The 101,860-nt window shown below is 40.2% G+C and overlaps 2 protein-coding genes across 4 annotated transcripts; both read left to right on the top strand.

The window, feature by feature from the left end:
- The first annotated feature begins 26,717 nt into the window (after positions 1-26,717).
- ntf3 (neurotrophin 3) lies at positions 26,718-68,438 on the top strand. 2 transcript variants are annotated; one of them, XM_044186639.1, is made up of 3 exons: positions 26,718-26,899; positions 44,846-44,967; positions 63,358-68,438. In XM_044186639.1, exons 2-3 carry the CDS (start codon positions 44,899-44,901, stop codon positions 64,234-64,236), a joined length of 948 nt encoding a protein of 315 aa, XP_044042574.1. In that variant the 5' UTR covers positions 26,718-26,899; positions 44,846-44,898; the 3' UTR covers positions 64,237-68,438. The 2 variants fall into 2 exon arrangements, with proteins under 2 accessions (XP_044042574.1, XP_044042575.1); XM_044186640.1 differs by lacking the exon at positions 44,846-44,967 and having other exon boundaries at positions 26,719-26,899.
- Positions 68,439-82,287: 13,849 nt separating this feature from the next.
- On the top strand, positions 82,288-92,185 carry LOC122871331 (U2 small nuclear ribonucleoprotein auxiliary factor 35 kDa subunit-related protein 1-like). Of its 2 annotated transcripts, XM_044186329.1 has the most exons (6): positions 82,288-84,161; positions 84,401-84,459; positions 86,257-86,370; positions 86,474-86,542; positions 91,197-91,293; positions 92,014-92,185. In XM_044186329.1, exons 2-6 carry the CDS (start codon positions 84,418-84,420, stop codon positions 92,100-92,102), a joined length of 411 nt encoding a protein of 136 aa, XP_044042264.1. In that variant the 5' UTR covers positions 82,288-84,161; positions 84,401-84,417; the 3' UTR covers positions 92,103-92,185. The 2 variants fall into 2 exon arrangements, with proteins under 2 accessions (XP_044042264.1, XP_044042265.1); XM_044186330.1 differs by lacking the exon at positions 84,401-84,459.
- Positions 92,186-101,860: the final 9,675 nt, after the last annotated feature.

Genomic DNA, 101,860 nt, shown 5'->3' on the forward strand with positions numbered 1-101,860 from the left:
TGAACGTTTTTAACCCCTAACAACCATATTTTAGTTGCATACTGTGCCCTGCATTGTACCTGGATTACGACAAGGCATTCTTTTTGAAAATAACCATGACCAAAAATTCGTTAGATAAATATATTATATTGTCATATTCATGTAACTTAACACTGTGTTTGTGTTGAATGTTCTGCACACCTTCGCCGGTGTGTAAGAGCACATGTCGAGTATGTTCACCGGGGTCACACGTTTGTGACCAGGTGTTGCCATTTGCATTCAAATACTTGCGTGGACCGTGTTTGTGCGCTAAGAGTGTACAGCCATGCTAGTGGCTCTGTAAGGCTGTACTGAGGCACAACTGTGCTTTGAGCTAAAAGCAACATGCTAATATGCTCACAATGACAATGTTAGGCAGGCTAATGTTTATCATGTTCACCATCTTAGTTAAGCATGTTAGCATGCTAACATTTACTAATTAGTACGAAACCCAAAGTACAGCTGAGGCTGATGGGAATGTTAGTTTTTGTAATTGTAATTAGTTTTGCAGGTATTTTGTCATAAACCAAAGTACTGGACAAATTGAAAATGTGACCTGATGATGGTGCCCGATCACCAAAGTTATTACAGTTACTGCAATTTATCCTGCGGGGGACATGCGTACCAAATTTCAATGGTCTCATTAGCTACAGCAGCTCCATGGCTACAAAAATGTTGAAAAGAATGCAAAGTACAAAAATTTTAGCACCAGAAAAATTGTTGATCTCTAATGGACAGTAAAGAGCTTATAACACCAAAGGTGTCACTTTAAGATTCATATTTATGTTGTGAAGTCCTCTGTTAACCTTGGTACAAAATCTGCCATGGCCAGTCTCCTGAAAAAATAACCACTGAACTTCAAAACATGAAGAAACAAATCAAGGTTCTGATTTCTGTTATCAGCCTTGACTCGGACTGTCAAACACTTACCGAGCAGTGAAACTCACCTGAACAAACTTATTCGGCCATGACTTTTCTGAATTATCAGATTTAAGTGTTACGAGAACTGAAGCCCAGTGACACAAGTTTACAGCTGCAGTAAATAAATAATCTCACAATATCCACACAGTAAATTTGTCAGGGAAGGTAACATAAACATCAGGGTGTTTTTGTTTTTTCCCCCCCTGTGAAAATGTAATCTTAACATGCAGTTCATTTAGTCTTTTTACACGTGTGTGCGCACTTCTCTCTGACACCAGATACTTAAAAGTGCTACTGAAATAAAGGAAATGTGACAGGACCCTACCCTTGTTTAAATCTCCAACCAGTAAAACCACCACAGATGTTTTTCACCATCCGATCTCTCCACTCATCTTCAACTGCATTTTTCTTTCCAAATGATATTCCCTTCCCAGAGCTGTCCCACCCAACATTCTGTTTTCATAAGCACATAAGCTTCGATTCATATGTAAACTAAACCCATGTGTTGAAGTGATGACCCATTTGTACAGGACAAATGGCTGAAATCCTGTACCACCATCTTAACAAGAACCAGATCATGTAATTTTTTGGGAATGATGCTGCCATTATATGGATAAAAAGACATGCGTGTGGGAAGAGCATGAAGATTCACATCTGCCTCATATAAATTGGTCACCTGATTCTACTTATTATCTTATTTTGGGGAACAATTGGAGCACTTTCCTTAAACAAGACAGACACTTTACTTGTTACCATTTTTTGATTTCACTTACTTGGGAAGAAGATAGGCAGGCTGTCTCAAGCAAGCCCCCAGGAACAGGGCTGGGCTGTGAGGCGATTTCGACATAGTGGCCACATGGGGTGTTGCAACTTCCTGTGGCATCAATGGACGCACACTGGAAAAAAAAAAGCCTTTCCACATACAAAATCATTGGAAAAGAAGTGGCTGTAAAACAGTGAATACGTTTGTCACAAACCCCCTGTAATAATTTTATCATATTTTGATCCATTCAGTCTAATAACATTTGGAAGAAGAGCTGTATGATTAAATAATTTTAACCCCATTCATGTGTGAGGGGAGCCAATGGGAAATCACATATCTGCTATCATAAAATCCTGAAATCCTTAAAAGGAAGTTTTTCCTTGTCACTGTCGCCAATTGCTTGCTCATGGTGGGAATTGTTGGGTCTCTGTAAATAATATTATAAAGAGTACAGTCTAGACCTGCTCTATAGGAAAAGTGCAATGAAATAACTTCTGTTATGAATTGGCGCAATATAAATAAAATTGAAATGAATTGAAAATTGAACATGGCCAGCCGGCAGTTCTAGGTGGCTGGATCTGTAGGTATTTTAAGTTCTGTTACCAACACTCTGTTGCCTTACTTCAACATTATCAGTAAACAGCAAATAGGCACATAGGCATAAGAGGTAGAAGTCAGGCGATACACTGAAATTGTTACCAAAGTTAGCAAAGACCCAAAAATATATATGTGCATTGTTTAAAAAAGGACAACAATTGTTTGGGCACATTTTTTTAAAACTTGTGAGTCATCAGTGTTGACAAAAAAAGGCTGGGAAAAAAAGGATCACAATTTCTACTCATCAGGGATTAATGCTTGTCAGTCATCAGGTAGCCAAAAAGAAAATGCTTCTTCCACAAAACAACAATGGAAAATGGAAACCTTGAACTAATGTTCTTTTATTTCTATGGCTGAAATGTATATTTAGCTCAGCTCATGCAAGACAGATGAGAGTGGCTGTTCATCAGTACTGGGCGCAGAGGCAAATGATGATTCTTCTGGTAGATAGCCACCTATAAAATTCCTTGCGTTCTGTCTGAACACACAGTAAGCCCTTTCCTGACTTCCGCTGATTGACCACAGGACCCAGCTGCGTCTTTTTTCACAAAACTGGCTTTTTTTCACCACAAAACTTAGCTTCGGCAAACAGTGACGATAACTTCTTTGTTGTCTGTTTGCAAATATCTTCCAAGATGACTGTAATAGTAATAATTTTTTAATCAAGGCGACTTGATTTAAATTTAAATATGCTCTTTTAATTCTCTGTTACTTCAAACCCCTAAAACTAGAGGCTCACGCAGCAGCTCACCTAAGCTCTATAAACATTTCAATTGCCTTCCCAATTCCCCTTCCCTCTTCATTGAAGAGAAACCTTTATTCCTTTATTAACATTTATTCCGTTAGGACCACTTATTCTAGTGTTACCTGTTACCTTCCTACTCCCATATGGGAAGTGCAGATTTATCAGAGTGGGCAATCTAACCCGACAACTCTGTTGTGCTCTTGTACACTCTCTTACACACACACACACACACACACTCACACACACATAAAAACCCTCTCTCCTATCTGGCAGAGTGATCTAATGCAGCAGCTCTCCTGCCGTCTGGCTGCCATGACAGGTAAACTATACCTGCGGCCTTGAATTACCCTCCTCGTTCCCTCCTCCCGTCTTCTCCTCCCTTTCCCTCCTTCTCTCCTGTCGTCCTCCTCCTCTCCCTCCTCGTCTCCCCCTTCCCTCCTTCCCCCTCTTTCTGTCTTCTCCAATTTCTGTGTCCTGCTACGTGGTCTCACGCTTTAGGTTAGCGATGCGTGGTATTGCACTTGCCCTTACAACAGATGGTCTGTGTGTGTGTATATGTGTAAAATTGAGACGCACATCCACACTTTCCTCAATTCTACTCTGCTAGGAACAAGGCCCTGCCCTCCTGCACTCTGCTGGTCAAGTTTGTGCCTCCAGCAGCTGTCACTCATCTAGATGGGGTGTCATTTTAACTGAGCGTGAATTAAACAGCTGTGAAGTCTCCAAATCAATGTATTTTTTTAAAGCTTCAGCCAAAAACGCCTCAAACAGCCGCTTCAAAACAAGACTTACACATATTCACAAAAAGAACACCAAGGGTTTGTACGGCGTAGCAAGCTGCAGGTGTGTAGAATAACAAAAGCGTTGGTACTAAAAAACCCGTTGGTAGCCCTTATAGTGTTAAAACAGGCAAGAACCTGTCATAAAATTAGAAAAGAGATTTCTCATCATAGAAGGGATATAGGTCTGATGATGAATAAGTTGTGTCTGATATTGCTTATCTTATTTGTAATGTTCAATCATGAGTTGTAAATGTTTATGCAAATCAAAACATGGAAAACGTTGTGCTATTGTAATCAGTGATGATGAGAGTGGTAGTGATTATGATCAGGAATCATAGCAGTTCAAGAGGCTTTTAGATACAGAGAATGAAATCGAGCGCTATATTAGTGATACAGATTCAGACAGTGAAGAGAAATGGCTTAAATATGAAGCATCACCCACATTCGAAAACTTAACTGATATTGAAACTGAAATTGAAACATTAGATGAGGACGTAGAAATGACCCCTGCTCAGAGTCTTGAGCTATCGCAAAAAATGGGTATACTGAAAAGAGATGCCTCAGAATTTATCAAACCAGATGAAGAATCACAAACAGATCAAATGGGGGGTAGCACAGACAATACAAACAGCCAGACCCCAAATCTGAAACAGTTCAAATGGAGTGTAATAACCTACCACAAAAATGATGCAAGCAGTACAGCGCTTAACTAACTGAACGCATAAGAGATGGGATGTGCAATTTTAACATCACAGAGAGAAGGAAGTTTAATGGTATTGATATTAGTAGTCCTTTAAACTTGTCTGGTATCAAGATGAATAATATGAAATGAAAGGAGCTTTGTACTAAACAGCACTTAACAGAAATTGTTGATTTTTCATCAAAACTGGCTGCACCAGATGGCGTTTTAAATGTAGTTTTGAGAGGTTCATCAATGTCCAGTGACGTTTGTACGGTGTTAAATGCAGGTGACACCCACAATGCTGAAACATTTCTGAACGAAATAGATAATGTAATGCAAAGTAATACCAGAATAGAAACAGATGCTTTAATTTGTTGTTTCAGCTGCCTTAGGTGTGAGACGCAAATTAGGGAGCCTGACTTCTGATTAGATAATTCAAAAGAAAAGATCATGTCTCTATGGCCCTCCTAACACACACAATAACTTGTGCGTCTCTTTACGTGTAGTGTGGGATTTGCACCCCCACATGTCTGAAAATGAAATTCAAGAACAGGGGAGAAATATCCAAGCAGATGCAGGGTTTAATTTGACCCACAAAGTCTCACTAGCCGATGTGTCCAAATTTGAACAGCATATGTGTGTTAAGATTCTTGTTTTTATAAAAGTTATAAAGTTCTTGTTATAAAAGTCTACCACAAATGCAAATATTTCAGCAATGTATGTCTGTCATAAGCCACAGGATTTGAAAAACATAAGGTGTCCAGATTGTCGGCGCATCTGCAGATCGATGTCTTTTTTTAACAGGTACAAAAACGTGACAGAATCCAAACATCGCAAAAGATTTAGGCCATGTGATCAGACAAAATATTGTGACAATTGTGGCCATCTGTATGCAGTTAGCCACAGAAAAAATGCAGTGGGACTTGGTAGTAAAGTCATATTAATGTGCGATGACGTACACAAACAAAGGTGGCTCGATTCTTTCAGTTTTCTCCCAATGCGTTTGTCGAGGGCTCCTGAAGCGTTAGGGTTCGAAGATGTCAAAAAAGGTTATTTCCCACACCTATTCAACACTGCCGAGAATGCTGCCTATGTAGGTCTGTATCCTGAGCCATACTTTTATAGATATCACAGCATGTCTGACAAAGACAGAACAGCTTTCATGCAGTGGTACAATACAGAGCATCATAGGATGTTTGATTTCCAGGCTGAGCTTCATGCATATGGGATCAATCATGTTGTTGTGTTGTGTACCGTGAAGCATTTTGTCCAAAATGGATCCTTTTGATTACACCACACTTGCTTCATGTGGCGTGGCTGTGTTCAAAAAACATTCCAAAACATAGCAAGAATAAGGCACCATCTCGTCAAGCTCATCTGAGAGTAACAATACAGTTCACAATTATTAGGGCATAAGACATTATCACTTTATCATTATCATTGTTGGAATGTGCTGCTAACACTATTTAGTTTTGATGACATGTATTTTAGCTTTAGTTTCTAGAATATATGTGGAAGATCTGGGGAGATTTTTTTAAAAACTGCACCAGGGAATTTTTATTATTAAACTGTACCAGTTGTCACAAGAACAGTCCCTTTTTGTTCTGGGTGCATGTTCAACACACTGTGTCTGTGTCACTGTGTCTGATTGGTAGTTCAATTCAATTCAACAAAATTTTATTTATATAGCGCCAATTCATAACAGAAGTTATCTCATTGCACTTTTCCTATAGAGCAGTTCTAGACCGTACTGTTTATAATATTTTTACAGAGACCCAACAAATCCCACCATGAGCAAGCATTTGGCGACAGTGGCAAGGAAAAACTTCCTTTAGGAAGCAGAAACCTCGGACAGAACCACACTCAATGGTGGGCGGACATTAGCTGCTACCGTAGTAGTACAGCCGCAAAAGGTACCAGAGCTCCGCAATGACATTTTAGAATAAATTAAATATATGTTAAAACACGTAAACAGTGTTAAATTGCAGTTGAAATTACTTTGGAAAGAAACGCTGTTGACGGTTAGCTACGCACCATAACCACTGGGCCTAACTAGCTTACTGCTGCTTCCACTATCTCACCGGAAGTTACACCCACTCCACATTGCATTACCGTGAAATATTCATCAGTATAATAACCTTTTTTGATAGGTCCTTTTAATTTAGAAATTTTCACCGTATCACCGACTTTATATCTAAAATGAATTACTCCTTTTTCTTTTGTTTTATATAGGTTGTTACCTCACATGGTTTCATTTTAATACTACGATTGTATGAGCTAACTATGTCTTGCAAAATGTCTAAATAACGTTTAGAATTATTGGCTGTTAAATAACGCCACATTTTAGGTTTCAGAGTCCTATTGATTTACGTCTGACAACAGGGGCCTTCATTCACCTTCATTTCATGTGGTGAAGTGAATAATTTTATTATTTTTGATTAATGTTTCAAACTCTTGTTTAGGAATTCCTTTGTTTGTTTGTATTTTCTGGGGTATTTTACCTTCATCTAAAACATCTTTAAAGGCAGCTGAGACACATCTACCACTTTTATTTTTCAAGCACCGAACCCATGAGTATTTTGAAAACACGTCTATACATGTTAATTAATAAAGTACCCCATCGTTTTCTGAAGAATAAGCTGACATGTCCACTAGATCTAGTTGGAACTGCCAATCTATTGTATTCACTAACACTTTATTTCTCTTAAAAGTGTACAGGAGCCCTTCTGTGAAGAGTATAAGCGTCTTGTTTTAAGAGCCAGTTTTCTATATCAGTCTGCACAGTGAATACCCGTACTGTCAAATGGAGTGTTTTTAAGTTTTTGTTTACCCCCAAACCCCCCTGCATTTTATATCTTTTTCATAACCTCATCCATGGCTGTTTTTAAATTCAATAACACTCGCTGTCTGTGTTTCTGTATTTATTTCCAAGGCATGTTGACATCATCAACAGTCTTGTCTTACCAGACAATGATGTTTACAGGTATACACTTTTAAAAAAATCAGTACAGGCATTTGTATTTTTACTGAGCAAAGATTCTTCTAAACATTGCATTACATTATCGACATCCACATGCTGCTTTCTGTTTAACATCAACACACACAGATCAATACTTGAAGTACAAAAACAAAACACATGACCTATGTGGAATTCATTATCGTTCAAAGGAAAACAATTAACAACATTGACTAGAGTAGATTTCACATCTGCGTATTTATCTGCAATCAGTTGTACCATAGCATGCCAATCCTCTGTCACTTGTCTAACACATTCAGTCTGCTTTTCAAATCTAGGACAACATAGCAATCTATCAATGTAACATACTGCATTATTAACAGCATCACACAGCAAAGTTCTCATCTTATACATGACATATTTCCTTTTGACATAGTTTTGCAGACTAGATATGTTCCCCATTATTCTGTAGTGTTTTTTCCACTCCAAATGTTCAGAGAATCCTTAACTACAGTATTCACCCTATTATCCACTGTAGTTACCTGTTTTAGCGTGGCAATAAGAAACAGGTTCATCAACCATTTCTGCAAAGCATCTGCAGCAATGTCTCAAATGTCATACGTACCAAGACATGTACTTGTGCATCTGCATAATTTTCATTAAAAATCTCTTGCTTAATTTCTCCCAGATGCCCTTTGATATAATGCAAGAGAAGTTTGTCATTGCATGAGTGAGACCGTCTGTGCAGTTCATCCGTATAAATACAATATGCAGGTTATTTTAGCTCTTTGCTGAAGAATTTTGTGTAAATAATAGGCTATTGTTACCTCTCTCTCTCTCTCTCTCTCTCTCTCTCATAACCTAACACAGCAGCGGCGGATGGCCGCCCATCATTGAGTCTGGTTCTGTCCGAGGTTTCTGCTTCCTAAAGGAAGTTTTTTCTTGCCACTGTCGCCAAATGCTTGCTCATGGTGGGATTTGTTGGGTCTGTAAATAATATTATAAAGAGTACGGTCTAGACCTGCTCTATAGGAAAAGTGCAATGAGATAATAATAATATTGCAAACAGGATTAGATTAGGATTAGGATTGGATTAGATGGAATATCATGATCAAAATAATAGTCCAGTGTCCAAACAATCGGCATTAAGCTGTGTCTCTTTGCAGGTATCGTCTCCTCGTCTTTTTTCAGGAGAAAGAAATGTCAAATTTCTTTCCTCCAAGTCTTTACCAGTGTCATCCACCCAGGAGTTATCGCTGCCATCATCCTGGGATATTGGAAAATATTTAGGCACATCACACCAGGCATAAGGCCTCACACCTGTACAAATTCATTAATCAGTGTCCAAAAGTTTTCTTTTGAGACCTTCATAGCGATTGGTGTAGCATTCAGAGTTGTAGACCTCAAGGTCTGTTTCTACACGATAGGTCTCTCCAGACACAGATCCACCCCATTGTGCTGTGTACACCCCTTTCGAGGTACTTAGCTCTTTATAAATTTTGTTTCTGAAATGATCCCAGTCTCTGGCAAAAAAACTAATGTGTGGTGTAGTTCCCGATACCCTAAAGTCTTCCACATCCCATTCATACTGTGGAGCCCATGTTTTTTGATCCAGAAAATCAGTCAGGTTTTTCCCTTTTTCTTTCCAGAAAGCCAAAAGCAAATCAGCATCAGCAAGATTTATACGTTGTTTTGGAGTCAAGACCCCTGAAAGATTACCTGTATTCTCCATGGCAATGATGTTGACAGAATCAGTGCAAAATGGAAAAGAAGCACGGCAAATCAGTCACTCAGTCGAGATATAGCCGTCGTCCAGAATCATTGCAAAATCTCTGTCAATTGTAGCAGCCGTTGTCCCACAGTCACTGTTTAGTATTTGATCTACCCCCACAACGACGCTATATAGTTGTACCTTGAACAAAGCCACTACCAAAAACTTACACCAATTTAACAACATCCGTGCCCATATTGGGGATCAACAAATAGTCTTGGGAGGGTTGGGGGTTGTGAAAGGAAGGTGTGACCGTAAATGTCCGCAACATGGACATCACTCAAGGACCTCACGTGAAGGTCATCAGACCCATGCACATGCAAGAAAAATACCGCCTTCATTTTCTTCTTTTGCCTGACGTTACCCAAATTCATCTATGAAACACAATCCACACACTACGTACAATTTCAACTCATCTGTCATCGCAACCTGGCAACACACAACCCGATTCAAAGGGCGTGTGCGCAGATGCTCTCTGCAGCTAACTTAACGCTAGCTGTTGCCAACATGTCAGGGCAGGATGGCGTTCCACCTAAAAAATCTTAATACACCTGTAAATAAACTCGTGTATTTTGAAACCTAAATGTTGGCAGGTATGTATCTTGGAATGAAGAGCTGTCTCCCGGCAATGAGAGTTCACTTTATATTTTGAGTAGTTTGAGCCTGTGGTCTAAATTTAACGAGAAAGATGTTGAAACCTTTTCACTTTGTTTAAATGCGTTACAGATGCGAGGGGACTGCCCAGTTTTGCTTCAGTGGGTGTCTTTTCCATCTTCAAGCGCAGGTGACAGTAGTGATTATTAATAAGTCCCTGAGGCCTACCACCCTTAGTCTCGTTTAGAATTGTAACACTTTAACATGTCTAATTGGCTAGTTGACCCAGGAATCTTATGGATTTACGACTAATCCATTTCTAACTTTTCTCCTGTGCATTTATTCATGCCGTTTGTCCTGAAAGGAACCCAATCTAAATAGAACAGATTGAATTCAAACACTATGGTTGCGCAGTATGTTCAAGAGAGAGGAGACATTGTACAAACATGCACACCTGGAAGCCAGAAAGGAAGATCCCTCTGAGACAATCATATGAGTGGGTGCCCATGGATGAATTTGTGTGTGGTTTTATACAAAATCTATACACTTTATTTATGTGTGTGTGTGTGTGACCATCACTGTGAGCTGTGTTTTAACTTTGTTTTTGAGTATTTGTGTGCATGTTTTTGTTTGGGGTCACTATATGGTGGACATGTAAACAACAGCTGATATATTCTCAGTCGGGAGGATGTGTGTGTAAGCAAAAAAGGGAGCAAGATAGAGAGATAAAGGCAGTGTGTGAGTGACAGTGTGTGTCGGAAGAGTGTAAATATGAGACTGAGCCAACAACTGAGCCGAAGAATCAAGAGGTCCTGAGGGAAAAGTCACTACTGGAAAACTTCTACTGGACCGTAAAATTGTATATGTGTGATTTTTTTCTTCTTTTTTTAAAATCAATTAGGATTTTTTTGTTGGTTTCTTTTGTTAATCCTTTTTTGTTCATTTAATTAGTCCATTTGGGGGGTTCACTGGAAATTTTTAAATATTCCTAAAGCTTCATCACAACCTTTTTCTTCTTCATCTTGTCCTTTTTCTGCTAATGTGTGAATTTAGACACTTACATGGATCACCTGAGTTTCCTATTAAACAACAGTGGACTTGTATGTGAACATGAACACTGTTTCATGTGTGTGTTTCCTGTGCATGTATGTGTGTGAAAGTGGGGTAAAAAGCTAAGTGATGACCCATGAAACTGGCTAGAAATCTGATCCAGACAGGAGTAAAAGCTGTTCTCCTCCTCCTCCTCCTCCTTTCTCTCTCTCTCTGTACTTGTCTGTCCTGTTTTCCCTGTTCCCCTTTTCATTTTTCCAAATCACTTTTCCTCCTCACACCTCTTTCCCCCGTGCCCCCCACACCTCTCTTACTTCTATGTATGTTTTCTCTTCCCACCTTCATCCCGGTGCTTCTTCCTCCATTCTTGCTTCTCCCATGCTCCTCCTGTCCTCTTCAGCTCCAGGCCACAGATCACTGTCACACCCACCCACACACATACACACAGAAGAATGCAGTAAGGGGAGAAGAGGGTTGGGGAGTAAGTAACTTGTAAAAGAAAAATGTAGAGGTGTGTAAGTTAAGGTAAACTATATCTTGTCCATGTTGTGTCAAGTTGTGTGAAGGAATGATGTATGTGTGGCTTGTTTCTATTTCTGCGCTGCCATTTATTGTTTGGATAGATGTATAATACAGCATATGTACTCGTCAGTCACAAAACTGGCTGACCACGGTCCAATAAGACCCAGCGGCTAAAAAAATCAACACGTAATTTTAGCGCAGCGGCTAGCTAGCAAAGTAACATGTGCTAACCTGTTCATTTACTGATGCCAATATGTTACATTTGCGCAGAACTGGCAAATCCTTTCACTGTGAACAATTACCTACTGAAAGAGGGTCTCTGTGTATGGAGGCCCTAAGGGTACATGGGGAAAAAAAACAAAGATCTTTAAGTTTCTGTTGTGCACCAGAATCCCGAATTTCATTGGCATGAGAAAGTTTGCTCACAAGAACCGGGGGAGTGTGTTTACACCTCTAGCACAGAAGCTTTGGACCGCCGGGAGGATGAGGTTTTCAGGCCTGGGGCAGGGGGAGCTGGCAGAGAGCGGTGTCGGGATGGGCACCAGAACCAGAGCCAGGCAAGCGGCTCAGCAGCCTTCCAGTGAACACGGCTGGACCTGGACTGAACACAGCCTCCAAGTCCAACGGAGGCCAGTTTGACGACAGGGAATACAGTACCTAGATGTTTTTCTTGCCGGGTTTGGCTCCTGGCACCCCGTTGTAACCCCCGCTCAGTCCTCCAGAGGTGGGCGCTGACTGATGCCCGACCTCCCTTTTGCTCCTTTCCCGCTTGACGCCTCTCCTGTCCCCACCTGAAACCGCCATGTCTTCGTCATCCCCGTAGTCAAAGTCCTGGTCGGAGCCGCTGTAAATAACCTCAGAACTGTACTGCAGAAGTGCAGTTCTGGTGCCCATTCCCAGCAGCGGTGGGAAGCCAGTAAGGGAACACGCTCTTGTTGCTGCAATTGCGACTCCTAATCCTGCTGTGACTCCTTACAGACCTATGTGCACTGGGGGAGGCATGTGGTTGTCTAAACCCTCCCCAGGCCCCCAGTTGGAGGTAGCAGTGATGTAGGTAGCAGTGACCTTAACAAAGTACTTATTTTAACCCAAACCATGATCTTTTCCTCATCCTAACCAAGTCATTTTATGCCTTAACCTAACCAAACCATAGCGTTGTCACGTCATAAAAACGTTTTATTTTTCAACAGTGATTTGTAACGGTTTTTAAAGGCACAGACAAATTATGTTGTCCTGCTAATAGGGGCGTCAGATTACAAAATGCTTCTATGTGTCGTTAAAGAGGGAGTAACAAATGACGTATTTTCTCATTTAATTTGGAGGACTAAATGTTTACATTTACCTGACATTTACCTCTGATGGTCGTGAAAATTTCGTATGATTGAAGTCTTTGAAGAAAAAGTCTTAGGCCAGGGTTGATGGTAGGGTCAACATGGCATGTGACTTTGACATTGGAGAGTGCTTTTTGCATTCCAACTCCTGCCAACTGTCAAAGCTGGTTTCTTTTAAACAAGACCACTATCTTTCAATGACCATAACATAGTTTTAGTTGCTATATCAGTAAATGTAATAATTCTTTTAAACAATCATTTGAAACTGTTTTGGAAGGCAGTGACAAAATGGTGGCACGCTGCTGGAAGCAGTGCCAAATCAGAAAGTGCTCACATGGGTCGTTTTAGGAGGCTGACAAACATATTTTGTTGTTTATATTAGAGGACTTGTTGAAACTGTGACAGCATCTTTTCAAGGTGAGTTTGTCATTAAAACCACACCGATAAAATCTACTTTTTCTTCCTTCTCGGAGCAAAAACTTCATCCATGTTTTCTTCTTCCTGTTGTTCTGGTCCACCCACCCCATTCAAATTCCACAACACCCCAACGGACGGATATCTATCCATCAGAAATTCTGTTTTAACTGCTTTAATTGGCTGCAGATGCTGACTGACACGAAAATCTGCCATATCTCATTAAGTGCAAGTACATTTTCCAAAGAAGGAAAACACCTACACAAATACTAAAATCAGGTTGGGCAGAGCACAAAAGACTGTCCTCTTGACTGGTAATAACAAACACACACACCGAAACCCAGCTGGGTACATCTAACCCAAACATCCAGGCCATTAATATCAGAAGAGGTGTTTTGACACGATTTTATGTGGATGAGATTTCCAACCACTTGATAATTCCATTACTAGATCATCTGAGTTTATTATCTTGTCATCATCGTCTCTCACACCACCTTTGTTATTTAAGAGCTCACTGAATATTTATTGAAAAAATAAAGCTTCTTGGATGACACTTCTGTTCTACTTTTTACATTCACACAAACATTTCAAGACCTCCAGAGACATCACGTTTCTCTGGTTAGTGAGAGAACAATAAAAATCAGAAGAATTCAATGTTTACATGCTGCCTTAACTGAAATATATTTTCTTTGAGGACAAGCTGTTGTCAGTTTTGACTGAAGTCCAATTTTAATCATGGACTCATTGAGGTTGCCTGATTTCTAAGTCCTAACAGATCTGTTACATATAGATTTAAATCCCTTTAAGACCCCACTAGCACAGGTGGTACATGGTGGTTCAAATCCTTATGTCCCAGTTTTAACTCGCTGTGTCTACATGCCACCGGGTTATTGCTTTCTACAGTAACTTGATTTCTTAAATGTTTCATAAATGAGAAACCTGGTATCTGTAAGTGGGGTAAGGGTTTATCTGAAAATCCTGGTTAACACAGCCAGGTTTCTGCTGGGGAAACCTAATTTCTTTCCAGTGTGTACATCTAACCAGGTTTCTAGCAGGTTTTTTTTTTTTTAACAAGAACTAGTATGAACGAGACTTCAGACAATAAAGTATCACAGTGACAACCACTGTTTACAACTCATGCCCATTGGAAATCCCCTCTTCTTCTTCTATGGTTCCACCTCAGTCTACTGACCTGTGTATTGGCACCCCCTACTTTCCTTCCCTGTCCCCAACACCTTCACCAGTTAAAACTACTGTAATGAGTAGGGTTACGTGTCCACTCTGCACCGCTAAGCAGGTTAACAAAAACAATCTTCAGTACATAAATTGTTCCATTGTCCCTCCTACAGCCATCACTCTAGCTAAATTTGCTCTATTCATTGCTAGGTCTCTGTCAAACAAAACCTTTATCCTGAATGATTTGATCACATCCCATAATTGGATTTTTTAATTTTGACTGAGATTTGGCTAAAGACTGGGGACTGCTCCTATTTAGTCAAACTCTGCCCTCCCGACTACAGTTATTTGAACTCCCCGAGGTGCATGGGCTGTGGTGGAGGCCTTGCTGTTGCCTACAGCACCCATTGTAAACACATCACTAGCTAGCTTTAGGTAACCCTTTTTTTCCCAATAATTTAATAATTACAGGGGCTCTATATTACAACACTTACTGTAAAATTACATTTTAATCATCCTTACACTATAAGACATTAGGTAAATATTTGCATTTTAATGCAATCAAAGAGTACAGTATAGGGATGCTATTAAAACCCACAGCGCTCGAGATTAGACAGCTACAGTAACAGTTGAGGTTAGCTAGCATTTGTGTTAGCGTAGTGTTGACCTAACATTAGCTGAAGTGTTTTCATACCGAAAACAAATCTCATAGCGGATTATAAAAAACAGCTGAGCGCCACACAGCAACAATGGCTACAGGGAGAAAGGACAACTGTATGATCATGTCAGTTTTTTCAGATTTTTATATTAACGAGAGTACCGTAGCTGTTGAGCTCAACGCAGCTGGCTACATGGCTAGCTAGCCATAAGCACTCATGAAGTGTCTCATAATGTTAGACTGCTATATGAGATGACACCCTCAATAAAATTCATGTTTTGGGTCTAAACACTATAGTGAGCACATTTACAGTAGTTCTAATCTTTAATTTACCGTCGACATGACATATTGGTTATATATTGGGATCCCACGTCCACTCCTTTCTTAAAGAACAGCAACCGTCTTTTTATAAGCAGACCAGTCAACCTCCAGCCTGGACGTACCAGTGAATGGTCAATCAACTTGCCCAACATAAACTTGTACTGGCCCCGGACCATTGGTTATGTTGGACCCCGGTCCACTTCTAAATCCCCTCTGATACGCAAAGGTTTTTTTCTCCTCAGGCAGTTGCTTATTGTCTTAAACCAACTTGTCTGACTAAACAATTAGAGCGATGGAGCAGGAGGAAAGCCTTTTTCTTACTTCCTGTTCATCTTTTGTTGCCCCTGACATGCAGAGCTACAGATGTTGTAGCATTCCAGTCTAATGAGTGAAAGCCTTGACTGATGGTCTGACGCTGTTTGTTTTCCTTCATTAAAACAACCATCAAACCAACGTAAGAGATAACCAGAAATTAAACAGAGGGCAAAACAATAAATTACAACTCCGTGGGACTGTAATTACATTACATTTACATTTATTTTTAGATGTAATTATTCGTGTAGTTAGGTTGGCAAATATTTGCAACACTCAGCTTTTGCCTTTCTAGAAGCGTGGACAACAAATCATCCTCTTTCCTGGCTTTGTATTGCATCTTTTACGTCATTTCTGAGTAATAGGAATATTTTGCAAAACCCACAGAGTGGTTCTGACCATTGTCCTCATTTATACTGGTTGCTTGTTATAAAATAAAAGTCATTATTTTAAATCACCTTAAGGCTTTATCACACATCAACTTCAAAAACCTTTCAAATACTTTCAAGGTAAGGTTGTTTGGTGGAATTCAAGGACTTGAACAGACATGTTTCTTTGTAAGAAATGATATCTTTCAAACTCAAGAATTCCTGATTAAATTGTTTTTTTACAACTTCAGCTTCTTCAGGACGCTTTCAGTGAGACATACAGTATGGATGAATATATATTTGAATTAAAAAATAAACTTTTAAGGCTGGCCCTTCTGTTCAAAAACATTAGGCCTTATTTTATTTTTCCCATGATCAACGAAGACTTTTCAAAGAATCGTTTCAAAAAATAAAACCACATTGCACAGTATAAGTTGCTGGAACCCATTGATATTGCATGGCATTTTTTTGGGAAAGCTTTTTTTAAAAGAACAGCTGTGCAAGTTTTCCTTTTCTTATAAGCAAAGAACATAAAATTACGACCAACTCTTTGCTCGTTTTGTTCTTTATTATGTGTGTTGGAATGGTTGTACTGTCTTGACATTTTTGGACATTATTGTCCTAATGAATAAACTATAACTGGTTTCAAATTCATTACCTTTTTTGCTTATTCCTGTTAAGAGCCTCTCCCAGTTTGAACTTGGTGAAAGGCTGGGTAAAACCTTTGGCAGGACACCAGTGCACAGAGTGCACTGTGCAATATATATTTTAATACCAAACGCATGGTTTTAATTTTACCAAATAAACGATGTGACGCACAGAATGTACACCATGTCTGTCTACCACAATATACACAAAGCTGTAATTATTGGCCTTCATGGTGATTTTCCAGGAGCAAGTTAGGATGACGTTTTTACAGGCAATATCTTTCTTTTGATCACTGGTTCACCCTTTGTGTGTGTGTGTGTGTGTGTGTGTGAGTGTGTTTGCATGTCATATTAAATTAAATGAACCTTTATTTACTCAGGGAAGGTTTGCTTAGCACCAATGCTCTTTTAGCAACGCCCTATTTCACACTCACACATACAGGCTGCGGCCCAGTATGCCCACACTCTTCTTTGAAGCAGTTGGAGGTGCAAGTGCCTTGCTCATGGGAACCCCAACCCTGGGCATTGAGGAAGGGGTGATTATTAGTCGGTCACACTTGGATGGGAATGTTTTTGTATTTCAAAGTGCCTTTTTCATTCCTTTATGTATATTTTAATCCTGAAGTTAAATTGAATTCCTTTTAAGACCTTTTTTAAGACCCTTTCCATAATTGTAAGACCTCATCGCCACTTCGAGTTTAATGAATTGAGTGACTAATGAAAGATTTATTAGAAAGAGTACTATCAGGCATGTGATTGTCAAAGGACAAAAAAGCAGAAAAATACACAGAGAACAGAGCATGGCATGGTGCTGTGGTTGCGGCATTTCCCCCTAATTTTAGACTATGATCACTACAATATTAATTAAAAAAACACACAGGTTGTAGTTTTTCACATTACACTCACATGACACTAGCAGGAAAAAAAGTGAAACAAATGTGCTCACTGATGAAGTAAGCGCCATGTCCTGAAGTAATCCTTCACATTTTTGTGAGTGATCGCTCTGTGTGCCATAAAAAAATCACAAAACTGTGATTTGCTCATCCTCCCAAAGTCAGAGTGAATCCATAACCAGCTGTAGGAGTGGGTATCGTTAGGATTGTATCTTTATCTTATCCATACTCTTAGATGGTTCTTTATCGATACTCTTACCGGTTCTTTTTTATTACTAAATAATTGTTGTTGTGTTTTTAATTACCATTTAAAAAAATAATTAATTCACAACAGGATTAGAATTGATTTGTATTTTAAATATAACTAAATATTGTTTCTAGAGCAGCAACAGTAGCGTTGCAGTAGAGGACAGCAAAGTCACTATATAAACTCAATAATAACTTACTTACTTAATAATAACTTACTTAAAGTTCCTCTCCACTGGGTGTGGTTGTGTTTAAGGGCAAAACTAGAGGTATATGTGTATGATCTATTTAGGATAACAGTACAAAGTTAAAAGTTAGGTAGCATGCAAAGACTCTGTCTGTGTGGAGCATAACATAAACTAACATCAACATAGGCTGAGAACTACGGTTACAATAATAACCTCATGTTAACCATGGAGAAGATCACAACAATAAAACCCCAATGAAAACACATCAGTAGCGTCACATGTACAAAAGTTAAACAGTTCTTTGCTTAGCTATATACACTGTTACTCTATGCTGTGCTCAGTTGTTATGTTATCCATCCGTGGGAGGGAAAAAGAGGTGCTTTGGATGTGCTGCTCCGTTAGCCGGCGGTCCGTTGGTTGTGTACTGGCTAGGCGGGGAAGAATTGCGGTCTGATGCAGTCTTTTGCCTTGCAGTGTCCGTCTATGCAGAGATCGGAGGACATGGTCTGTCTGCATAACTCAGACTTCCCGAGGTCCGGGGCGTAGAGCGAGGATGAAAGAGAGAGAACAAATGACCGTTGACCCCTTTCACTGACCTGGTGACATCACAGGTCACAAGTCAGACTGGCCACTAGTGGCTGGGACGCAGCGTTCAATGGCTTTCAGGATTGTGGGACAAAAGAGAATGCAGTCTCCTAATAAAGTTCAGTTAAAAATCACACAAATTATGAATTAATCTGTGGAGTCCCATCATCTGTCATCAAGTTACTCGTGAAAGCTAGTGAAAGCTGATACAACCTGCCACCAGCAATGTTTGTGAAATGGTGTGTCATGGTTTGAGGGTTTAAAGTTTAGTCATTTCCTATTTTATTTTGTATACTCACTTCGCCTCATGTGTTGTGTAGCTTCACGTCCTATCTGTGTTTTTCCCTCCAGTTTTGTTTGTTTGACCCTCCCTGATTAGTTTCACCTGTGTCTAGTTATCCTTCCCTCACTTGTGTATTTAGTCTGTGTGATTCCTTTGTTCTTTGTCAGTTAATTCCAATTGCTATGTTGGCTCTTGCCTTTCTGCCATTTAGACCTGTATCTGCCTGCCTGTTACCTTTTATGCTGCCTGTCTACCTGCCTGCCTGCCTATACCTGCCAGTAAGCTTCCAATAAATCACTTAAGCCACCGTTTTGCTTCCTCTGTCTGCGTTTGGGTCCTTTCCCTGTTCCCTGCTTGCCAACACTTAACATGGTGAAAGCAACGGTCAGTGCCAGCTAGAAACAAGACTAGGCTAAAGACTGTTAGTAAGTTTATTAGGTTGAAGAGCTTTATTTTCCCTCATTTTATTAAACAACATGGTGTACAATAGTGAACAAAATGCACGAGAGAAAACAGAGTGAAGCTCAGAGAGCTATTGTGACTGACAAGCAGTATCCCAGTTGGCTTGTGTGTTAGCGGTTAGCTCGCCAGCTACAGCAGTTCACCAACTAGCCCTGTAAGTAGTCACTACATCACCAAGCTTCTAGAACCAAATATTTTGCAAACACTCAAGTTACTGTTCACTGTGCCACTTTCTGGTGTCACCAGGCTCTAACAAATGTTCAAAAATGATTCATACAACTGTTTTGTGATCTGTCACTGCTATGGTTAAGGTTTGATTGACATTAGGCAACTAGAACCACTTGATTGAGGCTAGAGAAATACTGTGCACAAGTTTAAAAGAAACCAACATTGACTGTTGGTAAGAGATAGGATGCATGTAGCTGTTTCTTGTGTCTTTGGGTGAAAACACTTTTTCCCTTCATCTTGGCCTCCTCTCCATCCTCATTTACCTCCTCAACTTTTGTTTGGGTACTGTCCTCCAGTGCCCTTCTTTTCTTTAAATCCCTCCTGTCTCACCTCCTGTCACACTTATCCTCTTTCCACTTCTTCCTCCTCCTCCCTCTTTCACGTCTCCCTTTTTCCTCTTCGTGCTCTTTGCTCATTTCTCCTCCTTTCCTCCCTCACCTACTTTTTTTTAACCTTCTCTCACTCCATCACTCCTCCTGCTTCTGTCTCTCTCCCCAGAGAGCAGGATGAATAATTCAGTGTTCTGCTCTGATAATCATCATCATCATCATTGGTCTTTCCTCTGATTTCTCTTTTTTCATTCTCTTAGCTACTAAAACCCTTTTTTCTTTCTCTCTTTAAAGTTGATGTAGTTAATGTAAAGGTGAAGACAATTGTTGGTGAGTTGGGATTATTGATTCTAAGTTTAGATTCCTTAAATTTCTTAAATTTCTATTTTGTGTTTTATATGCTTGTGGTAAGGGACAAAGCCATGGAGCAAGGGTATGTCTGGGTTTTTCATATCTATCTTTCTGCCGTGAGCAACACAAACTAAATTCCAGTTCCCCTCCATTGTATTAGGGTGGAGGCAGAAATCTCATTGACAGATATTTCTAAATTTTGACAAATAAAGCCAAAACTATCTGACTGGGTAGATACCACTAGAGGAAAGAGAGGGGTTTGTGTTTTTTGTAATATGTGTGAACCGCCCCTTCAATAAACTACTTTGTTGTTTAATTATATATAATATTATTGAATAAATCAGAATCATTAATCTGTAAATACATATTGGGCATGACCACACATTCATGTAGTACAAATACGTTTACATACTCACTAGGATGCTCCAGAGACTTACATTAATTCTGCACATTCTAACAGGAAAAAATTATTGTACCCAAACATATACACACATAATATCTCACACATTAAACACACACTCTCTTCTCACTAGTCCCTCCAGCACAAATAACACTCTCTCCCTGTGACGTCTGTGTGAGTTCTGAAATGTTCACCAGCATGTAGGAAGGCTTCCACGTTATCTGTGTGCTAACAATCATACAACCTGTGGCTTTGACACACACCAACACGTCCTGTGTGTGTAACCTATAGCTTTCACTCTCTTCTTCCTTTGTTTATTTGTCTAAATGTCTAGGAGGCAGTAGAGCAGGTAGGTAAAGCCCTCCTCACCTTCTCCTCTCTTTTCTCCCTCCTTATTTTCACCCTCTCTTCCTTCTCTACTCATCTCTTGCCTCCCTTGCCTCCTCTCTTTCTCCACTGCTTTCCTTCATGTCTTCCATCTTACCTCCTTTTTTATCCCCTTTTCTGTGACTTGTGTCACTTCCTCTTGTACCTTCCTTCCGCACACCCTCCTCCTCAACTCCCTTCCTCTCACCTCCTCATCCTCATTTATTTTCATTTCTCTCTCAGGTGTGTTTGTTTTGTGAGCCAGTACACATCTGTCCCTATTAATTATGAGTGTGTGTGTGTGTGTTTGCCTTTGTCTTCCTATTGGAGATTGAATAAGCATGCGTGTGCTGCATTCATCTCTTTTTAATGTGTGTGTCCGTCAACACTACTGTTTAATTTTCCATGGAACAGAGTGCGATATGCAGAATGCCGTGACAAAAAACACTGTCCCATCAATTATTCCCTGTTGATATTTTCAACAGGAACAGTGTTTGCTGTTGATAGTTGGGATTGTTTGCTGATGCCTATCACAGTGCAAACAAAGAAATAAGCGAGCAGTGCTTTTGAACAGGCATGCTTGGATCTCAGCATAAAGCAAACAGAATTTACTGTGCAAACAAATCTAATCCGGTTCATGTAATTTAGGATGTTGCTTGTGATCTCGTCAGGATTTAGTCTGTCAGAAAAGACTAAGTCTCTTTGTTTAAAGTTATCTGAGGTATCCCAACATGGCATCATGTTTCAGGCTCTATGGACCAACTCCACACTTGCAATCTGGAATCCATTCAGATTAATACAAGTCATATTTATTTATGAGGAGGTTTATACAAGGACAGACAAAACAAAAACAAAAGGACACAGGACAAAACGAGAACAGGAGAAAGGGCAGAGTAGGCACGTAATTCCCACGGGAAGCTATTTTGTTTTTATCGAAAAATGCACCAGAATTGGGTGTGAATAGCTTCAGACTTTAATGTAGGAGCGTTCCTTATTTTTAAATCAACTGTAACCATAATCTTTCCCTCTTTTTGATCTTAACCAACATCTGAGAAAAATATCTGGCTCTTTAGCTGATAAATACTCTACTATGTTCACTAGCTGGTTGCTACTTGTGTCTGTGCTGTTTGTTGCTGGGCAGGTAGTGTACGATGGATTTATCAGAGCTTTGTTTGCTGAAAACAGCTTCCTGTGCTAAAAGGTTGGAGGGGTGGTGAGAGTGAAGCTAGACAGAAGTTGTGGGCCATAAAAGCAAAACAATGAGCTGAAAGATGCTAAAATGCTCCATACAGCTGAAGGGAAGTGTAGATTTGGGTGATAATTATCTGTGAATTTGTCACAAAGCTCGGCCCTTTCACATTATACATAATTATTTGATCTGTTGATAATATCAAAATATTGATTAGAACAGCTTTAAAACGTGCAGAGATTGAACCACACTAAACTTAAACCCCTCACAGAAGTACCAGGAGCCGTTTCCCGCTGCCTGTCTTTATATGCTAAGCTAGTCGTAGCCCAACACGTCTTGACTCCAGCTCCCTACGTTTATGCATGGATATAAGAATGTTTGTAGGAGGTTGCAAACTGCTGTCTCCCATTCCAGATGCGGACGCTTTGTTCAGTTTATATGAACATCATTTATGGCTTGAAATATCATGAAATATCATTTCAGAAGGACATTTCTGAAGTTCTCTTAAATTTCCTTTTTACCCTGTCCCACTTTAATTTTGTTTCCTCTCTCTTCTCATATAATATTTCCTCTTCAATCTCTCATTCCTTCACTGTCTACCTTTCCTCGTTCTGAATAATCATCTTCTCTCCTCTGAACTCTTTGTTCACATTACTCATCCTCCTGACTGCTTTTCTTCTCCTCCTCCTCGCCTCTTCACCCGCCTTTCTCCTCTAAAACTTTCCCACTCTCCCTCGCTCCTTTCATATTTGATGATTTCACCACGGTCCAGGATAATAATTACACAGTTGTCATGTCACGTGGGGAGCCAGAGGGACCTGCTGGAGATGTGCGTAGCCATTGTGGTCATTAAAAATGTAACACCTCCTTTACAGTGATGATGCTGAATGAAAGGCTGGTATTAAGGGAACTTTCAGGATGTATGACTAATGCTTAGTCAGAAGGCAAAAAAAATAAAAAATACAGTACATTCCTCACTCAAACAACATGCACTGCAGATGTGTTGATGCTTTAGCTCTGACAGGATCTGTCTGGAAAATTCACATTTTGATTCTTGTTCAGGAGATGCAAAGAAATATCTTGCAGGTAACAGTTTTAAAGTTTATATTTGCAAGATAATTTCAATTACTCTTATTAAGTTCACATGTAAATTGCACAACTTAAGACTTAGGTTAAAAAAGTATGAATTTTACCATGGGTTTGTTTTGCAATTGGCTGTGTTTGAACTTTGTTTTTTAAAAATGCAGCCGCCTATGTTTGTGTCAACATGCTCGGTGCAGGGCAAATTACAGGCATGAAAGTAACCTGGGTAACTGTTCAAGTTATAAGCCATCTTAAGCCACAAATACACTAGACTGCTTTTGTTTTAAACATACCAGTTGTGTCAGTATTTCAACATTCCTCATACCATCTAGTGGTTCCAAATTGCCTTGAAGGATCACTCTGGACATGGTTAAATTTTGGAAGCATCAAAAAAGGATCTGTGGCTTCAGGTTTTTTTTTTTTTTGGATTTTACAACCCTGTTTTTCTTCTGTTTAATCCAAACAAACATGAAATGTAAAATGCAAAGCTTTAATGCACAAACTGCTACCAGACACTGCCTGAATATCTATATGTTTATTTGCCCTTTCATAGGCACTCTCCCTTTTTTGTGGTGAGGCAAAGTTGTTCCATGCAAAACGGTTTGGGGCCACTCCGTGTTTGAGACGATTGCTTCCTAGTTCAACGTAATCCTCGGGAGCAAAGTGGCAACTGCACATGTAGGTGCTGCCTCTTTGAACCTTAAAACTCGGTCCTTTGCATCGTCTAATCACCTGCACCCATTTTTAAAAGCTGCAGGTCTTTGGAAAAAGGAATGGAAGGACAGATACGGTTCCCTTAGAGCAAAATTTGGTCCGCCACCTCCAATGCTCCGGAACTTTTCCAATTCAGGAGTCGTCCGATCCGCAGTGGTGTCCATAAGCTTGCACTGATTCATCCGAGGGTTTAAACTGACTCAACTGTGTGCATACTGTTGCAATTTTTGCAGGCTATTTGGAGAACCGAACTGTCTCTTCCGATTTCTCCGTCTGCTGGCATAGGAGGTTCACGCCCAGTGACTCTTCCTGACGTCACTTAAGTGCGACCTGGTGGCCGGCAGTAGCATTCAATGAACAAATAGGATATCAAGAGGAGACGTTTAAGGATGTGGACAAATGACTGGAAGTCAGATCGTCACATCATGAGAGCACATTCACAGAGAAACATTTGGCAGCTCTCTGCAAGAGAGATGAGTTTAAAGATCTGCCCAAAAAGTAACTGAAGGGGTCTTAAAAGTCACCAAAAAGATTTGTCTTCACCCCAATTTTTCAATTTAGCAGGGTATTGATGTAAATGAGCCTAGCCGCAAAATAATGTATTTTCTGCTGCTGAACTTGAACTATTGGTTGAAGAGAAAACATTTTTGGAACCACAAGCATGTATTCATCAAGGCTACAGTGTGGGGAAATATTAGTTTAACAGCCCAATACTGCCAGCTCAACAAAAATATCAGTGATTGAATAAATCATGAAAATTAGTCTCAGTGCCTTTGACTAGACTACTTCTGTAAACAGCCATTAAAAGTTAGGAAATATAAGCAGGAGGCAGAAAGGGAAAGTTGTGTAAAAAAAAAAAACTTGTTGTTTTGCTTTGTCTTGTGATGCTGGACTGAGAGCTCTGGGAAATAGCTTTATGATGCAGCTTTTAATTTGTGCTTCTAGTGTCTCATCCTCCAGATGTGTCCTACAAAACAGCATCACAGATTTTACACCTGCTTTTCCCATGTTTCCCATTTCAGATGCACACTCCTCTGCTGCAGTGGTCAGTCTGTGGTGATAAATCAGGTGCAGCTGCTATTTATTTCCATTCTGTTCTCCCATATTTTGCGCCTCTGAACAGGAATGGCTTAAAACACATATTGCATGAGCTCCAACACCAACGGTTTTCTGTGGTACCACTTTTCTTCCATTTCACCGGTGCTAAATCTCATAACGGTTCTTTAGAGCAAACACAATTTGACTGTTTATCACATTTTAGAAAAGGGCTGCAAATCCTGAGTAAATATCCTCCTAAGTGTTTAGAATTACACATATACAAGGTTTTAATGAACTGGTTATTTGTTGGACAACTATTGTGTTCTATCAGTCAGAAAATGTCATAGCTTAACGTGAAGGTTTTCAGGTTATGTGCACTAGTAGACCTTGAGGTACAAACTAAACAGAGACCCCCTCATCAAAACGTTGCTCCATAGAGCTACTAGTGGTCAAAAACTCCACTGGGTCTCTTTAACATTTTGAGAATTTGGCTGTGGAGGGAGGCTTTCTTGCCCTGGGTCCTTTCAGGCAGAGCTTCTGTCAGATTTCATAACAATCTGCCGTCATGGTTGTGGTTTGGCTGGCTCAAACCCCATAATAATACTAAAACTAACCTCCATAAACATAGTCTGAATTCAACCACAACTGTTTGATTGGCAGGGCTTTATGTGAGACACTACTTTTCTACTTTTGTTACAGTTTAATAATATCAATCCATACACCACCCACCTGTCCAATTTTCAGTCAGGTCTGGTCAGGTCTTGAGGGGGAAAACTAGGGGTGTAGCTAAACAGCTCAGACACAGTAAGAGAAGAGTTTGTCCAGACGGATACATTAGCTGAATGCACAAGCTTCAGTTGAGGTTAGACAACTAGAACTACTTGGTCAGGGCTAGAGAAGGTTCATGGTCATGGTTAAATAAACCAGCGAGGTCTGTTGGTATAAAGATGGAATGCAAACCGTGAGCTCCGGTTTTATTTATGAATTTTTATGAATTCTGCCAAATTGGTGTTGTTCTAACTTCTAATAGGAGAAACTCGTGGTGGCTGTAGATGCATTCAGTAAACAAGGACCTTGCTGTGAGGCATCGCCATACTGTGTGTATGTGTAACCGAAGATAAGTCACATAAAGTATCTCCAAAGAAAATGAAGAAGCTCTGACACAGTGGGTGTGGAACCAGTTTACAAAGACACAGAGACATTATGACATTCAACTTGAACTGTTCATCTTCCTTTTTAAGAAGGTTACTATGACTTTTACTGTGTCTGTACTTTACAGGAACTTTACTGTATTTAACATTACCTTGCGTTATTTGCTCTTATGATATCCTTATGGATTTTAGTGCATCTGTGTTAATCAGTAGGCCTACTGAATATAAAAAAATGTATGTCCATATTCCTAAAGAACAAATAGTTTTTTATGGCTACTATAGTTCATTAAGGTTTTTTTTAAATTCTTAAAAGAATGTAGCCCTGTTTGACTTGGAGTGTTGGGGAACCTGCCAAATGTCGGCCAGCGCTACATAAAGACGTAAAGGTTGCATTAGTCACGCACACACATACGCATGTACACACACAGTCACACACACATACACACACGCTCCTAATTCTGTGTCCTAATTCATGTCAGCAGGCTTGCTCCGCTGACAGACAGTGGCAGCATGCATGCAGGTCTTTACAGCAACATGCGCCAGGAGCCATCTGTCCTGTAACAGACAGAGCGGCGTAGCGGGGGGGGGGGGGAAGCATTACGCACACCCTGATCCTCTCCACACAGAATAAGTGTAGCGCACAGACCGGCGGCAGCCCTCAGAAAGTGGGAAGTTTTCGCCAAAGGATTCTGTCTAAAAATTAATCACCTTCATGTCGACTCTGTTGGATACTAACCTGCCGATGCTATGGTTACCTTTATTACGGTAGGAACCGCTTCATTTCTTTTTGATTTGGTGCTTCATGGAGCATTTTTGTCGCTGAAGAACTCTTTGGTTCTTGGAGAATCTGACACTAAAGGAGTGACAAAGACTGACCCAAAGTGTTCAGTATGTTCAGCAGACTTTAAAAGATTTGATGTATTAAGTGCATGAAATCGTGTGATGAGCAGTTTTGGAGTTACAACTTGCATGAATAGCTTAAAAAAAGTTTTGGAAACTGAATTTGGCACCACAGTGGCGCCTGAATTGGTTTTCAGTGCTGCTGATTACATATTTACTTTCTTTTCTTTTTAAGTTGCATGATATGATCAAGGACTTATTTATTCGCCTAAGCCTGAGCCTCGGCAGTTAAAACAATGTAGAATGTGAGACGCAACGCGCCGCGCGCTGCCTGAAGGCAAACCTGTGCGGACAAACTCACTTCTTCTACCCGTCTCTCGGTATGTGCACAGGTAGACAAAAGGGTTGGGTCTTTCCAAAGCGCGCTTACGCACACAAACATTTGAGACTCTTGCTTATTTCACATGCACTCGGGAGTCTTGCTCTTTTCAAAGGCGTGTGCGGCGTGTTGGAGGGAGCGGAACTGGCTGAATGCGCACCGGGGACGGTTCATATGCGGTTCAAATTATATCTTTGGATTACCGACACGCTAATTGTACCCCGGCTCGCTGTTAGCGGGAGTGAAAGCTGATATGTCACAGTTGACTCCAAACAAAAAGGCCGGACTATGCCTTGAATCCTTTCCCTCCCTGCTAGCTCCTTGCCCCGTGTGCATGCGTGCCCATTTGTTTGTGTGTGAATGTAAACTACAGCCCGAGTGCGCATGAGGTGAAGAGTGACCAGTATCTGTGCGCTTCTCCTACTTGTTCTGGTCCTAAACGTTCCCAAATGTGGCTTTTTTGTTTATCAAAAATTTGATAAACAAATCAGCTCCGTTCTCAGCACTGGTTTCTTCCATCATAGATCATCTTAAAACCATTCCTGTCTGTTTATTTCGTCTTGCCTTGACAACTGCAATTCTCTCTATGTCGGAATCAGTCATTCAGCCCTATCTGGCTTGCAGCTGGTTCAAAATGCAGCAGGAGACTCCTCACTGGTACCAAGGAGAGAGACCATGTCTCCCCTGTACTGGCCTCTCTTCACTGGTTACCAGTGAAATACAGAATTGATTTTAAGATTGTTTTATTTGTTTATTAAAGCACTGCATGGACTGGCACCAGGTTACATCTCTGAACTGCTCATCCCCTATTCCACCTCCAGACCCCTTCAGATCTGGTGACCAATCACTGCTCTCCATTCCATGCAGCCAGTTAAAAACCAAAGGAGCATTTTCATTTGTTGGCCGCCCCCATACCTTTAAAACTGGTCTCAAGACCCATCCCATTCCTGACCCCACTCTGGTTTTTATTTGTTTGTAATTTATTTGTTGTTTGTGAAATGCTGTTTGTGTTATGATTTTATTCTGAAGTTTGATATTCTATGCTTTTGTTAATTTACTTATATCCTCTTATTTATGTCTGTTTTTATTTGATCATTCCTGTGTTTTTGTTTGATTGTAATCATCGATCGAATAATCCTGTAATTTAATCTCTCTGTAAAGCACATTGGTCAACGTTTGTTGTTTTTAAGTGTGCTCTATAAATAAATTGACTTGACTTTTTGGATAAATGCATCTAAATAATTGATCATCATGATGTAATGTTACATGTGCCAGTAACATTCGACACGAGATTATGTGTATTGAAAGTGAAAGTGAACGTTTTCTTCACTTTCTGGAGCTGAAGTTTTCTGTGCAGAGTTGGTGTGTGCATGTGTGGATGCATTTTATACCTCTTTATTTCCCCCCAGCCGTGCACGGCTAATTTTGCCCCTCAGACACCAGAATGTGAATGTAGGGAGCTGTTGATGGGATTAGAGCCAAATAGCCCAGTAACCCAAAAATACTCATGCTGCGTGCGTGCGTGCTTGTGCATGTGTGTCCAGTCTGATAACATAACATGGAGGCAATTCTGCGAAATGGCCTTAACAGTCCTGCGGTGCAGTTGTCGATGTCTGATATGACATGTGGCCTGGGCAGCTTTGCATAATGACGCGCATCAGTGGGCGTCTTGAGTCTTTGGTGGATGCTTTCCTGCTGCTGTGGGAGTCCACTTATGTGTGTGCGTGCATGTGCTGGAGTGTGTGCATGTGCGCAGAAGCCGCCAGAGCAGCTGTTGCAGCGGCGGATTTGACGGCGAGTCCCTCCTGACATGCAGGCACACAACAGGACAAGGAAATTAGGACGCAAGGAAGGAGGCGAGAGAGGGGCCGGTTCCATTCTGTAACTCCCTTTATGGGCACTTGAGTCAAAAATGGTCTCAATGCAAGTTAGAGCTCTGGGTGCAGTTCAGCTGCAACGCCTCAGTTTAACAGAATTAATTTTGTGTTTTACTGCAGGAGAAAAGAGACAAATTAGGAGTGAGGGGTGTGAGCAGATTAGGGGCTGGGCTCATGGGAGGATCATAAAGTAGATAAGGGTAGAAGGGGGCCAAAATGGCTCCCAGGTGGTTTAATAAACTGATAATGTTACTATGGAGAGTTCCTGTTGTCTCTTTTGGCTCTGCATTCCAACCTTTTTGTGCTTTTGTGAGTGTCCAGCTCTGGTTTGCTCTTGCCTTCCTCTACCTGTTTCATTTGTTGCCCCAAGCTCTTTTATTCATGTTGCAGCACTTGTCTAGCAACACCAGACGACAGAAATAAACAACATCAATCTTAGCCTGTTTTTACGAAGCAGTTTGGTTGCTGGATTAAATTCCCAGACAAACAGAGAAAATGTGTTTGGAAAAGATGAATGAGTAACTGTTGTGGTACCAGTGAGAAAGCACAAAAGTCAAAGATTAAGACTTAAATGTATATTAAATGATACACACTTCACCTTGAAAGACATCTCATAAGGCATCCGATTAATTCTCAGTCGCTCTGGGAATTGGTGCAGCTTTTGGTGTTGTACAGTATAATGTTGTGAAGCGGGGATACTTTCCCTTAATAATTAGAGGTATCAATAAACAAACTGGTGAAGTGATGTGAGGTAACTCTCCCTTGTGCTGTTTAATTTGTAATGTTGATCACTAATGAGTTTTCCCTGGATTAGAGCATCAGCCAGACACTTAAAGAGGAAAAGGCAGCCTGGGTGGATTGTTGGTGTTGTCCCATCACAGATGTTTCATTCATTTGGGTTTCACGATGCCTCCAGAGGGACTGACTGGAAGTTCTGGTGTCCTTGGACCTCCCTGTTCCGGAAAACTGTTCACTCAACATGTAATGTTTCACATTTCTTCACCTCTCCTCATGCTTTGTCATTGCGTGTAATTCAATTGGCACTCGACATTTCCACATTCAGGTTGGAACCTGAACCTGAACCTGCTGGACCAATTTTACTCAATAACATTACAGTAGCATACAGTAACAAAAGCAGCTGATTTTTTTTTTCAGGATTTATTCAGTGGACTCGGTTAGTATCTCAAGGAAACTTTCCCTTCAAAAAGTATTTTTCCAAAAACAGTGCAGTGGGGAACAGTAGGGTGCCCAGCAGCAAACCTGGCCCCACAGCCCCCTCACGGGTGAATCCGGCCCTGCCAGAAAGTGGTGGCATACCATCACCTGTACTTGTACCAAGTTATCTCTAAAAGGTAAAGACGACCTTAAAGGATAGGTTCACATTTTTTCTTCTTCTTCTTAAATCAATACTTACATGTATATGAACATACTGGCCATTAATAGATGGGGGACAAAATCCACAGTCCCGGTTCGGGGCAAAAATAAGTTTATTTGAACTTAATGTGAGGCTTCAGCAGTCTGAGTCAATCAAATCAAATCTTTAACTGAAATCTGTTAACCTGACTGCTGTTGGCCCAAGGATAATCTGATCTTGGTACTGATCCAGATCGAAATTCATATCAGGCACTTTTATTTTCAATCCACCAAACAGTTAAGTCTAGGAAAATCAAATTTGTTCACTTTTACATGAACATTTCCCATGTTTGAAAAAGCACTGTAAATGGAAACACTGAAAGAGGAAACGTTGGTGGGTGAGAGTGAATAAAACAATGGAATTATCAAATTGCCACATCCTATCACAGCTGCTTTGTACAGTTAGTCCCACCCATTTCCACCCACCACTCTGCAACTCTAAAAGCACTTAACAGATGTTTCTTGCAGGTTGTTTCTGCTTTTCAAGACATTGAAGGGTTTTGTGATTAAAGTCAAGTGGTGCTCAAGTACTTTTCTAATAGATTTGTGTTAAATGTGGTGTTTTCAAGACTACTGGGGTCAAGCACCTTAAGGGTTTGTAGAGGCTTTTCCTAGCAGGTTAGTGAACATGAGTGACATCACTTTACAAGATCTTCTGGGTACAGAAGTCCTTTAAATCTGCATGAAGACACCTCACACGCTTCTGAACTTCAAACCTAAATACTAAGAGATGTAAAGTGATGTGAGTAAACTGCAGGTCTGTGATGCTTCATTCCAAAGGGATGAGAGAGGCGAAAGATGTCTGCGCGTTCAGCTTCTGTTTAGGACAAAGTTTGGATGTTTTCCATACTTCCCTCGCTCTTGCATGCGAATCAAGCTGTTCCCCTCATTCTATATGGTTGCAGTTTCACAGCCCTGCCTGCTCCGAGACGGTTTACACATTTAGCCGAGTGTTTATACACTGCACATTCTTATGGCTAGTTAGAGCAAAACATACTGTAAGGATTTGGATTAGACAGCTTTCTCTGCTCTGCGGAACAGAAACAACCCAGTGCAGAGGAGTTGTGTGCAGAAACACATATGTCAGGGCATTCATTTAGGAAATTCATTTCTTTAACCTGTAACCTACACTTCTTACCTTGATGTAAACAATCCTAAATCTTAACTGGAATCCTAGCGCAGTTCTAATGAAACAAAAGTTTCTCTCCTGTTGTTCATCATCTTTCCCACAATTCCCTGAGACAGCAGATACAGATCATGCGGTTTCAAGGTGAGGCTCGGCCTTCCCAGCAGTTCAGTCATATGACAGTTCAGCCCTCCTCTTTCTGTCCGTTGTGACCCAGTAATCTGCCTCTCTGTCTCAACGATTTTCTTTATCTCCCTGACATTCACTGTCTGGATCTTTATGTCCCTCATTTGTTCCTCCCTCTCTTTACATCCCCCTCTCCATCTCGGATTCTCCCTCCCAGCCTGTTTTTCTTTCCACTCTCTGTTTCCACATTAAAATGTAGACTCAGTGACCTCCTGAAAGCATCCTGTTCCTGAAACAGCTGATCACTGATAGTGTCGACTGGGATAAATTCCCTTACGAGCCTATCTTTCATTTACTTCTATGACTCTATGGATTTGGTTATTTTTTTATGTAGATTACAACCTAGCAATTGATCTATGCATGTATGCTGGTGTGCATCTTTGGACCACTTTTATACCCACATTAACCTACATATCTCAAGCCTAGATTGCGTCTAGATCTGATGTCTCTGGATTGTATTTAAACTTAGCAGTAAAATGCAACCAGAACACACAGAGAAATCAGAAGTCTTACTTAAAATTTAAATCCTAGCAAACTGACAGTACATATCTACTGTAGCGCCCTCTCTGTCCACCAGTATGCTAACAATACATTTATGGGAAGCAGGTCACTAATCAAATGACTGCATCTTGTTTGATTTGCATGTTTGCTGCCTTGACTCATACAATGCATCAATGCATCTCACCTGCGGAGGTGGTTTTGATTCAGCATTGTGGGTTTATTTCTATCTGTATTTAATATGTCTTTTATGTATCTCGTTCAAATCCTGTTATGTTATATTCCAGTATGTGAGTAACATTTTTAACTATTCTATACACAATAAGGTATTTTATACCAATGGTTCCCAATCCAGGCATCCGGCCCCTCCAAAGGGTCATAAGATAAATCTGAGGGGTCGTGAGACACAAATTTGTAATATTTTTTTTATTACTTTTCTCTAATCTTTGCTTTTTTTGTGAAATATTGGCTAATGTGACCTCTTTGGGCCTGAACAGTTATGTAAACTAGAAAATTTCTCAAAGACATTTTTGGAGTGTGCTGGAGGCGTGGTGTGTATCCCAGGAGCGTGGACGTGTACTGAAATCATCCGTGACGTCTTTGTTTTTCCTATGACAATGGCAATAGTGAATGAACGAATGAATGACTGCAATTTCTATCATATGATCATGGATATAATTATGCGTACTATGCATGACATTATAAGATTTATTCAAGTCAGGACGGTGGAGTGCGGTGTGCACATTTTATGCTTTGTTTGCTTTATGAACAGTTAAAACAGGGCGACTGATTTTGGCCGAGAACACCATAGTAAGCACTACGGGTGGTAGTATTTGTGGCACTCATTGAAAATACTCTCAGCTCAAACACTACAAGTCATATGGAAACCCTTTTTCCATTATGAACAGCATGAGGCTTCACTGAAGACGCCAATATTTATAATGTTTATATAGTCTTTAAAATGTTGGAGCTGTTGCAGTTTAAAAACCCCTATCATCTCTGTAACTGAACTTCTTACACACTTCTGAACACACACACACAGTCGTGTTTCTATCACTTTCCGAGGACATTACATACATGACTTACATTCATTTCCTGGAGACTTACCCTAACCTTAAACCAAGTCTTTACCCTAAAATGTAATGATTTACTTTAAGAAGACTTGCATTTTGTGCCCAAAAGGAAGTCAAGTCCCCAAAATGTGACTGTGTAAACAGATTTATTAGACTTTTTTTTCCGCTGCTGTAACAAAAGAATTTCCCAATTTGGGATCAATAAAGTACATCTATCTATCTATCTATCTATCTATCTATCTATCTATCTATCTATCTATCTATCTATCTATCTATCTATCTATCTATCTATCTATCTATCTATCTATCTATCTATCTATCTATCTATCTTATGTCCCCACAACGTGAGTAATACATGTCTACAAACACACACAGACACACACACACACACACACCCCACCCTGAGTGAGAGGAGGGGGGAGGGGAGAAGCCCAGACAGTTCATTTAATAGGAAAATAACCTCTTAAATGCCTGCTTATTGTTCCAAGATCGTAAGTCCAATCCCCAAAATGTCTCGATTCTAAGAGGCGGGAGACCCTGCTGCGGTGTTAAATTTGTCCATGTACTCTGTGAGAGCTAGAGCAGGTTAGAAAACTGGTACTGTCTGCTTTCTCCAGAGATTTCTGCTTTCTTTAATACAGAAGTCAGTGCAGCAGATGCTGGCACTCCTGTCACTTGGAGAGTCACTGTGCCAAAGGTGTAAGTCCGATTGACTGATTGAAACTACATGTCTGTGACGGGAACAAGTTCTCCTACGTTCTGATGTAAAATGATGTATGAAGAGTGAAAATTGTGGGAGTAACAGCAAGTTTATGAGAAATGTTTGAGTTTACAGCTCCTCTCCAATGGTGCCGGGTTACACTCCCTCCTACTCTGACTGACCACATGCACACTCATTGTAAAACTTTGTTCTTGTTATTCTTAGTCTCTTTGTGGGAACTGTTAGCAACTCATAGACATCTGAAACGTGACAATGAGCCCAAACCAGACACTGCTTTTTTGTAAGGGGCTGCAAGCCAAAACATTTGGGAACCACTGGCTTAATATTTAATAGTGCATTGAATTTTATAATCCACATGTTTTTTTTATGTGAAATCTAACTAGTTACTACAGCTGTCTGATAAATGTGATGCAAAAAAAAGTACAAATTTTCGCTCTGAAATGTAGTGGAGTAGCAGTATAAAGGAAATAATAATACCTCAAAATTTCATTTAAGTACAGTGCTTGAGGAAATGTGCTTTCTATCACTGATTAATAGCTACTGAACTATTCCATCACATGTGCTCCTGTTGATAAGTCTGACTATCAGATGGGTGAGTAAAAACGTTATGCACATATTTCCATTAAATTTGGTAGACGTGTCAGCCTTATCCATTGTGCTACTGGATTATATTTAGCGATTATATCAGATTAAGATCTGTTTTTTTCTCTTTTTTTGCCATTATTGTTTCCTAATTATAACTATGAAACATCAACCACGTCAAATGTATTTAAAGTTCCTCGGGTTCAGCAGAGATTTACACCATCTGAGACACGGCATGTAGATGTTTTGGCCACAGTTTTTACTGTCTTTTAATTATTTTACCTCCATGAAAAGGTTGGAAAAACCTGCTTTTTGTTAAAGGACTGATGTGTCTATGTTTTACATAGATAATTCCTACAGCAGTAATACCAGAGAGGCTGTATTTAAAGTACCTCTCAGTTTAACCACATGTTGATATAGAAGTTACAGTAAGAGAATGTATGGTAGGAATGTTTAAAGGGATGGATTTCCTTTTAAATAACAGCTTTCAGTGTATATCTCAGAGGGTTTGGCTGAAACTACCTGTTGTATAATCACAGCTCAAATACTTGGGAGCTGCAATCTTCATTTTCTCCTTATAGAATGAGATGCCTATAGGTGACATCTGTGTGGACTGATGTGTCACGTTAGTGGCCACCTTTGATATTTGAGCTGACAGATGTTTAGAGGGCCTGAGGGTGAAACCTGCTGCTTAGAGTCTAAACACACACACACACACACACACACACACACAAACCCAATCCCTACTTGTCCCCTCATTTGGTTTGACTCTAACCCTAACATGAGACTAATCCTTTAACCTGAAGCCAAACTCCTAACTCTAAACCTAGCCCTTGAGGAAGTGAGGATTGTTGTTGTTTTGTCGTCTCAAATCACATATTGTCGCTCACCTATGAAAACCAAGTATGTCCAAAATGTCAACTTTTCTTGAGCCTTTGTGACAATGCATTTTTCAGATAATCCATCAGGTTTTTAAATGGTTTATTTTGCTCAAGTGCGAGAGTGTTTCTCAAACCTTGAAGTTACACTTAATCCTTCAATTTATCTGAAAAATTAAAAATCACAAAACTGGAGATACATGGTTTTCACTGGACGGGGAATCTTTATGGCAGTTGTAGAGCTTGAAATTTGCTTGAGATCCAATTCAATTGGCTTTATTGGCGTGGCCATAATCAGATACAGTATTGCCAAAGCACTGTATGAATACTGACATTAGTACTGTGTAATCTATCACAGATGATGCACTTGAAAGCCTGGATTGATTTAAAAAAGTGTGCTGGTGTGGTGTGTTAATGTGGTGGTTGGAGGCTCTGACATCTGAGGCTACAGCCACACTACTATGTTTAGACGAGCGTTTCAGCCCCTTTTCAGAAATAACCTCCGTCCATACTAACACGCCTGAAAACACATATCACGTGACTTTTCACGTACACTGGGCATGCGCGGGCCGGTGTAAACAGGAAGCAGATTGCCTACTCAGCTGGTGGACTGTTATAGTAAATACTGCAAACAAAGAACAGCAATGGCGAAAAGTAAGACCAGAGATTTCTTTGCTTGGACTGACGACGAGGCATAGACAACAAGGTCAGCAACGCCTGTAATTTGTTATCCATGTTGAATGAGCAACTGGTAGTCGAGGCTGATGTCTTTGTTTGTGTTCTTCCAGAAAAGGGACACCTGATAGGGGCGTGACGAATCAGGGAAGGACATGTAGTGACCGACAAGACCCAGTCAAGAAGCGAACGTGGGTGTCTGCGTCATCATTTCTAAAAGCCTTCGCTTTTACACATCTAGACTAGAACGCAACCCCGGAGTTCTCAAATGAAAACAGGGCCAGCTGTGTTTCCAAACGTATCCGGGCTGTGTGTGTTGGTGTGAAGGTCTGGGGATGGTGGATGGGCAGCAGAGGTACAAACGTTGAAATCCAAAAGAACAAATCTTATTGCTCCTTATTGTTAGGGCAACACAGGTTCCCTGTTATCTATAGAATGGATTTCATAATCATCATTCCTCTTCAGTGCTGTGCCTGGTGTTAATGCTGGGTATATATTTTTGAAATGATCTTTTTACGTCTAATGTAAATGTAATTTGCCAGCACAAGAGGTAATGCCGAATTTAGGGTTAACAGGAGTCCAGGCTTAGATATCTATGGCATTGGTTTTGATTTCGCGGTCAGGGTACTAGATGGATGTGGGTGTGGATGGGATTTTCATGCAGTACACCATGCAGTTTGCATCCTTGCAATTAACGCTTTATTGTAGAAATGATTTATAATTTATACATTTTGGCAATGGAATGTAAAAAAAAACTTGGAGTTTTGCAGAATTGCAATATCAGTGCTCTAACATGGTGACAGGGTTTGGAACCCTGACGTTCCTGCTTAGAACTGATGGGTGATTGGATATTTAATCTGTGGACTAGCCTTCTTCAAAGCATTTGATCAGTTATTTTGTGATATTAGTCTTACGTGTCTTGTCCTTTCATCTTAACATGGCCATTTGGTCATGGCTCCTCTATTTAAGTATGAAATAGTATAAAATATAAAGCACAATAAAAAACGAACTGATTTTACTGTACTGTTACTGCTTCAGTTGTTTACCATTAAAGCATGAATAGCCTTAAGCACGAGTGCAGGATAGATGGAGGATAAATGCACAAATGGAGACTCATTTTAGAACTAGTTGGGCTTCGCTGTCAAATAAGAGCCTTATGGTTGGTAAAACAATTAGTAAAACCAGAGGGAAAGAAAACTCAACTGCAAAATATCATTTCGGTACTGAATAGCACGACTTCTTGCCACAGTGTGTGTGGAAGGACAGTAGTGGTTAGTTTGTCACATCTAATAAGCATTGCAAAACACAAATGAGAAAATAGGGATTAGATGTGGGAAAAGCATGACCTCTTTTGTACTAGAAGTATATTGCATGAGATGCAGAAAGCTGGAACAGTCAACAGAGCTGTTAACATCATGCGAAGGCAAATTAAGCCTTCATGGCAAATTCAAATAGCTGCAGTTATTCAAATGTATGAATACGGTAAACAATAGTGATTTGCTGTAGGTGGTGGGTTCTGGATAGATTGTATAACGTGACAGCCTGAGTAGTACAGATCTTTCCAATGCATGTCAGTGCTTTACATGCCTGATCCTAAAAATATAATTTTATAGCAGTGCTATTCCCCCAAGTTAAAGAGAAAGCATTTATTCTTTGGAAAGCACAGGACTTTACATGCCCAGACAACTTTTTAGCTAAACACTGATATTCCAAGAACTACACTAGTTGGCATCTGCTATCTGACTTCCACTTTACTAACAATGTACTAGTGCTGACAGAAAGCACAAACATGGCCTTCGGCCTACATGCACACCATCTCGTCTCTGTCATTTGCATGAAATGTGATAACGTCTGTGAAAGAACCATAGACTAGAGCATGTCAAACTTGGTAGCACGCAAAATGTACTTGAAATGATGTACAGTGGCCAGAGTATCTGATATTTTAACATTGTTTTTGGTATCTGAATATTAAGAATGCATTAAATGAGATTATATTATTGTGTGTGTATTAAACATATGACATCCATTGCTAAATATGGCTGTTATGTGTCTGCGTTTGTCTGCATCTGCATCTGTGTTTCCCACTCCTAGTAACTTCCTCACACTTGTTCAGAATGCACAGAGCTTAATTTTAAATGTACCTGGAGAATTAAACAAGACTAAGAATCCACAGCCGTGCTAGCGGCTCTGTGATTCTGTACATAAGCACAGTGGTGCTTTGAGCTAAATGCTCACTTCAGCATGCTACCATGCTTACAATAGTAATGCTAGCATGTTGATGATTACTGGACACCAACATGCTAAATATTGTTTAGCAGGTATAATGTTTACCATCTTAGTTTAGCATGTTAGCATGGTAATATTTGCTAATTAGCACTAAACACAAAGTACAGCTGAGGTTGATGGGAATGTCATTAGTTTTGCAGTTCATAAACCAAAGTATTGGACAAATTAATAATTTGACCTCATGATGGTGCGAGATGAAAGGTCAGGAGATTTGTTTTTACAGTTCATTCTCTGGGGACCATGAATCTTTGTTCCAAAATGTATGGCAATTCATCCTGTTATCCTGATATCCTGTAGAAATATCTCAATAAAAGCCAAAAAATCTCAATGTCATGATGGTGCTAGAGGAGTCCAGGGATCACCAAAGTAGGATTCATCCTGAGGGAGAAAAATCATGTCAACCTGCTGGTGGTGCTAGAGGAATCCTCTACTGATCCTACCGATCAGGCAGGATGGTTACGGATGTAGCGACACCACCATCATATCTTTCACAAATCAGTGTTTTCTCAGGTGAGTTCCGACCACACTTAGTAGCTTTTCAAAACATCTGGCTATTAACAGTCACAGGTAGGGAAGTGCTCTAATGAAAATATGTCTTTATTCCAGTTAGTACATCATGGGTATGTAACTTAAATAAGTTCATCTAATTTCAACTGAGCAGATTTGTCATAATGTTGGCACAGAAGAGAGGACAGAGTAACAAAAAGAAAGATGTTCAGCAACTTGATTGGTTTTTGGATAGACTCTTCACTTTAGTCAGAATCTGAGCGCTTGTTTTATAAACAAAATGGGACCCTGAGACACAAATGGATGTTGGCTCTTTTGTTACAATAGCTCATATTCTTTGTCAAATTAATATTGCAATTATTCATCCTGTTGTGACTGGAGGCATGATGTGTCCTGGCATGGCCAGATGATAAAAGTCAGTCCATGTGTTTGTTTTATTTTGAAAGTCCTTAAGTGCTGGTTTGGATGAGAACGTTGCAGTGTTTTATGGGAGAAAAAAAAAACCATTCCAACGAGTTTAGTCCCATTCGAAAAAAGGACATCCCCTCTTATAAAATGATCACTGAGTGAAAAGTCAGGGAAAGTAGGCACCAAAACATTGAGTTTTAAGTGAGAACATTTGACATTGTGGGCTTGACACACCTGTCAATGCCAAACTATTCTTAAAAACTGTTCCTTCAGCATCTTGAAAGTGAAGACAATTTTATTTGTAGACATTTTCTTATGTTTTTGACTTAAAACATCTGTTCTGACACACTGAGTACAGTCTCAGGTAGTGTGTTTACTGTAAGGTGCTTTTGGAAGGCAACCCCTCATATCTTGAAACATGCCTCGTCAGCACTTGGCAATTAGTGTTAGAATGAAAGAGTCACAAGTTCAGAGATGCTGAGAAGCGAAGCCATGAAACTCTAGAACCAAACTAAGACCAAATCTACAGTCAAATAGTTGACAGGTCAGTAATCATCCATCATGTGACGCTCTCTGCTATCAGAGAGCAAACGGCGAAACTTTCTACTAAAGTTTAACTAAAGTTTCATTGAGAAATTAATGATCTGTTGTTTAGCAAAAGCAATATCTACTCTGACAATGATGAGTAGCACAGAATTGAAACATATTGTCAGTCTTTAAAGAGTAATGTGTATTCTGAGGTATTGGCTAATTGTATGATAAGGTTCAGGTCAGGATTTGTCTCCTGGATTGAGAGATTAAAGGTATGATGAGCACTTTGCCCTCCGATACCTGATCTGAGGACAAAGTGCTCCCTTGCTGCTGCTGGAACACTTAGCATCTCGCGTGCAGATTTTGAATCCTCACCTTCTGTGTGGAGAAGATTTTTTAGACGGGACTCAAAAACAACAGATAGTAGGTGAAACAGGAGGCTTTTCTCTGTTGCAGCCCAACATGTGAGCACATACTGTATACTGTACATTTCTGACAAGAAAGTAAAGCAAAGTAGGTGCTACCATTAAAGTCATGACTCATCATAAGACCTTTGCCCCACAATAGTTGTTTTGGGAGCCTGAAACATCTTTAAATATTGATGAATTTCAGGCAGTAAATGTTTTCCAGTGTAAACACACATCAGACATGTAACATAAATTGGCTCAGAGATGCTTTTATCCAAAGTGCCAGACACTGCAGTTAGTGCAGGTGTTTTTAGGACTGGCAGCCCCAGTGGAACAAACAAATATGTATGACCTACAATGACATGGCATTTATCCCCAAACCTTTACAATCACCTAAACCTAACCCTAACTCTATAATCTTAAAATGAAACCCCCGTGAGGACCAGTGAAATGTTCTTACTTTGGAGTAAGATCCTCACAAGTCATTGTTGAGAACTTCTGGTGAAGCCTGTGTAACTTTTGCTAAACAGTGGCCATGTACCAGATAATGGTAAATAGTAAAAATGTATTGTAACAGTAGCGCAAGTTGAGAATAGTCAGTAAGACAGCAAACTGATTCTGTAATGTCCCATATACAGCAATATCCATCTAAAGTTTGCTAACGTTAGCTATCATTAGCCACCATAAGCTACTGGTCATACCAGACAAAGTAAGGCTACAACAGCAAACTGTAATGAACTGAGCAAAGATGTGTTTCATTGTCAATGTTGCATTTTCAAGAGGAAGAATGTTATTTCCTCTTTTAAAAGTTACAGTGGGAAGTCGCTTCAGATATAGAAATACAATAAAACACACATATGCACGCACACAGCTCTCTCAAAATCTGCAGCATTATTTCGGGTAAACAGCAAAAAGTGATAAGTGGGAAACATAGTTATCGGTGCAGTCATCGGTCTGGCTGTAATTTCCGCCATCTTTCCTTTTACCATGGGATACAGAGGCAGTAAAAATACTCATTTGAGGATCTCAGTCAGATGACAAATAGTGCCGGGGAGAACAAAACAGCAGAGCAGATACTATCGAGAAGAAATTCATCATGACTTTTGTTCCGGAAGCTCAGTAATTGTCTGTTTTTGTTGTTGTTGTTGACACACTTGTAGAAATCTAGTTTAGTTCATTCTTTTATCACTCAGGGGAAGGTTAATCATGTGTGCTGCATGTGACACATTGTGTTAATGACTCATTTGATCCTTATCTAATCCACCATGGTTTGCGAGCTAACTAGTGGTAATTATAAGAAGGACATTGATTTAATTTGAAGATTCCGATTTCTCCCACTTGGCATCAGGAACGTCATGCGCCATGGTAAAACAAACACTGATATCAAAAGTTTAAATGGGGATAGTATGTCAGTGTAAATATGGCTGAATACTTGGAGATCACCAGGGGTGTCTTTGAAACATACTTATGGTGTTCTCTGGCACTCTGTGGCCAGATGATTCTTCTTGGAGGCCTTGGGGAAAAAATGTTGGGCCCCTATAAACGCCCCATTTCTCCCACTCTCAGTGCAATGTGCACAGTTATTCTGGAATATTACCTGCTGCTAGTTAATATGACTAAACACATTCATTCTGGAATATGAAACGTTTTAGAAAAACTGAAATGATATAGGTCTTAAAAATAGATTTTGACAAAGGGACCATCTTCAAGATCAGATAATAAAGCACAACCCAACGTTTTTGCAAAATTTGCAATTAATTTTGACCTGCAAGCATGTACACCGAGGTCCAAGCACCTGATTCAAGTCCATCCCTGAATATGGCTTAAACCGGTGCTTAAAACGAGTTTGGATGCTTGGGCAGGCTGAGATACCCTCCGGCAGTGCACACTGCCAAGATCTGCTCCAGCCTTATACCACAAGGGTCTGTGGAGTCTGTGTCAAAACTTTCCTGAGTAAATAATTTTGCGCCTCATTCACAGTTCTGTGCAATATGCTGAAAAACTAAAATGCAAAAACAAAGTCAGCCTGGAGCTTTTGGGGGGCCCTTGGAGTTCTTGGTAATCTAGCCCTTGCCCGTGGACCGTTAATCCAGGAAATACTACCATCATACACACACGCGCGTGCACACACATACACACACACACACACACTGAAGCAAGGTCAAACCCACTTTTGAGTCCTACAGGCTATTCCTGTGTCTGTGATTCTATTAGGCTTGACACCGGATTAGCTTCCCTGATCTCTGCGGCTGATTTGGGTTGGTTATTATAACCTATTACTGCTCTGTCTCTCTCACTCTCACACACAGCCTGAGCTGACACTCCATCTACCACATTTCTTACAGAGTGTTCAGATCACACAGTTCTCAATTGTCAACCTGTTCGGTCTTTGTCCACTCTCCTCCTGAGGCTCCATGTCAAGCATGTGGAGAAGTTGTGGATTTTAGATGTTGGTGTGATATGAAGTGACGTCTACTTACATGTAACTCTAGAGTGCTTTCAAGAAACAAATGTGTCACAGAGTGCTTGAGAGAAAACAAATGATGCAGAAAACTGATTAAAAATAAAAGGGCAACTGGAGGAAAGAGCACAGACATCTTCTCAGTGTGTGTGTTTGTGTGTAATCCCAGTCAGAGTGGACCTTGTCAGATGTAGGGCATAATGAAGAACCATATCTAACACTGCGGCCTGTCCTGTTGTGTCTGTCTGGCCTGTTGTGTAAGAAAGAGATGGGTAGAGGTTTTTTTGTTCTAGTTCTTCATCTGTCTTTCACACAAAGACTAAACAGGCGTAAGTCAACACTGCTGCACTCATTTATCCAATAGACAGGGCAGGGGCAAACCTGTGCCACTGAGGGTCTGGACCCAAACACTCCAGCAGCTGGTTTCACTCATTAGATCATCTGATCTGTGTGAAGAGTGAAGGCTCGGTTAAACAGAAACACATTCCAGTGATGTAGTACTTGGTATGATGTTACCTGTTACCTGGTACATGATAACCTACTCATCATGCATCAGTACTGCACCTTCTCTGTACATTTACCTGACATTTAATTCAGATTTAAAGCTACACTTTGCAAAACCCTAAAAGGACTCCACCATTTACTTTCTTTCTTTCTTTCTTTTTTATTTCAAACATTTAAAATAAAAATACATTCATATGTAAAAAAAAACAAAATAACCAATAAACGGTCTACATATACAACCGACTTTCAATAAGCAACATGAATTTAACATTTCATTTCCGAAATGGAGTAGGAAGAAGCAAATGCTTGTCTAGTCCTACCCCTATTCTATTCTAATCCATCTATATTCAATCAATGAATCACATAAACCAACTCTCAGCCCCAGCCCCGTAACTAAACCACTGTGTTTATCATCTTCATAAAAAGGAAAAGGAAAAAATTAAAGAAAACTAATGACAATATCACCATTTGCATACTTTACATTCCCCTTCCTCGTGTCTGTACCTCACAAAATGATTTCTTTGTACATATTTTTACTTTGTTTGATTTCTTCCTCTAGTCCACCCCACAAACTGACACGCACATACTTTTAAGATTTGTGCAAACACAACATTGTTTCAAATTAAATTTCCCTCTCAAGTTATAACCCCCCCCCGTCCAAGAACAGTATTTGTATATTGCCAAGAAGTAAATTATTTCTTGCTTTGTACAATGTTTGTGCAGTCTTATATTTCACCAGATCCCTGAATTTTAATGCTCACTGGGCACCAGACGTTTGCTAATACTAGCCTAGCTATGACGCTAACTGGCGCTACTAACTAGACAGGCCCAGGAAGAGAGCGACAAGGCAGCTCACGTTTTTATTCCCGTAGCACCAAAGCAGCAGAAAGCCAGCCGGCCAGTCTCGCTCACAGACCCCACTGTGAGCTGGCTGGAGCTCTCTCAAGAGACCGGTCTCGTACACAAGAGGCTTTTATTTCCCTGTTGATGGATGGTTTGTTTAAAGACAGAATGAGAAGGATTTTCCTAAAAAACAATGTAAAGACTCATACAAAAATAATCCCTCTCAATCATCACTTATGACCCACTAGAAGTGTGTGGTAGTGTCTGTATCTGCAGAGACCCTGCCCTCTGCCTGTATCTTCTTAGTTTCTTATTAGTTTGCTGTGTTTGGGACGTTTCTGGGCGTCAACCTTTGGGCAGTGGCGTGTAGTCCCCAATAGTCCCCAGACAATAACAGCGCGCAGGCTGTGAGGTCGGGACTCTATAAAAACATAGCAACATCGCTGTCTCTGTCGCATTTTGCACAACAAACAAAGCCAAAAAAACCCTGTTTACAATTTCTTTTTTCCCCCAAAGAGCGAAGAACAGTAAAAGAGGACATCTGTGGCTTCAGGCCATCGACAGAGAAGATGAAAATGGTAAACTGGGGGACCCGGCCATTCAATACGTGTACCTCTGTGGCAAACACTTCATCACAGGTTAGTTAATGATGTTACTGAATAAATGACGTGTGTGCCAATTGTGCCTGTAGATCGTAGCGAATCAGAAAAGAGTCTTAGTGATGGTGTGAATGAAGTGTTTACTGTGAAAAAATATGGCCCTACCATAAAACACATGCTTTTAGAATGGAGTTTGGTTCAACAGTCTGTCCACTCGAAAGACTGGTGAGCAGAGGGTATTTTAATGTTAATAATTAACATAAATTGAGCTGACCTAAGTTATTATAATGAACCTTGTAGGAAGTGGGGCTAAAACCGACCTGTTTTCTACTTCTCAGCTCATAGTAAAAGGTGGCGGAATAAGCTCACAGCTATCAAAATAAAGACAGAGGTCACTTCGCCACAGCGATGTAATTAGTTTACAGTAACTCCACATTGGACCGACCAAAATAGCAAAAAATAAACTGTCTTAACGACATAAAAAGTGACAGATGTCAGAAATACATTACCTGGAGATTCAATACGGTATGTCAGGTTAGTCCACTTGGTTTGTTTCACTGAAAGGACACTCATCAATCCCTATTTCTTAATTTTTTTCTATATAACGACACCCATCATTGATCAGCAACAACGTAACATAATTGTTTGCCTGACTGGCCATAGGATTTGGTCTCCTAATAGCTAAAGAGCAATACAGTATTCTTATTTTATGTTAAAATGGGAAAGACCTCGGAATTTGCATTTACGCTGGTCAAATTAGAGAGGCTGCTTTCACCCAAAAGGGGGTGGGGGCTTGACGCGGTGACAAAGTACCCAGATCTGATAGATAAGTCTCTTGCCAAGACAACTGTTAGCCTCTACTAAATACGAAAATATGGGAATATGTAAAATAGTTGTGATATGTAAACAAACCATCCGTCAACTGGGAAATAAAAGCCTCTTGTGTACCAGACGGTCTCTTGAGAGAGCTCCAGCCAGCTCACAGCGGGGTCTGTGAGCGTGACTGGCCGGCTGTCTAGCTAGTGACCCTTGCGGGTTCTAGCCTGCTGTTGTGCCAGTTTGTGGAGCTTGTCTCTGCTTCTTTGGTGCTATGGGAACAAAAACATGAGCTGCCGTGGCTGAGTTGCTCATCTCCTGGGCCTGTCTAGTTCGTAGTGATGGTTAGCATCATAGCTAGGCTAGTGTTAGCATTTAGCAGACGCCTGGAATGGTATAGCCAATCAGAGGCAGAGTAGGGTTGGGTCTTCCTGCAAGCCATACTGCTTAGGTGCGCCCGGTGAGTCAATTCAGTCTGTCCCATCCTCATGTGCATATACAAGAACAAACTAAATGGGTACTTGCTGGTAAACACATTGCTCCATAGCGATACTAAAGGTCAAAAACTCCACAGGGTGCAAGTTACCTCTCTGGTGGACGAACCTGCAGGATTTGTGTGCAGTTTACTGATGTTAAAGTTCGAGTGTTAAAGTTCAAAGTTACAAATCATTGCCATTTGGATCCACTAACTGCTTTAATTTGTGTTTTATTTTGTCCAAGTTGTGAGGTGAAACTCATACTACTGAATTTTACTGGCAATTCTAAAATGTTAGGTGGGTGAAAGCATGACTTGTAAGAGGGTAAATCCTGCAGGAAGAATAAAGTTTGTTTGATACTGCGCTTGTCTATAGTGTATATGGGAACAATCTGTACTTGGCTGTCATGCTTTACTGTGGGTTTTAGCTGATGGATGGACTCGATGACGGACAGTAACCAGTTATCAAGTCCATTGTCCTAACAGGACCTCTGTTTGGTTCACCAAGACAATAAGGAACTGAACTGTAATTTCACTATTACTCCATCTAAAGCTTCGAAATAACAGAAAGTCATACCAATGACTGATGGTAAATTTTCCTTGCTCCACTCCATACAATGGCCCATGTCTGTACCAAGTCATGTTGGAAATTTAAGGATCAAATTTGGGTCACTTTTGAAAACACTGTCAACTTTTCAACAATTGTTGAAATCTCAAGTACAGACACCCATTGTAAAAAATTCTGCAAACACTAACACCACTATGTTTGGCTCTGACTGGTTGCCTTCAGAGTATAAATGATTTACAATTTGATGTTTGATGTTATTAGATATGTGCACTGGGAATAGTGATCAGACTGTCATGTATTTAGAGAATCAACAGGAATATTCTCTCGTCTCTCTCTGGTTTATGTAGTCAAACTTGCTGCAAGGTGTGTGTTCTCGTTTATTTTTCTCTGTCAGGTGAAGGAATGTGTACCTGTAGGTATGTACATATGTATGTACATGTACTGAACTGTGTGCACACACACACCACACTCTCTAAAACACACAACAATTTGACCTTAACATGCTTGCTAACCTTCCCCTTTCCACAAACACACCGCACCAAAGAGGCTTGCTTTTGCAACCACACTCGGGCACAAATTAGTTTTCTCAAGGGATTATCACCATGAACACAGATGACTCACCTGGCAGGAGACAGCAAAACATTCAAAGGATAATTCACTGTTATGATTGGAATTCTACCCTTCCCTTCACTTACCTTAACACCCCAGGGGTGAAAAGAGAGCAAGGTGGGAGGCGGAGCAAGACAAGGAGGATAACCCACGTCTTAACAGCCTAAATCACAAAGTGGGGTTTCAAATTTACTCATATTTTCTTAAATAAAATGTGGTGTTAACTATGGTCACTTCTCTACCCACAGGAAGTGGAAAATTGCACACATTAGTGAAATATAAACTATAAAACTTAAAATGTCTTAAAGAAATAGTTGGGAATTTTGGGAAATACACCTTTTCACTTTCTTGCTTAGAGTCAGATGACTGTATGCTAAATCTGAAGCTATTGCCAGCAGCTGGTTAGCTTAGCACAAAGACTGGAAACAGAGGGAAACATGTAGCCTGGCCAATGGTAACAAAACCAGCACCTCTAGAGCTAACTAATTAACACGTTATATCTTGTTTGGTTAATTGGTTAATAAAAAAACTGAAGTGTAAAATCGACATGTTGCGATTTTACAGGAGGTTATTTCTTAGCTAGGTGCAGTAACTTCCTGGAGTCTTGTCATCACGGTGAGGTCGCCAGCCAACCAGCAGAGACTCCAGGAAGTGACTACGCTTGTCCAAGAAATAGGCACATAACCCCCAGTAAAAACACAACGTGTTGCTTTTACGCTGCCCTTTTTGCACGGATTAAACAAATGTGTTAAGCTAAGCTAACCAGTTTCTGGGGTTAGCTTCACATTTAGCTCACAGACATGAGAGTGATATCAGTCTCCTAATCTAACTCTCGGAAACAAAGCTTATAAGCATAATGCCCAAAATGGTGAAATATTACTTTAAATGTGACCTACCTGGGTGTTTTAGAAACTTGACGTTTAAGCAAGATGATGTTGAGGCTAAAAGGAGGGACAGAACAAAGACAGTAGGAGATAGAGGGAATAAGGAGAGATTTCGCTGCAGAAAATGGGTGTGTATTCCAAAAGTGGTCATGTTGAAAGAATTCCATAACAAGGTTTCCCACCATGACCTTGTCACACCTTTCTTTTATCAAAGCAATGTATTGTTACACAATTGTGAACCAAGTGGTTAAACACATAATCATTTTTAAAATTCCTTGATAATCTCTGACTTGCATCACAAGTTTGTATCTTTGTCCCTTGTATTGAATCCAGTGCTTGAAAAGGATATTTCAGGAATTCTTTGATCAGTGGAAAATCTGCAAAATGTCTCTGGCTTTTCCCAATTTTCACAGACCAGGAGTTTGAGAAAAACAAATCTAGATAGATCAGTTTCAATCCACTTCCTGTGCCTATTGTTCTGTCTCTCGTACAGACAAGTACACATGCTACACATTAGCGCTCAACAAGTTCATTTTATGTCAGCTTTGGAAATGCTGCATAAATAATAGTTGCACGTTGTTGTATTTTGTTGTTTTTTTTTGTTTGTTTTTTTATTTACATCTTTCCATCAGTTTGGCTTTCCTGAGCTGCATAAAACACTTTGGCCTTCTACTATTTTACAGTCATTTAGACCACAGAAGCCACTTGTAAATAGTTGTGTAATTAAATGGAGCCATTCAGCATACAACTGATTCCAAGCATATCCGTATCTACACAACAGATGTGACTAACAGTGTTGCATTGCAGCAATTGCATTATTTCTGTTTATGTTGACACCTCCACCAAATCTCCTTTTGGGCCACTCAAAACATTTTTTCAAGTTTCGATAGTTCTGCTCAGTTTTTCCTGTGTTGAGGAATTATAATTTGCAGAGCCAATACTTGGCTGGAAACTGAGCTGCAGACTGGATCTGTCATGTTCCCTCTCTCACTGTGCCGTAACATCTGGAGTCAATTGGATAGTATTAGGGCTCAGACATCGCCGGGTGAAAATCTCTCTAGAGGATTTGCTGGTTTGGCACACTGCTCGCTAAGCCCCATCACTAAGCTACCCGGACTGCATCACCACTGGGGTCTCCACAGTAACTGCAACGCACACCATCCATTGCCACCATCTCAAATTGATACAGTTGTGGTTTCCTGAGCCAGCAGGTTTCTGCTTGGAGCCACAAGGAGAAAAAAGTTCTAACAAGGGTCAGGGGTGTGTTTTTTATTTTAGATAATCTTGCCTAAAGTAGTTTACAGTGTACACTGTTGGTGGTCCAGGCTGGACAACAGTTGTGCCTTTCAGTGTGTGTTTACCAAAGTCGGGTTCAGGAAACATTAGGCATTGACGCTTGTCATTGGGGTCAGAATCTATATTTAGAGAAGCGACATGGCACTATTTAAATGAGAATTGGCTTCATTCTGTCATCTGTCCCTAAACTTAAGATTATTTATTATTACTATTTAACTTGCATCAGATGTGTTAACAGTTAATAACATAATATTTCTACCTACAATTATGTAACTTGTATATTTTCCTCTTATTCTATCTTTACTAACCATTGTTTTTGCTGCATTATTGCTTCTGTCCTGTCTGTCTCCTGTGTTTTTTTCTAGTGGCTGTCTTGTTTTGAAATGCTGTCATTTTCAAGTATATACATAATACTCCACTAAAGTGTAAATGACATGAGGTTTTATTTTTACCAAATGAAACTAACCACAGTTTTATCAAACATTTCATCACCAGTGATTCTGGTTATAGTACTTTTGATTTTTTTATCCTCAGCATTCTCAGACATCTCAACTGTTTGTTTGCTCGGTATTTCTGCAAAGTGAAAGACGGCTGCTGATTAATTTGTGTGGACCTGTGTTTTATCAACTACACAGCTGCAAAGTCTTTTTTAGTTTACTTTAAGAAGTCCTAGTGGTATGTGCTAACTTAAAATGATTAGTTTTGTCAGCTTATAATTTTTGTTTACATTGATTGGAAGTTTTAAAGAAGACAAATATAACAAATTAAATAACTGTTTAGTTATATGATCAAGAGTTGTTAAACTTAATTTCCAGCTGCATTTATTTTTCACTAGTAAAGCAGTTTCAGATTTGATAGATTTGTGCAGGAAAAAAGTCACAGTGAGGCAGACGGGGCCTCTGAGTGTGAGAGCATTTTCCCTCAATCACTCAACACTGCTGCTGTTTTTTGGGGAGGCTCTCTGCTTTTGAGGCTTTTTTTTTCTCTTTTTGGCTCTACCAAATGTATCCTAAAAATGACACTTTTTTATTTACTTTTTGTATATCTGACATGAATCCATTCAAGTTTGATTTGCTTTTCTTTTTAAAACACACTTGTAACACACTAACGTTGCTAAGAGCAAATGTTAAGTACACAACCTCTACAGCCTTTAACGTGACAGTTTTACTGTTATACCTTCATCAAAGTGATTCACGTTTTTACCATCCCTTGTAGACTTGGACGATGGATGTTAAACTTTATAGTTTTGTCCACTGCTCCACTGATAATGTATGCTCAGTATTAAAATTTTTGAAATGTTTTCACCAGAATTACTGCTTCTGTCTACATAGCTCGCACAGTTAAGTGTTTATCTTTGCTACTTGTGACTACGTTTTCTTATGTTGCAAGCAACTGACTATAAGCAGCTACAGGTGTAAGGTGTAATATTTGATACAAAAAAGATGTAGGGTCGTGTATGGCCTGTACATTTTGCCCCTGGACAGCATGCATTAGAATGAAACACACACAGAAAATGAAGGAGTTGGCAGAGCCACCATGAAACACATATAGCTGTGCTTAAACTACAGCACAGTGGGAACCTGTTTGACTAATCAGATTGCTTTGCTGAAAGTGTCTGTTGTGTAACTAAGTCAGTAGAACAGCTGAACTCCAACAGCATCCACCTGAAAACATGCAGTATACAGGCTTTTAAGGTTTGTTGTCTTAAAGTATGGCAAGCAAAATGCAATTTAACTTCAGACTTCAGATTTGTGTTTAATTCAAGCAGCATTTAATGTTTGCTCCCTGGAATTTGGGAGATCTCTGCGCTATTAACTGCAGTATTTAAATTTATGCTCCACTGATTTGCTCTTATGCACTATGAGGTTGGGATAACTACTAACAGAGCTTTTTGGAGGCCAATAGTAAGGCACGTCTGTACTGCTCTTCTCCTGCTCTACATGCAACAGTGAATCTGTAATTAGTTTAGAGCAGGTGTCCTTACATTTTTAGCCTGGCAGCCAAAACAGAAGTTTAATCACTTGCCCTTACACCCAGGGTCAGTACAACATAGACCTTATGTGTTCTTGTCAAGTCTGGACAAAGCAAAAGTATTTGAACCCATTTGTTGTCCTTGTCCTAAGTGAAGCTGCACATGTAAGGTAAGGTGCAATAAATAATAAATAGATTCCTACTCCTAGATTACATTTAAAAGATGCAGCTATTGTTGAAGTCTGTTTGAGAGTGGAGAATTATATCACAAGATACTAATTTAGTGCCTGGATAAATGGATGAAGTTCGAGAGTTCATAATGCCTATCGTTATGCCTCAATATTTATTTCCATTTGGACATAAAGATTCTTGTCTGAGGCTAAAATACTGGGTCAAATGTGCAAAAAGTAAGTTTTTTCCTTTCCTTCTCTAGCATTTAACAGCAGTTGGCTTCCCTTATTAAGCATTACTGCCAGTAGCTTACCAGGCTAATGTCCCAGTTACAGTCAGTTCAGAGGTTAGACAGTGATTTGCTGGTCACTGTAGTTTTCATACCAACTTCTTAAAATAGCTTAATCTTCTCCCACTTTTCTTTATCGCCCTTAGCCTCTTTTTTCCCTCCCTGCCATATTCAATTTTCAACTTCTCCTCTTCCTACTACCTCTCCTGATTGTCCTGGCAAATTACAGCATTTTGATGTACCTTGAGGTGCCTCACTGCCACTTTCTTTTCTTCCTGTTATTCCTTCCCATACAAATGATAGTCAACTGCATTTGGCAATCAGTTGAAGTATTCAAGAAGTATTGAGTTTCATTCATGGTGAGTGAACATTGCTTTGGGAAAAAGCCAAAGTGGAACGCCTGACATGACTCTGTTGCTGTAGTGATGGAATTAGTGCTGTGGAGATGGACATTATACTGGATTTATTAAGACATCAGGGCAACTAGGGAACATGAGAAATTAGAAATAAAGGCCTGTCTCTAATATAAGCCCTCTGATTCCCTTTACCACTGAGGTAAATAAAGAATAAAATTTTATGATGTGTTAGAGTGCACACAACACAACAACAGCAGATTAGAAGCAAAGAGACAATTCTACACTTTGATGAAATACATGAGAAAAACTGATCTCTTTTTTCAGTAGGTTTAGCAGGTTGTGTACAGTTTATTGGAGCTTTTTTCACTGAAAACCGCTGCCTGCAGCTGCTGGAAATGTTGTTGATGAGAGAGTGGAGTTTGCGGGCTGGAAAACCAAAACAATTAACTAAAAGATGCTGAAATGCAGCCATAATTTTTCTTTCTGTCCCTCCTTTTCTTCCTTCTTATCCTCCTATTCCTCACCTTGGCATATCTCCACTGGTTGGCTCTCTTTCTGCTGCCTCACTGCCAGACGTCAACCAGGCTGCTTGTGTCATTATGTGATGTTAATCAGACAGATGGGCTGGTGTCTGTCTTGCTCTAACATGCTACTCCTCTACTTCCAGTAAACAGCACTTTTTCATCCTTTTCATGCCTCACCAGAATGGAGTGGAGGGGCGTGTGTTCAATTATTTCTGCCAATTAGGGGCATGTTATCACCACCACGCCCCAATGAGGTTACATTACATCTGCACTGTAAGCTCTGTCAGTCATACATGCAGAGACACACACATACAGGATTAAATGAGGCACCAATCTACCTGCCTTTCACCCTGTAAATGGTAAATAAGTAAACAGTAGGAGAACATGATTTTTTTTAATGTTACTCATAACTTCAGGGGTGAAAATCACTGCGTTTTTAAGTGGATTACTTCTAAAATAAATATGCATTACATAGATTTTTGAGAAGTATTTAAAATAAAGGAGGGTTCATCACACCACCTTACTACAGTAACTGCTCCATGATGTCCCTGGTATTAGCATGTAAAACTATACTATGTCAATGATCTGATTACAAAAATATCAAATGTCTGTTTGCCTCGAAGCAATGCGGTGTTGTAGTTTCATGTTTTGGCCTGCAGTTCTGTACTGTCTTAATGATCCACCACACACACAAAAACAACCACCGATATGCACACACACAAACACACTAACAGTCTTGGCACATATTTAGTCAGATACAAACACAGACAGGCGTGTTGTTTTTTAAGTTCATTGAGAGGTGTGCACGCACGCGCGCGCACACACACACACACACACACCTATGTCTGATAAACAGGTGACTTAGATTTAGAGTGATGAGGTGCATGCACTTGCTCATAAAGACACACACGAGTTACACACACATTTTTTCTCTGTGTCTCCCTCTGTAAATCTGAGGCCACTCTTTAATGTGTGTTAGGTTTACATTCCTCGTGGTGGGCCACATCACTCAAACGTTCAGACACACACACATGCCCACCCCCACACAAACATGATGTAATGATGTGTTGGTGTAGGAGTTGGGATTGTTTTAGTGACTTTTTATTGTTTCGTGGTGAAATATTTCATTTACAAAACATCAAAAGCAAAATCTGAAATATAAACATGTAGTAAAGCCATGTTGCCTGCACTACTACTGCACTGTTGCCACTGCGCATTCAAAGTTAGAAGTAAGGCAAGACCAAATACATCCTTATCTTTACTTTTTAATTCACAATTGGCATTTTATTCTAAAAAGGCAGCTGATGACGAAATACTGTAGGAGGAAGATTAAAGAACTACTGTAGTTTGCACGACATGTCATCTGACCATGTTGGAAGGCAAAAGTATTAATAGCTGTTCTGAATGGCCACACTCGAAGGCGGGGCGAAAAGCACATATAGGGCGAAAAAGTCCCAAAATATCTAAGTCAACCTGACTTTCAGACATTTATAGCTTTGCACTTGTTTGTGCACACAAAAAGTGACAGAAATAGTTAGTCGCAAAGTCGGATGATTTTACCTGGAATTAAATGCAGATGAAACTGTGCTTATACACCCTGCTTGCCTGGTGGCACGTATCCCATACCTGTGAATTGATCTCCTCAACAGTACATCATATCACGGTGCCTGACCTGCATGTGCACATGAAAAACACAAAGCGTCACATTTATGAGACAGCCCATCAGCCATCCATCACATCACAGTCATTTCAGCCGTCCAGTACGTCACTGCTGAGGAAACCTGCCTGCGCTCCTGCTAAGATGCTGCCACACTGAGGCTGATTATCTGCATCAATCCCTCAGGAGTTAAAAGCTCAGGAGGGCATGATCCTGCAGCTTCTACCTATTGCTCCCACAGACTGCATGCACAAGACACAATTTTTGGAAATAGTACCTCTGGGCAGCTCTTCCATCTTACAGATCCGCTCTCTGACATTTGTTCCTACTACTACTGTGCATTTACATGATGTGCATTTCTATGCGCAGCAGCTCTGTTTCAACACAAGCTTGTACCGGATTAAGAGCTTCACTGAGTGTGGAGAGCAGGTGAGATGAGGATCTTGGCAATTTACCCAGCTCTGTTTTGTAGGGAATAATTAGCACAGGCATTTTGGACGCAGAGAGGGAAATGGGCACACGCACTGAAGGAGGAAGAGCGTAGAAAGTTAGATACATGCACACTCATACCTGTATAAACTCTGTTTGCATTAGACTAACTATTTGATGACATTTGATAATTTGTATTAATAGTGGAGAGCTTTAATCTTTCATTTCAGAATCAGAATCAGAAATACTTTATTGATGCCCGAAAGGAAACTCTTTAAACTCTTCATTTTGGAAAGTGAAAAAAGTTGCTTCAGTATTTCGGAAAAGACAAAAGATTTGTAAAGCGTGGGGTGGGGGTTGTTAATGAATTACGTAATACGGAAAAGAGTGAGGATGAAAATGAGCAGATAGGAGTGTGAGATGATGAGCGGATGAGGAAGGGATAATGGGGGGGCTGGACACTAACCTAATGGGTCTTGGGCCTCCTAAAATGACAATATGAAAGGAGCATAGGGTGTGCGACAGATATTGCTAACTTGTCTGCAAACATTTGTTCTTCTAAAAATAAAATAAAATTTTCTCTGTGAAAACTGACACTTCTATTTATGCAGCAAAGCTTTGTTTTCATTTGGACGTGAAGTCCCCGCAGATTCCTTCCGTAATCATTTCGATTTGACCTGAAAAGCTTCTGATTTATCTGTTAAATATAACACAAGTCTTGTGATAGTGGGTTGGGTGCAGTTTTTTTTTTTGTGTGTGTGTAGCAGGTCATTGCATTCCTCAAGGGTTGGCTGTATTCAAGTTATTGAATAATGGCCTCTGTAAGGACAATAATTAACATAGACTCAAGCTCATACAGAAATTTAGAAACAAGAAGAGAGACAAGGATGTTTTAATTAGAAAAAGAGAAAAAGGTAGATGGGAAATGGATAGAAAAAGTGAGAGAACCTTGTCAAACTTGTCAATCAGTTATTTGTAAGAGCTAACAATCACCCTGCTTGCTCCATGTGTGTACACTGGCAGGACATGTTCTGCACATGTGGAAAAAGTGCCAATATCTAAGTCAACCTGACTTCACTCATGTTTTATTAAAGTACATGTACGTTCTAAAAGTAAAATGTGGCTCCGCCAGAAAAGTCTTTTTTTTTTTTTTACAATGCACATACACTACATCTGTTGGTATTCTATATTAACTAAGTAGACAAGACAGTTTTATTTCAGTTTCAGCATAACGTTTTACTTTCAAGTAATAACCTTGGCTGCAGGGGTTTAGCTAGTGGTGTATCCTCTTTTGTCAAAGTCAGGTTTCTTGGAAGTTCTCATCCTAAAATGCACAGAGAACAGTTACATCAGATCTTGGTAAATGGCATTACAAAGTCCTACAGCTATTTCTGGAATAGTGTAATGGGTCAAGTCTTTCCTTTGTGATTACTGACTGCTTGTTGATGTTCATCTATATATTCATTCACATCCCCTTGTTATTTTATTACAAAAACTACTATGTTGATTGCGGTCAATGTCATTTTTTGTTTTATATAATGTACTGTATATGTACTTAACTTTTGTATGCCAAGATCGGCCATAGAGCATGGATCTGCAGCCACTGAGGTGTGTAGTACTCAGTATAGCAACTAATACTAGTTTACAGTGTGCATCTCTGGGTCTTGCAGTGTCATATGTTAATGGGTAAGTGTAAAATTTAAAGGAAAAGTTTGACATTTTGGGAAAGATGCTTATTCGATTTCGTGCAGAATGTGACACGAATGCATGTGAAAACTTAAACATCTTTTGAATTCACCTCAGTTGTAGGTCACATGCCCAATCACAAACCAGTCATCCAACTAGATTACACAATACATTTTCACTAATGTTACATGATGATTTATGTTAATCCTTTTCTTCCTTTCCTTCACTTCCTCTTTTGTCCCAAAGACCAACTCCTCTTCTCCTCTGTCCCTTGCCACTGCCTGAGGTGAAATTATCCAAATGATTCTGACATTTGAAGAAAGGAAACTGGTCCTTTTTTGTATAATCTTATGATTGAGCTGACACTTTAATACCTGCCTCATCAAGCTCTGACCTGTCCTCAAATGTCTGTCTTGGGTGTCAGTGACAGTGAATCAAGGTAGATAAAACACTTCATCTTTAGTCATGTGGTAGCTAATGTGCTGTCATAACATGAGTCAAAATAAATAAATGCCTCAGGTTTGCATTTCTGCTGTCTGTTGATGAAGCAGCACTGAAGTGGGGAGATGAGGGTCAGCAGCTCCAAGTGTGAGGGTAAGTTGATTCTTCAAGTGAAGTGTCTGAGTGAGGGTAAGTGTGAGATTCAGAGGTGGATTGCGGCAGCGATCGCAGTGATACAGCCTTATCCGGACTGTTGCGTTGAAGACGAAGCTTAGTCTTAGGGCTAATCTTTAATTTACTGTTCAATTTACATTCAAACCCTCATCCATGGTCCTTTGGCTGCCAGAAAGAAACCTTGTACTACTTGTACTAACGTTGTGCATCCATGTTGACTTACTGACGTCTTCGAGGTTGCTTTTTGGATGGAGCTGTCTGCTTGTTTTCCGTTTTGTCAGGCTCACTTTTACTGAACTTTCAGGATACAGTCAACTTGAGTTTGGTTGGGTGGAATTTATCACTGCATGTGTGTGAGACTGAAATGTGTTGTAAGTGCTGTCATATGCAGGTTTTAGGGTGGACATGTGATCCAAAGAGAACCAGTACTGAAAAGTAAACATTATCAGTGGTTATGGGTATATACGTACATGATTATAGTTAGGCTGAAATGCATCCTGTGTAGACACGCCATCAGAGTCTCCAGCCAGACTAGCAGATCTGTGAGGCAGTAGGTGCTTTGAGCTAATTGCTAACATCTGTATTCTAACATAATCACAATGATAATGCTAATACCATGCTGAAGTTTGGCAGGTGCAGTGTATCAGGTGCAGTGCATCAGCTTTCAGTGCAGTGCCTTTTGTTTCCGTGTTTTAAAATTCTATCAGGGGATGATTTAAATACTGCACAAACTGGACTAAAGTGACAGGTTTTAGCACTTCTTTAGAAAGATGCGCCAATCAAGATAAAGTCCAGCTGTGAAATGTTTGTTGGAGTCTGTCTGCAACAAGCTGATTACAATGTCTGCATTAAGCATTTTTAATCATGTATTGAACACATCTACTGTAGTAGAGGAAAACTTTCTAATACAGGGCCTCTTTTAAGTTTCAGCACCCAAGACAATGGCCTGTTTGTTATTGTGTCTGTCTGAGGTAGACTGGGTGATTTTAAAGGAAAGATCTTGTTTTATTGTTTCATTTATCATTTAGGCAGATTTTTGGCTGGAGAACTGGCAACTGACAATAGAAAATGCCAGAAAACATTTAGCCAATATTCATGCTAAATTAATGGAAGTCACATGGGGTGTTGTGGTGGTGTGGGTCACTAAAGCCCCAAAACCCTGCATTCCAGTTTCACCCAGTTCTGTGACTATTTTCAGGCCACAGAACCATCTGAATGTCACATGAAAAATATATTTTCCTTGAGCAATTATCCATTTAAGTGTGAAGCACAACGCTCAGAGGCACACGGTGAATTTCTTGTTAATATGCTTACTGCTGTGTCAAATCAGTTCTTCTTTGAGGGGAAAAGTCAGCTTAAGGAAAACTGTACGCTTACAAAGGAGATGGTGATGATAACCTAACCCTAAAAACAACAGCTGGTAATGAGCACCAGTTATGAATTTCCTGTCCTGAACACAACTTCATGGAATCTCTGATGACCTGTTGATGAATTATGAGGATTCCTCTGATCCGGCATGGGGGGACATTGGGGGCGCGATGCCTGTCCAAATTAGCTTTTGTGGCCTACAATAAACATTAAATATGGTAATCATGTATTGATAAATAATTAAAACTAGTCATTTGCAATCGAATGTATAAGTTAAAAATACATATAGCCTAATAAAATCATGGCCAGGCTGACACCAGGCAGGCAGGTCTCCTCTCCCAGACCAAATCAGACAGGCACTGTGGCGAAAATGCCAGTCCCCTCATTCATTTGAGTGGGGGTAGTCGTTTAGGCTGCGGCGGTGGGGGCCACAGGGGATAGCGGAAAAAAAAACAAACGCAGCGACCTGCGGTGGAAATGTTGAAACAACATCAACTTTTGGAGAGGGAGAAACGCAACCTGACATCACGCTGCGGTGGCCAATCCGGCGATCACTGGTCAAACAGTCTGAAATATCACTGAAACCAGGCGGAGTTCATCGACCACACTACTCTGCTGGTTGTGTCTTCACTCGGTTTATTTCGGGAAGAGAGGGAGTGCCTGTAGTGAGAAAGCTGGTGAATCAGACAAATAAAGCGTTATTTTCTGACTGCTTCACAGCGGTTGCTTTCTAAAGCACAAATAAACACACAATAAAATGGTTCCCTTTGCAAAATCTAATTTGACGGCGCTGCCTACCTGGCTATGCAAAACACGTCGCCATCATCACTGACTGTTGACCTGTTTCACTTTCAATGAAGCCATCAGGCATTTAACAAAATGGACTATGGACATAAGGAAAGGGCTCAAAACCCCATCTGCACCAGAAATGACTACAGGATCTACTCCTTTGAACTCAGAACCACCATCAGTTTCCAAATCCCAGGCAACTTCTCCTAGCGCGATCAACGATGTTTCTTCTCTCCCTGCTACACAGCAAGCTAGGCCGGCTAACGTTAGCACCGACTCCATCACCGCACCATCAATGGCTAGCACACACAGTAGCAGCTCAAGTTCAACATTTGGACCGGAGCCTCCTCCACCATCAACTACTCCACCTGAGGATCTGCTGAGATGCTGCTGATCCCCGAGGCTTCAGATGTTTCTTCTTGCCCAAACATGCTCCTTTAGTAATTTACAGTATGTACACAGTGCATTTACTCCTAGAGGTAACCAACACACTCTGAATCAGATTCAGTGGAAGAAACGTTTTGGTGATTAACGCAGCTAAAGGATTACATGGTCTTTTGTGGGTTGAGAAAATGTGCGGATCTTTTTGGCTAATGGAACACTTCAAATCCACCAGAAAATCTTAAACTTGCTCAGATCTCAAGCTAGAAGTAATGCTGCTTTTAGCACTTCCAGAAAATTAGAAATTTTGGAGAAACACATTTGTCAGCTAGGTTATAACCTCATCTGATATCAGCTTCAACTTACAGCAGGGTCAACAATTACACAAAGAGTAAAGGTTGAGGTATGCTTGAAACAAACTAGTTTATACAGAGGGTTGTTCAAACACTTCTAAGGCACAAGTGTTTCCTTACAGTGTTACCTGTTCCCAAAGGCCTCATTCGAAAGCAAAGCACAAAGCCTGCCATCATAGAGTGGAGAGGAGACGTGTTGAATCGTACAAATTGGAATAACTTGGATATACACCTTTTATATACATCTTTTCAATCTGCCTCTAATGCTTCTCAGATGCATTTACACTTAGCATTTTGACATCATATAGCATGCCCAATACGCATTTAGTGTAAATCCTGCAGACTTTCTCACCAACGCACACCTGCCCAATCACTGCGCAAAGTTGGCATGCTTGTTGCATTGACGGTTTGGGAACGTTAAAAAAATGGCTGGACGCAGCCCCTTCATTTCTAATGGCGGAAAGGTGTTTGGGGAGGGGGTTTCACACTCTGTTAGACAATCCCACAAGCACTTCATTTGCAGCATACTGTCACAAAAGACATTATAGTATAGTCTTCCCAAATACCTGTTTCTATTTCTTTCCATCAATGTGTCACGTTGTCATCCACGTTTGGTTGGCTCGAGTGAATCGAGCCAACCAAAGGCAAACTGAAAGACAGGGAAACAAGCAAACAGTCATTTTCAGCTCTGTGGTCACAAATTCAAACAGAATATAGTACAGAGTGTGTCTGTAAATAGATTCCCCTTGATGTCTTTGAAACAGGTGGACGCAATGTCCTGTGGCTGCACACCAATATATTTTATTGCATTTTATCATTCAGGAGCATTAACATCTGTCAGCCTTGTTCTTTTTTCCTTTATCTCTCTCACATGTGCACGCTGACTTTCAATGACTACATTTATTCCCTAACCTTAAACCTTAATGTAACCAACACCTAATTATAAGTCCTTGTCCTAAAATAACTTCTTGTAGAGGTGAGGACGGGCAAAGTGTCCTCAGTGGGGAGGTGTTTAGGGGAGGAAGTGGGAGGATTTAATCACCAAAGCAGAGGCAAAGAAGTTGAGAGAAAACTCGAAGGTTGCGTCAGTGTCACAATATGGCAAATGTCACATTGTAAAAATGTCATGATTTTGATTTTTCATACACAGTCCTGCCCCATTTAAAGGGAGGAGGACCACCATAGTCCCTGTCACCACAAGTCATTTTAGATTTTTTGGTGACCAAAGGTACTTCCAGTGGAATCCAGGAGCATTGTGGGACAAGGTGGAAGAAGGTAGAGGAATGCGTTGAATCAAACAGAAAACAAAATCTCTGGTTCTGCTGCATTGTTTTTGAGCCTTTTTATTTTAAACTGTCCATTATGAGTCCACCAATGGTGGGGAACCTGAATGCACACTAACCCATGGGGACACAAAAGACTGCTTTTTGAGGTTTAAGGTTAGGCACTCAGTTGTGATGGTTAAAGTTAGGGTAAAGGGCTAGGGAAAGCATTATGTCAATGACTGCCCCCCACAGGGATAGTGAAACAACGTGTGTGTACACATGTGTGTGTTTGCTAGTCATTTCTGAGCCACTTACTGTAAGGTGACATTGCTGCTGAACAGATGCCCCTCCCTCCCTCCATCCAACAGCTGTATCATCCTGCCATAACATCGCTGATAGGAACAAGTCACCTCTTTTTTGTTCACAGCCGTCTGTTTGTCCATTATTCTTCACCTCTTTTCTCCTCCTCTGTCTGAATAACATTTGAACCTTTACTTGTCAAGGGAAGGTTTAGCAAACATGTGTGTGTGTGCACTGGATTGAAACATAAACAACAATGTCCCTGAAACCTAAAATACCCATACAGGCAGAGGGCGGGGTTTCTGCAGATACAGACACCGCCACACACTTCTAGTGGGTCATAAAATTTTTTGTATAAGTCTATACATTGTTTTTAGGAAAATCCTACTCATTCTGCCTTTAAAGATGATTATATGTCAGTGTTTACTGCAGTTGGAGGCTGCTAATATGTGGAACTTTATGAATGAGGGTTAGTCAGTAGACTTTTCTGAAAGCTAGTGGTAAGTGGTAATAACACTTTCCCGAGGCTTACACCATCAGCACATCCTGACCAAGGCTGATTGGGAATAAACATGCAGCGCTTAAACGTGCTTTTGTCCGCATGCACAGACATACACAGACATTAGAAAAATGCTCTCTGAGATGATGTTATACTGTGGGAATTGCAGATCTCCTACTGATCACCACAGGGATTTTAAACTCTTCTGGGAGAGATCATCTGTACAAGAGACTTAAACACCAAAACAAACTTTGATCATTTTGAAAAGTACACATCAAGGAATTGTAAAGATAGCAAGACAAGAGTCATAAAGATTGCAAGAGAAAAGTGAAAACAGTGTTCAGTGTTTGATAGTTTAAAAAAAGAAGAAGTAAAATATACTTTTGTCCAACTGGCTTAAATGCTGATTCTGGTTGTTTCTTGTAGACCAGTTTTTTTTCTCCACTTGAAAGCCTTACATATCATTAAATATAAAGTAAAACAGTTTGACCTTCTAATTAGCTAACAGTATTGGGTTACAGCTATGCGGTAGAGGCTGTTCAATATGAAGCAGGGCATAACCGCTCAGAATCATCCTGCTGGTCCTGGGTTTCGAACTGACAACCTTCCCATCACAAAACGTCCTCTTCACCAAGTAAACTACATCTACATTTTACTATACAATTACTGTGAAATTACTTTTGAAGTTCATGGGGTCAGGTTTTCACCATGATAACTGAAGTAACTGGTGCTGTTAAAGAGAGAGAGAGACACCTTATGGTGACAACAACCAAGTGTGTGTATGACGTTTGTGAGCCAGGTTTCATTCAGCACATTTTAAATGCTCACACACACACACACACACACACACACACACACACTGCTGCTGTTACAGGAGTTCACCACAAATTACAGTGTGGTCACCAAGTTCAAGCCAAAGGTTCCCACAAAGCATTAGAATTCCTTTCCTTAATATCCTCCATGAGCTGTGCGTCACAGCCACTGCTGCATCTCCAATTGCCGACCATGTTACTAACTAATGTTTGTGTGTTAATTGTTAATTAAGAAAGAACATAAGTTCTAATTTCTGTAAGGAAGAAAACTGGAAGAGCGTCTCTCTTAAAAGTTTCTCTCTTTCTGTCTTTGCAGATCTTACAGGTGAATCTAGTGATGTCCATCCTGCTGTATGTGATGGTCCTTGTGTACCTCTATGGTATCCAGGCAACCAACATGGACAGCAGTCACCAGGGGCAACAGCAGCAGCAGAGTCCCGACCCCTTAAACTCCCTTATCATCCAGCTGCTTCAGGCTGACCTGACGAGGGGGAAGACCAGGGGGAACCAGAGCCAACAGGGGAAAAGCAGGGACACTGAGCCTCAGGACACACTGCCTCCTCTCCTCAGTGCAAACTTTCCTTTAGAGTTGCAGGGTGATGTGGAGCAGTGGGGGACAGGGGGTCGCAGCGGCGGGAGCATTGAGGGTGTGGTAGACCGGCAGGTGATGCTGTTGAATTCAGACCTTCTCAGGCAGCACAAGCGGTACAACTCACCTCGGGTGCTTCTGAGCGACCGGCCACCACTGCAGCCGCCGCCGCTTTACCTTGCGGACGATTTCGTGAGTGGCGGACAGGATGGCGGGGCAGTGGGAAACAAGACACGAAAGAAGCGTTACGCTGAGCACAAGAGCTATCGTGGGGAATATTCTGTGTGTGACAGCGAAAGCCAGTGGGTGACGGATAAAACCCAAGCAGTGGACACCAGAGGGGACCCTGTCACTGTTCTGGCCAAAATTAAAACCAGTGCCACGCAGGACATCAAACAGTACTTTTATGAGACACGCTGTCTGACCCCCAGGCCCTTCAAAGGTGGCTGCAGGGGCATTGATGACAAGAACTGGAACTCGCAGTGCAAGACAACGCAGACATACGTTCGAGCGCTGACGCAGATTCGCAATTCCGTGGGCTGGAGGTGGATACGCATAGACACATCCTGTGTCTGCGCGTTGTCAAGGAAACGTCATAGGACGTAAACAAAACAATACAAGCCCTGCTGGGGACTACTTATTTGGAATTCTACTTCCTGTATAGGATTTTATTTCCTGTTGACAGTGCTCCCCACCACAGGATTATGTGTCATGGCGGTAGAGAGCAACGTCCTGCTATGAAATGATATTTCCACTGAAGAAATCTTGGGTCCATTTAAATGATATTTCATATTATTGTGCTGCAAATCCACAAGCCAGTGCAGCGCCGCTGTTATGGAAGAACTTGTTTGAGAGGGGTTGGGGAGGGAGGGAGGGAGTGTCTGAGGGGGAACTGTACATATAAATTATTTAAATTATATGAAATGCATGTAGTTTATACATGTTTATCTATCTATATATGACGTATGAATATATTTGTGTTATTTATTGAAAGAAGTCTTCTTCAAAAGGAAAAAAATGTCTATAACAAAGGAATGAAACAAGCTATGAACTCATTTTGAGACTACAATACAGAGCTCGGCTGCAAAGGTGCTTCACAGTAAGACTTTACATGTGCCTTGACCAGTGTGGCTGCAGAGCAGAGAGATAGGACATGGTAACTCACAGACAGCAGTTGCCGCATATGTTTTGGAGGTGAACCTAAAAGGTTGCACAGACTGGTCCTGTCCCATGGACCAACATGGGGCCCAAATTCTTAGCATTACCCCTTAATGAGACGGATAACTATATCAGAAGGTACAAGACATCCTGTGACCAAAACACAGATTTGAGATTTGTGACCAAACATATACATTTACACTGCGTTCACAATTGACCACACTGTTATGTTGTAACACACCATAAGTCCATTCATTCCTCTGGGAGACAGTTTTGACAAAATTAAAAATAGAAATTCGTCTTGTGGAATCTGCTGGCAGTGGCTGACAGAGACTCAAGAAAATCCAACTGCTTGATATTCCTCAGACCACCTTGACCACGTTTTACTCGCAACTGTTATCATGAGTTGTTTTTGTTTCTTCCTATGAATAAAAACCTATATTTCTTAAAGTTGGAAATGTTTCATTAACAAATACCAAATCTGGAAAAAAACGAATATGGTGACAAAGATTATATTACGTAGGTGATACCATATTATACTGCTGTAACAAATAATGCAGTCTTCCTTCAAAAATATTTGAACCAGCTGCTGCCAGCTTAGCATTGGTGGTTACTTACTATCAATTCTAAGATTGAGCACAAAGGGTAAAAGCTGACACATTTCCTAACGAGGCTATTAACCAAATATTAGTTGTTGTACAGCAGCAGCCATTGCAGAAGTCCCTCACTCTGCTTCTGTCCTGTTATAAAATGGAGTTGGTTTTATTTACCAGCATCTTGCTGCTGTTGTGTGTAAAACTTGAATCTCTAAAATGACTTTGAGAAGAAGCTTTGTTACTGGCTTTGTGACCATGAGATTCTTTTTTTGTTTGATGGCCTCTGCATTTTACGCATTGTTCGTACGAAATAAAGTATATCAAGTATTATTGACACATTTTTCAAAGACACAAATGGGCTTGTGGCTGAGTGCAACAGACAGGGTAGGGAAGTCAGAATTTATGTAGAGACGGACTATTGCATGGTTAGTTTTGCTATCTTCCTGGGATTTGTTGATAATAACAAGCAAATGGATTATCACCAGCCTTATCCCTTAAATGTCTGAGGCACAATGAGTATTTTCTGCAATTCCCAAAAATATTGCCTAGTGGTGTTTCCCAGTCTTGTGTTCAGGGACTTCCAGGGACTCCACAGTTCAGCCAGTGAGAGAAACAATGACGGTTGAACGGAGGTCTGATCAATAGTCATTTATTCTGCTATCTGATCAGATGTTTTACACTTCAGTTATCTCACCAGTTACAACACAGAAAGAGAACAACAATATCAGATGGAACTAAATCTTTATCAAATGGGGTCAAAGACATGGAGTTGACAATGTAAAAGATGAGAAGTGTGTGTATGTGTGTCTATAACAGTGATGCTTTAATGTCAGAAAGTCCTGCAGCTCTAACTCTCGGCTGCCTCGCATCATTTCATTCACATGGCAGAAAGTATTGTCCTAACTAGATAGCAAAAATCAATTATCTGCAGGACTAATGCTGAATGGGTGCAGGAAGTGTCTAAAGGGACTTCTACAATGGCTCCCACTGTGTGCAGCGCTTATGCCGGATAAATGCAGGATGAACTCAATGTCGAACTTCAGTGATGGTTATCACTGTGGCACTTATCATCTGATATTAGTTACAGTATTTAGAGTTTGGAAAACCCAGAACGGCAGGTTCAGAGCCTGAACCTAAGGGTAAAATTCAAGAGCAAACTAGCCAAAGTTATAATGTTCTTTATTGTTTATCTGCTAATACCGTAAAATAAGTCCCAATCAAGCCTGAAACATAGAAAAAAAGAACACACCCTGCCTCAGAGAAGGAGGTTTCAGAAACATCCTAAGCAGCGAAAAAGAAATTGTAAAAATAGGGCAATTATTCTGACATTTTGTAAAGCTCAGAAACACATCTGATTTCATGCCAACAACCTGCAGCCTTCATAAAAAGTAATATCTGTAATGAAATGGTACAACCATCTGAGAGCAAAGCAGGAGATCAACAAAGACCACAACATAAATGTAGAGAGACACATCAGACAGAATGGCAGAGAAAAAACAGAGAAACTGAAAAATCGAATTAAGCAAATCCCCAAATGTGCAGTGAGACAGAAAGAGACCAGAGGCAATATAATTGACAAAGATATGAATCAGTCATTATCAAATTCCTCAGAGGTCACTGTAGGGTCCACAGATATGAGTGTTTAGAGTAAAGGTATGCTATGTATCAGATGGTATGTGAGGAGACAGGAGGACTTGCCAATCAAAACACCAAGAGGCATCCAGTTTAAGAGCAATAAATAACAGATGACTGCTAGCATGACAGCAACACATGTCCTGGGTTACCATGAGGTATGAGTCATCTTGAATATCAGTCAAAGCAATAAGTAACCCCTAAGAATCAAGGGTCAGGGGACACGTGTTTTTTTCAAACTCTTATCTTGCGAGGATTGGCTTGTCATGCATTTGATCTTTGTTAACTAATCTTTGGGTTTTAAAGGAGAGATCCACCTTTAAACACATTGAAACAAAGAAGAATTGGTTATTGGTGATGTACCTTTTTTGTTATTTTTTGCATTGTTCTTCTACTCATGGACCATTGGTCAAATATGTCACATCATGTCCAGATGTTTCCAAGAGTTGCAGTGAAGAAAATGTATCAGTGACCTAAAACGTTGATGTCAGATTTTGGTGACAAACAAACAGAATCAAAAAGTAAGGGCTTCTTGCTAATGCTGCTAACATGCATCAATGGTTACCAACCACATGGGGAAACGTGTACAAAACCAGAGATAATGATCATTTAGACACCCACAGGAGCACAAAATAGAGCAGGTAACAACGCAGCTACATGACTTGGTGAGTAATACATGACTGATTAAAACACTCTGGGAAAATAAGTCAATAACTGAAACAGAAGTAGTTGAAGCAGGACAATGGAATGTTGGTACAATAAAAAAGGTAAATTATAACCCCAAATTACTCCCAACAACTCCAGAACTTTATTGGCTTAATACTACACTAACCATTATCACCATCATCATCATCATCATCATCCCCACAATGACACTACTACACTAGACTACTCGTCCTAGCCATCCTCATCACCCTTCTAACCAAAAACACTACAGCCCTTTATACATTTTACATTTGTCTGAATGTTTGACATTGTGCTAACATTGCCCCTAACCATTCTGTTGGTCCACCAAAGCTTAATTCACTGATAGGCTACTATCCGTGCTTGGGCAATTTAGGGGTAAAGGTAATGGTAAATAAATGAGTGACAGAGCAGATAACATTAAATAATTCAGAAAATATATTGAGAGCTTTGGTCACAAACATTATAGTACTTATCCATCTACAACAGCATCTGTAATTTACAGGACAGTTGCATCTCTCAGTTTGATGGTAAATGTCTGTACCATAACATGCAGGTACTGTACAGTCTATAAGCCCTTATACAACTTTCATTAAGTTCTATAAGTGTCCTGGCCTTTGGTTATTATGACATTGAACTTTGTGAACTCAAGGACATATTTTTTGCAGCTGGATGTGAACCAAACTCAAACACTGGTTTTCCATATTTACCAATTAAAAACATGCTGGGAGCACTGAATGAGAGTGTGACGGTCTTCTTTAGGTTGCACTGGGTGCTGAGGGGTGAGCAGCGTGCTACACATAATTAAGTGTGTACGTTTTTGCCATAAAGTAGCTATTGTGGTGAATCTCTTCCATGCAGTTATAATGATACATTAGTTATTCTGTACTGCATTGCCAGTTCCAACAAGCCCAGTATCCCTAGGGAGTACATCCATATTGGATGATTTTGCACCTCATTATTTACCTCCAATGCCAACGTTCAGTGCCAATGCAGGAAAGTAGTGTGCCCTATAAGTAACAAGGCAGAAAGTAAGGGTATTGAGTTTGGGGTGGTGGGTAAGTGTGTAGCACATCTAACTTTCATGTACGAGACTGGAGTTTGCTTCCCTTCGAAGACCAGCAATTCATTTTCGCTTTTAAAATTTAATTTCCCTAACTTTAACAGTGTTTTAGTTGCCTAAATCTAAGGGCCGGGTTATGCTAGAAAATAACATGTTCATACAAAATCAAACCACTATAAACAATCAAAAGTGTTTATAGTTGTTTCGAAACACGACCCTGGCAGGCAGACTGACCAGCCAGCCGCCATAGAGAGGGGAGAGACTATTATCATTTAAATATGGTGATAACCTTGTACATTTTCAGACAGTCTTTCCTGGAAGGCATTAATAGTGTTGATCTCGGTTGTACAGATGAAAAGTGATAGAGGTAGTAGTTTCGGAAGTTAGACAAATGGTCAGACCCAGCCTCCCCAATTCCAACATCGGAAAGGTGTGGGGGGGTTCTAGCTATTCGACCATTCTGCAAGCAGTTCTGATGAAGTATACTTGCACCTTAACCATAGCTTATTTGCCATAACCACAGTCTTTAATGAAACATTCCATTGTTGCAGTGTGCAGATATGATACGCAAATTTTAAACATTGGCATTGGATGTAAAAAAAAAAAATAAATAAAAATCACTGAAGTAAATATGGGATTTTGCAGAATCATCCACTACCCTGGCTTTACTTTTGTATGCTGATTACCTCAAAAGTAGATTTGTACCCTGACTGTACTGATTGTACCAGGAACTGTATCCTTTTGGTACTACAGTACAGCAATGTACCACAAGGTACTGTACACAACTCATCGGAGCCCAACATGTACTGGGGAAAATGTATTCTTGAATATAAATGTGATCCTGCATTTATATCCCAAAAAGTAGCATGATATAAATTACTAGTATGACAATCTACAGCTGGGATGGGTCTCTCTTCTACTTTGCAGCTTTGGTTAATGATTTATGCTGATGAGATAGTTCTATTCTTACAGAAGCTTATTGCCTTTTGAAGTTTTTACTTTAGCTCATTTTGTTGCCAACAGACTTTGATGGAAATGATAACAGGCACAAAGCTTGGGAGTGATGTTAGCCAAGTCGGGGCAAACAGTCCAGCTCAGGTCATGAGGTCGTCCACTGCTGATTATCCTTTAGCAAAGCTTGTCACAAAATGTGACAATATCAATTAGACCTCCCATGATCATCCATTACCCCTCTCTGTCTCCCAGTAACCCCATCGTCCTCAGGCAAGAGATAGCTTCTCCCCATTGTTTCCTCCCACCTAGAGGTATGATCAGACATGTACCACTTTTGAAGCGTAGTCTAGCAGGTGCAGATCACTATTGACAAAAAGGCTTACACTGGAGAAGGCAGGCAACAGTTGCTCACAGCAGGTGAGCAGTCTCGAACAGAAGAAACAAAATCCAACGGTAGACAGGCAAAAGCCACAAACAGGAAAAGTATAGGGAAATAACAAACCGGGGGGCTGGACAGAGGTGCAACGACAAACAGACTTAACTTAGGTTAAGGAGACAATGAGACACAGGTGAAACTGATCAAGACACAGATGAAAACTATAAAATCAATCAATGATAGGAAGCAAAACTAAAAGACACTTGAGGGATGGAGACTATTTCAAAATAAAACAGGAAATAAGAGAACACAAACCCCCAAACCATGACATGTTTGATTTGTTAATTTGAGGCAGGTGAGGGAAGCAGTAGGAGGTTGCGGCACATTGCGCAGTCTCTAATGACCCAGGGGTTTTACAGAGGGGTAAAGCTGACTTAAGGAGATGTACATACATGCAGAGCTGGGATTTGAGGCAGTAATCTCCTATTCTAAGAGGAGCTTACCACTTGTCAGGCTGCAGAGGAGAGCAGATCAGCAATGCCTTCAAAGTGCTGACTGAATTTGTGCTTATATTTAAAGTGCTTTAGGTGCACTTGATTGTAAAGGGCAAATATCTGTTGGTGAAAGAAACCTAACCCTCAGGCAGACTGGCGCTCTCTGTGAGGACTGAGCAGCTGTAAACATCTATTACTGAAAGAAAGTACTGAAGCACACAGATAGTTTAGATGTAATTATTATTTTTAACTTTGACAAGGTCTGTTGCTTTCTGAGGGTGTAGAAGCTACCCAAAGAGTTTAATCTACCACATTTGAATATTTAGATGTGAAAGAAATTACCCTCCAAAAACATGCATTTCTTTCTGCATAATTATCCTTTCCTGTCTCCCACAGGCTCTTTCATTCCTTCCCTTACAGCCAGCGCTAAAAGTGCAGACATGGCCAATTTGTCTAATCTGTGATGTCACACCAACGTACAGCTCCAGACAGGGAACATGGCAAAGGTGATTGTAAAAGCAGCCAGGATGATTACGTATTTGCAAAGAGAGGCGTTGCTGAAAGAATATCCCTTGTAACCAGCGAGAACCACTCCTAAACCTTGCTGTTACATGTTTTCACTGATTTATTTGAATTATTATAATATGAGGATAATTTTAGGGTAAAAGCTCAAATAAATATCCTGGACTAGCTATCTTAATGGTTTACTTCCCCTAAAAAAATGAATATTCACCAACATTTTTTTGCATTTTGTGGCATTCCTTCCCAACCCTGCCAGCTATGTTACCAGACCTCAAAAGGAAAAGATCTATTGCAAGTAAATTTCATGCTTTTGTACGTATTTCCGCCCACCTATTACAAATATGCTTACAAGTAGTATAGCTGCTTGGCCTGGGTGTTAGGGTCTTAACTTATATCCCCGTTGCATGCTTGACAAGCAAGAAAAGATGGTGGATTATATCGAGAAATAGGATTCTTTCAGCAACAACACTGACTTGACAGACATAGATGTAAAGAAGGCTTGCTGAACTTAAAGAGGTTTTTCCTCTCAATCCTGCTTTGATACCTGTACAGGGGATTTGCAGAGAGGGGTATTCCGTATCCTGGACTGGGCTGTTAGTGCTGAGCAGTGCATGAGATCCATGTCTTGAACTAAGGCACTGAAAGCTATTTGGGGGTTTTCATACAATTCCAGAGCCTGCTGAAAGCCTGAAGGTCACAGGTCACGCGTGTTTACAGATGGCAGGATCACAACAAGGATAAGAGGAGTCTATGAGATTTGGCAACTGTCAATCAAGCTCCTTGTTGTTACTGTATATCTGAGTGGACTGCTTCTAAGCCAACAAACTTCAAGCTTTGAACACCTCTGCCAACAAAGTTCAAAAGAGGTTATATTTTCACCCATACTTATCTGTTTGTTCTCAAGTTATCTCAAACATTTCTAAAGTGATTTGGCTGGAATTTGGTGCATTGCCATTGGCCTGAAGATCAGGTGAGAAGATGTTGGTAGTAATTTCCGCTATAAAACACGTTATTCTTGGCTGTCATTAAGCTGCATTCATTGCTGGTGTGATTTTTGCAAGTGTGAATGTTGAGTAATCTTATCTGGAAATCAAAGGTTAACAAACAAACAAGAACATTATGGGAGCTGAAGGCCTGTGAGAACTTTTCAGCAATGGAGGAGATTTGTCGTCTACTGAGCAGAATTGAGTTACAAAAAGTATTAGGCTGATATTTTTGAAGACATGAACTTTCAAAAGACAAAGATAAATGAGCATAAGAAAAGGCTATTGGATTTGATGATGATTTATGCAGAAAGTGAATACAAGAAAAGTTATTTAGGGAGTGACAGATTTTGAATATGTTCATGTAAAAACTGCATAACTAATACAGGTCAATGAATAGGTAAATGCACCTCATATTCTCTTGGGATTTTTCAAAACTGCCATCAATGTATGAATGAAATTGGCTTTGAAAAATAGACATTTTAGTATCATAATGGAGTACATTAGACAGCTACAACACCACAAAGCTATAATGATTAAACATTTCTTTCATGCATCTGCCTCCAATATGAACTTTTCAACAAGCCGCGTTTGTAACTGACCTCCAGAACAACACATACTGTATGAGTATTTTCTATCAGAAAATGACATTTCTTTTCATTTTCAGGGCCATCCAAAACCATTGCAAGTCACTGTTGAAAAAAATAACAGTTTTTGATCTGGAACCGCTATGGTTAAGGTTTGGTTAGTTTTAGACACAAACCAGCTTGGTTAAGGTTGGGGAACAGTTGTAGTCATGGTTAAAAGAAACCAATGTTGCCTGTTGGGTAGGAAACAGGAAGAGCACAGCTATCTATCTCATCACATTCGGACAAGAGTCCTAATTTCTACGGTCGTTATAGGGCCTTTTCAATTGAACGTAAACATACAGTATGTCGTTTTGGGCTTTTGCTGAAACATCTGACACTACATTTTTTTTAAGGATGGCAATGTCGACCCGACAGTCAGTCCTCCACTTTGGTCCAGACTGAAATAGCTCAACAGCTATTGGATAGAAATTTTGCCCAAACATTTATGATGAATTCTACTGACATTAGAAATTCCCTGACTTTTCCTGTAGCACCACGATGCGGTTGACATTTTTGGTATACACATTCATGTCTCCCTCAGATTGGATCCTACTGATTATTGTGATACCCGGACTTTTCCCTTTAGCATGGCTGTAGACTTAGTATTGTTCTTGTGATAACAGACAGAACTTTTACATTATATGATTTCTGTCCCAAATTCCCCAGTTTCTTCTTGTTTGAGAATATTCACCAATGGAGCACAACATCATAATGGTTCTGTATGGGCCTGGGTACTGAAGTACTGTCTTGTAGACGGGCCCTATGTCAAAAGTTACATATATATAAGCCAATCTTTTCTCCTGGGAAAACCCATTGCGGGTTAATCCGGTCACGGTTAAGACATGTCATCTTATGCAATTAATGAATTTGGGTCTTAAAATAATACAAGAAGCCATCCATTAATGTTCAAACCCTTGTAACATCTTACAGTTCTCAAGCCTACAAACAAGGATTTTCCTTGCGTGTGGGAGCCCTGTCAAACATACTTCGCCCAGCTCTCATGCCAAAAGCTCTGCCTTTCTGAGGATTAAACAACGCTTAAGAGGGCCAGGTCGTACCCAGAGCAAGTGCTTCCTTCAACATCAGACATTCCATAAAACGGCTTTGAGGGATCGACTAACACCATGTATTTAAACTCCCAGTATTTCAAGACACGAGTCCTAATATGGTCCTCAGGGAGGCCAACTCATTGTATTGCCCAAAATAGGTATGTTCTGCAATAAAATTTAAATCTGTGTATGCTGAGCCCTTCTTCAAATGCTTATTAATGGCGAGATAAATCATCCATTATGCTGCAAAACAGAAACAAGATTATTAAATTTGGTTTAAGGTCATTTCAAGGCTGCAGAACATATTAAAAGCCAGGGATACAATTAAATTTACAAATTAAGTTTACAAAGCTGCAAAAGATTTACAGTGACATTTCCTGCCAGATTGTATGCATTCCTGCCACTGATTTGCTTTCTCCTGTATTTGGAAAAGTTAATTTTGCCCTATTTAAGCAAGAACTAGTCAATGCTCAATATTTGATGCTGTCCCAGAATCAGAACACTGAAGCTACCACACATTAGCATTTACAGTGCCAAACTAAACTTTTGTTAGTATGGTAGTAGTATGCTGTTAGTATAAGTGTATACAATAATTAGCTAGTAATATGTTTTCCTCTCTATCAGCATGTCACACAGCGTTACTGCTGGCAGAGGTCCTTGACATTGGAAGTGAAAAGATAAACAGAGGTGTCATAAGGAATTTTCATGCTACAGTGCAGTCAGTATTGATACTGGTAGCGGTTAAGAGAAGCTCACATGAAGACATTTAACTGGGTGACAATGGGAGTCCTATCTAAACAGCAGAGGGTGAGCCCATAATGGTGCCAACACACACACACATCAGGGAATAAGAAAAGAGGAAATGGAGGAAATGAGAAGGTGCTTTTCACTGAGATGATTGGCAGGTGCAATTTTCTGAGATGCGGGGTCGTTTCTCAGTGTGAACATCTGGAGTTAAACACAGCATTGACCACCCACTGGGTTTATGTATATGTGTGTCTGTGTGTGTGTGTGTGAGAGAGAGAGAGAGAGAGAGAGAGATCATGGGGGCGAAAATCATTGCTCTGTATATGGTTTTTTAGAGCACATAGAGTCCATAGGGAGTGTTGTTTCCTCCGTAATGGTTTCCTGTTGGAGGAGAGGTGAACACACACACACACACACACACACACACACACACACACACACACACAAGCAGCCCCTGAAGTCTTTATGTTGCAATTTTGAACTGTCAAGTCTAATTCAAATGGACAGACCAGCAGAACAGCTTGACGCTAAGACAACACAACAGAACAATGGACTTCATTATTATGTATTTATTTTAAGAGTTCAAGTCACCTAAAATCCTGGATGAAAACTCCACCAACACACCCAACATTCAAAGGTGCCTCTTAAAAATCACATTGCATTTTTTACATTGGCAACGTTAAAAATGCAAAGTGCACTTGGGTTTCATAATTTCTATGAGGATTATGTCGGAATTATTCAGAATAAAACACATTTTCATGAATGATCATATAACTGTAATTGTGGAAAAACAACTAAATTTTTGCCGATTTTTCCTGTTTTAACTTGTACCGCATGCATGTTAGAGAAGCCAGATAAGGAAGGTGGTGGAAGAGGAGGGAGGGATTTTATAGAAAATAGAAATTTACAGCACCCCGATGATTCAACTGAAATGATCATCACAGAGTTACAGAAGAGATTTTGTAGATTCTGATCAGTTTGTTTTACCTCTTCATTGTTTCTTCTTTTAGGAAGTGTGTTAGATTCTGTTTGAATAGTGTGCTTCAGATTTGCCTCTTGTGTGTTTGTGTAGTCTGTCCTCTTTCCAGGTCTCCATGATTGAAAGGAGGCGGCGTGGCTCAGGTCCTGTTCGCCATCTGGAAGTTGCTTGACGTGCTCCCAGATCCATGTTCTTCATATATGAAGGATCAATGCTTTTTTATGAAAAAAGGATCAAAGCGATATTTTCAGTGCTTGAGACAAGAGGTCCCCCCACCAATTGTACACTGGACATACAAAGATAAGCTTTGCAACAAAAGGATTTATCTTAACAAGTTCTGAAATTTTGTTGGGTTATATGTATATATATATATATATATATATATATATATATATATATATATATATATATATATATATGTGTGTGTGTGTGTGTGTGTGTGTGTGTGTGTTTACAATCTATCTCTAATTTTGTCATCCTGATTGTCCATACTGTAATTGTACTACTACTACTACTACTACCATGTTAGTCTATTCTGTACGACATGGCATCTATTGCATGTCTGTCCGTCCTGGGAGAGGGATCCTCCTCTGTCGCTCATCCTGAGGTTTCTTTAATTTCTTTCCCTGTTAAAGAGGTTTTTGGGGAGTTTGTGGGTTGTATAGATTGTAAAGCCCCTTCAGGCAAATAATAATAATAATAATAATAATAATAATAATAAGTTGGCCACTGTCCAGGGTGTGCCCTGTAATATAAATGGGATAAATTACCTTGACTAACGGGACCAAGCGGTAGAAAATGGATGGATGGATGCAGTAATATAAATAAAATTACCTTGATCCTCGATGAAAGTCTCGAAAGTCTGGACTGAGAGGAGAAAGCAGTCAAGTCCATCAGGCTGATATGCTCACCAAATGGAAGGTTGTCAAAACACTGTTGAGCTAGTGTAAGACTAACCTTTATTTGCTAACCTTATTTCACTTTTACTTCAGCCGGTGAACTTGAACAACCCTAAAGGTGCATTAAGACCCATGCAAAGCAAATTTTCACCGTGCATTACTCATGCAAATTTGACGGCTGGCTTACAGACCATACAGATGTTAGCTGTAGCTACGTAGCTAACAACGTATACACACCCACCGTGTATGTGTGTGTTTCTTTGACAGTTGAGACTTTGCTGATCTCAGAATTCACCAGAAACTTCCCACTGAGCAACAGATGTCATTTCAACATTGCCTCTATGCTTTAGCGCTGATATAGACCAGGATTTATTACGTCATTACATTAAGACATCTACTATACCTTCACTTTTCAGCCTTGAATAACTTCAATTTAAACTAGACGTCTACAAACAAATGGACGTATAATAGACATCTATTAAATGTCTTTTAAACATCAAATTGTTTGTTATTTTACTCCATTTTTAATTCAGCCGTGCTGCTATTAAAATGTGCTTCGTGTTCAGTCTGAACACAACTTCAGAGAATGCATCCAGTGGACTTCAATCAACCGGCTACAACCAGTTTTCAGTCAAATGGAAAGTCATCAAAATTAAATATTCCCTTGTTTTCTATCTTAAATTTTTAATGAACGTTTCATTACGCCCTACAGCTAAACAGTCACTGTTATGCTCCTAAAAACCAGTAATCAGTCACGCCACCGGATCTGACTCCATTGCAATGAATGGGTGTCTACTGCTTCATTCAGCCAAATATGTTTCTAAGGCCATCAGAGTCAGAGAAATGTGCCAAAAGAGAAAAACAAATCAAAAGAGTCTTTGTGCGTTCCCCTCTTCACCCCTCTCTTACCTCCCCTGAGCCATTTAGATTTTCCTGAGAATTAAATGAATGTGATAGATTTCTATTTCAGTAAAGGATGTTTGTCTGTGTGATGCTTGTTTTTAAGTAAAGCTGACCCTAGTTTGTCTGCTGGCTGGTGATTCACACCATCCAAGTGCTTGTATGTGATGAATGTCCAGTGTCATATTGTGGTTTGAAATCCTCTCAGCATACAAACGGTATATTTTTGTTTTCCTCTGGCAAAGGGTTCAAGGTGGGCTGAGTTTATACAGCTGGGCCGGGGTAAAAATCCACACTTCAAAATGTAAAGTGACCCATGTATGATTGATGTGTATGCATGGCAGAGCTTTTGAAAATAATTGATTGCATCCAATATTCTAAACTCCACAGAAAAGATAGGAATAACAGAGAGATAAAATAAAACCCATTCTGAATGCAAACATGCAGCAGCCATCGTTCCAGGGTAAAATGTCATGGAACTTAAACTTGAAAGAACGCTGCTCTCAGACAAGCGCTAACAGTTTTTCCCTCACAGCAGAAACAGCGTCTGTTTTAATAAATATATCACTATGTTTTCTACAAATCAACCTAATTGCTCTTAATTGTGAGTTTTTATGATGCAGTTATACGTTTTTACTATTCAGCTGAAAATTGTTTCTTTATTGAAAATACATATTATTCACAAGCCAGGACACTCTGAAAACATAATGAAAATCATTTCAAAAGCTGTGGTAACTATAAGCAGAGTTTAATTTCCGCACATCAGATGACTTTTTCATTTATGGGAGAAAAATAGCCACTTCTAATATTTTTATAATTGGAGTTGATTAATATTATCCCAAAGTGACACTGATTTGCGGTGCAGGCACAAAGATAAGGAACATACACAATAAAAACAAGTCACAGATATAGTCCACTTGGGCTGTCTTCCTTTTTCTGGACAACATTAACATTAAAATACCATAAGAAGATGTAGAATGTCACGATGCTCTTATTAAAGGATAGCTATCAGAAGAAAATGAAGCCAGTCAAATGAAGCCAGCTTTTGTAAAAAAAGAAAAAACATTGCTTGACTTTTTTAATGACGAAATCTGTGTGATAATTCCATTTTAGTTTGTTGTCAATGTAAACCACAAGATATTTGTATTCCCCCAATAACTTTAACTGGCTGACCATTTATGACTGTAGGCTAAAGGTCTTCAGTACATGTACGAACAAATCTTTATCAACATCAAAGTGAACTGACTGGACTAAATCACCATAGTCACTGAGCTCCTCACTGGTGACTGAATGGTGATGTGTTCACTTACTGACATGCATTGGAATGGTGATGACACTGCTTAGCTTAGGAAAAAAAGTGAATGAACTGCATAGTCATTGACTACAAATCTTGAACTGAACTGAACAAAGTGATTCGAATCAGTAAAGTGCTTCATGACTTCCACCTCTACTGTACACTGTGCTTTCGTCAGTTAAAGTAAAACTGTCATCTGCTTAGTTTATCAACAAAGAAAAAAATGTTGAATGGTGTCATACAAGACCATATTGATACTTTGCATGAGTGGAAGTGAAGTGGATGAGGCTGCTGGCAAGATGCATGCAAGCAAAAATGATATTCAGTAAAAAAAAAGGAATTTCTAAATGAGAAATGTGCAAAAAGCCTGTGTGCAACACTAAAGAGGACTGTCTGACTGTCTGACCGCACTAATGCAGGATAAATGCAGGCTAATACATCAAGGTGGACTTCCGTTATAGCTGCTACTTAATGGTGCATAGGGAATTCAATGGCTATCACTCTTGTTTTCATAATATCTCTAAAAGCCAAAGCACTGACTCCACTCAAATGTCTCAGATTGCCTTGAAAAATTACATTACATACTGTAAATTGTTTTTACTGGGGTCTTTCCTCCATTTTCTTCAGCTTGTTATGATATTTAATAATTTCTATATTTACCCTCTGTGGAATCAGTCATTTTGTGTGCTTTAAAAACTTTACAGCTCAGGACTAGGATTTGATAAAGAAAAACCTTGAGGTGTTTTTGCAGTGTGTCATGTCCTACATGACTGGTCTGTTTCCAATGTCTAAGATGGAAATGTGAGCTCTCAGCTTCAACGGAGAGACAGAGGTCTTCTCCACAGGACTCCTGTTCACACAACTCTCTGACATAATGTTATTTTAGTCCTGTTGAAGTGGAGTCATAACCAGGTCACTCTAAATAATACCTCGTCTGTTTCTCTCACAGCTTGAGTGCCCCAGTTTTGGTCATAAAACCTCATGTTTATCTTTCTAAGTAACAAAAAATGCCAACTCCAGTCTCTAAGGCAGATGGATTGCCACGAGAAATCATTTCATTTACGGCAGTTCACTAGGGATGGTGTCATTAATCACTGAGTCTGGTTACCAGACAAACTTGACTAAAATGTATATTCTTCCTCTTACTTCAAATGGAAGATTTGTATTTTGGTCAAACTATTTTCTGGAAAGCATAAATACACACATTACATTGGTTGAACTACATCTCCGTAACATCATGTTTTTACAAAGAGAGTGTCCCTGTGTCTCTGGATATTCCACGTTACACAATGTCAATTTGCATGGGGACCATTTCTTTGGTAGAAAGTAGTTCCAATGTAAACTGTTTATGGCAAGGTCTGTGGATTGTCCAGAGTAACCAGGTTACTGTTGGATAGAAATGTTACTGTTAAATTTGTGTCCATGCCAGCGGTGTGGCTCTAGGAATGGCAATATCAATTTGTGGTTTTAGTCTTGTGTTCCACCTCATAGTTTGAAAAGGTGAAGATGAATGTTTGTGCAGTCATAAGGGACTCTGCCCTAAGAGAGAATGAAGTCAGGAGATTGTCCAAACAGTGTCACTGCCAATAACGGTCTCCTACAGTCACAACACTACTTTGCCTTGTATAACATAACAGGATCTGCACCCACAAACACACATTCATGCGCATGCCTTAAAAAGACAAAGAAGAAAGTTCCAGACCCCTATGGTCCCCATCTACGAGCTCACACACCCAAACACTACAATGAGTGGGGTTGAGTTGAGTCCCCTGAAGTTTGGTACCGTGCTGGAAATGGGTACTGAGAAGGAGTAAAGCCTCTTGCTGTGCACGACTTAGTGGCATTAAGACACATGGCGTTCACAGAGTCACTCCAGCATCCCGCTCACATCTGATTTCAGGCAACAAATCAGATCTTTGGAATGAAAAAGAATATGATATCACGCAGGCATCATGCCACAGCTGTGATGCACTTAGTGAGGCTTTACAGCGCTCTTTGTCTGATCTATAACAAAGCTGTTAAACGTTTGTCTGGAGCTGTGTACATCAGTACATGACAGCACTGTCTTGCATTGTCTAAAGCCATTGACAGTGAACAAAACTGTCTATTATACACTGGATTCAGCAGCTCGAAACTAGAATTGCTACCCCAAGTGAAGGAGTTTAAGTATCTCAGGGTCTTGTTTGCGAGTAAGGGTAAGATGTGCAAGGTCGACAGATTGATTGGTGCGGTGTCAGGACTAGAGTATCATACTAGATCTAGATACTAGATTCCAACCCTCAGCTATGGTCATGAGCTTTGGGTATTGCTCGAACGGATGAGATCGCGGATACAAGAGACCCAAATGACTTTGCTTCGGAGGATGGCTGCACTCATTCTCAGAGATAAGGTAAAGAGCTCAGACATCCAAAGGAAGCTTGGGTTAGAACTGCTGCTCCTTCGTGTTGAAAGGAGTCTCCTAGATGCCTCCCGTTAGAGGTTTTTCAGGCATGCCAACTGGGAAGAGATTCCCCTAGCATGCTGGAGAGATTATGTATCCTGTCTGGCCTAGAAATGTCTCAACAAGTCCTCCAAATGAAATGACAAAATACATAGTTTGTAACTGCCATTTAGAACAACAAAAGAGTTTTCTTATCCTCTATACACCCTTATCGGCAGGACGACATCATTTGTCTGTGCTTTCCAAAACCGTTTCAAACCACTGTTGAAAAACAGCACTGATGCAACAACACAAAAACTTGGTTAGGTTTAGGGAAAGATAGTAGTTTGGGTTAAAATAAGTCATAAGTTAACGTAATGGGAACTTCATCATCATGTTTACAATAACAACCATGTGGTTAGGGAACAATCGTGTTCATGGTTAAAATGAACCAATAGTGACTGTTGTTTAGAAAAAGGAAGTGAACAGCGGTCTCCCATGTTAAAGGTTGAGGTTTTGTTGACCCATACATCCACCCTGACCTCCTCCCTATGCAGAATTAGTCGGTCTATAATAATGTCAACTGACTTCCTCCTTCGTACCCCACGGATTAGAGTCATAACTACTATGGCTGCTAGTGGGTTTTGTCGATTGAACGTAAACATGTGTTGTTTCAGGGCATTTGCTGAAATGACTGATTCTGTAATTTTTCTTGGGAGGATAGTCTTAAACATCTTGGCATCCCCCAAGAGAAGCTGGAGGATGTGACTGAGTAGAAGGACATCTGGGGTACCTTGCTTAGCCTGCTGCAACTGTGACATGGATGGTCAAATAAGGATGGATGGAAACTAGAACTCAAGCCCAGTGGGACTTTGAGGTTCTGACTTGAACCCTTTCCTTTTCAAAACACACAGCCAATCTTATGACTGTGAAAGTACTGATAAGCCTAGGAACTTTTCACACTGTGTTACTCAAATGTGTATCAAAAGTCAGGGAATTCAGGCATCCATTCTGTCGCAGGAACTTAAAGTTTGCAGAAGTTTATAGATGCAGCAGAAGTTTAGAGATGAAGTCAAAACCAAAGTATCACTGTTCTCTGCATTTTGTCTCACATGCCCAAATAAGACCATGTGAGGAGTTATTAAAAATGGATTACAGTGGCATGAATGAGTCTAAGGGGGTAGTAATGACAGTGACTGAATATAAAGGCCATATATGGACCTTAACACCATATTCTGTGCAATGTGAACTATCTAAGCTGTGTCTAGAATACAAAGGATGACAAACAAATGCTCATTAATCATTGCAAATGAGCTGTATAACCTCTAATGAATCACTCCGATTTTATAACAACACGTGTAGGCTGATGAGCGATATCAGGGCGTAGGGGATGTTCAGGGACCAAAGGTCAAAGATCACAGCTTGTTGCTCGTTCTGAGGGTGCTAAATGTACAGAGGCGGTGTGAAGTGATGTGGGATAGTAGATCAACGTGTGAGAGTGTGTGTTCCTGTCTGTTCCTGTCTGTGTTTTTAAAAACATATGGACGCCATAAGTGCTCTATGCGGTTTCAGACTTAAAGTCAGTTTTACTTCTAACTACCTTCTAAGATGTACTGTAACATTTATTATTTCCTGCTTATTGCATCCTTATGTTGTGATCAAACTCGATGCAGTTATAATTCAATAATAATTTTAGGGAACTGTTTGCAGATTTCTACATAATGAGCTGTTCAATCTAATTCAGATCCTCAGGCTTGTTTGACTGTTAAAATACTACAACATCATTACATCTTTGACTTACAAAACAAATGTTTTGAATGTCACAGTATGGCTTTAATTTAGGCATCTTGTGTGTAGGGCTCACATGTACACAAAGACACACATACACACTACAGAGGACATTATTCTTATGGTTTCAAGGCCTGCCAGAGTTCTGTGAATTATCATTATGAGTTTGTTCTGGGGTTAACAACCTGTAAAACCTGATTATAGCTACAGTCAGGTTAACAAACATTATTCTACAGTGGGAGGATGAAAATGTTGCACTTCACAAAGAACAAATACTGTATATAAAAGGCACCTTCCTTTGATCCTTTGCACACATACACACACACATCACTTTCATCAATTCACAGTCATACTTTATACTGTGTTTTCTCATTCACACTCTGCTCTAAACAGAAAGTAAACTGTCCACACAGTCAGAAAGCTCACCCTGCTTTGACTTCTCTTGGTCAGGCCTGGTGACCTGATACAGCAGCGCTGTAACAGCTCCCAGACCTGTTTTTAATAAATGTGTCAAAGCTGTGACAGAGTGAGTTCACTGGAAACACTCTGAACATCTACTGTATATCCATCACACCAGCAGCTGATGTGGCTGTCGGGCTCCTTATTAGCAGCCTGCTGAAAGTGCTATTAATTAAGATAAGAGAACATTATTGATCCCAGAGGGGAAATGCAGCAGCAGAAAGAGGGCTGTAAATAAAACTGAAGCTGCATAAATACAATGCTAACGAGGATTGGTGTAACTCTGCACAGGGAGCTGTGTTTACTTCACATATATAACCAAAATGAAGGCTTTAAAACAAAATCCCATCAGCCTCATTACACCCAAAGAGATAGATGAGAAGATTGCTACCACTAACATGTCTTTATACTAAATATGAAGCTACAGCCAGCAGCCGGTTAGCTTAGATAAGCATACAGACTGGAAACAGCTAGCCTGGCTCGGTCCAAAGCTAGCAAAATCTGCCTACTAGCTTCTCAATAGCCAGGTGACACAACACCTATGTGGCATATTGGTAAATGTTGAGATACAGTATCCTGAGGCCTCAGACTGATCTCACCCAATTAAAAAGAGCTTCAGAACTATCCATTATGCTCTTTTGGCTTCTTGACTCTTTATTAGTGGGGCAGTGGGACTTCTGTCACTGAACTGTGGAAATAACTAGCATGTAGGCTGCGTGCCGTCACTGTATAAGAACCTCTATAGTTCTGATCTGAAACTCTCTGTTGGGACTCTCAGTCGGAGAAGGAGGCAGGACGCATCTGTGGTTATGAGAAATTAAACAGAGAGGAAACAATCAGAGTGAAGCAACAAGTGATCAGCACACAACGGACACTGAGGAGTGTGTGACAGGTTTTAGAGAACAGGTGAGTAATTGTCCGACTTTTAAATGTGCACATTTTTGATTAGTTTGACCTAATTAGAGTTTATTTCCCTCCCAAATGCTACATATTTTTATTGCATTTTTGTCAATAAAAAAACTCTCACAAAGGATATATAAATTTCAATTTCCTCATTGAAATAGTTGTAGATCATGTGATGTAAATGCCTCAAAATCAGTCAGACTTCATAAATTAAACTGTGAATATCTGTGTGTCATGAGCAGACCTGTCCTGGATTAAGATGACTCATGTGAAAAGGTTTCAAGGAATTCCCATGTCAAAGGTACATTATGAATTGCTGTAATCAAGGGAGCATCTTGACTATAAAAACAACAATACACAGGGATAGGATTGCAGTTATTAAAACCGCTCAAGCATACAGCTGCAGCCATTTGGCAAGTTCTTTAATGTATTCATTTCTTATAGATCCCACATCAATCTGGCAGGCAGTTCTTCCTCGAATTTCATTCAGTGGAACCAAACCCCTTTTACTGAAAAGAGCCAATTAAAGAACTGCCATAAACATCAAGTAAACAGCCATAATTGATTTGTTCCACATCTGTATTTTGTAATTTGAGTTAAGATCTGGTGACCGCGAAGGCACATGATTCGCATCATTTCTCAGCAAACTATTCATTGACCCCCTTGTGCCCTGCGGAAGGGTGCATTGTCATGTTAGCACAGACAACACACCATCAGGTTTTTCCTTTCTTCCTAATTTGTGACCCATCTGCATTTCCACCCAAATATATACAATCTCCCCATTTGAATGTTGATTCATGGTCAGGCTCCCTTTTCATATACACAAGTGTGCCTATATAAATCATTCTCCTCGCTTGGATTTTTTCATTTTTCAGATCTCTACAAAGTGATCTAAATTCATTTAAAAAATAAAATACAACATATTTGTTTGCGTAAGTGTTCACCCCCTCCATGTCAGTATTTAGTAGCTGCACCTTGCATGTGGATGGGATAGATAGCGCTGTGTGGATGGGTCACCTTTGCATGTCAGGACTGCAATGTTTCCCCTTTCTTCTTTGCTCAAGAGATCTGGACTCTGACTCGGCCAGTCCAGGACATTAACATTGTTGTTTCGAAGCCATTCCTGTGTAATTTTGGCTTTATGCTTGGGCTTATTGTCATCAAGGATTGTCCTGTATTTAGCTGCATTCATTTTAACCTCCACCCTCACAAGCCTGCTGCAGAGAAGCATCCCCACAGCATGATGCTGCCACCACCGTGCTTCACGCCGAGAATGCTCCAGTATGTTTATGATGACGTGCAGTTTTTGGCGTTTAGTATGATGTCTCATTTGTAAGAGTAGCTTTCTCTTTGGCACTCTGTCATAAAGCTGCTACTGGTGAAGCACCCAGCCAGCTGTTGTCTCCACAGTCTGTCCAATCTCAGCCTCTCAAGCTTGTAGCTTCTTCATAATTGTCTGTTGGTGCCCTCCCTCACTAATCTCCTTCTTACACGCCCAATCAGTGTTTGAGGACAGCCTGTTTTAGGCAGATTTGTCCACTGTGCCATACTCTTTCCATTTCTTAAAGATTGATTGAACTGTACACGCTGGGATGTTCAGTGACCTTGTGATGTTCTTATATCCATCCCCTACCTTCTGCTTTTCAGTCACCCTTTGACTGCGTTGCTTGAAATGCCTTCATGGTGGAGGCTTTGCCACAATACTGACTCACCCAAAAGTTGGAGCTTTCAGATACAGGTGTATTTATACTACAATCAGTTGAAACCCCTTGACTACACAGAGCTGATTGCCATTTAACTAATTATGTGACTTCTAAAAGCAATTGGCTACACCACTAATGGTTTAGGTGTGTCCTATTAAAGGGTACAACATGTATGTTGTATTTTACATTTGGAGTTCATTGAAATCACTTTGTAGAGATGTTTTCACTTCAACAATACAGTTAAAAACTGGGATGAATTATTTTCATTAGGCACTGTAGTTTCATTCAAATCGCAATAGTCAATATAGACACAGCTCATACATGCAGTTGAGACAAGACAATTTAAATCCAGGAGATGTAAACAAGATGATGAATGGTTGTTTTTCTGGTTCTAGTCAATGAGAGGTTTGTGTAAAGAGGAGGACTATGCATTTCTGGGAATGTCAGAAAAGATGCCTGAAGGAGCTGGACCTTTGGAGGACGACTTTGGAGACAAAAAGGAGGAGAGGGTAAGACTTAAGGAAGAGCCAGTCTCCTAAATATTACAAATGAAATGAAATGGAAACAATACAAATTATGTGTGCTAAGTGTGTATATGTCTTTGTTTTTCAGGTCCGCTGGCGACTGGAGAGGGAGCAGAAGGAAAAAGAGAGACTCCGAGAAATAGAAGAGAGCAAGAAGGTGCATAAGCACACACACACACACACACACACACACACACACACACACACATATATACACCTGGATGATACACATTCTACAAGTCTGTACATCCGTAAAATCAACAGCCTCTTTACCCTCAGTCTTTGGCACAGCATGAAGGCTTGCGTGAAATGACACCAGCTCCGCCTCAACAGCTCTCGTTTGATTCGCCGGGGTACACACTCTTGCCAAAGCATGCATGCAGATTTTTGCTCTCACCCAAACACACACCCACAAGCACAGACACACAGGTTTCTCCCAGCAGTAGTAATTTGAACTGATCAGTCTAATGATAGCTCGTCCATTTTTCACCATTTGAACCAAGGATTTTGTTCCTAAATTCAGCTAGTAGCATCCCAAATTATTTGTATTATTAAACTATTAGCAATTAGCAAATGTCAAACAGAGTATTCTTTCCGTTTGGGTTTCCTCCGGTTAATCCTTTCTGTGAATGGAGCTCGTTATTCACATTTTAAGACGCTGTGCTTAACATTTCGTGAGACCAGGCTGTTATAATCAGCCTAATGGAAACAGCGAGCTGAACAATCAGGCAGACAGGCAGTAGTGTGAGACTGGATCAATGAGTGTTAATTTACCATCAAGGTCTACTTCATCGCTCACAGCAAAATCAGATTCACTTCCATGGAAACACAACTCTGGCCCTCTGTCAATGCTGCCGGGCTTATCAGTCACTCACACTTCACAGCGCTAAACATAGAAACACACACAGACACACACATGTTGTAGCACATTTAATAGCAGCAGAAATACACAGTTGTCATTTTAATATTTATTTATTTCATACTGCAGATTCATTCAAAAACACACACATGCACACAGTTGCCAAAACAGATGGACATCCTCATAGACATGGAATGCACACGCACACACACACACACACACACGCTCAAAACAGCTGTGGGTGCTTTGAGCAGCCGCCCCGTTTCTGACAAGTGAGTGTGTGAGGTCAACAAGGGACGTGGGCTGTTGTCATTGTCAGTGTTTCCGCCACACACACACACACACACACACACACACACACACACAAAAAGGCAGGAAGCTGATGACAACATTTACCCTGATAGAGAGGACAGTCCCTCTCACCTCAGTATGGAATGTACTTTCCGCTGAACTCAAACTTAACCTCAGATGCACAAACAATCAGCACACACAAACTCACACGAACTCCATGACTTACAAGTATGACCACTGACATATGCACTCGCACACCCAAATACACTTATGCATGTATAGTAGATGAATACATGCAGCCTAAACATGGACACACACACACACAGAGTGTCACTTTTGGATGAGCATTACTGTGGATATAATCTCAAACACACACACTTACCGCTGGAATGCCACATTCAAGCCAAAGGAATTCCAGAAACACACTGTAATGTTTTTAACCTAATACTCAGGTTTGACTCAAAAAGTGCTTCTCTTATATTACAATAAATTAGACCAAGCTACTCAGAAAAATAAACACCACATAAGGGTACACCAGGGAACATTGTAATGCTATTTCCAGCCAACCAGGGTTTATTCTTCAGAAACCTCAGGGAGTGCAGTGTGATAACAGTACGGGTGCAGTTTCATACCTCCCACTAAATCCATTGTCAAGAGATTTATCCCAGTTTAAAGCAGTGGACTGTAGCCAACTGAAACCTACTGGAATATTCCCGAAAACTTTGTAACTCTGGCAGCTGATGTGTTTTGTTTGTCCCTGAATTCCTCAAACTGCCCAGACGTCAACCTGAAAATAAAGCTCAAAGTTCAAGTTGGAGATTGGTCTGACAGGACTCATACTGTATAAACTCACAGGGGGATGTTGACTAATGATTCTTTAGGCGAGCAGTCAAATATTCATTCATATATAGTACTAACGGGCTGCACCAAGATTTTGCACAGGTAAAATGAAAGAAATGTGGTGCCATTAAAACTTGCGTGTTTGGGCTCATGCTATATGTATTGTAAAGTGCTCCAATTTTGCACTGCGTCTGATTCTTTTACATTATTTTACCAGTTTTACCAGTTTCCCCAGCTGCTGCTTGAGAATGTATTCTTTCTGACTTTGAATGCCTCACTGCAGGCCCAGAGTAGTGCAACGTGACTAAAGCAGCCACTTAAATACTTAAGTAGACCTGTAATATTTTTGCTAGTGGAGTGGCACTGGGGATGGTAATGCTGGTCTGTTGGTCAGTCGATAGGTCCACCACTTTGGTCCAGACTGAAATATCTCAACAACTATTGGATGGATTGCCATTAAATTTGATACAGATATCCATGGTGGCCAGAAAATGAATTGTAATGACTTTGATAATCCCCAAACTTTTCATTTAGCTCTACCAGCAGGTCAATTTTTTTATTTATTCAGTGAAATATGTCAACACAGAATTCATTCATGGTTCCCAGATAATGAATCCCAATTACTTTGGCGGTACCTTTCCTTTTTTTAATTTGTCCATTATTTTGGTTTATGACTAATACCAGCAAAACTAATGACATTCCCATCAGCCTCAGCTGTACTTTGTGTTTAATGCTAATTTACTACGCTACCACAGTTAACATGGTAAACATTATACCTGCTACACATCAGCATATTAGCATTATCATTGTGAGCATGTTAATGTGACATAGTCAGAGGAGTTAAAACGTTTAAAGAACTTCCATAGAACTCCCACAAGCATTTTATCATAACTCTTAATCACTTGTCTTTTCTAGAGAAGTGATTTCATATATATTTCCTCACATGTAGCCCTGCTCTGCACAAATACACTACTAAAGTTCCAAAAGTCTCTATGCTTCAAAAAATATTCGAAATTCAGCAGCTGAGAACACTTTCTTTTGCACTTCTCTGCTTTCCAGGCATGCACAAAATGTGTCTTAAACAGCCCAGTATTAGATCTTATTTAGCTGCACTTTACGCAAATGAGATAAACTGCAGCTGGGCTCATTAAATCTTTAGTCTTTGCAAATAACCTGCTATATCAAAAATATTGCAGTAGGCTAGTAAGTAAGTGTTGTAAAAGTATAAGAATGTCCACAGCATGAAACAGTGGGTTTAAGTAGTAAATATTCTCATGTGTCCATGGCTCTGGTGGGCCGTTTTCAGACCTCTGCTGACCTCTATTCTGCACACTAACACTCAACTCCACAACCAACACCACTGGCCAGATGGCAAATTTCCGCCGTAATGTTGTGATTGGATCAGAGACAGAAAACAAGTATTAACACAATTTGTCAGTGATCGCCAATTTAAGGCAATTTTGGTCAAAAAGTGCTACTCCCTCTTCACATACCATGAAGACTAAGAAGTGTGAATAGAACATAAATTAAGTAATCATTCAAATGTCCATTTTCAACTCAAGGCCTTTTTTCGAAAGAATGTCGTGATTGTTCGCTCGAAAATGTGTGTGCGTGGTGTGTGTGTGTGTGTTCAGCATGTAATTGGGGAGGTAACGGTTTAACTGCATTCTACTTCACTCCATATGTGTCAGCAAGTCTTCCTCTTTAAACTGACATTAAAACTAAATGGCTCCCTTGCATTACTGCTCCCCCGACACACACACACACACACACACACACACACACACACATAGCATGACAGAAATGTTAATTGATGACAGGCGCTGTCCGTTGAGAGCAACTGGCCGAGGTCATTTCACATGTATCCCATCTGAACTGTCTAAAGTCTTTCACACACACGCCTAAAAGATTTCAGTTTCTCTCTCTCTCTCTCTCTCTCTCTCTCTCTCTCTCTCTCTCTCTCACACGCACACACAAACGTGAAAATTATACATAGAAACACACACAAACACACGGCAGGAAACTGGATCCAAGAGAGTCCAATTTGAGGTCAGGGATACACATCCAGCAGGCCCAGCACTCTCACACACACCTCTATACACACATGGACACGCCTACTTGAAGCTCAGAGGTGCAGCCCCAGCAGAATGATTGTACTGTTATATTATTGTACCAGGGGAACTTTGTAACCTTCAAAATGATCCTGCAAAGCTTTAAGATATTAGAGAGGATTTAGAGTGAGGGACTGTGGGTGTTTTCTTTGTCAACTTAACTTGGTGGTTTGCGGCTGGGAAATGGAGTCCTGATACCCCCCCCCCATGAGATGTGTATTTGACACAGACACAATAACAAAGCATTTAGTTCAACCCAAGAACCTTCAGAACTGCCTTTTCTAATCTAAGATATAAGACTATGTGTAGATTTATCATAAACTAAACCTGCTCAAAGCATCATTAACATCACTCTCTATCATTAGAAAAGATAACTGCAGATAGTTTGCAGGATATCGCTTATTGAAACTGGGCTGATGAGAGCAACTGAAAGTGAGACTGAACCAAAGCAGTAAAGTTGCAGGTCATGAAATCAAAACAACCAGCTGAAAGACGCTAAAACGCTCTATAGACTTGTAGGTAACTGCAGAGTCGGGTGATAAAAGTGGGTTCATCGCTGCGAGCAATTCCTTCTACATTAGACATGGTCATTTGCTCCATTGTTAATACGAAAATATGGATTTATGCAGCTTTAAATGTGCATTTTGGTGTTCAGTCTTGTAGTGCATGATTAAGTTGCCCTTAACTATGCATATCCCCTTATGTGTCAGGAGAAAGAGCAGCAGTGGCGGACTCACGTAGCAAAGCTGACCTCCAGCCAGGAGAAGGCTCTGCAAGACAGACTGGCAAGACTCAGGACATTCAGGGGTGTGACACACACACACACACACACACACACACACACACACACACACACACAGACACACACACAGACATCATAATCTGAAACTTATCTGAAGACCTGCAACTGTTGATGTCAAATACACCGGTGACAAATCAGTCTGCTGTTGTTTGACATGTCTGACGCGCTAAAGCTCACTGTAGCAGACTGAGATTCATCACCACAGTGTGACGGCTTCAGCAGCCACAAGGCTTCTAATGTTTCAAAGCTCCTGCAGAATACAAAAGCTTTTTAAAGATCCGAGGCAAGCTATCTATCAGATACTGAGGGTTCCTGGACGTGATCCTCAAGTTACAGAGCGGTCGCAGTTCAAGGTCACAGATCAGGTCGCTGGTTAAAGAGCCTTGTCAGAAGCTCTTGAAATGATTAGATGCTTGGTAAAGTGAATACTTCAAAAGCGGTGTTGCTTTATGTTTTGTTTCGCACTGGACTTCACTGAGACCACCTGTCAATCAAATGGGAGGGGCTAAAGATGACTGATGATTTTTTTTCTATTGATGAACTTTGCATTTCAATAAGTGGCTCTCTATCAGTCTTAATCTTTGCTGACCACAGATATTTTGGCTGATTCATTCCTCGACTATTCAGCATATACACTGTTAACCTGTTAATGGAGACTAGTTAAAAGGTAAACTGTTCAATCATTTAATTTTTCTCTTTCTTTTCTTCACACTTCCTCCTGCAGGAGTTCCAGAGGAAGGTGCTAGTAGAGGAGTCAGGGATGGGGGGTGGGGCGGCCAGCCTCACGGTCAACCAACTTCTCACCAGGATGTAGATGGACCATATGAGAGACTGACTCATGATAAACATGCTTTTTGTTGCACTTCAGCATCAATAAATAATCACTGTGTCAACTGAGACATTTGTGTGATCGATGTAAATGAATGACATGATCATGGAATACATTTTTTTAGGAGCCAGCAACTACAGGACCTGCAGCACGAGGAACTTAACTCAGTTGTAGCGGCTGCTGCTTGCTTTGGAGCTGTGAAAACCTAAAATGTCAGACATGTGAAGCAGTTAAGAGCCAAATAATGATAAAAACTAATAATACTGTAATTATTCTTTATCTCTGTTGGAAAGTTTCAGTTCAGTTCTGATTTTACGCAGTGTCCAATGAGAAAAGGATGAGGCCTTGGCCCAAACCATTTTTGGGCCAATACAACATCATTTAAACAACATTTTCAGTGGAATTTTGCTCTAAATGCTTTGTACCCAGAGAGCATATAATGAGTTATGATGCATGAGTTCATGTTCTGAGTGATTTATCTAACCCATACATAAATCTACAACATCTGGGGAGTATGAGCTTCGATTCATTTTTCTATGCATTCCGGTAAATATGTGTGTGAATGTCCTTATGTCTGTGGGCAGTGTGTGTGTGCATGTTTTTGTGATTGTGGCTGTGTATTTGCACTTGCATCTATGTAACTGTATGTGTCTATTCATACGGCAGGAAAGTCTGTTTGTCTAACGAGATTTAAGTGGTCCTGAGACTTCAGCTCACTGTGGCCTTCTATGGTAAATGTGGGGGCAGAAAACGAGGAAGAAAAAAGCAAAAAATAGACAGTGACAATAAATATGAAGCCTGAAGCTTCAGGGTCACTCTGGTAGACACAAAAAAACTCCATGCTCACATGCCCAAAGATGGTCCAGTGGTACATTTTTGTATGTATGTTTAGACACAACATGGGCAAATGTGCTTTGGAGGAAATGTAATTGCTGCTTGGTATATGTTTCGCTGGCAACGTTTTGTTCCCAAGTCAAACGCAGGACAGGTTGGGTATACAAAACTCACCATAATAACCATAAAACGTTTTACACTTTTTTTGTACGGTTTAAACAAACGAGTCATAATGTGTTGATAAGCGAGTTTTAGAGGTGCTGATGGGCAGATATTGTGACCTTTGAGCAGAGCCATGCTATCTGTTTCCAGTCTTTGTGCTAAACTAGGCTAACCGGCTGCTGGCAGTAGTTTCATATTTACCGTTAAAACATGAGAATGATATCAATCTTCACATCTAACTCTGAGCAGGAAAGCGTATATTTCCTAGAAAGGATAGCCATTCCTTAAAGGGTAATTCTGGTATTTTTAAACCTTTTGACATATTCTGGGGTCCAAATGACTAATAGGTACCAAACGTTTTGGAATTGGTCCAGTAAATCGCCTCAGCCGGCAGCCGTGAGGCAGGCTGCGATGGCTGCAACGTAATCCTTGGGGGCAATTGCGCCCGTCAAAAGATTGTTATTCCAAGTGTCTGACGATATTATGAGACAGAGACAGACCTTTTTGTTAAAGAGTAAGGTCCTTTTTGTTTAACCAGAAACAGAAGTCTCAAGGAGAAGACTCGCTCTGAAATCTCGAGGTGAGGTGAGTTGTTGCAGGAAGTCGACGGTGGAAACGTGAGTCAGAATTGGTGAGAGGAGTTTGTTGTGTTGGAGTACAGAAAGCATATCTTTATCTGTATGTGTTTTACCCAAAAGAACAATGGTTCGTGTTTGCACATTTCCGAATTGTGCCAACAGAACGTCGCGTCACACTTTGTGAAGCTTTCGTAGACTTCCTTTGTCAGATAGGGAAACGCTGAAGCTGTGGCTAGCTGTGCTACAAATGGATGCTAACAAACACTGCGCCTTGCAGACCATTGGGTCTGCAGTGACCATTTTGACCGGGATGACTACTGCCAGCCAAAGAAGAGAAGAAATGCTATACCAAAGCACTTTTTCCTAAAGAAAAATGCTGTTCCGAGAGTGGAGGTAATGTTATTAGATAAGGTTATTGTGTTGACCTGACATCAGTATGTTACACACAAATGCATGGCAGGATATCGGCAAAAACTCCCACTTGCTGCTGGCTGAGGACATCTCCTTTTTGTACCTATTAGTCATTTAGCCTCCAAAATATGTAAAAATAGGGCCCTGGTTTAAAAATACTGGAATTACCTGTCAAGGGTTCAGGAAGGATCGTCTTGGTTTGATAAAAACGAAAACACACACACCCACCTCTCACACTTCATAGTTTATGTATTTACACAGATGGACAGAAAATAGGGTGTGTCCTGGCTGCGAACTCTATTTACGTGAGTGTGTGTGTGTGTGTGTATGTGTGCATATAAGGTGTGGCCTGGGGCATTTTTCAGAGTGACACATGAAAGAATTCACATCAGAGTTCCATAGAACGCTTTCATCCGTACATTAAAGGGGGGGAAAGACAAAAGCTGTTGACAGAGACAGAGAGAGAGAGGAGGAGAGGAAGGTGAGATGAGGAAAAACAGGAGTTTCCAGTGTGTCACATGGAGAAAAACAGGAAGAAAAAGGAGGAGTATATGATTTACAATGCAAAGTATTGTATTGCCCGAGGACGCAGACATACAGGAACATGAACTCTCTCTTTCTAGCTCTGTCCTCCCTCCTTCCCTGTCACTGTCGCTCTTCCTATAAACAGGTTACAACAAAGAGTGCAGACTGTTATTTTACCAATACTCATTTCCCACATAAAAGGGCTCATTATTTTAGTTTTTTAATTCAGGAATTTATTGGTACTAATTTAATTAATAAAAAAAGAGAAAAAAATACTGCCTGCAGAGCAAATGCTCTGTAGTTTCATCATTAATTTCTTTTCTACTCTGTTAGAGAGATTCTGGAGCATAATCAGCAGTTTGTGTTTTATCCCCATTTTATTTTCTCCTTGCTTTGTATTAGGACTTCATTTATTGTGAACTGCAGAGAACAGTGTTGTTGTGGGTGATCCATAATTTTCAGGTGAAAATAACTGATTTATTTTGGTCTGCTCATTTAAAGGTGGGGTATTAGATTCTGGAGAAATGCAATACCATGACAAATACCATGATATAGAGCGAACAACGACACAGCAAGTAATGTAACTAACGTTAGCTAAGTTGTGGGGTAGCAAACTGTCTAACATCTGTGCTAACATCACAACAACAGCATGTCTTGGCAAACTAGGAAGTAAGCCGAATGTCTGTAGGGGAGTCATTTAACGCTACCTGACACACAAATCCTGTCTGGAATGGCTGGAATAGTGTTGTATGGCCACGTTGTTTGTTTCCCATTTACAGAGCCAGGGCTGTGTACAGTTTTTTTCAGCGCACACACTGATCGGACAGCTAGTGGACCGTGAGGAGATATTCGCTGAATTTGACAAACAGACGTGTATTGGGTTAGAATTGTATACCCCACCTTTAAAAGATCCTGGTATTTTTCACTGTCCAACTAAAAAGGATGAATCTTAAACATTCTCTTCTTCCAATGTCAGCCCAATCAAAGCAGAAGAGGTTTATACCATTTCTATAGCTATAGCCAAGTATAAGCTCATTTGTCAAACATGTGTTTCAGTTATGCTGATAGGTTCTACTTCCAGTCAGTGCAGTCATCTGCCATTTCAATGCCTTCTGTCAGTTACAGGCTTGAGAATTGATGCCAACCAGAATAAGCAGAAGAAGGAAAGTAAATGAAGACTTGAGACAAATCAGGGCAGGAAAGGAATTAGCCACAGGCAGGACACACATACACACACACAGACACACACACAGACATGTACGATAGAAATGCACCACATGACGCCAGTGGTGGAAGAAGTACTCAGATCCTTTACTTCAGTAAGAGTAGAAATACCACACTACAAGTAAAAGTCCTGAATTCATAATGTTACTGAAGCAAAAGTAGAGAAGTATTTTAAGCAAAATGTACTTAAAGCATCAAAAGTAAAAGTTTTCGTTATGCAGAATGGCTCCTTTCACAGTGTTATATCATTATAGAATATTTTATTAACGTATACATGTAAGAGCATTTTAATGTTGTAGTTTCTAAAAGTGGAGCCAATATCATTCATAATAACATGTATGGCATAGATATTTAATAACTCAGCAGTACTTTATGGATTATACTTCATGAATACTACATATACATATATATGTATATATATATATATACATATACACACATCTTCAAGAGGTGACGTCGACACGAGGAAAGAAAGCTGAAGACACCATAGTAAGTACAAAGCTTTTTTCTAGGTTTATAAATTAGTGTAAAAATTAGGATAATATTAGGAATGTATTAAATGCACGGTTAATTCATGCTCTTTGCAGAATAACAAATGGCAGGGAAACTGCCAGTGTTCAGCTGTGTCAGTGGTAGCGAGCGAAAAGTTCTGGTGCTGGTGAGACTCTGACTGCGAGAACAACTAACTGTCAGATGTCAGGAGTGTAAATCTGAAGTATGAATCAGCTCTTCCAGGTCCAAAACAAACTTGCGTGTGTGCATAAACATGTACAGCAGTCAGCAATGATCTCAGCTCAGTACCCTGTTGCATAAATTAAACATCCATCGGCTGACGAATCGGGGTCTGACATCATCTGTGACGTGACTACTGTCGGATGATTCTGCTGTAAGACCACCCTGCAGGCACAGGATGGATAGATAGATTCTTTATTATCCTTTTCCAAGGAACTTTGTTATCACAGTCTGTACAGAACCTCACATAAATACACAGGTACAACACCACGACATAACGACATGAAAGACATCAGATATATCCACATTTATACACACGTACACACACACATGACAGTTACCGGTGTGTTATGTCGAGTGATGAAGAAACAGGGGGAACAAGAGAGGAGAATGGGTTGGATTATGCTTTTGTAGAGCAGCAACAGAAAGTGCTTTGAGTTTGCGGGTGGCAGAGAGTCGTTGTTGGCAGTGGTGTGTTGTTCAAAGCTCAGTTTATTGTCCAGGGTGAGTCCGAGATATTTGAAGCACTCCACCATCACAACAGTTATTCATTATTGATGCATTATTGGGCAGAGTTGTGGGCTGTGCTGTGTGTGCTGGACGTGTTTTCTGTCTGTTTACTCTCCCCAATTCTTCCCTTCTCTGCCAGTCTCTCTTCCCTCTATAGAGCTTGCGATGGCCACACCAGCAGTCGAAAACATTTGGTCATATCATGTCCGCTCACCCTCACGTTTTCAATTTACTTTGACCTTTTCACTCATTTAGGTTTACATTCGGTTAGACAATTTTCACATAATTTAACAACCACCGTTTGATTGTGCATCTTAGTTTATTAGCATTTTTCCCTCCTTTTTGTTTCAATATGTAGCACGCACATGTAGTTAGGCTTAATGAAATAAAACAGAGCCATCGATAATGTTATATTTTACACCTGTGCTTTTCCTGCTTTGACAAGTCAAAATGTCTGCCGAGTCTGTTGCATTCAATTCTGTTGACCTCTTTTAGGGCCAAGCTTAGTTAGTTATTACCTTTGCTTTGCCTTTTCTCATTTTTGGAATAAATAAAAACCCACCTTTTCTGAAATCTAAAAGCTGCGTCCTGTGTCTTCACAGAGCTGAAAAAGTACTTGCTACAGCTGTCAAACAGCTATAGGAGGCTTTAGCCAAGCAGACTTTGCCTCGTGAAACACAAAACAAAAGTCTGCTATTGTTCTAAATGTTCATGGTTCAACAGGCTGCTTCTTGGCGCTGTCCAAAGCTTCCATAGTGAATGGAAAGAGTGAAATGAAAAAGCATTGAAGTGCTGTTCTCGCCCCCCACTAAATACAATACTGTACTGCTCTCTCCAACCTTTCTTCCCCTTTTCCCAGCTTTGTCTACCTTTGTCTACCATCCTTAAAATATCCATTCCATCACCTGTGTGTCTCTACTCTACTTTTATACCATCTGTTTCTACTTATACCCTCACCCCATGTATTCACTTTTGTCACAATTTGTTTCTTACTATATTACTATTACTGTTTTTTTGCCTTTCCAGGGAAAAAGAGAATCTAACAGGTTTGTGTGATTCCCCACACGCTGCAGTGTGACCAGCCATCAGCTTATGTTCTGTGTCTCATGCTAAAGTTAAGCCTCTAGAAACTCAAATATTTATATGCCTCCGGTCCCAGAGAGCAGGGTTTGTCAAATGACCAGACTACAGACTAGACTGTAGTCGAGCCTTCACCTTACAGTAAATAATCCTTTTTGGAAGTGCACAGTTATACAGACACACTCGGATCGGATTGATGAATATAGAAAATCTGCTGCACATCCGGATTTGACTAAATTGAGGGATATTACATCATCATCTGAGCACAGCAGCTTTCTGTTGGAGAGCAGTCCACTTTGAGGCTAACACATTTCAACAAAAGCTGTTGTACTGCAAGACTAGTGAGATGGGCAGTTAGCTCAATCCCAGTCAAATGTTTACGAATGTGAATCCCATAATGTTACATTCAGGATGCTGACTGGCATGAATGTGTCCACCACCACCCACAACTGAACAGCTGGTGTTGATCATGATCTTAATGTTACAATCATGTAAGCAGCTTGTGATTGGACACAGTTGTTGCGGATTCCATATGTTGTATTTTTGCAATGTCAGTGATAAATGAAACAGTTGTAATCAGACCAAAACAGACTGTAGTCTAAAGACATATGTACATGTACTCCCATTTCAACTTGCTGACAGAAGGTGAAGGACAACAACATTCTGGGTTTCAGACCTTAAAATCCAATTAGTTTAGCTTTATCGCAATAGCTAATTATGTTTTCCGGTAGGATGGGCACATACCAGAAGACGTGACAGACGATTTGGAAGTTAAGGACAAGTTAACAAATGCAAGAGGTTGCTAGATTCTATACTCACGCACTGTAGTCGCCAACCCCCACTATATGTGCTAACCACAGCTCATTTGTTCTGCAATGAGATTTAGCTCAGTTATATTGTGGTTGCATGCCAATTTGGCTGCGTACTGCAAAAAAAGAAGCACACACAGACACACACACGAAAGCACAAAGTCACAAACAGTAGTGTGCATTAATAGGTGTAGATCAGTGATTCCCAACCCGGGGTACTTGTACCCCAGGGGGTACTTCTGCAGTTTCCAGGGGGTACATGGAAAGATTGTAGCTCATATTCATATACTGAGTTAGCTGTAACACATGAACACTACATTTTGCAATTGAGTGTGTTACATGTAAATCTAGTTAGCAAGCTAGCAGAGAAGTTCAAACAGTTAGCCAAAAGTGATGAATAAATGGTTGAAATAGATAAAAGTAATGACTTAACAGTTCAAATAGTTAGTTAAAAGTAATGGATAAACAGCTGAAACAGTTAGCTGAAAGTAATGGACAAGTGGTTGAAACGTCTAGCTTCTGCCACTAGTAGTACGAATGCAAGGTCGATGAAGGGGTGCTTAGTTATCAGGGCTGTGGGTGTACATCAGAAAAAAAGGTTGCAAACCACTGGTGTGGATGACACTATAAAAGCTTCTAGCATTAGATGCCAGTTACCCTGTAAGCTATAGATTATTTCCACATTTGCAGCTCTTCTTTCCTTTCCTACCTACTGTTTTTGGCCTAATAACTGTCAGATACAGTACACGGCGCCTTTTTTCCTCTTTTTTCTAATACTATAAAACATGGGTCTATGTCTATAACATACTGTATAATCTATTGGCTACTATCTGTACTAAACACGTTTTAAATTCATACAAGCATTTACTGTTCAAAAAAAACATTTAATTCATTAAAGGTTCTTATCCATATTCAGGATAAATCTCTCAGTTCCCAGCTGTTGTGAATGATGATTGAAAAACAGTTGTGAGTTTGCTCATTAAGTCTCAATTCATCACCTCATGGGAGAAAAGTTACCTTAACCCACTTGAAGTCTTTAACTAACCAACTGTGAAAAGACTTTGGCACAGTATCACATATGATGGTACTGTATCATTATAAACCATTAGTCATAAACCAGTTCAAAACTCTTTGTGTGAAGATAGAAGATGAAACATTTAAAGCTGCATTAAGCAATTTGTGACTACTAGGTGGCAGAAATACTCTCAGAAACACAGCACTGATATACCATTGTCCAAAATGTTTTCGGTAACAGTTGTCTACTTACACATTTGGCAGACACAGTGCAATATGAGCATCCAAATGGAGTTGTTTTCACTCTTTTTTTCTGTTTTGGTCTCCAGCAACTCGTGAGAAAAATATATGGGGTTTTTGGGGTTATAAAGCGATTATTAAATATAATTATTGTGTTTCCCAGCTTAATCAGTATATTTTTTACAAAAACATCTTTAAATTGATTTAGCATGTTTAACAAGGAATGCTTCAGAAGATTTTGGCAGGAATCCTCCCTTGACCAGCTGCCATTTGTGCACCTGATGGTTGCCAAAAAACTTCCAGGCAAGACCAACCAAGCCCAGACACAGTTTTCCTTCACTCTCACCTCATCTGGTGCCAAAAGATAAAGGGGGTCTATAAGCTGAGAAGCATACAAGAGGAAACAGGCACCTGAGATAATGATGAATATGATTAAAAAAAGCATTTCAATGACCGTACATGAAGAAATATCTGAATATATTGCTGTCAAACTGGTTGCAACTGGTTCTAACAAGCACAGAAACCTGCTTCAGCCTTGTATGTTTATTATTTTCTGAGGATATTTCTTTTGGCCAGGTAATCTAACAAGGACTACCTGGTCAAAAAAGGCAAAAAAAAAAAAAAAAAAAAAATCATAAAAAAAAGAACAGACCAATGAGATCAAAGCAAACATATCACACAACATGTAAAACATTTTTCATAATCCATCTAACAATCATGTATTTCAGAACTTCTACACTAGCTTAAGTAAGACAAGGGTCAGGTAAGGATGAACATTTCTCTTCTTGAATGACAGAAACCAGTATAACACCACTATCACAATTTCCTTGTCCTAAAGTCCACGTGAATACATTTAAGTTAACAGTCTGTCACTGAGTCCTAACTGAGCAGACAGATGTGTTTTGTGTTGAACAGGAAATACAAGAGCAGTTACAAGGCCTCTGAAACAGTACTGGAGGTTTACAGCATGTCGGCACGATAACATCATAACAAGAACTGCATATGGTGTTCCAAGATGGTGCCCATTCGTTCCAAAGAAAGATGCTCACCCAGTGTATATCCCCAAAAGGTCTGCACACCGCAGTTGGCCAACAAGACACATTGGCAGCAGGACACTTCCACACCATTACCAGGTCTCTTGACACAAGCTGAAGTGAAATTAAAAAATAGATTTCTACTACAAAATCAGCAAACATTATATATCCTTGGTGTTTGTTTTGACTTCTGTACTTATCTGGTTAAAATTGTAATTGCCAAAAAGAAGTAATTTATGTTTTATAACTTTTTGCCATTATAGCGCCCTCTACATTAATGTTCTCCAGGGGGCATGGATTTTTTTTCCCCAACGACAATGTCATTACTGGTAATTTGAGCAGTCCAGTATCTAGTGTAGGCACTAAAAACGGTTTGTAATATCACTTCCAATTCCAACGGACACACAGGCAGTTAGGCTGGTGGGCTGACTTTTTTAGCCATGGCTGTGACTTGAGCCCTCCATACATTACTGTGATAATGTATGGAGTGCCGTACGTTAGTTACTCCGTGTCGTGATATGAATCACGGACTATATGGAGAGCTGAGGTTTACAGACTAGCTGTTGCTCAGTTTTGATAGTCTGGTCATT

The sequence above is a fragment of the Siniperca chuatsi genome, linkage group LG23, assembly GCF_020085105.1.
Source record: "Siniperca chuatsi isolate FFG_IHB_CAS linkage group LG23, ASM2008510v1, whole genome shotgun sequence".
In the NCBI taxonomy this organism is placed as follows: Eukaryota; Metazoa; Chordata; class Actinopteri; order Centrarchiformes; family Sinipercidae; genus Siniperca; species Siniperca chuatsi.

Bases quoted from the DNA above. Each gene is read 5' to 3' on its own strand.
- ntf3 (XM_044186639.1), top strand. From the start codon at position 44,899: ATGAAAATGGTAAACTGGGGGACCCGGCCATTCAATACGTGTACCTCT. The intron at 44,968-63,357 runs GTTAGTTAATGA...CTGTCTTTGCAG, and splicing joins TGGCAAACACTTCATCACAG to ATCTTACAGGTGAATCTAGT.
- LOC122871331 (XM_044186329.1), top strand. From the start codon at position 84,418: ATGACTCATGTGAAAAGGTTTCAAGGAATTCCCATGTCAAAG. The intron at 84,460-86,256 runs GTACATTATGAA...TTCTGGTTCTAG, and splicing joins AAGGAATTCCCATGTCAAAG to TCAATGAGAGGTTTGTGTAA. The intron at 86,371-86,473 runs GTAAGACTTAAG...TTTGTTTTTCAG, and splicing joins GAGACAAAAAGGAGGAGAGG to GTCCGCTGGCGACTGGAGAG.